This window comes from Pelobates fuscus, chromosome 9, assembly GCF_036172605.1.
Source record: "Pelobates fuscus isolate aPelFus1 chromosome 9, aPelFus1.pri, whole genome shotgun sequence".
Classification (NCBI taxonomy): domain Eukaryota; kingdom Metazoa; phylum Chordata; class Amphibia; order Anura; family Pelobatidae; genus Pelobates; species Pelobates fuscus.
In genome coordinates, this window is record NC_086325.1 from 32046587 (window position 1) to 32168482 (window position 121896).

At 41.6% G+C, this 121896-nt stretch overlaps 2 protein-coding genes across 5 annotated transcripts; one reads left to right on the forward strand and one right to left on the reverse strand.

The window, feature by feature from the left end:
* The first annotated feature begins 7453 nt into the window (after positions 1–7453).
* On the forward strand, positions 7454–38890 carry ZNF711 (zinc finger protein 711). 4 transcript variants are annotated; one of them, XM_063431847.1, is made up of 9 exons: positions 7454–7639; positions 23587–23690; positions 25609–26139; positions 27651–27809; positions 29944–30090; positions 30173–30310; positions 33680–33727; positions 34239–34382; positions 36082–38890. In XM_063431847.1, the coding sequence occupies exons 2-9, from the start codon at positions 23609–23611 to the stop codon at positions 37257–37259; spliced, it is 2427 nt and encodes an 808-aa protein (XP_063287917.1). In that variant the 5' UTR covers positions 7454–7639; positions 23587–23608; the 3' UTR covers positions 37260–38890. The 4 variants fall into 4 exon arrangements, with proteins under 4 accessions (XP_063287917.1, XP_063287918.1, XP_063287916.1 ...); XM_063431848.1 differs by having other exon boundaries at positions 7454–7592; XM_063431846.1 differs by having other exon boundaries at positions 7459–7557.
* A 3544-nt stretch (positions 38891–42434) lies between these two features.
* On the reverse strand, positions 42435–118553 carry POF1B (POF1B actin binding protein). The gene is made up of 21 exons (XM_063433420.1): positions 118472–118553; positions 116667–116930; positions 81383–81448; positions 78081–78146; positions 75544–75609; positions 74670–74732; positions 71754–71816; positions 69785–69877; positions 68315–68395; positions 67571–67618; positions 60666–60799; positions 59370–59394; positions 58310–58387; positions 57451–57543; positions 56306–56419; positions 54464–54616; positions 53424–53543; positions 47224–47352; positions 46256–46326; positions 45981–46083; positions 42435–44735 (listed from the first exon to the last, which is right to left on the reverse strand). Exons 2-20 carry the CDS (start codon positions 116871–116873, stop codon positions 45984–45986), a joined length of 1770 nt encoding a protein of 589 aa, XP_063289490.1. The 5' UTR covers positions 116874–116930; positions 118472–118553; the 3' UTR covers positions 42435–44735; positions 45981–45983.
* Between the last annotated feature and the right edge of the window lie 3343 nt (positions 118554–121896).

The following is a 121896-nucleotide window of genomic DNA, read 5'->3' on the forward strand; positions in this document are numbered from 1 at the left end:
GACACAGACAGAGTGCGTGTGTGTGATACAGTGTCCATATGACAGTGCAAATGTGTGTGTATTGTATTGTGTGTGACTGTCTAGGTATGCATGGGGCAGTGTGTGTGTAATTGTGTGATTATGTATGTTGTGATTTAAAACGCTGAGACTTCCTTGTTTTGTGTATCACTATGTGTCTGTGAGCATTTGTGTGTCAGTGAGTGTTTCAAATCAGTGGGATTGTGTCAGACTCCATTGCCGTCCACTTCCGGTTCCAGTCAGTCAGCACCTCCAGTGGTAACTAAGAGCCCAACAACTCCCAGCCAACACCAGCACCGAAGTTGAAGGACTCCAACCAGCCTGCTTGCCCGCCGCCGGGGCGCACCTAGAGCAGGCACACTGCCGGGTTTCATGAGTACAGCTCCCCCTTCCAACGCACGTCACGCTCGACCGGACGCCCCCCCCCCCCCCCCCCCGACACACAAACGGTCCGCCGGGTCTTCCGGCTACACAGCCAATCCAACGGGTGGCAGGAGGGGCGGGAAACACACACACGCGCACCAACCAACCACCCCCCTCACCGGACACTAACGGTCCGACCAACGCTTCCGGGTTCACAGCACGCCGACGCGGGTGGGAGGGGAGGAGGCCGGCAAACGCACGCATACATGCCGAAGCCCCCCACCCCACCCCCACCGGACACCAACGGTCCGAGCAACGCTTCCGGGTTCACAGCCCGTAGACGGGAGGGGAGGAGGCCGGCAAACGCACGCACACATGCCGAAGCCTCCCCACCCCCCCAGTTCCGGCGCTACTTCCGGGTTCAGGGTTCACGGCCAGGAGGGGGGGGGGGGAGAGGAGAAGGAGGGGGACCGGTAAACTCATATGCCGCCACCCCCCCTTCTCCCCCCCTAAAAAATATTTTGAAAAAACGAGCAGGCTACTAAGCTACTAGCAATTAAAGGAATAATAATAATAATTAAAAAAAATAAAAAATAAACAAACACACTCGAATCTATATACCCTTTCTCATACCTGGGCGTTAAAGCCAACACTCACTCATTTCAACATATGTATTTTCAGCTAGGCAACCCTAACATAGGATCTCCCTAAACATAGGATCTCAACTCCTGTGAATACCTCTCTACTATATAACAGGTAAGTGAGGAAAAAAAAAATCATTACATAAATCGTTACATAAATTCACTTTACAGGTCACTAGTTACGCTTAGTTCGGTCCTCAATAGCGGTTACCACTCCGCCCACTCGCATCACAGGGAAACGTGCACCAGAAAGGCTTACGATAGAGCTCTTGTTATTTTCTCCAGATTCACCACCGAATACAACCTCACAAACTCCTCTTCTATCGACACAATAATAGCTTTCACCGCTCACTGTCACTCACGCCTCAAGCTGGCACATAACACTATCAAGTTGTACCTCACGGGAGTACATTACTTGCTCACCCTATTTCCCGATCACAAACCATCCATGTCAAACTACCTTCTGAAAAATGTCCTTAAAAGGCATACACCACACAGACGGCCAGCCCACTACGAAAAGACAACCAATTGACGGCAACAAATTCAAGGGTCTATCAGATCTGTTAGATTCTAGCCCGTTCGAACCCAGTACTAATCACGTACTCAAAGCAGCCATGTACATCCCTTTTTACGGGTTCTTAAGGCCCAATAAATTCGCGGTGAACAGACTATCCGGGGACACTGGTTACATCAGAATAAGGGATATACACAAAGTAGGGGACCACTATGTTCTGCTCCAAGACAAATCAGATGGGCCCTCCGACGGAGATCCCATACTTTCCGACCCATAATAAATGGTGTCCAGTGTCAGTACTGGATACTTTTTGCCTATCACTCAATGACCAACAAAGCTACGCACCTTTACTCACTATCTCCAACAAACCTCTGACTACAGCTAAATTCATATACTACATAAGAACCCTGGTGGTCAGATTAGGCCACGACCCCATGTCCATCACAGGGCACTAATTTAGGATCGGCGCCGCTTCAGCCGCATCTAGCAAAAACGCCCCTGTACACATCATCAAAAAATTAGGCAGATGGAAATCAGCAGCCTACGGTAAATACATCCCGCAGCCAGAGAAGGAACTCAGGAAAGCTTTCAAAGAACTACTCATGTAAAAAACTTGTAAGCATTAAAGTGTTCAGTTTATATTCCTTTTTGCCCTCATTATTTCAGGCCTACCCGGTCGTCGGTTTAGGCACACCACAACAATTCACATACAGCTTAATGTCCCCGACTACAAATGTTAAGGCGGAGCCTGTAGTTGTGGGAGGGGTTAACAGGCTATTTAAACTCTAACCAACCTCCTATCATGGCCGACATCAAGTCAGACTCCCCACCCACCAACACCCCTTAGCTAACACTCCTTAGGTGGGCCCTCATTATTTCAGGCCTACCCGGTCGTCGGTTTAGGCACACCACAACCGACTTACGTTCATTACACATCAATTCACATGCGGCTTAATGTCCCCGACTACAAATATATATATATGTAAATGTAATTTTATTCTAACTGTATTTTGCTAATATATATTTATATCTAAATACACTTGGAATGAATATATATATATATATATATATGTAAATAAATAAAATAATACAATATATATATATCCATATACATAATTACATAACTAGTTTCATAAATATACATGTAGACTTCAACAATATAAATATGTATATATATTTAAATTCTACGTGCATATTTATGCAATATTTTTACATAATTAAGTAATTTTATTGATCACAATTTGAGGGTCATGCCTGACAACCAGGCCGAAAGTCCAGAGAATTTAATTTGCTAGCACTATATTTAACCCTGTGACTTTACAAGACACCCTAAAACCTGTGCATGAGGGGTACTGTTTTACTCAGGAGACTTCGCTGACACAAATATTAGTGTTTCAAAATAGTAAAACATATCACAGCGATGATATTGTCAGTGAAAGTGAAGTTTTTTTCATTTTTCTCACACAAACTGCACTTTTACCGACGATATCATTGTTGTGATATGTTTTACTGTTTTGAAACACTCATATATGTGTTCAGCTAAGTCTCCCGAGTATAACAGTAAGTCACAGGGTCAAATATAAGGCTTGCCCATTTAAATTTTTTCACTGAAACTTGTCAAATTGGTTATATTGCCTTTAAGACCGTATGGTAGCCCAGGAATAAGAATTACCCCCATGATGGCATACCATTTGCAAAAGTAAACAACCCAAGGTATTGCAAATGGGGTATGTCCAGTCTTTTTTAGTAGCCACAAAAACAAACACTGGCCAAAGTTAGCGTTCATATTCATTTTTTGCATTTTTCACACACAAATATAAACACTAACTTTGGCCAGTGTTTGTGACTAAGTGGCTACTAAAAAAGACTGGACATACCCCACATTGAATACCCTGGGTTGTCTACTTTTGCAAATGGTATGCTATCATGGGGTAATTCTAATTTCTGGGCTACAATACAGTGTCAAAAGCAACATAACCAATCTGGCAAATTTCAATATGTATAAACTGAACAATGAACCGTGCTATATTTGACCCTGTAACTTTCCAAAACACCATAAAACCTGTACATGGGGGGTACGGTTGTACTCGTGAGACATCGCTGAATACAAATATGTGCATTTTGTTGTAGTAAAAACTAACAGTATTATGACATTCACAGTTAAAATGCCACGCATAACTAAACATTTTTTTTAAAGTCTTAATTTCTCACACTTTTTCTTAGATTTTATTCATAATAAATTATGTTTTATATATGTATAGTTCATGTGAAATTAAAGACCTGTTTCTCCTGAACAAAATGATATATAATAAGTGTGGGTGCACTTAATATGAAAGAGGTGAATTATGGTTTAACAGACATATAGCGCAAATTCCAGTTTTTGTTTACGTTCTGATCACTACTTGTACAATTGGCTCTGTCCTTAAAGGGACACTATAGTCACCCAGACCACTTCAGCTCAATGAAGTGGTCTGGGTGCCAGGTCCCTCTAGGAGGGATAACCCTGGCTGATGTAAACATAGCAGCTTCAGAGAAACTGCTATGTTTACATTTGGGGTTAAGCCAGCCTCTAGAGGCGCATCTGCAATGATTGAGGCATATTATGAAAAATGCTTTCCTATGGACATGCATGCGCATTCGGCTCCCGTGATGTTGGACGAGGATGCTGACGTCGGCGGGGAAGGAGAGGTGAGGGGGCCCGGCGCTGGAATTAGGTGAGCTACTGAAGGGGTTTTAAACCCTTCAGCACCACAGGAGGGGGACCCTGAGGGTGAGGGCACCCTCAGGGTACTATAGTGTCAGGAAAACGATTTGTTTTCCTGACACTATAGTGGCCCTTTAAGGGGCTAAGCTTATATTAATAGTTTTGATTGATATGTCCCCATATCAGTAACTTACTGGAATATTTAATGGTTGATTGCGGCACTTAAAGGGACACTGTAGGCACCCAGACCACTTCAGCTCATTGAAGTGGTCTGGGTGCAAACTCCCATCACCCTTAACGCTAAACATGTAATTATGTAATTAAGTCCTCCCTTAGTAGTTGACTACCGGAAAGCCACTAGAGGGACTTCCGGGTTCTCAGATGACTTTTAGTCTACTAAACGATGCTGAACGTCCTCACGCTATGCATGAGGACTTCCAGAGTCACCGGAAACCCCATAGGAAAGCTTTCCTGTGGAGAGATCCTAATGTGAGCGCTGCCATTGTCGTGCATGTGCATTAGGTCTCCCCGCTGGTGGGGATGTCCCTCGGTGCTGGACCAAGGTATGTGACAGAAGGGGTTATTAACTCCTTCTGCACCACGGGTTGGGACCTTAACAGAGGGGGAAGCTATAGTGCCAGGAATTTTTTTTTCCTGGCACTATAGTTTCCCTTTAAACATTGCAGTTCCAGAGAAACTGCAATATTTACATTGCAGCACTAAGTCTGCTTCCATTGGCTGTCTACCAGACAGTCACAGGGGGCACTTCCTGGATCGAAACTGACCTTTTAGTACGGGATCTGATGCTGGACGTCCTCACGCTCTGCATGAGGACATCCAGCATCAGATTTTTCCCTATAGGAAGCATAGATTTAATGCTTTCCTATAGGGAGGTCTAATGCACATTTGCCGCGCTGATAAGGTGAGTAAATAAAGGCAAGGGAGGGGTGAAGCAGAGGGAGCTATAGTGCAAGGAATACAGCTTTGCATTTATGGCACATATAATATCCCTTTAATTCTATTTGGGATATTTCTTCTGGTTGATGAAATTAAACTCACTCCCTATCCAATCTGTGACGATAGCAGAGTTGAAATATTTTCTAGATCAGCTAGTTTGGTGTCAGATTTGCAATACGATTTGATGTTAAACCATTAGGTCAGCTGTGTTTTAGGTTTTGCAATTTCGCCCTAAATTAGAAATTCACACTTTAGTTAATAACCCTGTCAGATTCTCATTTCATCAACCAAAGGTAGTCGCTTGGTTTCAGATAGAAGGCCCTTGAGATGGCAGAATGGGGATCCTCTGAGCAGTTCCACAGGGCAGTGTGTAGGGCCAAGCAGAGAGTGTCTAGTCCGGGAATAGTCTAGAGGGGAGAGTACGTTGCCAATCCATACATAGTCGCCCAATAGGGAAGGCACTCTGGACAGGTTCAGAAATTAAAATAGGGTCCTAGTGGGTTGACATATAGGAATATAGAGTGAGGACAGTCCATCCAGGGAAAGAGAATGGGGAGGGTGGTCAGTCCATGGACACAGAGCAAGGGATGGCAAGTTGGTCAGCCAGTCTGGGAATAAAGTGCGTGGTCCAGATAGGAGAATGACTAGTCAGGATATAGAGAATGGGGCAAGGCAGCCGGTCCAGAGACCAGGTGGGGAGGGTGGACTAACCATTGTACAGACAATGGAGAGCTGTAAGTACGGACATAGACAAAGGGACAGACAAAGAAGATGGTCGATCTAGGGATAGACAGGAGGAGAAGGTGGCTGGTTTTCACGGAATACCAGAGGGGCAAGGTGTGGTCTAGAAAAACAGAATGGGTCCCTATGGCCAGTCCGGAGATAGAGAGTCAGTAGCAGGGAGGGTACTGGGGAAGTGGTGCCAGCAGCATGGGGGGAGATTGGAGAAGTGATGCCAGCAGCGAGGAGTGGACTGTGGAAGTGGTGCCAGCAGCAGCAGGGGGGGGGGGGGGGGGGGAGGGAGGGGGAGATTGGAGAAGTTATGCCAGCAGCATATGGGGGAGATTGGAGAAGTTATGCCAGCAGCATATGGGGGAGATTGGAGAAGTTGTGCCAGCAGCATGGGGGGACTGTGAAAGTGGTGCCAGTTGTGAGGAGTGGACTGGGGAAGCGGTGCCAGTTGCGGGGGGACGGACGGACTGGGGAAGTGGTGCCAGTATGGGGGGGGGGGGGGGCGCTAAGATAGAGGTGCCTGTAGCGAAGGGGGGTGTTACTTGGAAAGTGGTGCCAATAGCTGGGGGAGACTAGGAAAGTGGTACCAGTATAGAGAGGGGGGGGGGGCTGGGGAATTGGTGCCAATAGTGTGTGGGGGTGGCGGGGGGGGACTAGGGAAGTGGTGCCAGTAGCAAGAGGGGGCTGCAGAATCGGTGCTGGGGTCAGGGCTGGGAAAGAGGAGCCAGTGGTGGTGGGGGCTAGAGGGGGGATGTGAAGCGGTATCGGGGGAGGGGAAGCGGTATGAGGGGGGGAGAAGGTGAAGCTGCATTTGGGGGGTATCAGGGAGGGGAAGCGGTATGAGTGGGGGAGAAGGTGAAGCGGTATTGGGGGGTATCGGGGAGGGGAAGCGGTATGAGGGGGGAGAAGGTGAAGCGGTATTGGGGGGGTATCGGGGGAGGGGAAGCGGTATGGGGGGTAGAGAAGGTGAAGCGGTATTTGGGGGGTATCGGGGGAGGGGAAGCGGTATGAGGGGGGGAGAAGGTGAAGCGGTATTGGGGGATGGGAAGCGGTATGAGGGGGGTAAGAAGGTGAAGCGGTATTGGGGGGTATCGGGGAGGGAAAGCGGTATGAGGGGGGGAGAAAGGGAAGCGATATTTGGGGGGGTATTGGGGAGGGGAAGCGGGTGAATCGGTATTGGGGAGGGGAAGCGGTATGAGGGGGGGAGAAGGTGAAGCAGTATTGGGGTGGGTATCGGGGGAGGGAAAGCGGTATTGGGGGGGGGGTATCGGGGGAGCGGTATGAGGGGGGAGAAGGTGAAGCGGTTTTTGGGGAGGGGATGTGAAGCAGTATCCAGGCCCCAGGCGGCTCCCACCGCTCCCGGACTGACTCCCTCGGAGAGCTCCTGCCTGGCTACGGGGACTGTGCGGGTCCCCCTCCCTGGCTCCCTGGCTCCGGGTGACGTAACGCGGCCGGCTGGCAGGAGGAGGCGGAGGCCGCGCCAGGCCGGGGGGAGGAGGAGGAGGCCGCGCCCGCTCCCCTCGCTCTGTCTCCGCCGCGCTGATTGGCCGAGGCCCCCAGCAGCCCCCCGCTCTGGATCCCCCGGCCCCGGACACAGCGCGGGGAGGGACGCCCGGGACCCCGGCCAGGTACGGAGCGGCCAGCAGGGCCATGGCGGCGGACGGTAGGAGCCGGGCTAGGCCCCAGGCCGGGGAGGGAGGCCGAGCTCAGGTACCGGGGAGGGGAGAGGCCTGTGTAGGCCCCGGGGGGGAGGCTGTGACTGGGGGGCCCTGAGCTCAACAGGGAATTAGAGAGCAATAAGGGGGCTGTGTTAATATACAGAGAGAATGGCTGGGTGTAATATACAGAGAGAGAGAGAATGGCTGGGTGTAATATACAGAGAGAGAGAATGGCTGGGTGTAATATACAGAGAGAGAGAATGGCTGGGTGTAATATACAGAGAGAGAGAATGACTGGGTGTAATATACAGAGAGAGAGAATGGCTGGGTGTAATATACAGAGAGAGAGAATGGCTGGGTGTAATATACAGAGAGAGAGAATGGCTGGGTGTAATATACAGAGAGAGAGAGTGGCTGGGTGTAATATACAGAGAGAGAGAATGGCTGGGTGTAATATACAGAGAGAGAGAATGGCTGGGTGTAATATACAGAGAGAGAGAATGGCTGGGTGTAATATACAGAGAGAGAGAATGGCTGGGTGTAATATACAGAGAGAGAGAATGGCTGGGTGTAATATACAGAGAGAGAGAATGGCTGGGTGTAATATACAGAGAGAGAGAATGGCTGGGTGTAATATACAGAGAGAGAGAGTGGCTGGGTGTAATATACAGAGAGAGAGAGTGGCTGGGTGTAATATACAGAGAGAGAGAATGGCTGGGTGTAATATACCGAGAGAGAGAGAATGGCTGGGTGTAATATACCGAGAGAGAGAGAATGGCTGGGTTTAATATACAGAGAGAGAGAGAATGGCTGGGTTTAATAAACAGAGAGAGAGAGAGAGAGAGAGAGAGAATGGCTGGGTGTAATATACAGAGAGAGAGAATGGCTGGGTGTAATATACAGAGAGAGAGAGAATGGCTGGGTGTAATATACAGAGAGAGAGAATGGCTGGGTGTAATATACAGAGAGAGAGAATGTCTGGGTGTAATATACAGAGAGAGAGAGAATGGCTGGGTGTAATATACAGAGAGAGAGAGAATGGCTGGGTTTAATATACAGAGAGAGAGAGAATGGCTGGGTTTAATATACAGAGAGAGAGAGAATGGCTGGGTGTAATATACAGAGAGAGAGAGAATGGCTGGGTGTAATATACAGAGAGAGAGAATGGCTGGGTGTAATATACAAAGAGAGAGAGAATGGCTGGGTTTAATATACAGAGAGAGAGAGAATGGCTGGGTTTAATATACAGAGAGAGAGAGAATGGCTGGGTTTAATATACAGAGAGAGAGAATGGCTGGGTGTAATATACAGAGAGAGAGAGAATGGCTGGGTGTAATATACAGAGAGAGAGAGAATGGCTGGGTGTAATATACAGAGAGAGAGAGAATGGCTGGGTGTAATATACAGAGAGAGAGAGAATGGCTGGGTGTAATATACAGAGAGAGAGAGAATGGCTGGGTGTAATATACAGAGAGAGAGAATGGCTGGGTGTAATATACAGAGAGAGAGAGAATGGCTGGGTGTAATATACAGAGAGAGAGAGAATGGCTGGGTTTAATATACAGAGAGAGAGAGAATGGCTGGGTGTAATATACAGAGAGAGAGAGAATGGCTGGGTGTAATATACAGAGAGAGAGAGAGAGAGAGAATGGGTGTAATATACAGAGAGAGAGAATGGCTGGGTGTAATATACACAGAGAGAGAATGGCTGGGTGTAATATACACAGAGAGAGAATGGCTGGGTGTAATATACACAGAGAGAGAATGGCTGGGTGTAATATACACAGAGAGAGAATGGCTGGGTGTAATATACACAGAGAGAGAATGGCTGGGTGTAATATACACAGAGAGAGAATGGCTGGGTGTAATATACACAGAGAGAGAATGGCTGGGTGTAATATATAGAGACTGACCGGGCTGGGTGTAATATATAGAGACTGACCGGGCTGGGTGTAATGTATAGAGAATGCCTGGGTGTAATGTATAGAGAGAATGGCTGGGTGTAATATAGAGACTGGCTGGGTGTAATATAGAGACTGGCTGGGTGTAATACAGATACCGCCTGGGCTGTGTTATTATAGAGACAGGCTGGGTGTAGTACAGAGACCGGCTGGGCTGTGTTACTATAGAGACAGGCTGGGTGTAATACAGAGAAAATTACTGGGCTGTGTTATTATAGAGACCGGCAGGGTGTAATACAGAGATAATGACTGGGTTGTGTTAGTATAAAGACTGGTTGTGTGTAATACAGAGACAGGCTAGGCAATATAGATAGAATGCCTGGGTGTAATACAGAGTCTGGAATTGTTGGGTGAATAATATAGAGACAGGCTGGGCTGTGTTAGTATAAAGACAGGCTGGGCTGTGTTAGTATAAAGACAGGCTGGGCTGTGTTAGTATAAAGACAGGCTGGGCTGTGTTAGTATAAAGACAGGCTGGGCTGTGTTAGTATAAAGACAGACTGGGCTGTGTTATTATAGAGACAAGTTGGAGTGTAATATAAAGAGAATGCCAATGTGTAATACAGAGGCTGGAATTGCAGGGTGCATAATAAAAAGACAGGCTGGGTGTGATGTCATAGAAACATGCTAGGAATTAACATATAGACAGAATAGGCCGTGACGTCACAGAGACAGACTAGGCCGTGACGTCACACAGACTGTCTGGGCTGTGGTATCAGAGAGATAATATAAAGATAATGCCAATGTGTAATACAGAGGCTGGAATTGCAGGGTGCATAATATAAAGACAGGCTGGGTGTGATGTCATAGAAACATGCTAGGAATTAACATATAGACAGAATAGGCCGTGATGTCACAGAGACAGACTAGGCTGTGATGTGACACAGACAGACTAGGCTGTGATGTGACACAGACAGACTAGGCTGTGATGTGACACAGACAGACTAGGCTGTGATGTGACACAGACAGACTAGGCTGTGATGTGACACAGACAGACTAGGCTGTGATGTGACACAGACAGACTAGGCTGTGATGTGACACAGACAGACTAGGCTGTGATGTGACACAGACAGACTAGGCTGTGATGTGACACAGACAGACTAGGCTGTGATGTGACACAGACAGACTAGGCTGTGATGTGACACAGACAGACTAGGCTGTGATGTGACACAGACAGACTAGGCTGTGATGTGACACAGACAGACTAGGCTGTGATGTGACACAGACAGACTAGGCTGTGATGTGACACAGACAGACTAGGCTGTGATGTGACACAGACAGACTAGGCTGTGATGTGACACAGACAGACTAGGCTGTGATGTGACACAGACAGACTAGGCTGTGATGTGACACAGACAGACTAGGCTGTGATGTGACACAGACAGACTAGGCTGTGATGTGACACAGACAGACTAGGCTGTGATGTGACACAGACAGACTAGGCTGTGATGTGACACAGACAGACTAGGCTGTGATGTGACACAGACAGACTAGGCTGTGATGTGACACAGACAGACTAGGCTGTGGTATCATAGAGACTGTCTGGGCTGTGGTATCATAGAGACTGTCTGGGCTGTGGTATCATAGAGACTGTCTGGGCTGTGCTATCATAGAGACTGTCTGGGCTGTGCTATCATAGAGACTGTCTGGGCTGTGCTATCATAGAGACTGTCTGGGCTGTGCTATCATAGAGACTGTCTGGGCTGTGCTATCATAGAGACTGTCTGGGCTGTGCTATCATAGAGACTGTCTGGGTTTGCGATATTATGTATTGTACACAATCTGCGCTGTGCTATCACAGAGACAGACAGGGCTGCAGTATCATAAATATTGTATAGACAATCTGGACTGCAACTAGCTGTGATATGGAGACATTCATGTTCACTATGTCCTGAAGTCTTGAAGTGCTAGTGCCATTGTGGGTATTCTGCAGGCATAGACTGGGGCAGTGGCAGGCAACCTCCATCACTCCAGATGTTGTGGACTATATCTCCTTTGATGCTATGCCAGCATTATGGGAGATGTAGTCCACAGCATCTGGTATGCCGAGGAAGCCAACAAGGGACATTCTGCAGACACAGGTTTGGAACTTGCATTGTAATTCAGGGTATTTTGCAGTCATAGGATTGGATATGTATTTGCCATGAGAGCTCTGTTTTTCACAGGCTGGGGTATCATTGCCAACCTAAGGTACTTTTTGCAAGTAAAGGTTGTGATATTGATTTTACACATGGTACGCTCTGAGACATTTGTTTCCAGTATGGGATATTCCATTATATTGTGAAGTAATGCATGAACTAGGCCTCAGTGGAGTCATCTGCACTATAGTGAAATTTGAACATATAGCTGCAGTCACCTAACCCATTTAGCAAACTCCCAAATAAAATCGATTTGTATCTATGAAATATATTCTCTTATATATTTTAATCTATAATAGATCTTTGAAACCCATATCTTTCATTGCATCCCATAACATGCTTTCGTTCCTGGTTTGTGTTTAAATATATCCTTCAGCATCCCTGTCTCCCCTCCTTGTACACGTACAGACACTGCAGTCCTTCTCACTGCCTTACATCTCCTACACCACTTTCTATCTTTACGTGTTATTGTGTGTGTAAATATACATAGTACCAGAATAAGGGATTCTAATAGCCGGTGATCTATGAAATCAATTATTGATGTTCCAGGTTCCGAATTTAGATGCAGCCCTGTGCAGTACAAATATGCCTAAGCTGATAGAGAGGTAGTACTTTGGCTGGCATGTGCAATATGCTTATTGTACAAAATGATGATCGGTTCTCTCTACACCATTATTCAGGTAGATTGTGTAACATCATTTGACAAATATTCCCTTGGAATGTATGTGAGCCTTACCCATCACTATTTTTTCTTGAATATGTGTCTACATATACATAGATTTCTTTTGTTATAAAATTTTTTATCAGGAGTTAATTGTGTTAATAAAGTCTACTGTAGGTTTATTCACTAAACAGTGTATTGTGGTGAATGGAAAATGGAATTGCAAAGTCCGGGCTTAAAACACAAGCTATCGGGGTAATTCTCTAAATCACAACTTGGATTTCAAATGGTAGACTAAAAGCGCCACACTCAAAGTAACTCAAACTCAAAGCTGACTTGGAGAATGTTTCCAGTTCTTCTATTTTGGTCTTCAATTTGAAATTCTCTTAGAATATGCTTAATTCCTGACATCTCTTAGACTTTACTAAATGACCCTGTTAGTTGCAGAATGAAGGCTAAAATTGCCGTGCTGTGACTATATAGTATGTAACATGTCCCAGAATCACACAGTCTCTCTTATTATTAGTATGAGCGGTTTTATTTAGTTTGGTTTTTGTTTAATAAAATTCCCCATTATGCGCTTAGTGCTGTAGAACAGAACTACCAGTCACTGTTTTGCTGAGTTTAGTTAAATAAGTAGCATTGTCGCATTCATTATTAGACCACATTTCCATTCTTCTGCATTACAGCATCACACACGAAGTCTACTCACTACATCAAAGCCGAGCAACCAGTAAATAGTTCTCCATTATCTGGGTACATTATGTAGTGTCGTGCTATATGAATTATTAAAGTGGGCTGCCACTTGTCCCATTTCATCACAAGCAGTCTTAAATTCCCTACCACCTGACTCTCTCTTATGTACACAGCTTAGCTAATTTAGGGGTGTTCTACCACCTTTTAAATGCGGAATTATGTGTTTTTGGTTAAATCACCCACCACCTGCACATAGTTATTTATTGTTGTCCTTATTATCTTTGCCTCTCCTCTTTCCTATTGCTTGCAGCTACACGGTAACATACACCCTATGATATATTCCACACTGGCCGTCTACTGTTGGTGTTTAATCTGTATTATTTGCAAGTTTTCCCATTCATAAATTTGTCTTGAGTTGCTGTTTCCAAGTGGGTGTTTGCTCCTAAGGGATGTTTACGACTTGCTCTAGCTATACTTTTTCATCTGATGCCTTATCAAAGTTATATTACAAAATTTCAAGTACATACATAGTAATAAACACTGTATAAACCGTAAAAATAATGCAAGCCAAACAATGTAATAATTGTACAACTGTAGGTGGGAATATTTTGACATATGCGTAGACTACTTGTAGCCAGTAAAAAATATTTAACAGTAGACACATTTTCCAACAATCACATCTTCCTACAAAATCTAGATCAGCTTTAATATTTTGAATTCAATCATATCTAAAAGGCAGATGGGAAACTTGTCTCCTAACTTTTGAGGAATTGTGTTGTGATTGCACATCATGTGGTCCGTCGAGTTTCTGTATTATGGAGTGTTAGCGATCTACAGTTGATCGGACAGTACTTTTTATATTATTTTGCTGTGTGCTCTTTTCTGTTTGATATAGACAATTGTATTAAAGCCTCACTGGAATAGGACCTAGCCATATTTGTAAATTATTCCAAGCTAACCATTTTATTTCCAACCTTTATAATAAATAAGCCCATAATCCTTTTATTAACTAACAGTATCATTTCCTCTATACAGTATACCGCATTGTCATCATGTATAGCCTTTTAATCTCACTTGTGAAATCATGACATTATTTCTTGTAGATATCTACATAAAGACATATTTTGCCTGTTTGCAAAATTGCTGCCTCATTTGTATCTATTTTGCATGCTTTTTTTCATTTTATTATTGTTTTTCTATTATTGTGACAGTTTAAATATGTATACATACTTGTACATAAATAAAGAATTTCATTTTCTCACTTCCATTCAGTTTGTGTTTGTTGGTTTGTTTATTAGGTTGATTGCTTCTTAATATTTATGGACTAATAATTATGCATTTTGTTTTACTACACATCCGTCCAGTCTCAGGAGAGAAAAAAATAAAAATTACATTGTGATTTATGTATCAGTATAATATTCAGCAATGCTGTACAATGGGAACTGACCTTTAAGCTAATTTGTCAGTAAGCATATTTTTTTAACGGTTTGGGCGATATTTAAAACACATGCGAAGATTAGCAACATAAATGAAAAATGCATATATAAAGACTGCTTCTCTTTCTTTAATGCTCTTTTCTAATGTTAATGGGAATTCAAGTCCTTTAAAAAAAAAAAAACAGTCAATAGGATTCTTCATTGCTGAGAAGAAAGATTTGTGCTTTGAAAGAACCCTTGGGAATTGTAGCAGTAACTTTCTCTGCTGATTAAAGTTAATACAGTTTTAATGTACTAGTGAACACATGAACACAGAATAGTTTATTTTAGGGACTATTTGAAAGCTACGTTACACTTTACTCTTGTATCCTACTTCACTCTTCTAGACGTAGTTGTAATTAATGTAGTTTGTGCTCATAGGACAGACACATCATGAGAATACCCCTTTCTATCTTTCCATTTTAATTTTCATTGCCTCCCCCACAAAGTGTTAGAGAAAGCCCTGCTTTAGAACCTGTTGGGTTCATGTAGCTCAGAAACACATGTTGATCTGATTCTGTTGCATCAACACATATTACCGGCGCTGAATAGTAAGTCACTGGTATTAAGTTTGGAATTTGCAGACTGTATAACTTTCATCACTCAATTGTTATTGTATTTTTTGTGCAGGTTTCATTTAGTGCTGTTTGCTGCCATACACATTCAGTGTGACATATTGCACACACATTGTAAAGCAACCATGCCACGTATTTCTGACTCTCCAACCTTTTTACTTTAAATGAAATGCAACCCATCTAATATATGAATGTCTTCTTTTGCTAAATTGTTTATAAAGTGGCACACATTTTTTTTTGTACCTATTATGAAAGGGACACTATAAGCACAAAAACAACTTTAGCGTTAGGGTATACTATAGTAATCAAAACAACGATAGCTTAAAGAGAATTGAACAGTGAGACTGTTCCTCCCCGTCGGCTGAATGCGCACGCGCGGCAAGAGCTGCGCGCGCATTCAGCCGGTCACATAGGAAAGCATTCATAATGCTTTCCTATGGACGCTTGCGTGCTCTCACTGTGATTTTCACAGTGAGAATCACGCAAGCGCCTCTAGCGGCTGTCAGTGAGACAGCCACTAGAGGAAATAGGGGAAGGCTTAACTAATTGATAAACATAGCAGTTTCTCTGAAACTGCTATGTTTATAAAAAAATTAGTTAACCCTAGAAGGACCTGGCACCCAGACCACTTCATTAAGCTGAAGTGGTCTGGGTGCCTAGAGTGGTCCTTTAAGCTAAAGTTGTTTTGGTGACTATAGTGTACCTTTTAGTGAAGCAGTTTTAGTGTATAGATCATGCCCCTGCAGTGTCACTGCTCAAATCTCAGCAATTAGGAGGTAGATCACGTTTATTTATGTACATGAAGCCCTAGCCACACCTCCCCTGGCTGTGTCTTGCACTATCTGCATTAAAGAAAAAAAAAAGGCTTAATTTTCAATCAGATGTTAACTTGCCTTAGACGTTTTATCTCCTGCTCTGGAAGTTAAACTTAAAAAACACACCGGAGGCTCCCCCATGCTCCAGAAGGCTATAAACAGAGCAGGAAATAAGTAATTCAAATTAAACAAACTGTGCAGTAAAATGAACATAGAATATCTAGGTTTCTTTTCAGGAAGTGTTTAGGGAGGCTGTGCAATGCACATGCAGGGAGGTATGATTAGAGCTGCATAAACAAAGTTATTTAACTCCTAACAACAGATAATTGAGTAGTGAGTGAGACTGCAGGGGTAATATCTATATGCCAAAACTGCTTCATTAAGCTTAACTTGTTTTGGTCCTCAGAGTTTGCCTTTAAAGTGAATCAATTATGACCGGTTCATATAAACGAAACCCCCATAGGTAATGAATTTATCATTTATAATATGAATGCTTTTAGAAAGCAAACTACTTACCTTTTGTACTAGCACAGCCATCACATGGTGGGTGTAACAGTATTTTAACACCGATCCACACGCAGTGCTGTGGAGTCGGTAGATATATGTTCCGACTCCGACTCCTCAGCTTTTTGTACTTCCGACTCCTCTGTATTAATATGCAAATGTATTTTATACATTCCTTTTTGTGTGCTGAATTGCTGATCTGCTGCTGAATATAGGGCAGTGAAGGATCCAGGAAGGGGCATTTATTATAAAACATGATTTCCCTAGTAGAATCCTATAGTCATGTTTAAAGTTTAAGCTAACAATCAGAGTTTCCAAGTTTTTATAGCCTTAGCTGAATGACAGCAGTTTTTCAAATGGTTTACAGCTTCAGTCTTGAACTATTGATCCTCCATTCCCTTCACTTATACAAGTGTCTCTAGTCCTGCAAAAAACATATTTACTTAATCCCTTATCAGTGAGAGGCTAGGTTACCCATGGGCGCTGCGTTCCCTGTAACAGCAGAACACAACACTATGGAAAGTATAAGTATTGCCGCTCCTAATTGTGCGTTGCATGCCATATAGTGAAGCACATGAAAAGCATGCTTCTTCACGGTCACTTAACATGTTCGTTGTGCGGTTACGTGAGGCACTGCATGCATTGGTCTTTATTCTTACAGTAGAGAAGTCATTAATTATAACTTTTTGTGAATTGGGACATTTAAACTTGCTTTTATTAATTCCAATCTAAATTTAGTATGAGTAGGAGTCGGAGTCGGCAAACAATGCACCGACTCCGACTCCAGGTACCCAAAATTTCCTCCGACTCCTCAACTCCGACTCCACAGCCCTGATCCACAGTCCCAATTCCTCCTGCTCATACTCTTAAGATATTGGCCCTGCTTGCCACTTTAACATGCTGCCCAGTCTTCAACTGTGACCCACACAGTGGCTTCATTCCATGTAAGGGTGATCTTGCATAACAAGGTCCCCTCTCGTCTATGTTACCCTCCTCTTCATTTGGCACAGCTCCCATATGACAGATTTACAGATGAGAGAAACTTACAAGTGCTCTCTTGTCTTCACAAACCTGCCAAACCATGCTGTTTCCACAGTCCCACTGACCACCTCTGCATATGTGACAATTTCAGCAAGTATGAAGCTGGGCGGGGGTGGATAGGGGCAAGGAAAGCTTAGGGGTGTATCAGTGACCCAAACTAAATAACTGACACTCCCCACATGACCATTCCCCTTTCTTCTGACCATTCCAAGTAAATAATTACGCCAACATATTCCACAGCTCTGTACAAAATGGTAAATAAAACAAATGCTAAATTCTAACGAAATGATTTACCAACTTGGACAAAATAAAGAGAGCATAATTTGCTAATAATTGCCTAACAGCTCAGTTCGTGATTGGTACTATTTAATATTGTTAATCACGAACTAATAAATTTTTTTACCAGGACAGAAGTCCAAAAAGTGGGACTATCCAGGCTAAACTGGGATAGTTTGCAACTATGTATTTTCTTCTAATCTAATGTGTGTGTGTGTGTGTACAGCTTGGCAGTGCTCAGTCAAATTAGTAGGTATACTGACATCAGCCTGATTTGCACGAACAAGCCTGAGAAAGAAGCAACTTCAGTTTGACTTAACAATGAAACATCTAAGCCCTACAGACTTGATCTTAACATTTAAAGAACATACACTGTGATGGACAATTTTATAAGTGGCTCAATCTTGCTATTTGTATGGTTATATTTTCTTTTTTGACTCTTCTGTAGCATAGTAAGAGACAGTGTATGTGTGACTCAAAATGGGTTCAACCACATCAGCTATGATTTGTCTCTGATTCTCTCCCGTACTGTACACATTTTTACATTCACATTCACAACAATCTTTTAAATATATGGCTGCTGTGCCAGAGGACAAAAAAACAAAAACATTCTTGAATATTGTACAGGTAGGTAGATAGACGACATATAAAATATCTTAAAGAAAAAGTCTATTCTTGAAAATGTGTTTCGGTAATGCATTAAAAAGAAATATGAATAAAATGTTTTGCTTTTTTTTTTTTTTTTTTTTATTATGTTTTCAGCAGACCAGCCTTTTTTCCCCCAGGGTTGTTTTGGTGCTTGATTGGCCCCTTAAAGAAACACTCCACCAAAAAAAAAAATATATATATATATATATATATATTTACTTGATACTAGGATACTGCCTCCACCTCATTGGAAGAATTAAAGGAACACTATAGTCTAATAAATTACTTTAGCTAAATAAAGCAGTTTTAGTGTATAGATCATTCCCATGCAAGTTCACTGCTCAATTCACTGTCATTTAGGAGATAAATCACTTTGTTTCTGTTTATGCAGCCCTAGCCACACCTCCCCTGGCTATGATTGACAGAGCCCGCATGAAAAGAAAAACTGGTTTCACTTTCAAACAGATGTAATTTACCTTAAATAATTGTATCTCAATCTCTAAATTGAACTTTAATCACATACAGGAGGCTCTTGCAGGGTCTAGCAAGCTATTAACATAGCAGGGGATAAGAAAAGCTTAATTAAACAGAACTTGCGATAAAGAAAGCCTAAATAGGGCTCTCTTTACAGGAAGTGTTTATGGAAGGCTGTGCAAGTCACATGCAGGGAGGTGTGACTAGGGTTCATAAACAAAGGGATTTAACTCCTAAATGGCAGAGGATTGAGCAGTGAGGCTGCAGGGGCATGTTCTATACACCAAAACTGCTTCATTAAGCTAAAGTTGTTCAGGTGACTATAGTGTCCCTTTAAACTCCTTTAAACTCACCTTTATCTCAGCTGTATGGGAGTTTGCTCACTGAAGCACCAAGCAGCCTCCTGTGAAGCTATCATCGCTACTTTTTGTGGAGAAGCATCAGTTTTGCTTTGAACTATAGTTCACAGCAAGTGAGGCAGGACACCCTCCTAACTCTCAGCTTCACAAGTGAGGGGTCTAAGTTATGGGTTCTTGTAGGCACTTATAGAATAAGACTGCGGAGTAATGCAGTTATAGGAGAACATTGGCCACTATATTCACTTACTGTCGATGAACTGGTGATGGTGCCCCAAGTACCCCAGCGCCTTCTTTCCTTCAAGTTTTTGGTTATTTTAACTCTTAAATGATGTCCCTTATGGCTTTTTCTTAAATGCGGAAGCTGAGATAAGCTAAGAGCGTTGGCTCACGCAAGCTGAAGTGCTTTAGGTGACTGGAGTGTCCATTTATAGTAAACTAGAGATTGGGTCAAGCTTGATAGAAAATGTACGTATCTACATATCTTAGTTGTTAGGGCCGGTAAGGTTTTGTCATATATAAAAAGAGGCATTAATTCTCAGGATGAAAATATGATTTTTCTTCTCTATAAATTAATGGGAAGATTACACCTTAAATATGCTGTGCAATTTTGGGTGCCTGTTCTAAAGAAAGATGATATGGCACTAGAAAATTAGCAGCGGCAGGCTACAAAAATAATAAAACAAACAGAATATTTTAATTATTAACAAAGTTAAATCTGTTTAGAAAAATTGTTCTTCAGAGGGGATATGTTTTCGGGCAATACAAACCATTGTCTGGAAATCTATTCATAAACAGAACTATACATAGGACACAAGGTCATGGATTTAGACAGGAAGAAAGGAGATTTAGTCTAAATCAAAGGAAAGGGTTTTTACAGTAAGAACAATAAGGATGTGGAATTCTATGCCTGAAGAGGTGGTTTTATCAGAGTCTATACAGATGTCTAAATAGCAACTGGATAAATACTTGCAAAAAGATAATGTTCAGGGATATCATTTTTAATTAGTGGGGTAATAGCTTCTTGATCCAAGGAGAGGTCTGATTTGAATAATGGGGTCAAAAAGGACTTTTTTTTCCAAGTTTGTGTAAATTAGTTTGATTAGATGTGTTCTTTAACCTTTTAAAATTACTAATCCCCCACACCTTTTTTTTTTTTTTTTGATAGATTAAAGTATAATAAAACGTATCTTTATTCCTATGCTGGGACAGACTACTCACCGCATCCCAAACCACCATTGATGAAGTCCTGATAACTCCTCCTTTGGTGAATCCTGATAACATTTGCCCAAAATGCCTCTCATAGAAAATGATTGATGACACATGGAGCATGCTCGTGATCATCACAATCTACTAGATTTTTCTCAAATTCTTTTTTTGTACAGTTTTCCAATCAAAAGTCCTTTTATTCCAAGACTTCATGGGTAAATTCTAAATGAAACAGTTCACTGTGGAGTTAATTACAAGGATTTTGATTTAAAAAAAAAATTAAAAAATAATGTTTTTTTGCACAAGTTTACAATTCACCAGTCCAGTGCTTCTGCTGAATGCAGATAGTCCAGTGTCTGCTTACTGTGCATGCTGTTGCCAGATGTTAGATTTAAATAATAATACTTGTGTCAGAAAACCCCTAGTGGTTGTCTGCCTGACATTGCAAAAAAGTGTCCTTTCTCAGAAAAAATATATTTTATTTGTAAGGCTACAGAAGCAGCGTCTCTGGCCAAAAGTACATTGTTAATATAAAGTGATTTATCATGCTCATACTACACCTTTAAGGGATTTTTTTTATACAAACATTGTTCAGTATTTGCAATATATTTTGTGTGCACTGGAACGGCAGCGATTTATGTATACATTAGCATTTTGTCTGCTAAGGATGAAGGATCCTAGGCTTGGCAGCTGCGCTTGCTTTTGGAAGCGTCAATCACACTTTTAGGCAACTTGCCTTCACATGCTATGTTCTTGCATTCGTGAGATTCAATTTAGTCTTTGGGGGCCTCACTGTTTTTGGACATTTTGTCTTTAGAGGACATTCTGTAACCTAAAGGCACCTCACACCCTCTGCCACTTGCCCTAGCACTTAGCCTCCATCATGTCACTACATCATGTTCAGGGATGTTGTGCTTGCATTGGAGGCCAAGTCTTCAGCTTTGGGTGCCTTGCATTCTTCATTTGTGGTCCTTTTGTTAACTTTAGGTACTCTCGGAGGCTTCTCCTGCACCTGTGGGTGCTTCGCTCTCTACTTTGGAGGCTTCACTGTCACGTTTGTCTTTTATTTTTCACATCTCACAAATACATATTTTTTTTTTTTTCAAATTCTTTATTTTTGGAGTGACATTGGTATTTCTGCGTATAACACATCATCAGTTACAATACAAGTTCCTTTGTTGACAATGGTATGGGTACAATTAGCACTGGAACATACCGCGTCCGCGGTTTAGGTATAGTTTCTCAGAGTCGTTAGTGTTAGCTAATTGGTGTCACAGTTATACATTATATACATTGTACATAGAAATAGTACAATGAGAAACGATAATAAACATAAAGGGAGAACGACAAAAAGAAGGAAAGAACATATTAAAGGTGCACGCTATAGAGGTGTCTAAGTATAATCGGTTACACCATGTATTATCCAGCCCGGAGGGACGAGCCACGTAGCCCAGACCTGAGCTCTGAGCGTGGGGTATCCACCCCTGTAACATCAAACACTGCTCGTTGGCCGGATGCTCAATGAGTAAGTCCTCCCGCTGCTGCTGATGAGTGGACTTAGTCTGTTGTCCCTCATCATCTCAGGTAGGAAGTAACCGAGGGGGGGGGGGGGGTGGGTAGTCTGGGGGAGGGGGGGGGAGGGGATTCCCATGGTGAGCGTCGGAGCGCCGTACAGGAGGAGTCTCACTTTTTACCAGTCAAGTGTGGTAGCGGTGGAAGGCAGTGTATCAGTGGGGTGGTCCTAGTGTGGTCTACTTATGAACCCCAGTCACCAGCCATCCACATTTCCCAGGTTTTTTCGTATGTTTTTATATTACCTCTCACTCGTGCTGTGAGGTCGTCCATAACCCGTATGCAAATACATATTTTTTAAACATAATTTGTAACTAAGCATAATAATAAATATCTTGGGAAGCAACAGTTTTCTTTTAAAGGGTTATTCTGGCCCCTGCACACAGCTTTCCTTGGGCATTGCTATTATCCCCACCATCAAAATAAAAAAATACAAGTTTTTAGTTGCCTACAGTCCAAACCTCCATCCGACATCACAGGGGGCTTGCGCGGTCCAATAACAAGCTTTTTCTAGAGAATCCTGTGATTGGACACACGTGCGCAATCTGAGTCAGTGAGGAGAGGGAGTGGGTAGGATTTTGGGAGGCAGAGTGGGATTTTTTATTTAAAAAAAAAAAACTGAGGGAGGAGGGATTCACCTCAGGGTGGGAGGGAAGGGGGAGATTATTACATTTGTCGACATCGTACTGTGCTTTCTGGCATCAGATGTGAAATATGTACACAATTGATATTAGCTGGTTCGGAACAGTTTCTGTGTGCTGGGGGTGCAAATAGCCCCCAGCACACAATTAAAAATATCTCGTCAAATCACTGGAGTGGTCATGGTGGCTGGAGTAACCCTTTAACCCGCATATCTATTAGGAGGCACCAGGGTTTATTTACAGATTAAAAATTATAGATTTTGAACGTGTAAATTTTAGTCTAATGTAGATGATCTAGAAACATTGTCCAACTTGACTGTTTTGTCATTAAACTTACAATTCCGGGTTTAATAATGCTAAGTATGCAAATCCCTGTATTTATTTCCTGTTAATATATATATATATATTTTAACAGGGACAGTCACTAAAGAGGTAATTATGGTGAGTTTAGAAGGGAAATACAAATTATGGACCAGACTAACTGAATAATAAAGCATCTCAATTTTAGCTGCTATTCCAATAAAAATATATTTAAATCAAGCTTTTAAAGGAGCGGACGGGTACAGATAGAAGCCAACTTGATCCCCTCCTTAGTCGCCTCTTACACAACTTCCCTTCTTCTGTTTTATTTTCCCTTTTAAACTTTTTCACAATTAAATTGAAATTCTTCGCAATTCCAAGATTAGCAGTTAAGCCCCAAGCGCTCATTAGAAGGGAAATATATTTAAAAAAGGATTATCTGTAACCGCATCTGCTGAATTTTCCTTACTTGTCTCAAACTCATGGAAATCATTATAGAAGAGAACACACATTAGCGAGGGCACCTCTAGAAATGACACGGTCTATGTCTTAGAGGTTTCTCTGCCTTTTACTGCCTTTCTATGAGGTTTACCGATCGATAAAGAATTAAATGTCTGAAGTTAAGGATTTCAATGAAGTCCTCTTTTCTTTTTTCAGGTGTGTTGAATGATTTGGGCATATGATGGATCTCGGCGGCGGAGGCATAGAGCTGCAAACTCAAGAATCCAAAATGCCTCATACAATGATTATGCAGGATTTTGGTAAAACATTCTTTCTTCTTAATGTATCTACCATTTAGCACCATAAGCTTTCATTAATGGAATGTTCGCTGCATGGCCCATTCTACACTACATTAACTGGAATCAATCATAATCATTTTTGTTTAATATGGGTACGGAACTGCTATAACAATGTACTTTAACTTTTAAAAGGAATGGTATAAATAGCATGTCAGATTCTTGTTGTAATTGCCTGTATACCATTTGATAAATGCATAGAAAATTCTCAGATAATTTGACAAAACAATTCTCAGATAATTTGACAAAAAACATTATACATTTTACCCAACAACTGGAACCATTACCCAACATTGGTGAAATTGCCAAATGCTTGTTGTGACATGCTTGCCAATGCTCCATCATACGCTCTGTATAGAAAACAAAGCATGCTGGGAAATTTCAAAAGCAATGTCCACTAATTTATAGACCAACCTGTTTCACTTTTTGCAGCCCAGATCAAACTAGATAAGTATGTTAAGTACATAGCCATGTAGCACAGAAAATATATTGATGAGAATTTGACTGTGTTGCGTCATGAATGTTAGTCACCTTTTGGCACTGAAATAGTGGCTTTATTCTGATGTTGCTGATGTCACCAGTGCAAACGGGCCCACTGTGTCACGCCCGACAGGTGGGCCCATGCGATAGCCAGCTGGCCACCTTAGGGCCCTTCAGGAGGCAGCAGTCTGTGCCCTAAGACAGAATAGGCACCTGATTACCTGGATGCCGAAATGTAGTGTGTCCAGAGGGAGACTGTATTTGTGCTGTTCCAACACTGCTTCCTCGTGCACTCTGCTGTGATGTTGGGATCTGGTATATGATATCACTCCGGCCCCAGTATCACTAAAGGGCACGCAAGGGAGCAGTGCTGGAACAGCATACTGATTAAACAAGCAGATTCGACACTGAACCCCAGGGACAGGATCTATACAAATCCTCAGGAATAGGATCTACACTGGACCCGAGGAAGAAGATCCACACCAGCTCCCCCAAAAGTAGGAAGGCTGGGTTTGCTTAAATAAAAATAAAGAACTATATATAAATACAGAATATATATAAATATGGAACTGTATCTTCCAAGAAGTAATGCTCTCTACAGTAAGTCTTACAAAACTGGAATCCTTCTACAAGTGACTCACCAGATAGTACAGAAAAAAAGCATTCTTACGCACCCTTTTCCCGACAAGAAGCAATATATTCTGGAGGTGTAATGCAGAGGACTGCCCTGCCATATATCTGTACCGGGACCAGATTACACAGACCCTACAGCAGTTCTACCATAAGTTATCCAGATCTCCAATACTCTTAGGTTGTCCAAACTCCATCACAGATAGTCAAAAACAAAAGTTATGGATATTGTTGTGAAGCCAACATAGTAATCCTCTAGTATTGGAGACACCTGCATGTCTTTTAATCAGTGGATCTCCAGAGTAGAACAAACTAGGAGCGTGGAGGTACTCCACTGTGCATCAATGGGTAAAAAAACAAGCACACACACAGTGAACCCCTACGACCTCTAGTAGTAAACTGACCACAGTTGTACCCGCTACCATAAGAGCTTCACTCTTTCAATCTGAATTTTCCCCAACATCTTTTAAGATTCTTGATCTTAGGAGATTCTTTAGTTATCTCAATGCATGTGAATATTAGGTATCACCTAATATTTTCACAGACCGCTCTTTAGAGCTGAATAGCTCATGGGCCCCAGGGGTTCCACCTTTATGTTGCATTGTGTTATTTATGTTTTGCTTCAATGTTTATTGCTGTTTCAAATTTGTTCTTAATGCAATACAATTTTATGTTCTTTATTGTGCTTAATAAATGGGTTTTATATAGATACATGACAACAATCTGTAACACAAATAAATAAAATTAACTTTCCCCGGTTGTGATCTTCTAGTGACTGGGATGACCGGCACAGCTCGTGTTGATGGAGACCATATTGTGGTGTCTGTTCCTGAAGGTGTATTAGTATCTGATGTTATCACTGATGATGAAATAACTTTGGAACATGAACTATCAGATGATGTTGTTCAAGGGCCTGACATTATTACAGAGGCAGATGTTGTTACCGAAGGTGTTATCATTCCTGAGTCTATGCTGGAAACAGATGTTGCCATTGAAGAGGCATTAGAAGATGCTGATCATGTTTTGGAATCTGACATCATCACAGAAACAGTTGCTGTTCCTGACCAGGTGTTTGTGGCAGATTTGGTCACAGATGCTGATGGACAACTCGAACATGTGGTCCAGGGCTCTATATCTGACCCTCATTCGCCCACTATGGTTTCACAAGAGGTTCTGGTAGCAACTTGCGATTCGGACACTATTATCCAAGCACCCAGCATACAAGCCACTGGATCCTCAGTTACCATCAAAACAGAAGATGATGACGCGAAGGGCACTTCTGAAGATTACCTAATGATCTCATGTAAGTCAAGTAGTCATGAAATGAACATCTGATTAAAACTGACTGATTTAGACCATGGTAGTTCTCATGCTCTAGATCAGGAGTATGCAATTGTTGGCATTTAAGATCTTGAGGACCACATCTTCCATGATGCACTTACAGGCATAATGCTGGCATAGTATCAAGGAAAATGTAGTCCACAACATCTGGAGTGCCGAAGGTTGCTTAGCCCTGTTCTAGATCATTATTTTATTATAATATTTCTCCAAGCATCATCATCACAACAGTGATTTGAGGTGGTCATGGTGCCCGGAGTTTAGGTGTGCAGCATTTCACTATGGAGATTAATCCCACTGCTGCTGGAAGTTTAATTCCACCTAGAGCAGCCTTATTGGGAGCAATTAGCCGACCTGGATTAAGAGTTCTGAGCAGGTTAATATCAATTCTGCGGACAATTGGCATCTGAAGCCAGCACACGCAGCATGCTGATGCTGGTGGCACACACCCCTCCCCTCCATGCTCCCAGCCTTCCCCTTTAGTCTGCGGTGCCTGAACTCTCTCCATCTCTGGCCATGGGGAATGACATCAGCCAAGGAGGAGAACTTCAGCAATGGAAAAGAGGTAAGTTTAACCATTTAAAAAAAAAAAAATCTGCATTTGGTGAGGTAGACCACTACAGAAAGGGTCACTCTAACCAAAACCAGTGTTTTATGGACACACTGTTTTTTGATCGGCATAACCCTGTAATAAAGAACAAGGTCACTTTACTGTTTTGATATTTATAGTAAATAAATATACCAAAGTAAAAAATGTTGATTTCATTGTCTCATGGTATCATTGTGTCAGTTTTTATATCATTAGTCCTGAGGTACTCCGATGAAGATCCATTAATGTTTCTGTATTGCCAAAACGATTTAATAATTGCACTTCTTAACATTTTCACAGTATTATATCATCATTACCATAATAACATTTACCTTTTTACTGGTACATCTTTACATAGAGTCATACTAAATGTACTCTTTTATATGCAGAACTTAAAGGGACACTTTAGCTTAATGACTGCTCAATTTACTGAAAAATAAGGTTTCTCTTTCAACCAGATGTTAACTTACTTTATAAATTTTTATAAAGAGATAAGAAATTCTAAATTAAACAGAATTTGTAATAATGGCAGATGACTCTTTACAGGAAGTGTGTAGGAAGGCTGTGTGAGTCGCATGCAGGGAGGTGTGACTAGGGCTGCATAAACAAAGTAATTTAACTCCTAAATGGCAGATAATTAAGCAGTTAAACTACAGAGGCATGATCTATACACCATAACTGCTTAAGCTAAAGTTCTTTTGAAGACTATAGTGTCTCTCTTCTCTAATCTCTTCGATTGTCCATAATAATTAGACTAAAATAAAATCTGTACTTTTTTTTATATTTGTTTTGCAGTAGATGTTTGAACATTTAATGTTGATCCATATTGAATGCATATTTTAATAAATGTCTCTTTTTTTAATTTCTCGTGTATTTGCTCCCTTTAGTAGATGATGTTGGGGACAGGTTAGAACACATCAGCAGTGCTCCTCTGAAGATCAGCACCGAGGTCTCACACAATGACATCTGTAAAGAAGATGGGTTTGGTTCTGAAGTGATTAAAGTTTACATATTCAAAGCAGAGGCCGACGATGATGTGGAAATAGGTACAAAAAAATAATAATTATTGCTTGCTGTTATATCTTTTAAATGGCGGGGGGGGGGGAACAGGAAGTCGACCATTTAAAAAAATAATATTATTATCAGCGCAGCATACATTTTACATGATAATATATTGAATTTTGGTTACATGTGTCTGTCTCCTTAGGTACAGTGTAAACAATTAAAATAGTTTGTAGACCACCCTAGCGATCGTAATAGTGTCACGTCTTGATTGCGCTCTTATATTTTTATATAGACCTTTAGATTGTATAGAAGAAAAGCCATTCAAATCCCAACTCGCTAAAGACAATAAACAATAGACTGTGATGGTCTTACTAGTCATATCTGTTCCGATATATTTTATATGTGAGATGCCTTTCGATTCATCAACTTCTGTTTAAAAGCCTTTGTAGAAAGGAGAACACTGTCATTTTAGCACAGAGGAAGTAGTTAAGATTTACTTAAAGGGACACTATAGTCACCGAAACAACTTTAGTTTAATGAAGCAGTTTTGGTGTATAGATCATGTCCCTGCAGTGTCACTGCTCAATTCTCTGCCTTTTAGGAGTTAAATCACTTTGTTTATGAACCCTAGTCACACCTCCCTGCATGTGACTTGCACAACCTTCATTAAACACTTCCTGTAAAGAGTCATCTACAATTTATCCTTCCTTTATTGCAAGTTCTGTTTAATTTCGATTTTCCTATCCCCTGCTATGTTAATAGCTTGCTAGACCCTGCAAGAGCCTCCTGTATGTGATTAAAGTTCAATTTACAGAGAAAGAGATACAATTGTTTAAGGTAAATTACATCTCATTGAAAGTGAAACCATTTTTTTTCATGTGTCAATCATAGCCAGGGGATTTGTGACTAGGGCTGCATAAACAGAAACAAAGTGATTTAACTCCTAAATGGCAGTGAATTGAACAGTGAAACCTGAAAAGCATGATCTACACACTAAAACTGCTTCATTAAGCTAAAGTTGTTTAGGTGACTATAGTGTTCCTTTAAGGCCAGTAGACAAATGTAAAACTTAAATACACTGACAGGTGGCATTCATTGTTAGAAAACCCCTGTATATATAATTTATGAATAAATTGGCTTGCACTCACGATCTTTTAATGATAAGTTCCATTCTTTATTGAAGAAAAGTTTAAAACATTTGTGGATCGATGTTTCAGTACCCGTTCGGGACTTTCCTCAGGATCATACATACGGCACCCAGCAATATAACGTGGAGCCACAGTGCAAGGAATTTCAAGTATTACGATATATGTATATATATATATATAAAATAAATTGTAAAGGGGTTTTGCCAATCATTGCACAATGAGCAGTTTTATATATCTGCTAATAACTGAATTAAAAGGCTCACATGATTATTTACTGGACTAGAGTATCTACGTTATCTGAAAGGTACATTTCTAACTGGATTTAGGGCTAGTAGAGTTAGTCTTAGTCATTTTGTTGTGTAGTGATAAGTAAGAGCTAAAATATTTTTGGAATGGAAGTTATGTGAGATCCCAGGTACAAGAATTTGCAATGCCAGTTTATAGGCTTTTAATATTTGCAACCAGTCACAATGCAGATTTGTATCATTTGTGTAAATGCTTAAAGGACCACTATAGTGCCAGGAAAACAAACTCATTTTCCTGGCACTATAGTGCCCTAAGGGTGCCCCCACCCTCAGGGACCCCCTCCCGCCGGGCTGGATGGAGAGGAAGGGGTTAAACTTACCTCTTTCTCCAGCGCCGGACGGGGAGCTCTCCTCCTCCTCCCTGGCTGAATGTGCATGTGCGGCAAGAGCCGCGCGCGCATACAGCCAGTCTCACAGGAAAGCATTCACAATGCTTTCCTATGGACGCTGGCGTCTTCTCACTGTGATTTTCACAATGAGAAGCACGCAAGCGCCTCTAGCGGCTGTCAATGAGACAGCCACTAGAGGCTGGATTAACCCAAATATAAACATAGCAGTTTCTCTGAAACTGCTATGTTTATAGAAAAAAGGGTTAACCCTAGATGGACCACTTCATTAATGCAAACAAATGTTCTGTTATTCAATTCCGTGTGGATCACCTTTTCATGATATTATATGAAATGATTGCATTTAGTTAATTTTTTGTTTCTACTTGCATTAAGGGGGTACGGAGATAGTTACAGAAAGTGACTTCCACAATGGGCACACGGTAACTGGCGTCATTGAGCAGAGTAGCCTTGGTCGAATGCCAAGGGAAAAGATGGTTTATATGGCAGTAAAAGACTCCTCTCAAGAAGATGAAGATATTGGTAAGAGGAGCAGATCTTCTGTTCTCTGAAGGTTCTTTTTTTTTATTACAAGTGTTAGTTGAACATTCTCCGTTTCCTGCAGGTTGTGCTGAAATAGCTGATGAAGTTTACATGGAAGTTATTGTTGGTGAAGAGGAGGCATCTTCTCTTCCAGAAGGCCAGGCTGAAGATCCCAACGCAAACAAAACATTTGTTCCTGTGGCTTGGGCAGCGGCTTACGGTAATTCTGTGTAATTTTGAAAATTACATCTGCCGTGTTAGGCCTATTTCCTAGAGCAGGAATAGGCAACCTTCGGCTCTGCAAATGTTTTGGACTACACCTCCCATGATGCTTTGCCAGCATTATGTGTATTAGAGCATTATGGGGGATGTAGTCCACAACATCTGGAGTGCTGAAGGTTGCCTATCCCTGCCCCCAGTCTAGAGCAGAGGTTCCTTATAATTTTTTCCCGTGGAACCCTTTGACATAGTGTATCAACATCGTGGAACATTGCGTTGTTCCATAAACCTTTCAATTAGCAGAGCATAATGTCTTCTTTTTTGGAAATTTTTTTTTTAACTATATATACACACTAATTTCTACAGATAGTAAACAGATTGTAGTAGTTAGGAGCAGGTGTGCTCCTGTGTGTAGCGTTAGTGTTTGTATAAAAGTTTTGCATTTTAATACAGGGATGCGTTTGTATATCACATCTTGACACATAAACACAAACCAGCACATACAAACACACAGACATACACAAATACACACTAGCACACACACACAAATACTCACACTGACAGATACACACAGACACTGACACGTACACACACAGATCTATATTTGTGTGTGCCAGTGTGTGTCTTTGTGTCAAGGTGTGTGTATCTGTGTTTGTATGTGCCAGTGTGTGTATCTGTGTGTGTGTATGTATCTGACACACAGATAGAAACAAACTGGCAACTAGTGGCACACAGATACTCACACACACTGGCACACACACACAATGACAGATATACTGACACACAGATACACACAAGCACAAAGATATATACACGCACAGTGACACACAGATACACAAACTGGCACACATACACACACCTTGACACAACAGATACACAAACAGGGGTCCGGTCGCGGTCTTAGATGGCCACATCACCTGACCGGACCCCTGTTTAGCGATACCCATTGGGTGGCCCTAAATGCTTGGGCCACCCGATGGGCAAATCACCACCAAACCCCAGAGGGCATTGCAAAAAGACAGGGAAGTACTTCTTGACAATACTCCCAAACCAAATACTACAAAAATGATACGCTGTATAGCCAAATATGATGCGGGTTGGGATGTGGCAAAGAAAATCCTTGGTAGGTTTTGGCCCCTTCTCACTCAAGATTTCCATCTTAAAAATGTGGTATCTCCTACAGTGTCAATTACGGCCAGGAGAGGTAAGAATCTAAAAGAGATTCTCATCCCGAGCCATCTGATGCCTCAAAATAAAAACAAGGGAAGCTGGCTTACGGTACATGGCACATACAAATGCGGCAGATGTGTCGCAAGTTGTTTCATGGCCAAAGACTCTAAAATTCTATCCGACTCCACAGGTACAATTCATATCCCCATAAAACAATTTTTCAACTGCAACACTGCAGGTGTTGTTTATCTTTTAACCTGCAGTTGCGGTATGAAATACGTGGGGAAGACTATACGCCCCTCTAAGAGAAGGGTAATGGAACATGTCCACTCTGTAACATCAAATAGAGACACCCCAGTAGCCAGACACATGAGGCAATACCATAATGATTCGCCGAGAGGCATGAAGTTTGCGGGTATTGAACGGGTCTGTAGGGGTAAAAGAGGTGGAAATTTTGATTTGACTTTAAAAAGGAGGGAATGCTTTTGGATAAACAAATTGGACACCATGTCACCTAAGGGACTTAATGAAGGGTTTTCTTTTACCCCATTCATTAATATTTAGACCAGTACATTTTGGTTCTATTACTATGATTTATAATGAATAAACTCAAGTAATTTTTGTTGTTTTTTAATATACTACAACATTGAACCTGAATAGACTCCTTTTGGTGTAGCCCATTCATTTGTATGAAAATACTATGGATTAGCCGATCCAATGATTAATATATATGTATACATACCTCCTAATGTATCAATAGAATGGACTTAATCCTTAGGATCTTGAGTATAATATAATTTAGGATTCCAATAGTATTTGGAATCTAAGAGTGTTCCCTGCATTGCTGATAAAGAGCTTTGTAGCTTTGGGATACACAGTCACTAAGGAGTTAATACGTATTAGGAGGGCAGGATCGGCTATGGTAAATTAGTATACACCCATAATAGGCGGAGTCTCGCCGAGGGTGGAACTGAATGGGCGTTACAGCTGGAGGGGGAGTGCTTCAATTTGCACGGTGAGTTTCAAGCCTCACTTTGGCACGAATGTCCACACCCGTCCACCAACAGCGATTGGAGAGTTGAGCTCTCCCTGTATATATAAAAGAACACCTTGGAGTCCGCACGGTTCATTCTGACTTTGACAAAGGCGCTTTAGTAGCGCCGAAACGCGTTGGGCAATATGTTGTTTTTTTTACTTTGCCCGTTTTGTTTAGCACGATTTTTTTGATTATGGGGGGTTTTGTCAGCCGTTATTAGGAGCCTTTTTGTTGCAGTTTTCTACTTATTAGTGAGCATTTCAACTAAGTGGCTACATTTAGTCTATTCAGCTACATGGTCTGTCTGCATGATTTTGAGTACTAGAAGGATAGATTATATATAAGATATTTGCAGTTTCAGCTACTTAGTCAGCAGTCTTCTACCTATCAGGGAGCATTTTTTACTAAGTGGCTACATTTAGTTTATTAGCTATATTGTCCTCCTTTATTTTAGTACTAGTAAGATAGACTACTTATTAGACTATTGTAGTTTCAGTTACCAAGTCAGCTATTCGGGGGGAGTAAGACTCCACCAGGTGTAGTACTTTGAGCTACCTTATGCTGACTATACAAGTATTCAGTCCCGTTTTCTTATATAGTCTAGCGTTTCTTTTTTATATTTGTTGCAATCTTCATACAAGCGCTACTATAGTTTAATACTGGATACACTTTGTTACATTTTATGTAGATGTTCTGCAACTACAGCCATTCTTTCAGAGGTATAAAAGGATTTGTCCTATACTGGGTGGCCTTGGAATTCACCTTCTAGATAGGATCAGCCACTGGCATTATTTTATTCTACCTCAGGTACTTTTATGTTAGATGGCTCAGTATGGTATTTTGAAATTTTGAGCTTTCTATAGCTCCCCTCTGGGATTCACATATTTTGTTTTATTAGTGAGCAAGTAGTTAGGTTTTTTTGTATATCAGCATCTAATAAAGCAATTGTTTATTTATTTATTTATGTTTATTTTTTATCTAGACCATTATTTTCAGATATTCAAGTTATGATCTTGGGTCTACTTGTTAGAACCCTCGATCACTTTTTTCTTTCTTTTCTAATATATTACCCAGTATATATATATATATATTTTTTTTTATTGCTTGTGTCATCATTTTATTTATTTATTCATTTTTAATTCTTCTAATGTGTTTTCTCAACAGGAGAAGAAATAGATCTCCCAAGAAAGTATGGAGATTGGCAGGAAGCCGGTATGTAGTTACCTGTTTAGATGGACGGTTTATAGAAACCGTAAATCATTTACACATTGTGTGTATTTTAACTGTAACGTGTGGCGAAGGTGATGCTGGTTTATTTTATGTAATACTGGAAGCAGAATGGGAAACATTCGCACATTGTTGCTGATAGATTGCATCACACGCTGCAAAAGTCCTAACTTTGTTATTCCATACAACTGTACAGAAATGTTTGTTACAGAGGAGAGGCACGAATGGCACAAAATGACTTACAAGGTCTTAAAAACAAAAATCATACAATATGGCCTTCTAAAAGCAATTCTAAACCAAGTACAGAGCTACCAGACGTTCTGAGAACCATGGCTTGTGTAACCAGAGAGGCCAGAGTTTAGCTATTCTCCTTTAACAAATTTTAAATGTTCTATTTTTCGATGTAAAATGCACATCCCAAATACACATTTCCTTTGTATTCACCCTACATTTATAGCCTGGATATTAATATATCGTATAATTCTTCTGTCCGCAGGAAGTAATATTGAATCACGTTTGGAGAACAAGACTGGAGCAGCCACCCAGTACCTCCAGATTTGCGATAGCATTGCCACCAACAGAGCACTTAAACAGAAAACAAAGAAAAGAAGAAGAGGGGACGCCAGGCAGTGGCAAACAGGTTAATTCCAAAAGCCTAGAGCACCTTGTTTAGAACGTTACTTTGAAAGTTCTGTTGTCACGTAGAAAACACAACATGCTACCAACATGGTACTGCTTTATAAATAATACAGCTGCACGGTTTGCTATACTTTGTGCCGTCTCAACAATAGCTAGGAAGATGCAATCCAGCCATTGCACGAATGTAACTTCAGTGATGTTTTGCTAGCATCATCTGACATCATACTGGCAAAGCATCATGGTATTTGCAGTTCCACAATTGCTGGACTGCTGCCTGCTGACTGTGATTGGGATAGCACTAAAGCAGTGAGAAATAAATTGATTATTGACAGATTGATAGCAAATGGATAGAGATAACATTTTATTACCACAAGTATTTTTTGTTTTTTTTTCCTCCTTCTGGTAATTAACAGCCCTGTGCCCAAATCCTTTCACATCCACTGTGACAGCTTGATGGAGGCAGCAGCAGCTCCAGAGAGTATCCTTTCATTCATTTCATCGTCCAGAACAAATTATAGATTAAATGCCAAATTCAGCTGAAGCGGGCCACGTCACTGGTGAAAAATATGTAAAAATGTAAAAGAAAGTAAAACCCCCAATAATTTCACACCAACTTAGCTTGAGTATTGTAAAATGTTTCTTTGCTTAAGAGTTAGATTTGGGTTTGGGTTTTGTACCCGTTTTTTAAATCAAGAACTGTTTGAGAAAGAGAGCAGTTAAGACGTCCCACAGGCAGTTCTCTGAGTCCTCTCCACTCATAGCAATCGCCGCGCATGCCCTGTTAAATCTCTAGCCGGCGCTGGCAACTCCAGTCAGAAAGCTAGCGTGATGACAACAAAGCCGTTGACATGGAGGAGATTGCCCTGCTTGGAGAAGTGTCCCCAAGCAGGGACCAGGAGGAGTGCAGGCGGATTGGAGGTGGGTGTTATAGAAGGTAACACCTACCTCTGTAATGAGATTGCGTTAGGGGAGCAAATGCTGATGTTCGTGGTCACAGATTATTTTATTTGTTAAAAAACAATCAATTTAATTAATTAATTAATAATTACCGGTACTGCAGCTCTAGCTATTTACTGTCTTGTTGCCTTAAAGGAACACTATAGTCCCCTAAATTACTTTAGCTAAATAAAGCAGTTTTAGTGTATAGATCATTCCCCTGCAATTTCACTGCTCAATTCACTGTCATTTAGGAGTTAAATCACTTTGTTTCTGTTTATGCAGCCCTAGCCACACCTCCCCTGGCTACGATTGACAGAGCCTGCATGAAAAAAAAAAAACGGTTTCACTTTCAAACAGATGTAATTTACCTTAAATAATTGTATTTCAATCTCTAAATTGAACTTTAATCACATACAGGAGGCTCGTACAGGGTCTAGCAAGCTATTAACATAGCAGGGGATAAGAAAATCTTAATTAAACAGAACTTGCAATAAAGAAAGCCTAAATAGGGCTCTCTTTACAGGAAGTGTTTATGGAAGGCTGTGCAAGTCACATGCAGGGAGGTGTGACTAGGGTTCATAAACAAAGGGATTTAACTCCTAAATGGCAGAGGATTGAGCAGTGAGGCTGCAGGGGCATGTTCTATACACCAAAACTGCTTCATTAAGCTAAAGTTGTTCAGGTGACTGTAGTGTCCCTTTAACTATTTTCACAATATTAGCAATAAAAATACACCTAATTTATGTTTTGTTTTTATGCAGCTGTCATAATTGGTCCTGACGGCCAGCCGTTAACTGTGTATCCTTGTCACATATGTGGGAAAAAATTTAAGTCCAGAGGCTTTTTGAAAAGACATATGAAGAATCATCCAGATCATATGATCAAGAAAAAATACCAGTGCACGGACTGCGATTTTACCACCAACAAGAAAGTCAGCTTCCATAACCACCTGGAGAGCCATAAACTGAGCAATAAGGTGGAGAAATCACATGAGTTTACAGAATACACCAGGAGGTACCGCGAGGCGAGTCCCCTGAGCTCTAACAAGCTCATTTTGAGAGACAAAGAAACCAAGCTTCACAAGTGCAAATACTGTGACTATGAAACCGCAGAGCAGGGTCTTCTAAACAGGCATCTGCTTGCAGTCCACAGCAAGAACTTTCCTCACGTGTGTGTGGAATGTGGGAAGGGTTTCCGGCATCCGTCAGAGCTAAAGAAACACATGCGGACGCACACTGGGGAGAAGCCATATTTGTGCCATTTTTGTGAGTTCCGTTGTGCAGATCAGTCTAACTTAAAAACTCATATTAAAAGTCGTCACGGTACAGATTTGCCTTTTAAGTGCGAACAGTGCCCCCAAGCGTTTACAGACGAGAAGGAACTTCTGCGGCACACCGAACTTTTCCAGGGTCACAAAACTCACCAGTGTCCTCACTGCGACCACAAAAGTACAAACTCCAGTGACCTTAAGCGACACATAATATCTGTCCACACAAAGGATTTCCCTCACAAGTGCGAGGTGTGCGAGAAAGGGTTTCACCGTCCCTCGGAGCTCAAGAAGCACAGTGAAACGCACAAGGGCAAAAGAGTTCATCAGTGCCGACACTGTGACTTTAAGACCTCCGATCCTTTTATCCTCAGTGGGCACATTCTCTCCGTGCACACAAAAGACTTGCCTTTCAAGTGCAAAAAATGCAAAAGAGGATTTAGACTTCAGCCTGAATTAAAAAAGCACATGAAAACCCACAGTGGGAAGAAAGTTTACCAGTGCCAGTACTGTGAGTACAGCACTACAGACGCATCTGGTTTTAAAAGGCACGTAATCTCAATACACACTAAAGACTACCCTCACAGGTGTGAGTTTTGCAAAAAGGGATTCCGTAGGCCATCCGAAAAAAATCAGCATATAATGAGGCATCATAAAGAGTCGATCATGTAATTTTACATAATGTTCTGAATAATGTTGGCTTCATATCCCATAATGCGTAATGCGGACAGCAGGGCTAGGTGTCTGTTGCTTCCTCTGTTATGACTCTCCGAGGGTCATGGGAGCTCAATAGCTTAACCATAGCTGTCAATGAGTGCACCTGTTCCTGCACTCCGTTTCATGACTCTCAATCCAGTCCTTGGTGGGGCCTGTCTGAGGACACTATGCCATGAGTTCTAACCAGTCTATAAGAGGTTTCTAGGAGATCTCTTTGTGAGACATACAATTAAATTCTAAGAAATTCCTAACAAATTTTTTTTTGGGAAATAACATATTCCCTCCAGTTATTGGAAAAGCTTCATTATTTTAGAACTCCACAACAAATTTCAATACAAATGATCAAAATGATGTATTGGCAGTGCCAGGTATTTAACCACCCCCATTTAGCCTAAATGCACACTAGGACCTTAACCAATTTATCAATCTCGGAGTGTGTAGGTGAGAATACATAATGTGGGATGTGCTGTAGTGGTTATGGTGTTAAGAGTGTGCGGGTGCCCCCTCCGGTAGTCAAATCGTTTTAGAAGTGTTTAAATTCTTACCAGGGGGTCCACTAGGTTCTGCTCCCTGCCTTGACTACTTCCAATAGAGAGCAAAAAGCTTCTGCTAAGCCCATGATCTGATTGCTCTCAGCCAGTGAACTTAAACTGGAACTTAGCTCGGACAGAGAGCTTCTGGCTCTCTGTTGGAAGTAGTGGAGACAAGGAGCATGCGCTTAGCAGAACCCATGTAAGAAGTCAAACCATTCTCAAACAGCTTGACCAAATACAGTAGGGAGCTTCAAGGCATTTCAGGCACCATAACCACCATAGAACGCTATCGTTTTCGTGGTGCTTGGAGTGTCCCTTTAAATTTGTTTTTTCTTGGCAAGCAGAAGAAATCCGCAAGGAGAAAAAAAACACAACTAGTTCCATCATCGCAGGATCAGCCTGCTAGCGTGTCTAAATATCTCACATTTATTCACAAAGTCTGATGTTTGCAGATTAGTTCGAGTACGTATCCCTGGTGAGAATTTTTGAGCTGCTAATTCATGGGATCACAAAATGCAGTATTAAACCCTAATGACTTGTAACCCTAAGGTCAATTCCTGTGAGTCGTTAAAGGTGCTAGACTGAATGAAATAAGACATGTACATAGATTCCCTTTTTATCTGGTATCCGAGCTGAATGTTGTTTGGTAAAACATGTTTATTGTATGTATGGATCTAATGCGCTTTTTAAATAAAAGAATTATAGATAGATATAAAAATATATATATATGGGACAATAACAATGACAAATTAAGCACTTTTTCTGCCCTCACCTTGGCTACGGTGGGAATTAAGCCAGGGAGGTCATTTAAATACTCCACATAACGCCATCAAGCTTATTATCCGTCTTACTCTTCCACTTAGTAGGCTAATAATGAAATTATTCGCTTTGACATACACCTACGTCTATAAAATCGGAAAAAAAATCTCTCATCACCTTCTCCGTTCTGTGGATTATTTATACAGTATTTAATCAGAATAAAATCCCACCTCTGCAAAGGGGACCTGTGGATCTTCTGTTTACAGTGTATACATTAAGATATGCATCCCTTTTTTTAAACAATGCTGTGTTAGCATGCTGCAATTCAAAAACGTGCTTAAAATGAATTGGTCTAGGGCTATTTAATGAAATCTGTCCATTAATGTTGTTCGTGTATTTTTTACGTTTCTTTGTTATATTGTTTTGTGTTTTTCTCTTTTATTTTTTAATTCTTCAGTTGCTCAATGTTTGCACATCTGTTCATCGACGTCTTTATCTCATGACAAAATGTGGCTTTCGTATTTTAAATGTTCACCTTTTTCTTTCGCACCAGGTGAGAATTGGTTCCTTGAGAATTTTTTTTTTTTTTTTTTTAAATATGTATTCAGAATGTTTCATTTCTGGAAAAAAAAAAAAAAAACTCTTACAAGAAGAAGAAAGAAAAAAAAAAACAACTTGTGGATTGTGTGACTGTAAATGATGTACACGCTGTAACATAAGATTGTCACTGTTAACGTGGGATTATTTCTTAATGTGTTAAAATCATCTTATTGAAATAAAAACTTGCACTTGATTGATGTTTAAATAACAATTCCTGTATCATCAGCAATGACGGAACATAGACAATTCTAGTCCCCTAACAAATCAACGCACCCAGATTTCAGTGAATTGATTTATACCAGACTGGTTACATTTTTTGCATAATAATTTTGTTTAAAAAAAAAATTACTTTCTTTTTCTTCCCTAATGCCAGGTTTAATTTTCATATATATATATATATATATATATATACATATATATATTGTACAGTGCTGTTATCTATGTGACCTTTCTTTTAGGTCTCTACAGCAATAATAATTAGCTCCAGGACTTTAAGCGAAACCATTTAGCATTCCAAACTGGGTACTAAGAACTTAACTGAAGTGTTATTAATGGTTTTATTTAAACACAACTTCTTGAATACAGAAAACAAGAATTCAACAAATCTACTTTTAGAAGCCATTCATTATATTTAGCCAGTTATGACACATACATTGCCGTTTTATAAGCTTTTTATAGTGATCAGTAGATTTAAAAAAAAATAATCTGGCAAACTAGTTATATCAACGGCCAAATTATGTATCGTATTTACAAACTTCGTAGGACTGACAGAAATAGGTGGAAATTCACTGAACAATTTGTAAAACGGACCTGAAAACCCCAACGGCAAAAAATCTGACTGAAGTAACAAAGCTGTGGCCACAGCAGAGTTAAAGAGTTTCTGAAAATTTAGAATCTTCCCATTTACTCACAATTTTGACCTTTGGTATTTCCTTCAATTTAAAATTCAGTGGAAAAGAATTGTGTAATTACATATTGATAGACAATGAATTATTGTGTTTAAAATGAACCTTTATCAATGTACCTTTGACCTCAAAACTTATAATATGCGCCTGCAAGAAGTGAGAATTCTTCATCTACTGATTACCCCACGTTATTAACTTTTCATGGTAACTTGCAATTCAACAAATATTTGCGCTGTAGTTGGAAACATGATATACAGATTCTTTAATGTTACTATGAATGGAAAGTCAAAGTTACCCAACCAGGCTCTAATGAACTTTAAATCAAAAGTTCAGAAAAACTATATATTTTATAGTTGGGCTGTTAGTCTTTAAGAGAAAACGGACAAATAAAGTCTAGAAGCCAGTGTTAGGCTTTTCCCAGGACATAAGACATTCATAATAAATTGTGGTCAAAACAGAGAGCCAGGAAGTAAATAAGCTCCTATTAATCTTTAATCTACTATCGGATAGCCTTGGTGTGAATCGCCGACTAGGGACAGACTTGATTGGAAACAGCGTTTGCAATGGGCAGTAAAAGTAAAAAAATATTTTTATAACCATGTATTTCACAAGCATAAAACTGTGGGTCTCCAATCAGTTTAGCACTCTTTGCACTGAAAGGAATTGCTGAAAATGTCAACACTTTTTATAAATGTCACAGAAATTAAATCTTGATTGCAAAATGCAGTTCTGTAGTGTGTCTAAGGAAGGCTTTAAAATGGGTTATTCCAAGCCCTGTGAGCACGTCAGTGAATTGAAGTGGTGATGGTGACTGAAGCCTGTAGTGCAGTGTTTTGCTTTGAAACCCTGCCCATACCAATGTAACCCCTCTGCTTTCAGAGGTATAACTCTATTTTTGGCAGGATCAATGGGGCATCGTAAGCCAGCCTGGAACAAGAGTCCTGGGCTGGCTAATATCAATTCTGTGCATATCGGACATCTGACATCAGCTTATACAGAGCCCCCCTCCCCCCCCCCCCCCCCCCGTGCCACCCATGAAATTCTGGTCTTTCTTCTCTCAAGTGTTGCTAGTCTGTGCCTGTCTCACTCCAAATCAACAGCTCCTCCACGCAAGCTGACTGCCTAAGTGTTCTCTTTGACTCCGACCTCTCCTTCATGCCTCATGTTCAGTCTATTGCCAAATCCTGCCGCTTCCATCTCAAAAACATTGCGCACATCCAACCCTACTTAACGCCAGATGCGACTAAGGTCCTTGTCCATTCCTTTGTCCTTTCTTGCATTGACTACTGTAATCTGCTTCTCAGTGGTCTTATGTGCTCCCAACTTGCACCATTAGTCCATAATGAATGCAGCCGTGGGGCTCATCTTCCTGTCCTCCCACTCCTCACCCTTCTGTCAGTCCCTACATTGGCTTCCTGTAAGAAAAATCTCTAGATAATGCTGCTCCCACCTATCTATCCTACCTAATACACAAGTATGTCCCATCTAGGCCCTTACACTCTGCTGAAGACTTACGTCTATCTTATGTCCATACTCCCACCTCTGATGCTCGCCTTCAAAACTTCTTGTGGAACTCACTTCCCTCCTCCATTAGATGCTCACCCAGTCTCCACTCCTTCAAAAAAAATCATTAAAAACCCACTTCTTCATAAAAGCGTATCAATTAAACTGTTAGCTCCCAACTGATTCCCCTCTTGAAACGGTCATTAGTCTAATACTATCCTTACCTTTTGTATCACTTTACACCACTCCCTGTAGCATGTAAGCTCATTGAGCAGGGCCCCTTAAGCCCTCTGTTCCTGTGTGTCCAACTTGTCTGGTTACAACTACATGTCTGTTCGTCCACTCACTGTAAAGCGCTTCGGAATTTGTTGGTGTTATATAAATAATAACATAATAATAATAATAATAATAATAATGTTCTCCTCAGCTGGCCCTCCCTTATATTACTCTTCCTCCAGTGACATAAGTGGAGGTATTAGGGTGCAAGAGCAACTTCTCAACACTGGAACAGATAGTAAAGTTTAACTTTTTTTTTTTCCCCCCAATTTGGGGGGCGAACCAGCCCAGCAAATGTTACTCTAACCAAAACTTGTTTATAGGTTAAAGTAACTCTTTAATACATCTGTTCAAAATTGTATTACCTGACAATCAGTATATCAGAACAAAACTAATATATATATATATATATATATATATATACATACATACACCAAACATTCCCATCGTCCCTACGTACTGATAGATAAGTGTGTTGCAGAGATCCTTGGGTGAGAATCAACGTTGTTCGTGAATTGGACTCAAAATAGGAAACAAAGTCAGTTCACACACCGTTTAGTTTTGGGTAAAATGCTTTATTACGAAGCCATTTGTTCCCATGTTTTACATGGTCAGATAGTGCTAATATGTAGTAACACACAAAACTAATATTTTATGTAAAATATAGAACATCTTAAAAATATACCAGTCTTTAAGCAAAGCATATTAGCTACCTCCCTAATATTAACGCCATGCAGCGGCAATAATGACACCAGATATTGACCATTGTACGCGATTCAGTGACCTTCTTTCAAAGTATAGTTTAAGGGAATATTGAGGATTAAAAAGTACAAAATGCAATATAGCCACTCTTCACTTGTGATTTATGTAGGAATTTACTCTAAATGCCAGACACTTCCTATACCGTGAGCTCATAGTAGAACAGTTTTTCAGCATGGTCTAATTTGGCTTCATTATTGCAATTTGATTATAATGTCCGCAGAATTTTACGTTTAGTGAATAATAACCAATATATGAGATGTTTTTAGTTTTTTTTGTATAATAATATTCCATCAGGTATCACTAAAACCACGTTAAATGTGTTACAGTTTTATAAAAGCGTGTCTATTTCATCACTATAGTACCATCCCTCAGGCCCCTTTGACATTTAGGGGTTGTATACAAAAGAATAACGTTTTAGAAAGTCTACAGTGGTGCATTGACATGTAAGGTGCATGTAGGCACATAATTCTAAGGTGTAGGTACTAATCTCACCCTATCAGACCATTTGGCCCCCCTGCAGGACAGGTGCTTGTGGGCAGGTGAAGGCCTACTTTGCCTGACTGTCCAATATTTATGGTTTTCATCATGGTCTTCAAATGGGGAGATTTCTAAAACCTGGACCGTTAAACCTGGAGTTTTTATTTGTGAACTACTGTTGTAGATAAGAGGGCAGAAAACAATAAGGTCTATTCAATAAATCTGTAAATTGACAAGGGAATTGAAGGTTTTAGGCCAAATTGCGGAGTTCGAGAATTTCTCTACTTTTGCTATTTTATTATAAAAAATTAAATTCCCTTGCCATTTCTTCACGATTTGGGATTTAGTGAATACCTGCAATGAATTTAAGTAATAAGCATACTATTTTGGGAGTACATTTAGCACCAACTTTATGACGTATCATGTAAAAGTGATACGCTGGATAAGGCCACAAGATAATGAAAAAGACAGAAAAATAAGGTTATTTTACAAGAAAGTACACCCATTTCTCAAAATAACAAGATCCAGTCCATATATTTCTAAAGTTCACTGTGTACATATTGCAGTATTTTAGTCTTTCACCTATATTTACAAAAACATATTAAAATTCTTCTTAAAGGAGAAGTTACCGGACATGTCTTATGTTGCATACTGGAGGTTAGTTAATCATTTTAAAAACAACTCTGCAGAAATCATTGGGAGATTTCCCCATCCGTGAACATATTACCAGCTAAATTCATCAGAATTATCACAAAAGTCTACTTAAATAGCCTGGATTTTTAACACAAAATGTGGTACCAATACAAACGCAATTTTTCCAACTCTGTGCACTGTGTGTGTTTGACAGCATTAAAAATGTAAATTGTACATTAAAAAAAAAAAACGTAAGAACGTCTGTTAGCTTTTGTCGATTCTGTCATGTTTCAAAATATTAGAGGGCAGGTGGTATGAGTTCTAAGCAAAGCGGATACACTATGGTGATTAATCACCAACGACTTGACTGCGTTGCAGACATTTAACGATATAAGATGATTTAACCAAGGTGGCTGATGAACTTTTTAATTGGTAATGCCGATTTAAGTCCACTGACATAAAGGGGGTGGGTTAGAAAAGAGCGATTGTAGAGCAATCGCCTTGGAAACCAATGGAATGTGTTGACTAATTGCTGTACTTTTAGAACTTTGCTTCAGAATGGCTCCTAATGTTGAAATCCCACAATTCATCTGCCATTCTTATTTCATACAGGTAAAATGGCTATGTTTATATGATATATTACACACAATCCCTACACCGGGTTGAACTTTGTCAAAATCATTTGCCTTGAATTCCTAAAATTGAAGTTGAAGATAGGACTTTTATTGGCCTCCACGTTCGCTATTGAACAAAAGACTTATTGTAAGTTAGGTACACACTGAAGAACATATATTAGCATTCCAAGTGCCGAATCCCCCTTATTGTTATTGTGTTGGTAATAGGCAAACCTGTGACACTGAAAGTTACTGTAAATTAATCCTATTTTTCAGACTACTTTTGGCCAAGTACTTCTGTGCACAATTCTGATCGTGCACAATACATTCATTCTCCAAAGACGTTGTACTTTGTATGTTCATGTAGTCCTGTGTAAAAATATAAATAAAACAATGTTAATTGTCATCATGATAATAAAACTGCATGTCATAAATTCACAAATTTGTGTCCAAAATTTCACAATACTTTTGTATATTATACAAGAACAGGCAAACGATGTCAATAAAGAGCCTGTGGACATCAGCTAATGACGAGGTGGTAGATGCAGTCCGTAGATTTCCCACAGAGGACATCCCAAGGGTTACCTGTGTTTAAATGTTTTGTACGGCCACCTAAAGCTATTAATACGTAATGAACCGCCAACAGTTATCACAGTGTTGATGTCATCTTTCCCACTATGACCTGAAGAGGGGTTGTGTCTAGGCTTAGTGAACCTACTGTAACTAACTTGTGACATGAATTTCAGTCTGAGGAACGTACTCTGGGATCATGTGGAAAATGACTATAGACACCAGAGACAGAATTTGGCTCCCCTAAAAATCTTCAGTTAAAACCTGCAGTATTAAGAGACAGTGATGCTTGTGTCAGCATACTGGCTTATCCTGCTGTAGTACAATTAAGAAGTTATATGGTTTAAAGTTGTCGTAACGCTTAAGAAGAGCCAATATAAGAAGTGAACCTATCATCGACATTGATGAAACTAGGACTCCATCCATAGTCTCCTTATACTAAAAACAGATACAAAAGATTTTACAGACCAAGTGTCAAATCAGTAAATCTAAAAAAGACAATAGTTCCCCCCCATTTTCATTTAGGGCCCCCACCCGCTGCTCATGGGTGGGGGTTGACAATAGGTCCCCCCCCCCCTGCCGCTCATTGGAAGGCCTGGGGGAAGAACAATAGGTTCCCTTTGATTTTCATTTAGGGCCCTCACCCACCGGTCATGGGTGAGGGCCGGGGGTGGACAATAGGTCCCCCCCTCCATTTTCATTTAGGGCCCCTACCCGCCACTCATGGGTTGGGCCCGGGGTGGGGGAAACGCTAGGCCCTACCTTCAGTTTAATAGCCCCACTCGCACAGCTCGGGAGGGGGGACACTACGGGCTTTTTCCTTTTTTTTCCCAACAGTGAGCAGCTACAGGCTGCTTACTGTTTAGTAGATATGCCCCTACTCATTTTTATTTAGTATTAGTAAATTTGGCTGAAAGACCAATTTAGGTCTTTCAGCCTTTTGGTAGATAGCATCCTAACACGAATGGAGAAACTGTTCTCACGCCTCTAAACATAGATTTAACGTATCAGCCCTTTGATTAAATATCCATACATAGCACTTACCACTTACCACCCTGTTCGCTTAACAACAATTGTCTGTCTTTCCTTAACTGGCGATGATGTATTTTTGTAATCATTAAGGAGACCAAGAATAGGGTAATCTGTTCTGTATCTGCAAAAAAATTATAATAAATAAAATAAAAATGACAAAATCAGGACTCTCCATGACATTTCACAGTTTTGGGAATAACTCCTTGATTTTAGATGTCACAAAATGTCAAAGGTACTTTATAAATAATTACATTTTCCACTTGCTAAATTATAGCAAACTATGTAACCGGTACCTTTCAGTGATGACGGTCTGGTTCACGGATTTTCCCTCTCTCTCTTGCCTCAGTCTAAGTAGTTCCTGTAAAGATGAAATTTAACAGTGAGGGTTGCATCAAGAAAAATAACAAAACAATGAAACAACAACCTTTGATACACTAATTATGCTGATCACCAAATGAAGAACACAGATAAAAAATTGCAACAATTTTTTTTTTCTATATTAGATAATTTGGATGGTTAAAAAACAAATAAACAAACAAAAAAAACTAATCCATATGTGTGAGTTATGTCTCAATGTATTCCTTGATGAGAAAGTTCAATCCTTTATGTTAGTTACTTTCATAGAACAATCCAGTGGGATCCAACTTGTCCACTCAAAGGACCACATGATGTGAGCATTGGGTTCTTCACACCACACTAAGACACTTTTTCACCTACAGCTCTGCTGGATCTCCAACATCTGGCATTACGTATTGCTATACAAGGTCTTGGTTGAAGGTTGGGAACACACATTATCCCTGTACCACCAAGGTGGTAACCTCTTGACAAATGGTCTGAAAGATGAGGTAACAAGTCGATTTTCTTCTTGATTGATACAGAAACTGGTAAACTCTACTTTTGGGCTATTCTTGATATCTTGGTTGACCATTGTATGCCGTATAATATTCTTAGCACTAGTGCTCATTAGTAGTGATGCATTTAGTTTTGGAAGAATCAATAGAGAAGAGAATGGGTATAAGGACCTACTTTTAGACCAATTTTATGAATCAGTGTGAAGTCATACTCTTAATTTTGCAACACCTCCTGTACTCCCCTATTGTACCTACCTCCTTTCCTACACTATATTCTCAATCCATGTAGTGTAATATTCACTGTCTTTCATAAGAATCAATGCCTTTGGCCAAGGATGCACATTCAGGGAGGATAGAATACACCTTGCAGGACAGTTGGGAAGATTTGAAGGAATTATTCTCACCTCCTGTTGTCTCTTGATTAAGGATTCCCTCTCCTCTAAGGAGGCTGTCAGTTCAAGAAGTCTCAATTGCAAATCACTGCTACTTCCTTCCCTGGCTGACACATCTCTCTGGAACTTGGTAATCTGAATCTGGAAGATAAATGAAAGATAAGGATATATTTAATTTTACATTTGGCAAGGTCACACGTGCAGCTCATCCATTTGCAAACACGGCTAGTAATTATCAAGGGTAGTAAGCCTCATTTCTAAAAAAAAATATATATATATATATATATATAAAGTTGTGGACATCTGGCAATATGCAAAATACATAATTTACTAATTGAACAAAACTTGAAGCTAAAAGGATCCTTCAAAAACAATTTGAAGCAGTACATTCTACTTGACTGCTTTGGACAGCAATGCTGTATTGTCCTTTACTCCCAAACCTTTTACTTGCCAACATTTTGCCTTCTATTAATGATTGGCTTGACCAAATGAACTAAGGTACCAACGTCTGTCTAGATTTCGGTATCATACATTGTGTCTCCTTAAAGATCAATGATTCTGCTAACAGGAGGACTGATGACTCACTTGGCTCCAATATAATGTGATGCTTTGCAAAAACAGCAATTCCAGTTTTTTGGGGATAAGTTGGAATGTCAATGTTACATGAAGGATATAGAATGCGTTCATACCTGTACATGTGCAGATTGTTTGGTAAATACATTCTGTTTCAAACCTTTTGCAAAAGTTATAGAAGGTGCTCGCCCAGCTGTTACTCAGAAAAATGGGCACATCAAATAAAACCCTGCCAGAATATTAAGTTCCTGTTTTTAAACAACTATTTTCTCTCAATTTATATGTATCACTTGAATGTTGTAATATTTAAAGCGGCACTGTCATGCCGAATTCCGTTTTTTTTTTAACCCCCCTCCCGCCTCAACTACATCCAATCGACCCCCTAGTCATCCCCAAATGCCCCTATGCCCCCCACATTACCTATTTTTTATTCTTTATTTTCTGCCCGATCTTTATTCAGGGCGCCGCCATCTTTGTGTGGGTAGGTGAAGTCCCTGTGGGACACGTCATCTGCCCACACTAGATAGCCCTGAGATTCCCGCACATGCCCAGTGAAACACCTGGACATGCGAACGGGAATTTCACCTATTCATTCATTCATCAGACAGACGAATGAATGAATAGAAAAAATCAGACGAACAAACTAACACTGTGTATCAGTGTTAGTTTGTTCGTTCAGTTTATTACAAGGAGGGAGCTACCGGCGTGCAGCTCCCTCCTTGTAATATGTAACTATAGAAGCGGCAGGGAGCAGAGCTCCCCACCACTTCATAAGCCCCCCAGGTCCCCCCCCTCACTCTATGGGGGTCAATATGACCCCCATAATAGCACAAGGGAGATTAAAATCTCCCCAATGCCCCTACTCGCTATATCGCGAGTAGGGGCATGTCCACTAAACAGTGAGCAGCCTGTGGCTGCTCACTGTAAAAAAAAAAAAAACTATTATGGGGGCCATAATAGTAATAGGGGGGGGGGACCTACTGTCCCCCCCCCCCCGGCCCCCACCCCTGGGCGGCGGGTGGGGGCCATAATAGTAATAGGGGGGGGGGGGACCTACTGTCCCCCCCCCCGGCCCCCACCCCTGGGGGGCGGGTGGGGGCCATAATAGTAATAAGGGGGGGGACCTACTGTCCTCCAGCCCCCGGCCCCCACCCCTGGGCGGCGGGTGGGGGCCCCAATGGAAAAAAGGGGGGGGGACCTACTGTCCTCCCCCCCGGCCCCCACCCCTGGGCGGCGGCCATAATAGTAATAATGGGGGGGGACCTACTGTCCTCCAGCCCCCGGCCCCCACCCCTGGGCGGCGGGTGGGGGCCCTAATGGAAAAAAGGGGGGGGGGACCTACTGTCCTCCCCCCGGCCCCCACCCCTGGGCGGCGGGTGGGGGCCATAATAGTAATAAGGGGGGGGGGGGATCTACCGTCCTTCCCCCCCCCCGGCCCCCACCCCTGGGCGGCGGGTGGGGGCCATAACGATAATGGGGGGGGACCTACTGTCCTCCCCCCGCCCCCACCCCTGGGCGGCGGGTGGGGGCACTAAGTAAATTCCCCCCCCCCCCCATCAAGGTGACTAGGGGTGCCCAAGCCCCTAGTCACCCACCCCCCACCCAAATAAAAAATGCCCCTACCTACCCCCCTCACCCTAAAAAATAGTGAGGGGGGAATAAAATTGCTAACCTGTAAAGTAAAATTAAACTTACCATTCGACGTCTTCTTTTTTCTAAAATCTTCATTTTTCAGCCCCAAAAAAGGCCAAATAAAAAACCATCATAGCCGTCGAACTAAAAATAAAATAAAAAACCCGAGCGCAAAAAAAAAACCCGACGAAAAAGAAAAAACCCGAGCGCACAAAAAAATAATCCATCTTCACCCATGGAGGGCTCCGCGCAGACTGAGCTCCGCAGGGCGGGGCAAGGCTTATAAAGCCTTGCCCCGCCCTGCAATTAGCCTAAGAACACTCTGATTGGTGGGTTTAAGCCAATCAGAGTGCTCTTTGTCATTTTACAAGCGTGGGAAAGTTCTTTGGAATTTTCCCACGCTTGTAAAATGTCACAGAGCACTGTGATTGGATGGCTTGAAATCCATCCAATCACAGTGCTCTGTGTCATTTTACAAGCGTGGGAAAGTTCTTTGGAATTTTCCCACGCTTGTAAAATGACACAGAGCACTGTGATTGGATGGATTTCAAGCCATCCAATCACAGTGCTCTGTGTCATTTTACAAGCGTGGGAAAATTCCAAAGAACTTTCCCAAGCTTGTAAAATGACAAAGAGCACTCTGATTGGCTTAAACCCACCAATCAGAGTGTTCTTAGGCTAATTGCAGGGCGGGGCAAGGCTTTATAAGCCTTGCCCCGCCCTGCGGAGCTCAGTCTGCGCGGAGCCCTCCATGGGTGAAGATGGATTATTTTTTTGTGCGCTCGGGCTTTTTCTTTTTCGTCGGGTTTTTTTTTTTGCGCTCGGGTTTTTTATTTTATTTTTAGTTCGACGGCTATGATGGTTTTTTATTTGGCCTTTTTTGGGGCTGAAAAATGAAGATTTTAGAAAAAAGAAGACGTCGAATGGTAAGTTTAATTTTACTTTACAGGTTAGCAATTTTATTTCCCCCTCACTATTTTTTAGGGTGAGGGGGGTAGGTAGGGGCATTTTTTATTTGGGTGGGGGGTGGGTGACTAGGGGCTTGGGCACCCCTAGTCACCTTGATGGGGGGGGGGGGGGGAATTTACTTAGTGCCCCCACCCGCCGCCCAGGGGTGGGGGCGGGGGGAGGACAGTAGGTCCCCCCCCATTATCGTTATGGCCCCCACCCGCCGCCCAGGGGTGGGGGCCGGGGGGGGGGAGGACAGTAGATCCCCCCCCACCCTTATTACTATTATGGCCCCCACCCGCCGCCCAGGGGTGGGGGCCGGGGGGGAGGACAGTAGGTCCCCCCCCCCCCTTTTCCATTAGGGCCCCCACCCGCCGCCCAGGGGTGGGGGCCGGGGGCTGGAGGACAGTAGGTCCCCCCCCCTTATTACTATTATGGCCCCCACCCGCCGCCCAGGGGTGGGGGCCGGGGGGGGACGACAATAGGTCTCCCACCCTTATTTTACTTTACGGCCCCCACCCGTCATTTAGGGGTGGGGGGCAATATTTTTTTTATTTTTTTTCTACAGTGAGCAGCCACAGGCTGCTCACTGCTTACTAGACATGCCCCTACTCGCGGTATAGCGAGTAGGGGCATATTATTTACTAATACCAAGTCATTTTTACTTGGTGTTAGTAAATTTGGCTGAAAGACCAGTTTAGGTCTTTCAGCCTTTTAGTAGATAGCTCCCTGATACCGTGGGAATTAGGGAGTTATCTACTAAGCGGCTGCAAGATGCAGCCACAGCAATGAATAGGATCGGAGTTTCATTCATTTGAATGAAATTCCGATCCGAACAAAGTACCGGATTGCATCCTAACACCAATGGAGAAACGGTGCTCATTCTGTTAGGATGCAATTCGGCAGTTTTGCCGGCGTTCTGTCTAAGTGACAGGACTTTCGGCAATACTGACAGGAAGCATTGTGGGAACTGGGAGGAAAGCTAGGGATCATGGGAAAATTGCTCTGACCAGCGGAAATGAAGCACACTTTGCTCCTTCGCTGGTCAGAGCTGGTCAAGCGGAGGAATCCTCCATAAGACAGAGTCCCTACTTTGTCTTATGATTTTAAAGAAAACTAAAGAAGAATGGAAGAAATTAATAACAGATCCTGAGAGAGGGGGAGAAGAGGAAGAGATTGAGGAAAGGTAAGTTCGGCATGACAGTGCCGCTTTAAGAAAGCGAACATTACTTAGCATTTTTAAACAGGAAGAGGTACTCAAACAGAATCTAAGAAATAGTCTCAACAGTAACACTACATTAACTGAAAAAATGATTTTGTTTAAAAAAAAAAAAAAAAAAAAATAAATAAATATATATATATATATATATATAGCATTCCTGCAGAACACTCGTTGGAAGCCAAGTGAATAGAGGTGCAAGTATTTTGGTTTAAGGCGATTCTGTATTAAATGTCATTCGTTTTTTTTTTTTCAAACTGAAGAAAATAATACATTTTTCTCTTACGCTATCAGCCCTACAGGGAGAATAGTTATCGGTCTGTGCTTGTACTCTCGGCACACCGTCCCATGGGTTTACCCCTTCAGCAGTCAGCTGCTGCGATACTACAACTACTACGGCTCACAGCCAGAAATAGCAGATGTTACTTTGCTGAAACAGAATGAGGTCACATTCCAACAGAGAACCGATAACCTAAAATGGTATAATCACCTGTTCACTAGAAAAGAACAGTGTGTTCACTAGATGCTACAATCATTTATTGTCTTTGTTATTAAGGAGGAATTCACTTTCTTGCTAAAGAGGCATTTTATCGATTCTAAATATCAACAAAGAGAAAAAAAAAATACATTATTTCATATCCTTCCACTGCAATGTTATCGAACGCAGTTTATTTACTAGATTCCAAATTGTAGTGAATGGTAAAATGTAGTATTGGAACGTTTTTTTCCAAACAGCTATTCTAGCCTGAATTTTGTCAATTAGATTTCAATATACTACAATTCAAAGTTTAGCGAATAATCCCCTAATGTGGATTTACATGAGTAAAGTATCAGGCAACATCCGTTTTGTACTGTTACGTTCTATATCTTGGGTGAATGTAAATCGTATTGGAAGACTTGATGTCCCTACCACAACCTACAATTCACCAATACAATAGCGAAAAACAGAGCTTTATGAGGACTTATGGAGGTTGACATTGACTTTCCTAGGTGATTTCTATCAGGAATAGAAAGACAAAAATGGTTTTCGCCAACCTAGCATTTATATCGAACAGTTATACCCATTGTGTTGTGGGTGATGTTATTGAAAGATATCCAACACTTAGGAAGACTAATCAGATGACGAATAGCCAACCCACTGGAATGCTGGTCATAAGTCCAGGGACTGATGAAAGTATTTTAAAAACTGGGCAGACTAGATGGGCCGAATGGTTCTTATCTGCCGTCACATTCTATGTTTCCACTCAGTGATTCTGGGGTTGAATTCAGCAAAGTGGCGGAGGGAGTGTTCAGGGGTGGAGTGATTCAGTAAGGTGGAAGGTGGCATTTGGTCCCATGTCTAATAAATCAAGTGCATCACAGTGCCACAAACAACGGGCACCCTTCTGCCACCACACTTGGACAGACAGGTTTACGATCACTCTTAGGGAATCTCATGAAAATGGGTAAAAGATCGTATTTTAAATGAGCTTTCCAAGACACTCAATACCTAGAGAATTGGTAGGCATCCTTCGGCACTCCAGATATTGTGGGCTACCTCTCCCATAGTACTCTTACAGCCATAATGCTGGGAAAGCATGAGGGAGCTGTAATCCCCAACATCTGGAGTGCCAAAGGTTGCCTATACCTGGCCTAGAGTAATAAAAAAAGTAGCGAGTTCTGCAGAAACCAGGAGGGAACGTTACAGGAATGTTACATTGTATATTAAAATCAATACTTTGGTTGATCACAGTGAATGGGAAATACAACCTGCGAAATTACAGGCCCGACAGTACCCTAAAGACTCAGCAGAGTTTCAGAGCAAGTTGCAATTTTTAAACAGTTTTGTAGCGATAATTACCCTCAGATTGCGGATCTCTTTATCTTTTTCCTCTGAGAGGTTGTTAATCATTTCCTTGTAATGTCTAGTGATTTCGTCAGTCTTGGCCTGGAGTACGGGGCTGGAGCAAGTCTCAGAGATCTAAAGAAAGACAGAGATGATGTAAACGGCAGCTGTCCCATTCTCCCTCATGTTCACACAACTTCCTCTAGAAAACCCTGTCACTATGTGTCTAACAGCATAGACCACATTTGGTCTTCAGCCAGAACATGAGGGCTTGTTCAAGTGCCTTCAAGTGAGGTCCTTAATAGTAAACAACGCATTCCTTGTACAAGTGCTGGAAGTAACAAACACAGCCCTTATTCTAAAAATACAGTACATGAGAACCCATAGTTGTACGTCCTGTGAATAGTGATTGTGAAAACAGATGATATGTAAATAAATAGTAAAGAATATTATATTAATGACTGTACATCACAGTGCCAGGAAGACCTTCGGTACTCCAGATATTGTGGACTTCGTCTTACATATTGCTCTTAAAGCTGTAAGGCAGACAAAGAATCCAGGGAGATGTAGTCCACACTATCTGGAGTGCCGAAGGTTGCCCACCCCTGGTGGTAATTTAATTTGGAGCGGTTTAAACGGAACGTCTAGCCCCAGTTGCAAACTCAGCCTCAATATAGAGGGAGCTTTTCGGGAGATGTGGAGACATGTATCTTAAAGTGTTATCCAAGCACAATGGCAAGGTGTATCTCCACTGCCACTCCCGACAGCGACCAAGGTAAGGGGGCAAGTCGTAACTAAATGGTTCTAAGATCAGACAACTTAGAACTTCCTTGTGGACTTCCTGGCTTACAAAATATGTTTTTAGGTCTACGTGTTTATTGGTGCAGTCGGCGAGGGGGGGGGAACAAGTCTACAAGTTTCAGGTAGTAAAGTGGTGGAAATTACTGCTGTTCAGAAAAGGGAAAAAAAAAACACATGCACGTTCTCTTCTTAATCAGACTTTTCATTTTTGTACATTGAGAAGTAATAGTATTTATCAGGATTTCCGGCCCCACCTGGACTCTGAGAGTTTGGTTTTCCTGCTGCAAGGCATTCTTTGCATATTCCAGCTCTTTTAGTCTGTAATCTTTATCGCTGCCTGTATTGCGCTGAGACAACATACTTTCTTCTACGCTGCGCAGTCTCAGAGCACTATCCTTCAGTTCTTGCTGATGGAGAAATGAAACAATGTTAATTTATTGTATTTATGCCATCCACAACAGTCACCCTAAACACACAAAACTGCAGGCACAATATGTTTCAGCCCCATACAAAACATCTGCCATGTTCCCAAAAGGAATTTACAATAATTTACCAAACATGAGCATTTTCTGGCATTAGAGGAGAGACAAAGTATATACATGAGATTTCTTGGATATGCCCAATATTCTAGTTATTATGACGAATTATCGGTTTTAGGTACTACATGCAGGACAGACAGTGCTGCTACTTGCTAGAGGGTGAATTGTCAGGGATTCAAAGACTTTCAAACTTATATACCCAAGCTGTAAATCTAATTCACTTATGATATAATTTGATATTCTACCTAATAATGGATGCTGCTAGTATTTTTGTTTGATGCTCACAAAGCACACAAATACAAAGTGTCTGTCTGCCAGTACCGTCAAGAGGAAGGAATGCATTTGTTGTTTGCAACTTTTTTTACATAGTTGCCAACATTTGAAAAAAACATTTCCAGAGACTCACACAGATTTACACAGACACTCGCACTGACATACACAAACACACAAATTGACAAACACACAAAGAAAGAAAGAAAACACGTTTCTGGACATTTTCCTGTGGGATGTGGGCAGCTACACTGACTCTAGTTCCACCCCTGGAATGTGGGACGGGTTCTAGAATTTATTTTTACTGGTACAAGAGCCCAAATTAATAGGGCTGTCAAGCAGTGTTCATTTTGGCATCAAACTTCAATTTAGTTTTAGTCATAGTCTTTTGACTAAAAAGTCATTCTATTTTTAGTTGTATTTTAGTCATCTGAATAGTTTTAGTCGACTAAATCTCTAGAACATTTTACTCAACTAAATTTTCAGTAGACTTTAGTCGACAAGACTAAAATCTAACGGGTTTAGCCTACATCTGGCTCTTTCGCCCCTTCCCCAGCCCCTCTGTGTCTCTTTGTGTCCTTCCAGCCCCTCTAGGTGTCTCTCTCCCAAGCCCTGGTCTTTCTCTTTTGTGCCCCTTCCCCAGCCCCTCTTTGCCTCTTTGTGTCCTTCCAGCCCCTCTAGGTGTCTCTCTCCCAAGCCCTGGTCTTTCTCTTTTGTGCCCCTTCCCCAGCCCCTCTGTGTCTCTTTGTGTCCTTCCAGCCCCTCTAGGTGTCTCTCTCCCAAGCCCTGGTCTGTCTCTTTTGTGCCCATTCCACAGCCCCTCAGTGCAGTGTTAAACATGGCAGCAAATTTTTAATTTAGTTTTAGTCATAGTCTTTTGACTAAAAAGCTATTTTAGTCGTATTTTAGTCATCTTAATTGTTTTAGTTTTAGTTTAGTTTTAGTCGACTAAATCTCAAATATTTTACTAAAATTGTTAGTCGACAAAATTAACACTGCTGTCAAGGTTCCAGTAAACACTAATAATTGTGTTTTAACACACAGCCAAGACTAGTAAAAAACAATGTATCACTATTTACTAAACTGAGAATTTAAAGTGAATTTCAATTTAAAGGCCAGGTTAGTTGATTTGAAAGCAGAACTGATTGAGAGATTTTTTTATTTTCAAGTTGGGCGATTTTCACCTTAAAATTGATCTTGAATTCTCACTCTAGTGAATAACACGGTAACAGAGCACTCGTGGATCCCGGACTGCAATTTAGGAACCCGATTTGCATTGAGCCGTACCTGCTGCTGCCGATTTTTCTCTCTCAGCGATGCCACGATGGTTTCATACTCCTTTATTTGAGCATCCTTGAAAGACAGATCTCTTTCCAGCGATTTCTTGTCCGTTTCTAGTTTCTGTGGAGCCGATAGAAATATGAAGTTTATTGACATATTGCCACAAGAAGATGGGATTTACTGAACTCAAACGATCGCAGCAGGGTACATCAAGCAGAATGAGCTCTAATCAAATTGAATTGATTGTAACACTTATCGTTCTGAGCCCGGCGCAGTCCACATCATCTACAGCAGGGGTAGGCAACCTTTGGTACTCCAGATGGTGTGGACTACATCTCTCAATGTGTTGCCTGCATTATAGCGGTGAGAGCATTATGGGAGATGTAGTCCATATTTATAATGCAGAATGTTGCCTACATCTCATCTAGAGAATGTTAGTGTTATAGAAGTTGGATTTCCCATTTCGGATGCTGTACATTGAGACAACCATCACTCACAGCCTGAAAGAGCCTGGCTGAGACGGATTGTCACTACAGTCCACAGTATCGACAGTGTGCTTGATAATGCTGAGTAATAGAGAAGTGGGGGACAGGATGGGTGTTTAATCACACCATTTTTTGCACACAGACTGCCGTAGACTACAACTCCTATCAGCAGAGCGGAAGATGAATTTGTCAGTGTCCGCACTCACTAAATGCTTACTAAACAAAGTCTTCCCACAATAATAAATCTGATGTCCACATTGTTGGCAGAGTAACTATGTAACAGAACCTCTCTACAGTCGCACAAATTTACGCCAGTATTTAACATAAAGGGCAGGTTTCATTTATAATTATTTGTTTAATGGTTTCAGACTACAACAGAAATGTAAAAAAAAAAAAAAAATAATAAAAAAAAAATGATGTCTATTTACTTTATTAAGGAAATAATGCAGTGTAAATGAAATACAAATAAAATACCACAACATTTAAAAGAGTTAAGAGGACAGATCTCGCTTATTTTACCCTCAGCCCCTAAACTCACAATGCGAATGGATTCCCTGGTGAAACCACCACTCGTGGCCCTGGGAACATCCACATACTGTATATATTGCAGGACTTTATAAGAATTCATGTAGACAGACAGGAAAAAACTAAAGTATATAAACATACATTCAAATCATTCTGTAAATGGAGCAGGTCTTCTCTCAGGTTTGAGAAAGTGGACAACACGAGCCGGAGGGATTTGTCGGAGGTGTGCCTCATCTAAAATGTGCAAGAAGTAGAAAGAGAGAAAATGGTTGAATCTTATGACATTATAACCGCATCATCTTTTCAGGGTGAGTTCAGGGAGGAAATTCGCCCGATGACCTCACAACCTTGTATATCTCAGCAGATTCAGTGCAAAATACATTGTTAGGGGTTTCAATATGCTTAAGGGGATATACCTGGATGTGTTTGTCACCTTTTATGGAGAGAATTTAAATATGAATAAATGTACAAAAAATATTAGAAATAAAATATGACCTCAAGATGTCCCCCATTTGGAGAAAGTTAAAGACTTCTGCAATTTACTAGCAGCTGGCTGGCATGTCATATTTATTGTTAAATATCATAATTCCCATTGTTTTATGGATGAAGCTATGAAATAGACCATTTACCAGTCACCTAAGGAGAATCACGGTAAGCCCAAACCACCTATAACAGTGGTGAGTAGGCAGGTGAGGATATATTTCTGATGATTTGGGGAAAACTTGGTTGGACCTTACACTAGGATTAAGGGATACAGTAGCAGAAAGCTCCCTGCACCATAAACTAAATATTTAGGGTTATTCACTATAGATTGTAACTTGTCCACTTTGAATTCCCAAACTTAAAAAAAACCAAAAACATGAAAGAGCATGATGTGACACTTGGAGTGTCCCTTTAACAGAGAGATTCTCATATCTTTGCTATCCAGAAGATGCCAAATACCAAAGTGTATCTGTAAAGTTTATTTTAAGAATACGTTCTCTGAAGTTTATTTTCCTACCTGTAGGAGGTACCGGATCTGCTGCTTTGTGAGTTCAGACACTCCTTTTGGGATCAGGGCTTCGATATCTTCTCCTGTCTGCAAGAAATGAAAACAGACGACTAGTTTTAATTACTAAATGGCAAACCTTACACCAATTAGGGTATTGTTATCCAGAACCACGTTTCACAATGCCCTATCCTTATAATTGGATAACTCCCACCCAGCAGGATATCAGCAAGGAGCAGATTTGATTCTATGGTTTTCTCTCCTTTGATTTTGGGAAACATTTATTTTAAAGTGTCGGAGACGCAAACACATGTCCATTAGTTTAAAACCATATGACTGTATACCCAAAGCCACTACAATCCTGGAGATCTAGAGGGTAAATAATTAAGAGCAGTATTTTCAGCATGAAGGGGAACTTTTTGGGCCAGATATGTTTTCTTAAACAGTGCTGGTTGCTGCCACTTTAAATCTACACATAGTGCATACTGCAGTCGAGTCGTGGGCTCCCAGGAATATTCACCGGGTTATACGTGGGGTGGAAAGAGTGAGAGGTAACAATAAAAAAATCAATACATTCATTTAAAAGAAAAGAGAAAATGGTACATTATATGAAGACAGGTGTATGCTGATCAGGCAAAAACCTAAAAATGGTTTCCATGGTGACAGCACCATCTCATGGCAAACTGTACTCCAAAATTGTTCTTTGTAACAATTGGTTATAGTGTCTATGGGATTACATAGCTGACAGAGTGCATCGTTTTGGCAGCAATCCCATCAATCTAGGATAAGTACAAGCAGCTTACGAGAGAGAGAGAGAGAGAGAGAGAGAGAGAGAGAGAGAGGGGGGGAGAGAGAGAGGGAGAGAGAGAGAGAGAGAGAGAGAGAGGGGGAGAGAGAGAGAGAGAGAGAGAGAGAGAGGGGGAGAGAGAGGGAGAGAGAGAGAGAGAGGGAGAGAGAGGGAGAGAGAGCGAGAGAGAGAGAGAGAGAGAGAGAGAGAGAGAGAGAGAGAGAGAGACAGTCAAAAAAAAATTAAAGGCAGACATAAAAGTAATAAAGCAAACACTCATATTACCTCATATTCTGAATCCGAGGGTTTTCTGAAAACAAAACAGACAGAATTATGCAGGCAAAGTGGGCAGAGAGAATTGAAGATAAAAACAGAGGCAGAAAATATAGAGCTACGGTAACATTACTGCATGGTGCTTGGAAGGGCAACAGTATCTTATTGTAACCCAGTGATACCCAATGGCAATAAAATGTCACTGTAACGCAATCATGATAGAATCTCACTGTAACCCAGGGATACATAATGTCAGCTATTGGGCTCCCAGAGCAGGTGGAAGTGGTATACTCTAATGAAAGAATGAAAGAATGATAAGCGGGTGGAGAAGCACCATATGTACTGCTTGGTACGGCCATCATATCACCCGTAGAGAGGTATTTTGTCCCACAGAAAGACGAGCAAGAGATGCCTTCATTTTTTTAGGATCCCAGATATTAATTTAAAGAGTTGTATTATGGGTATTGCATAGCTCCCATGTGTCCTTATTTAGAAGGGACAGTCCCTATTTTGGGCCCAAATCCCTCTCTCCCTCTTTTCTACTTTTCTATCCTAATGCCCCTCTTTTCTAAGAGCTCCATATTGTTGGTGTGTCTTGGTACATAACAGAGCTCCACAGCAACAACATTCACAATGTGTCTCCAATAAATGTGTTTAGAAATCAGTCTGTGTAAATAAGAAAAAATGTGATTTAGAACAAGAACAATGTAAGTTAAATTTGAATTGTTACCAGTGAGTCGCTAATATTTCTCAGAAAAGCCCCACTCCTGGGCTTACCCCCCGCCCCCCCCCCCCCCACACACACCCCTAAAATTAAAGTGTCCATCTTTGTCCATTTGAAATATTGGGGGGGGGGGGGTGGATTTGTAATCGATGAAATCTGGAAAGCTAAAGTCATTGTGCTTGTGACCTTAAGCAACGGCAAACACCTGCTGGAAGACACAGTTCTCAGAAATACAGTAATTTTTGTTACAACAGTTTTAATAAAGGCTTCGTCTTCTAAAATGCATTTTTGACATCAGCAATTACCATTATACTGATTTCAGTAGAGATGTCCTATCTTCGAGAATTCCATAAGGACTACAGTTTGCGTCCTTCACCGTGAAGTACCCCATACCAGTTCAGGATTTAGGGATTACCCTGTTGTGTCTAAAGTGTGGATTTTGTTTTTTTAAATACCTTGACACAACTGGGTGATCCCTAAATCCTGGACTGCTAGGGAATATTTAAGGACTGGGTTGGGAACCACTGCGGTAAAGCAACAAGATGCTATCTTGGGAACCCAAGAAAATTAGAGCATATCCTTACCTTCCTCCAATCTTCTCCACATGCTGCAGCAAGCAGCTGTACAAGTCACTGTTCTTACGGCTGAGCTCAGCCAGCAGCTCTCCAAAATACCGAGCGTCCAGCTGGTCAGGCCCAGTGTCCACGACGGTTTTCTTCTGTCAAAAAAACAAGGTGAAATCATGCTGCTTTAAAGCCATCCTGTTATATTTTTGTTTTAACGATGATGTAATTCTTCATTGAAATATGGATGGTGTATTGTTGGTTGTTTTTTTTCAAACTGAGCACAGTTTTAAAGTTATTAGAGCCAAGTAAGAATGTTTTATCTTATGGACACTCTTTCTAAAGGTCACCTGGGGTTCGATCACAATGTCCATAGAATGCTTAAGCACTGCACAATGTGGATTCATGAACTCAGCCATCAATCAAGTTACACAGCACAGGAAACCAATTAACGTTTCTAATTGTTAACTGAAATAGGTTAATACAAATTGTTCATAACTATTGGATTCCAATATTCAAAAGCTCATTCTCTGTTGCTGCCTTACTGTTATCAATATTTTTTATTTTTTTTTGGCAACCACAAGGTTAGTAATGTGCTTTTAAAACTACAATAAATGTGTTTAGATATCAGAACTTGGAACGGAGGAAAGGTGAGTAAAATCCATATATTTTACACTGCAAACATCATGCATCTTTGTGATAAATGGTGTAAGCAATGGATAGTGAAACTACAAAACCTACACCTTTAAAACCACAATATCTACATGCCTTGTTGATGTGTAATTGCACGTGTATCCATCAGATCACGTGACGCAAGTGGTGTATGCATCCATTCATGCAAATCACCCCCACAACTTCAGCATGAAGGATGTTGCTAAGATAATAATCAGAGTCAAAAACCTATTTAAAAGTTTTCCTCTGGTGTGTATTTAATCAATCCCTGTACTTACTTTGTTTTCTGAAATTATGCTTTAATTACGAATTCTTAAAATAAAATACTCAGAGGTTTTTGTTAACTATTTAGTAGATATACCCTCACACATGCATTTTTTTCTGCACTGTTCCCAGCAAAATCAGAGGCTTATGATTGTGAAGACTCTGTGCTATAGCCATGAGCATGCACACAGGTGGATATGATTGATCACAGCTTTCCAAATGTTTCCCAGTGAGTTGTAGTACAGAAAGGAGTGAGGCAGGGGCACTGTAGTCCAGGACGTCAGACTGAATTACACAGTCTGTAAGGAATTATCAATATCAAGGTGAACTACAGAGGTGTCACTGGGCTTGGTGTTAACCAATGCAGTAATTTCTGGTGTCACCTCTCTTTGGACTTTCTTCCACATCAGACCATATGAGATCCTTGGGGGTCCACTGGTGTGCTCTTCTGGTCTGCTCCTTCTCTGGGTGCAGGCCTTGTATATTCATGTTGGGAGTTCCTGTACCACGGCAATGCTACAATACTATCAGTGACAGTGCTGCAGCTCGTGAGCAGGATATGCAAGGGGTGCAGACCAAAAGGCCCATGAAGGGATAAAGAACCCACTGCATAACCCTGCCGGCCAGGTGGCCATCTCCGCTCACGTATAGTAGCGCTGGCCCTGTTGGTGTCACCCCCTCTGATGGTGTCACCCAGGGCAGTCCACAACCCCCACACCACCGTAGTGCTAATTATTTATCATTGTGTTTGCACACTAACCACAGAATTGGGCAAAAGTGCATTTAATGAATTTGCAGTTTCAAGCCAAATCTGGACTTTTTTTTATATTGTGTTTTCCAGTTTGGTGGCTCATTTTAAACGTAATTGATACCTCATTTGTGCTGCCAATTCAGTTTTACTGGCTGCTTGAGGTGTGATTTCTGCCTGATATTCAGTTGATTTTTTTACTATTAATCTCCTGATATTTAAATGCATATTACAATGCCACACCTTGCTTCTTGCCTGAGCATGCCTAGTCTTGGTTTTGAAAATACAGCAGCAACTAAATTGCGTTATTGCAATCTTAATTAGTTTATCAAGAGAACCAAGCTCTCGGCAAACTCTACACTTCCCTTCAGTGAATTCATGAGAGAACAGATTATTATTATTTTTTTAATCAATGTTTAATCTAAAATGTCACAGGAAACATAAATTACCCAGAACGATTTGTCTTGTAGAATTTAATTACACGCCATAATAATTATGTCTGTGTATGAAAAGACTTTTGCAGTTACAGTGACTAACACGTCTAGGATGGAATTGAAAAAAAAATGGAGTCGTTCTTTTACCATTTTTCATAGATTTTTTTTCTCATTTGTGGAAATTGGAGGAACGTATTTTTTTTTTTTTTTTTTTAAATGCATTGTATAGTAAAGGGTACATGACCCCAATAAACATACAAAATAGTCCTTGAAAATATTGTTTGACTTATCCCCAAATATTAATATATCAGGAATAAGGAGTAGTTTAATGTCAACATAGTAGCTCATATGTTTTTTTGACTCATTATGGAGTCGGGTAATATTTGTCACTATTATACTGTAGATTCAAAATTAGAATGGCCAATCAGAGAAACTGACTAGTGACACTTTTCATGTTCAAGACCAAGGATCAGGACCACCATCAGAAATTTTGAGACCCCTAACACAGCTGAGGGTCTGGGCCCCCAGGGCGCCCACCTCCAAGCCCACCCACAGGCACAAACATATGCACTGATACAAAAGGACACAGATACACTCACACAAAGATACACATATATAGACACACACAAATACTAACAAACAAGCATACTGAACCAGACATACACACATATACTGAGACATATACACGTATACAGACACATACTAACATACATACAGACAGACACACACACACACGCATACATTAATACAGACATACATTCATTCATACATACATACAGACATACATGTATGTATGCATACTAACACACAAACATGCATACAGACAGAGACAGACAGACATACTGACAGACACAAAAACACACACACACACACACATCTCATTTTTCAGCCACCCTCCTGTTTCTTACCTTTTCATTGCAGGAGGGTGGCTGGGGCTGACGGGAGTTTGTGTGGGTTCTCCCTCTTCACGGCCTGGCTGTCTCTCTTCTACCTCCCTCACACGCGGAGTGAGCTGGGAGGAAGTAACTGGCCGTCACTTCCTCCCAGCAGTACTTGTGCTTTTTTTTTAAATGGGCCCAATCACGCTATTATACGGCCACAGAGCTGACCGAGCCCCTGAAGATTTAGGGCCTATCGTGGGGCCTTAAATGCTTGAGTCACCCAATGGGCGAACTAAGGTGGACACAGTTCCACCGCTAGACGTGGGGCCCAGGTAGCCAGGCCCCCCAGGCCTGTGACAACCATCATGGTTGTCACCCCCCGATGGCGGCCCTGCCAGGACAATGCAGTTTAATAGCATTATAGACAGTCCAAGTAGAACTAGATATTCAGACCGGAATGGGCGTATATGACCATATACCCGTTTTTTTTAGAATGCCAATAAACCATCACACTATCTTAAAGTGAACATTTCTCACATACCAAGTGTCCCTATTTAGGAGTGACAGTCCCTATTTTGTGCCCAAGTCCCTCTGTCCCTCTTTTATAACCTAATGTCCCTCTTTTCTAGGAGCTCCATATTGTTGGTGTGTGTGTGTGTGTGTGTGTAACAGAGCTCCACAGCAATAATACTCCCCAGTGATGTGTCTTTTATTCACAGAGACCATACCACAATAAACATGTTTTGAAATTTGATACATCGTTTGTGCTCTAAATTGTGATTTCGTTGTATAAATTACCATTAGTAAGTCACCAACATTTTCTCAGAACAGCCCCACCCGTGACTACACCCTCATGCATGCTAAAATTACCTATATCAGTTTAGAATATTGGGAGTCATTGCTTAATCAAATATTTTTTCTTCAAGTATTACTCTTTTTGCTTCACAGACAATAAACTACTGCCCCCAAGATCTCGGGAAAACCATAAAACACATGTCTATAGCTCCAGGATTGCTATTAAAGAGGATATGTCACAAAAACACACATCATCTAATCTGCTTCCATATAGCTCCCTATGTCTAAATTTTGTTTCATTTTATTTCTTTCCCAGAGAGCTCTAGTTTTTATAAAACTAGGTTTCCTTACATATAGGAAGGAATTTTGTCAAGTTGACAAAAGTTACAATAAGTAGAGCTTAAAGCAGGGTTCTATTGTAGTTACCAATCAAATGAATCCACAATCCATTGGTTAAATTATCCCACAAAAGGGCAAATAGCAGACATTACAGACAGAGGAGAACAAACTGGCTGCACACAGATCTGGCATATGGAAGCAAACATATTAAAGGGACACTATAGTCACCAGAACAACTACAGCTTATTGAATTTGTTCTGGTGAGTAGAATCATTACCTTCAGGCTTTTTGCTGTAAACACTGTCTTTTCAGAGAAAATGCAGTGTTTACATTACAGCCTAGTGATAACTTCACTGGCCACTCCTCAGATGGCTGTTAGAGATCCTTCCTGGGTCATGGCTGCCTAGAATGCATCCAAACATTCAGTGTCTCCTCCCTCTGCATGCAGACACTGAACTTTCCTCATAGAGATTCATTGATTCAATTCATCTCTATGAGGAGATGCTGATTGGCCAGGGCTGTGATTGAATTTTGCTGGCTCTGCCCCCTGATCTGCCTCTTTGTCAGTCTCAGCCAATCCTATGGGGAAGCATTGTGATTGGATCAGGCCACCACTTCTAATGATGTCAGCAGACAGCTTGCTATTCTGAGGAAAACAGCATGCAGAGCTACAGCTTCAGGCATGAATACAAGTAAGATTTTACTATATTTAGGGAGGCACGAGGGGACCAGGCTGGCTAGATGATGATTTTTAACCCTATTGGATCAGGAATACAGGTTTTTGTTCCTGACCCTATAGTGCTCCTTTAATATAAATATAAGGGAAGTGACAAGGGAGGGGGGTATAATCATTAAGATACAGAAAGCATGAGGGAAGGAAAACCAAAAAAAGCAAACAGTGACAAGGTTGCTCTTAAAACAGAATGGGCCAGAGAGTTTTCTAACTTGCCATTGTCCCCAGAGAACAAGTAAATCTGTTTTTATTTGAGAAGATAATCGCATTTTAAAAGGCTGGATAAAGTTTAAGCCATCACACATTCAATATAAACTATTTAGTTGGCCAACAAATTATAAATGCTCCATAAGCCTTTGGGATAAAATAATAATATTCTTTTTTTTTAAGGAGAAAGAATGAGTAACAGGTCTTATGGGAAAGAAAAACAAAAAAAACACAAAATGAGAAATGCAAACAAGCATTTTATTACCCAACAATGCCAGAAAATGACACAAAAGGCTGTATAAGCGAAACTTGCTTCAGTGGTTCAGACTAATCCTGCAAAACTCTTAATCAGGGAAAATCGCACAACAAGTTGAATGCAGCCTCCAGCAAAGGTGAAGTACAGGCAGCTTATAATCCAGACCTGGAGAACAGCCAGCAAGCATTCCTGGGATGCTGTATAACAGGGGTAGGCTGTATAACCAGAACACACATATTGCTTTCATGGAGAGAATGCAGCAGAACTGAACATGATGCGGTGTCTGGTAATTAATGTTCCCACCGCTCTGCTCAGGTAAGGAAGCATCAGGAGGAGTCTGCGTCGGAGATTACCAGCACTGCATCATGTTGAGTAATCTGATACAATGTTACAGTAATTACTCCCCTGGGGTAAAACGTGTTCTCATAGCTATATACATACTATGGAAGCACCTGCTCAGGGCACCCAATAATTGATGAGGCTACCTTCAGGGTATGATCGTCCAGATGGTAAATCATTGTGGCCACCAGGAAAGGCCCGGACCATCACTGAACCACACAGAAGATCTGCAGCCAACCGGAATAGAACGTTTTAACCAGAGGGATTGCTAGGTTTAAAAAAAGACCAAGGTATTCAGCCCAAGGGTATATATTATGACCATCCCATATTGGTTGATTTGCCTCTCCCACATCCTTGCCCTAGATCACCATAACACGCTTGTGATATTTATTTTGAAGAAGCCTGTCTGAGGCGCTAATAGCACAAATGTGAATAACTACCTCTCTTTTATGCCGGTGGGTGGAAACACGTTAATTTGACAAGTGCCACACATGCTGTATCCAATAAAACCTCAAGGTCACATGTTCAAGTCCTGACAGTGACCACTGCACCCTTTATCCGTCCATGGTTGATAAAATGGGAACATTAATTTGGGAAATAGTAACAAGCATTAACCGGCTGCTGTTTTAGATAAAGGCGCCACTAATTTGAAGTGGTCATGGTGCCTGGAATCTGTAACTTTGAAACACTGCACATACAGAGATTAAATAAATAGCATCACCTTAAGACAATTTGCTGCCCGAAGCAATTTAAGGAATAATGATTGTATGCCTATGTTGTTACTATGTATATAGCTGTGTCTCCTTGCATCTTCGATGAACATTTTAATCAAAACGGGCAAAAAAAAAAATTTAGAATTTAGAATTTAGAATAAAAAAAGTGCACTAGGGTTTATTTTTGGTGGATGCCTTATTTTGGTGGAAAATGGTAGCAAGAATATGCTAGAAAGCAGATCTGAACATAGACCAATTCACTAAGGCATGGAATCCTCCAAATCTATGTTCAGGGAAACTTCCCCAAACATAGTTTAGTTTACTCACGAATAGAATGCCACAAATCTATGTTCGGGGGAAATTCCCCAAACATAGATTAGCGAACCAGCGACAAGGGCTTATTTGCGCGGTAGGGCTTATATTACGAGCATCCACTGAAAAAAAGCCAGGGCCTGTTCGGGGGGATGTCTTATTTTCAGGGAAACAGGCTATATATGAGTTTGTAACATCATGACTCTCAAACTGTGTGTTGGGTTGCTCCATACCTGCTCACTGGTGACGGAGGTTTGGATTACTTGTTCTGAGATGACCTCCTTGTGGTGGAAGAGGGAAAAAGAGCCATTAGTCAAAGTCTATGAAAATTCCATGTTTTAGCAATGTTTCCACTCCATCAATTCACTATCTGCTGAATTGTTCTGGCAAACTGGCAAAGCTTAACTAATGTCTACATTATTCATATGACATACACGTGTAGTACATACACATTATTCCTGATACAGTAATGAATCACAGGGCAGGCCTGCAGATAATAATCCCTCTCAGACCATGCAAGGTCTGGGAGGCACCGTGCATGGTCTCGGAACCTTTATTTGGCCAATCCTGGTCTAAGATATCTGTTTCTTTCATGGCGGAAACTTCACTCATGTAAAGTCTGAAGATATCGTGAAAGGAGATCCCGTGTCAGTGGAAACCAACGTGAAAATATGTGAATGTAAGTGAGTGGGCCAGTGTGCTAGATGAGAGAGAGATCTACTGATGAAGTTGAAGGTACTGTCAAACCAGTATATCTATTGCGTGATTATGATCTATAGATGTTGGACTACTTAGTGTTCCCATGTACCCAAACATAAGTTAAGTCCATATGTATAGTGGTAATTAGTGGTCAATCTGTCTTTGTAATATACTCACTCATTCTGAAACATGAGCAACAAAGTATTTCTAGACTTGGGAGAATATATTAAAACCACAACTAGAGGCACGGTTATAGCTTGAAATACCTGCTCACTTACATTGCTTTGATTGATTTGCTCAGTCACTTGTTCACTTGTAGAAGTTAGTTGTGATCCTATTGAAACTGAGGAGGTTCTCTCCTGTTACAACAGATAAAGAGAAATTAGCTATAGGCAACATGTACTTGTAAAAGAATGCAATAGAATATCTACAATACAATAATACAGGATTCATAATTTGTCATGGGATCTGCAGAAGGTCCGTAACCCGCATAGAGGATTAGTAGCTCAGACACCTAGCACCAGTATAGGACAGGATGGGACCCAGCACCCTCTATTCTTTCTGAATAATGATGGAAGTGATGGCATAACTGCTATAGGCTGGTTACTGCTGTGGTAGTCCGAGAGATTGGCAGAAGTGTTCTGCTCAGTTTAAGGCGCTATGTAAGGTGATTGATCAACGCGTTCTATTCTAAAAAAAAGTGGTTCAAAATGTATAAAGGGGAGAAGAACGTTTAGTACTTTGGATCATTTTTTAAATGACCCCAATGTCATTCTCGCCATTCTACTCACTTCTTGATGCCATAAACCTGACAAACATTTCTTCTGTGGTTCCTTTTCAACGTTTAGGTGGTTTATTCATTATAAATCGAGTGGTACAGAGTTTAGAACAAAGTGGCAGATTTGAGTTCAGAATTAGTGATTGGAGAAACAGAATTTAATTTTAGCCGAAATTCTGCAAGTGCACCATGGACTCATCTCAGCTCACTGCGTAGCAAGTAAACCCCTAAATCTCTTCACTTCTGTGGCCCAAATCCTTAAAACGCCCAGCCAGCTCAGTAGGCAGTTGCCTCCACTCAACCATCCGGCTAATTAGGACATTGTTTTCTAGCAACAATGTAAAACCTTTCTGGGTGACTATAGAGGTGAGAATGTAAACAGTGAAATATAACATGATCGTGGTGGTAAAGACTTTGGGAATGCTTCGGTCTATTTTATTGATGCAATTTACAAAAAGAAAAAACAATAAAGCGCATTGTGTTTTTACCCATTAATCACCCAGAGCTTTATAGTAGATAGTGCTGACGGTAGGACATGGACTGACATGACGGCATCCACCGACAATAGACAGGGCACCTAACAGACATGCAGATAACGGAGAGGCCATGACAGGGTTTCCAGCTCCAAGATGGACTACAACTCTTATCAACCCTTAACAAGTGCGCTGCTGACTATGCAATGGTTATTCTATCAAATCATTGCTTCCACAATTCAATGAGAGATTTGTACATAAACACAATTGCAAACATCATTACAACAATGTCAGAGTTACAGAATTTACTCCTTTGCAATTTCCCTATAAAAAAAAAAAACTAATTTCAAATATGAAAACAGAAAAAATAGAGAGAACATTTCAAAGAGAAAAAAAAATAAATGTTATCCATAACAACAAAGATAAATCGTTAACTAGAAAATGGCCACAAGTTCATTCAGCAAACGAACACACACGGAGTTGGACATTTCACTTACCACCTCAGGTTTTTGCACCTCAACTCTCCGGAAGGTCTTTTCATAGACAACATTATTTTGTGGGACGTAATTAACCCCTTGAACGTAGGTTTGCTGAAAATACGGTATAATAAACTTAATGTCTTCTACTGACATGCAGAGTTTACATTCCTACAGTGCTCTTCTATTTACTATAAATTCTATTTATAAATTAAATAATGAAGGCCTTGATTTAGTATATTTGGATAAGCCTTTCAAATTATTTCATATTGTTGGATAAACTTAAAATGATTTTATCTCCAAAATATTAATACTAGAATATATAGATATTGAAAAATATATCTACATAGCGAAACATTTCAAAGTAATAAAATATTTTTCAAAATCTTAAATCATTTGAAATTTTTTGCCAAAAATATATAATCACTTGAAAAGCTGACCCAAGAATATAAAAGCAAGGCTAATAAGAAAGAAATTATATTTGACCTTTCATTAAAATCCTACGTATACAATGGTAATCTAGATCATCATCATTTTAGATGATGGTTTGCTTAAATACCGGGCTGATTCGATGAGAAATTGCCTTCTATAGATACACACGCATGCAGGATGAGGTCAAGTCTCTAATCCAAGGTTTCAGCAATTTAACTACGTATGAGTACGATCCGGTAATGAGGGAACACCCGTCTCTCTTAGTGAATAATTCATTAAAATTACAGGCACGCATGTGCTGGGTATAAAGAACGCCAAAAATATTTTTGACAAATAAAATTATACATAATGTAATTTTTTTTTCTTTAAATGATGAGTATTTTTTTGTAGACCTCATAATAAACCATTAGACGAAATGTTAGGTGGTTCATGACTTTATCCCCGGAACCTAAAGATAGCGTTATTTTTTTTATACATCCATCAACATCTTCTGTGTTACATGATTTTTTTTTTTTAGAGTTAGCGTGAGTATTGTTGTTGGTATTATGGTTTGTGTTGTGGTTACATGTCCCAGTCTGCCCAAGATGAGCAGGAGTTATAAGTCCAAGTGGTGGCTGCTATTTGCGACCATTGATTTAGTTCAGGAAAGGGCTGTATTAAAATAGCAGGAACTGTTATCCAGAAGCAAAATTTCCACAAGTCAGACAGACCAGGACATGCATGTTTGAGTGTCGCCCTGAAATTAGGGAAACTTTGGAAAAAAATGATTTGCCAGTTGAAATAACAGAGAGACAATGTAATAATAGAAATACACTTATGACCCAACTGCCATCTGAAAAAAAAATGCACCAAAGAGATTGTGGTGAGACCAAACACAATAAAACTATCCCTAGTGCAAATAGATACATTACTGTTGTGCATCCCCTGCATATCTCAAGTTGGACTTGAGCCCAAATATTAATGTAAAGATTTTTTTTATTTTTTTTACTTTTTCCCCACGATCCTCTATTATAATGAAATTTCGCAAACGGGCACATTTTAACGGTTTTCCATGATTTTGGTTTTCTTTGATTTCAGTTGGTGAAATAAAAAAAGGCAAAGAAATGTATTCAAAAATATTTGCGACATATGACAATATTGCAGACAAATCAACAACACAAGTAAATTGTACGTTTACAATGTTCAGAAATAGACTTATTACAAAAGCAGTGTTCCTCATCGAAAGCCATTGCAGAACTGAAAATGTGATCGATAGTTCTACATTATTTGTTTTTCCTAAATGTTCCCTTTATAGTTAACTTTGCTCAAAGTGAAAGGCATAATATTTACTGAGTTTTAAGAAGTTCAAATCAAAATAGTCCACAAAAACTAAACATCAGAAACAGAATAAAGAAAGTGGTTTGTAAAATCCTGTAAGGGTCAGATGATGGGTAAAATTATAACATAGATGGACGGCAGTAAAACAGAGAAAAATACAGACTTAGGTCTCATCTTGTGAAAGAGCCATTTAGTCAGCAAGATTGCTCCAGTTTTCATAAATATGATATTTCGCACCCACCTGTTCAGGATTCTGTACGATGTATCTTCGCACGGTTTCATGTTGATACGGGGCCTGGATTTCCTGCAACACATATCAGTTTGCACATAATTAGCCACATGTTATAGTGCAGACTGATTGACCAGGTCAGATCTATTCCCCTCAATGTGCCATCTGAACTAGGCAGTGTAGATTTGACTTGGCAGGCAGTACCTATGCACTTAATCCTGTTTTGGCAACGGCAGATCTACAGCAGTCAAATCTCTCCCGTTCTTCTGACTGCACTAGAAAATCTGTTCTGGATTATTACTGCAATTACCGTATATACTCGAGTATAAGTGGAGTTTTTGGGCACATTTTTTGTGCTGAAAAACCCCAACTCGACTTATATTCGAGTCAATGTCTGTATTATGGCAACTTACATTGCCATAATACAGAACAGGGGCTGTGTAGGAGGGGGGCTGGCAGGAAGCATTTACTTACCTCTCCTGCAGCTCCTGTCAGCTCCTTTCTCATCCGCGCCGGTCCGGTCCGGTCAGCACCTCTGTCAGCTCCCAGTGTAAGTCTCGCGAGAGCCGCGGGGTCATAGTCTCTCCCGAGACTTACAGTGTGAGCTGGCAGAGGGAGCTGCACGGACCGGCACGGAGGAGAAGGGGGCTGACAGGAGATGCAGGAGATCCACTGAACTGCCAATGCCACTGGACCACCAGGGAGTGAGAGCCCCCCTCCCTGCCATGTATCAAGCAGGGAGGGGGGGACGAAAAAAATAAAATAAAATAATATTTAAAAAATAATAATAATGAAAATAAATTATTACAATAATTAAAAAAAAATAAATAATAAAAATGCCCACCCCCCACCAAGGCTCTGCAACACACACACACACACACACACTGCACTCATATACACACACACTGCATTCAATATAGACACACACACACTGTAAATAAATATTCAATTAATATAATTTGTTTACGATCTAATTTTATTTAGAAATTTACCAGTAGCTGCTGCATTTCCCACCCTAGTCTTATACTCGAGTCAATAAGTTTTCCCAGTTTTTTGGGGTAAAATTAGGGGCCTCGGCTTATATTCGGGTCGGCTTATACTCGAGTATATACGGTAATTATTTTGTTTGATTTCTTAGAGCCAGAACATCATCTTGCTAATAACGTGAAAGGTCAGTTGCCAGTTGATTTTTTAGAAAAAATACCAACTAACTTTCTGTAACTCAAGCCAGTTGTAAACATTAAAAGATGGTGTGCTTGGCACTTTTCAAAGACTCGTTATTACCCAGCTTCCCAATTCCGGGGAAGAATTTTGTATTAATAATCAAATCAAAACTTAGAACGTATCAAAAGTATGTTAAACATGGCATGGACAAAGGGAAAACAACAATGGGAAAATGTACAAGAGTTAAAAAAGGCTTGGGGGAATAGTAAACATTTTTCCATCCACAAACAAAGCATACATGGGGACACAGGACAATTCTAGTGATATCATTATGATTTGCTGCTCAGAAAATATTAAATGGACGCTACAGACACCAGAACTACAACAGCTTAATGTATTGTCCCTGCAGACTAAGCATTCTGAGACAAATCAGTGTTTACATGGTTTCCTAGGACAACCTCTAGTGGCTGTTACTCTGAAAGCCACAAGAGGGACTTCCTGGGCTCTGTCCTGCAAAGACAGAGGGACCAACATTCAGCATTAGCATGGAAACCCTGAATGCACCCCATAATCCTAAAGATATGCATTGACTGAACCCATCTCTATTAGGAGATGGTAATTGGCGTAGCAAAGGCGATTTGCTGCACATGCACACTATCCTTCCACTCCTTCACTATGGGAAAGCATTTGATTGGGTGAGATCACCAGGGATGATGACCTCACCGTAGAAGTGGGGAGGCACAAATAAATATAATATAATTAATTTATATATTTTGATAACAGGTAAGAGCCAATTGACCCGCCATGAAACAGGATTTTTTTTTTCTTATTTTGTGTTCTTGATATGTTGTAGAACACGCCAGGCACTCTAGAGCTCCAACACTGCATCGTTTTTTACGGAGTCTACTGGGAGGATATTTCATGTACCTGCCATCAGTTGCTTGGAGGTATTTTCACATTACCCGGGTTATTATTAGTTAATTTTGTGTCATTTTTTCAATTATTTAATTTGTCATAAGTTAACCTCCTCTTTAGGAGTATAGTCTTGTGTCATCTACCCGTTCCATCCGTCATCTAGAATGGGCAAATTACTTTGATGAAGACTTTTTATGTCCAATCTTTGGGCATATAAGTAATTTCTAGCCATTTATAAACCGAGAAGCAATTGAAGAGGAGAAGGATATGTAGATTTATTGGACTAAAAGGGTTCTAAACAAACTGGAAATTTTCTTTTCATATATGACTTTAAAATACGAATACAAATAGAGCAATATTTTGTTTAACCAATCTATAGTAAGATTAGCTGGAAATAACACTTGGACATCAGTTTGTGTTTCAGTGTGGAGGTGGCCATCTTGAAATTGCATCGCCTATTTCAAGCCCTCCGTGACAAGTTACTAATAAGAAACAAGGCTGCAGAAATCATGTGATGTCACCAGCCAATCAGAGATTGGGATTTGCATAGTAGTTCCCAGCATTCCAAAGACCAGGCAACAGCAAATACTCTTCAAACTTTGTGATAATGATCTTTAGAAGTGTTAATGCCTGGAGTTTAGGCACAGTTACAGAAATATTCATAGACAGACATTTACAGGGTTATTTACCAAAGTGAGAATTCAAGGTGAATTCAAAGAGTATTTCAAATTTAAGGCCATCTTAAATTCGCTGTTGCTTGTTGGATAACAATTTTCAAATGTAATCCTTACAGAGACTGCGTTGAGCTTGTACAGAGAGAATAGAATTATCTCGCTATTCTCTTCTTACCTGTTCGGGGTTTTGAACAATGTATCTTCTTATTGTTTGTTGAGGATAAGGGACTGCGACTTCCTACCAAAACAAGTTACAATTAAAATCATCCTTTTAATATCATAGATAATAATTAATGTCTGATATTCATGTATGCAGTACACTTAGGTACCCTCTCAAAAGTTTTTTCGAGTGCAGCATTTTTTGGGGATTTTAGGAGCCAACCAATCACAGTGTTCTGATAGACACCAGGGGGGAAATAACTTTCTGGGACCAGAAGACTAGTCAAGAACGAGGGTAGCCAATCTTCGGCCATCCAGATGTTGAGGAGTGCATCTCCCATAATCCTTTCAAAGTCATAATGCTGGCAATGCATCAAGGTAGATGTAGTCCACAAAATCTGGAGTGCCAAAGGTTGCTTACCCCATCCTGGACCCTAATTGAGCTATAAACACTAGGTTTTGAATTCTTAATGGGATTGACCCTTATAGTGCCCAGGAGGCCATGCAAATACTGGGCCATTATTTAAATAACACCCCACTCTGTAGTCCATGAGCTGGACACAGGAGAGGACACTCATTGTAAGTCTTTTGATTTGTGTGCCTTTTTAATTTTTAAATTGGAAAGACTCAACCAGTTTTCTCTGTGTGAGAGAGCCAATCGGGTCTCTCTTATGACACGATAAGGTCTTGCAGAGCTTAATATGTCTTCTTTACTGACTTGACTGCTTATAACTGTACACAGTGACAAAATGTTACGGTCTGCAATTATAATTGACAAACTAATGCCTGTATTTCCTAAGGCCTATCGGTTAGAACCAGGCTGAAAGCATATGCTGCACACGCACGGCGGGAGAATGCTAGGAAGACAACCAATAATTCTATCTTCATACCTGCTCATTGTTCTGGACGATGTACCTCCGAATGGTCTCCTGAGAGTATGGCGGAGAGTGTACTTCCTGTAAGAAAACAGCATGCATCTTCAGTTTCCACCAATGAGCAAATGAAACAAGTTTGATTGGTTTGTACACTAAATGCTTTGTTTTTCTAAACAAGAGTTTCAAGGCATTTCCCAACATTCTCAGAGAATAAATACTTAACATAATTAAAAAGGTTCCTTGGCAGTTGGCAGGAATGAAAACGCATGCATAGGCATGATGACACCAGTGAAGTGAAAGTTCTACCCAAAGCACACTGTGACCCCTGTATCTTGATCAATTTAAAGGGGGGACAGTCAAAATCGGGGATGGCTGTTTTTGAATCCAGATATAAAATAAAAAATAACATTTTTAAAAGTATACCTTGTATTACTCTTCATAAATTTAAGGGACACTCTTGGCACCATAACCAGTTACAGAAATTATTGACGTTTTTATGGTGTCAAGGTAATGTATTTGCAGCTTTTTGTTTCAAATATTTGACAAACGTATGTCGCTGCTGACATGGAGGGATTTGCAGTTGCTACTCCCCAGAGGTGAACACTTTTAAGTTCACAGACAGACCCTGTTTCTGTGAAAATTGGTGCTGCACAAGGCCATGCAAGCCCAGTAGCAATCAACACAGAAATAGACCACTATTTGTACTTGAGGCACCTGCAAATGTCTCATGTCAGAGCAGTGTGCGTGCAGCAGTGGTGGAAATACCGCCGCTCATCGTGTGGCCCAGGCACTTAGTGCCACCCAATGGTCATATTTGATCAAGGGCCTGATTAGGCGCCGTGGCCATTTAACAGCATGACTGGGCCCCATGGTCTCTGTAAAGCCGTGGTTCTTGGAGGAAGAGATTACAATGCACTCCTCCCAGCTTACCAATGAGAAGTGCGGGAAAACAAGAAAGGGGGAGGATTACAGAAAGGAGAGAGAGCCTGAACCAGACTCTCATCAGATTTAGCCTCCTGGGATTAATTAAATTGTGATCTATGTGTGTCAGTGTGTATGTATGCGTCAGTATGTGCGTATCTGTGTGTGTTTCAGTGTGTACGTGTGGGGCAGTGTACATGCATACATCCCAGCAATCAAACACCAGCTCTACATACAAACACTAAATACAAGTACACCACTGCTTTCAAAAAGTAGCAATACATACAAACATACAACTGCATTCAAAAAAACATACATTCAAACACACACACTGCTCACAAACACTGCTTCTGCAAGTATGTGCATCTGGTAAATCCCCAGCTGGAAAAGCATTATGTGAGTTGTATGACATATGGGGATCTACCTTTTGGCCATGCTTGCGCTAGAGGGGGCCCCAAACAAATTCTTGCAGCAAGGCGCTCTCTACATTAGTTCCGCCACTGGTGTAAAAACTGTAATTTCTGACTCTCCGGTTGCCAAAAATCGCACATATCAATGGTAATTGCTGAGATAAAGAAATTTGAGTGGTTCTGTTTATATTTATCAGAAAAGATCAAGAATAGAAAAATATTCAATTACGTTTTGTTTGAAGCAGTTTGAAAGGATCCTAATGTCTTCTGAGTAACAAAGCCAACTTTATTGTACAAAACAATAGCAATTCACAATGCACGACCCTTACCATCAAACTACCATTTAGTAAGTAGTTAATGCAACAATTTATCACCCAGTTAGAAAATACTTTACACAAACTATGCACATTTTAAATAAAAACAAAAATTAAAACCAACTATAAAAAAAAAAAAAAAAAGAAACAGTCTAAAAATCCTAACTTGCTGAAACAGCGCTTCTGCCTCAGGCGCTCTCACATACTTGAATTGTGCAGAAAGCTTGAAGTGGAGAAAGGGTGGAGGCACACACAAAGTGCCAGAGGGCAAATAAAAAGTTACTATCATGCAAAAATTAACCCTATCCAAAAGGAGGAAATTGTAGTTACTCAGCAAGTTATCAAAAGTTACCTATTGAACAATATATCTAGAATATAAAAACGCTAAAAATATAGCTATATAAGCACAGATGGGGTGAGAGAAAAAAATGTGCAAAATTTCTATAACGCCTCAAAAAGTACTGAACATTTCTGATACAGAGTTAAGTCTCAAAAAGCTGCTGCACACCTGTGTGTACCCAATTCCCACACCAACAAACAGACAAAATACTTATAAAGGTGGAGCGCAAAATCAAATCCACATTTGTGGATCCACAAAATGTGGATTTGATTTTGCGCTCCACCTTTATAAGTATTTTAAAAGTTACCAATTGGCTGCTTTTAGTTTGCAACTGCATTCAGCCATCTTTTTTTTCCATAAATGGCATATTTGAGGCAATAAAGGAGAGTATGATTTAGAGGGGCTGCAGGGGCACAGATGTTAAACCCTCCTTACAGTTAATAAGAGCCCATGTCATTCAGAACATAATGATACGTAGAACGGTGGGATTGGGTTAAGCTCTAAACACAGCAATGACAATTCGAGATAAAAAAAGGTAAAAATGAAAAAACAAAGACGTTGTCATACCGTTTCAGGATTCTGAACAATGTATCTTCGTATGGTCCCCTGTGAGTATGTTGGTGATTGTACTTCCTAGAAAAAACATAGAATAAAAAGGGGGTTTTAGACATAATTAGTATTTTTTGGGAACAGAAAATACACACATCTTATATATCTAAAAAGAAAGAAGAACATTGTTATTTTATGTGTTGGATACAAAAATACTAAAACGAAGTACACCAAAAAAACAAAACAACTTACTTCATTCCGTTTTAAGAATCACTTAAAGATTAAGGCAAGATTTATGCTAAGTGTGTGGCACTTCGATGAACACTCCAGTTGTGGCACCTGCGTTAAAAGTCTGATCATGCACAGTACCTCAGCGGCAGATTCAGAACCAAATCTCAGGAGGAGCAGTTGGAGATTATTTACAGGCACAATAACCACTACAGCTCTCTATAGTTGTTATGGTTCCAGGAGTTCCATGACGCCCTCCCAGAGTAAGCAGTCAACCCGTTTAAGAACCGTTTGACAACTTAACTGGGGTCTGCTGGGATAGGGCCTGTAGCAGTAATGTGTGCAGGGCTGATGCAAGGATTCTTAGCTACACAGGCAAAGATGCATTTTGCCACCCACCCTGCAAAAAAAAGTGCATCTTCACCTGTGTGTCTTGTAACCAGCCCCCCCGCTCCCTTTTTGAATGTATTACTTTCTTACCATCTTTAGTGTTTCATATCCCCTCTTTTGAATGTATTAACCTTTTGTGCTTTAGTGTATCTTACAACCTCTTTTGTATGTCTCTTACTTACACCCATCCCCTTTTTGTGTCTCTTTGGTTTTTTTTTCTCCACCACAGCCCCTCTGTGTGGCTATTTCTCCCCTTAGTCCGTTTTGTGTGTCCCTCCCCTCCAGATCCATGTATGTGTCTTTTCTTCCAAGCCATGTAGTCATTCATATCTCCGCCCCCTCTTCACAGCTTGTGGCAGGCACCAGTGAAGGAGGCTCCTCGGGTGGCAGTAAGCTGGGCTGATGGTATGAGGCTGCGCTGAGGGTAGAGCTTCATAAAGTAACCAGCTGGAGGGGAGTGCTTCCCTCCAGCCGGACAGCCTGACATTGCGCCGCCAGGGCCGGTGCGCCCTAAGGCGGCCACCTTGGCCGGTGCGCCCTAAGGCGGCCACCTGGGCCGCCTTATGGTAGCGCCAGCCCTGAATGTGTGTGTGTGTGTGTGTGAGAGAGGTACAATGTGTGTGTGTTTGTGTGTGAGGGGTGCAATGTGTGTGATGTGTGCAATATGTGTGTGTGTGAGGAGTGCAGTGTATGTGTGAGAGTTGCAATGTCTGTGTGTGAGGGGTACAGTGTGTGTGTGTGTGAGAATGGGGCAGTGTATGTGTATAAGGGCAGTATGAATGTGTATGGGGGGCAGTGTGTGTGAAAATGATTAGCTTAAGGCAAATATATATTTAAATTAGAATAATACTAAAACCTTATATCCCCCCTCCCTTCTTACCTTTACTGAGGGAGGGGGGATATTTCCTGCAAAATAATAGTGAGCAGAGGGGGCAGGTGGTCTAGATGGTGGTTTTAACACTAAAGTCAGGAACACATGTTTGTGTTCCTGACCCTATAGTGTTCCTTTAAAGAAGCAATGTAAATTGTTAGTGTAGCACTCACCTGAGAGATTTTGCCTTGATGTGGCTGGTGAGCTTACACTTAAATGGCCATTGGAGTGATACCAAAAAACTTCAGATATTTAAACGTGCATACGAAACTGGGACAGTGTGCTAAGAACTTTTTTTATTTTGGTTTTAGTCTAAAATTAAATTGGTCTACAAATAAGCCACGGTCTTTTCACAAAAGACACTTCAGTGACAGTCTTCTGGGGACACGAAGCACTTGGACCACAACCCTATAGTCTTGTTGTACAGGTTATTGTAGTTATAATACAATCATCGGATTCATTATACTTACATCACTTTGCTATATCCTCACACCTCTTTTTCTGATGACATGGGAGAAGACAAAGCTCTCCCAGATACAAAAAATATATTGTACAATGTAGGAGTGCATCCAGCACTCCCATAGCTTTCTATAAAGAGCTCGTGAGGCTACAAGTACCCTAATTTATGGGGTGGGAAGATTAAGTAGCTACTCAGCAAGTTGACAAAAGTAAGCCATTGATATTTAGTTTGTCACTGTTGTGTCGAACAGAACCTCGCCACAGGCTCCTGCCAGCCTCATGCCTCAGGGCTATGGGCCCTGCAATATACCTTGCCCAATGCACTTTAAAAGGCTCAGTTCAGGTGATTTATGTACTTTTGTACTCCAGAAAGAGAGACTGACCGTTAGCCCTGATTCCCTGGAACTGTTTTGGGCATAGGAACATGTGCACGTTCGGACAAAATTATGACGCACGTTCGGGTGATTTTTGGATATGCTGGTCCCCTATATCAGGGCTCTCAGGGGATATGACTTTTGTGGGGTTTTCATGTGTTTTGGGGTACTTTTGGGATGTTGTTAAAATGTATGTTTTCTGTGCCTGGAGATAATTGAGTTTAGTACAGTTCCTGACTCAATTATCCCTCAGGCACAGGGGAGGGATTACCCTGTTTTGTGTGGGAGTGTCCTGGACCTGAGAGCCAATATAATTAAAGTGTGTACCTTGTCATAGTCCCCCCTCAGGTCCAGTGGGGAATGCCCCAGGCATATGTTATGGAAAACCCCTTGCATGGGGACCTGCATATAAGGCCAATTGTGGACCCAATTAAAACAGTTCCTCTTCCCCCTTAACATAGAGCCTCGTCTCATGTGTGGAGGGGACAGCTATATTCACTCTGGGGATTGCTACACTCCTTATACTCCCTTGGATTATAATCACTTGCTCTTGTAAGAGCTATCCTGCTATACTCTCTGGAGTAGGAGAGGTCTACCCACTGGAAGCTGGATCCTGGTCTTGGGTCCAGGGTGGGTGGAGGACAGCGAGGCCCCAACCAAGCTGCAACGCTGGCTGTGGGGACTACGGTTGTTATGGTGTCTGGTGGAGTGCTTGGAAGTACTCAGTGAGCACAAGGAAGCATCGATTGGCGGAGGCACCCAGTCGGGGTGCCAGGCGGTCCGCCACAACTGTATTCAGCCATGTTGATTTTTTTTTTCATAAATGGCGTATTTGAGGCAACGAAGACAATCAATATCTTACACTCTTCAAGAATTTCTTGTGAAAAACTATACTACGTAGAAAATATTAAATATTTTAATCAGTATGCTATAAATAAACAAACAATGACAATTCTTAATATAAAATAAAAGTAAATAAAAAAAAAACTTCATCATACCGGTTCAGGGTTCTGAACAATGTATCTTCGTATGGTCCCCTGTGAGTATGTTGGTGACTGTGTTTCCTAGAACAGAAAAAAAAAAAAAAAAAAAAAAAGGAGGGTTTCAATCATAATTTAGTATTTTGTAACAAAAAATACACACACCACATATCTTCCCAAATAGAACGTAATGGACAGCTTTTAAAAACTATTATATTAAAAAACAAAACCATAAACAAGACATACGGTAACTTGTATACAAAAGAATTTTTTTTTTTTTTTTTTTTGTGTTTGATAAAAAAAAAAAAACAGCACAAAAAAAAAAATCCAAAAAACAAAACAAAATCATCACACTTCCCTCATTTTGCCACAACCAGTTTTGGTGCCTGTGTCAAAAGCTTGATCCTTGTTCCAAAGGATCACTAGTATAAAAACAACAAGATTTCAACAACATTTTAACATGATAGGTGTCTTTATCACGTACCGTGTCGAAACATTGCCTGACCTTTTTTAATGGCTAAATAAACCCACATTACGCAGTTTATACGGAGTGCTGGCGTCTTATTGGCAAGATTTCTGCACTAGATGTCCCTTGGTAGAAACACTGCCAAAAGTGGGGAACTGGGTATGGATGGGGCTAGGTTCGCCTACCATGTCCCCAATCCACTAGTGGGCACAGTTGCTGTAAGCTGGCCCATATTCCAAAAGCCAGGTCTTGGTGGTCGAGAAGGAAAAGCAGGGAGATCAGTACTTCTAGTAAAACAAAATCTACTCTTCCTGCTCACTGATATTTTCTGGGCTGTTACTTAAAAGTGTGAGTACGATAAGAGGCTGCTCTAGACTTTCGCACGCCTTACTCAGTACGTGAACATGATGCCCCCCACTAACATCCATAATAAAAATAATGCAAGCTATAATATTAATAACTGGCCAGGATCTCTGGTGTCTAGTGGTAAGAACTCCTTCCCGGTTCACCTCTGCATGTCACACAAAATAATAATCTTGCACCGGGGTCTCTCTACGTTCATTCTGCCTCTGGCTGTACTCTCCTGATGGTGACTCTGATGCTCTGGAAGACTCTCAGGCAGCGTCTCCCTCAGCTCCATATCCCTCTCTCCCCCTATCTTCCCTACACCCGACTCTCACTCCTCAGCTCCATCTCCCTATCATCCACATAGCTCTTTCTTCCTCTCCCCCCAGCTCAATTAAGTCTTACTGAAGGAGGGGAGAGGCTTAAACTGTGATTTCAGCAGCTTCCTGATGTATAGCAGTGTGAAGGCCGGTGAGGACAGGCAAATACAGACCAGCTCCTTCACAGATACAACCTTCGCCCAGGCTTTCAACAATTAGTGCAGTCTAATACTGGAGGACCACCTACAATATTATCTGATGCTTGGCACCTATGCTGGTGCTCACTATTCCTCCCCCGAATATGTGCCATTGTGAGGAGCAGCTGACTGAGGTCACTCCTCGCACCTCCTAATAGTGGGCAGCCCTCAGGCCCTGCTCTCCAGTTAGGCGGCTGCGAGGAACAGCAAGTGCGAGGTCTTAGGTAGCCGCCTAAATCATCTAATTAGAGAGCCGCCTATGAGTAAGAGTGCAGAAAAACAAAGGAACAGAATAAAAGAAATCTGAGCAGCAAAACCAACGGACCCAACTGCTTTTCCATCTAGAGTCTAGACCAAGCATGTCAAAGTCGCGGGACATATGCGGCCCACAATGAATATTTTTGCGGCCCAGCGAGCCGCAAGTTTGCCATGCTTACTAAAGCAGAGTAGGCACCTGCTCGCCCCACATTGCAGGTGCCTACTCTGCCAAAATTACCCGGCTGGGGAGGAGAGGTCCCTGGCGGCAGTGAGGGAGCTCAGACTTCCTGCTCCCTCACGGGCACCTGGCATCACTAAACTGCACGCGTAAGGAAGCAGGAAGACTGAGCGAAGGAGAGAAGATCAGGGAGAGGCCCCACACCAGCTCCCAAAAGTAGGGAGCAATAAATAAAATGAGGTGAGTGTGTGCACATGTGTTTGTGTGTGTCTGTCAGTGTGTGTGTGTGTGTCTGTCTGTCTGTCAGAGAGAGTGTCTGTCAGAGAGTGTGTGTCTGTCAGAGAGTGTGTGTCTGTCAGAGAGTGTGTGTCTGTGTTGGTCAGTGTTGCGATGGCCGGACAGTGGAGGACCTGGAGGTGCACGGAGGCACGTGACGGGTAGTCAATATTGGTTTTGTTTAAAGGGCTGGGGTTTAGTAGAGAGGGTGCTGGGATTTAGTATAAGGGGAGGGGCTGTAATTTAGTACAGAGGGGGGGACTGGTATTTAGTACAGAGGGGGGTGCTGTTTTTGTTTTTGTTTTTTTTTTAAACTTAAACCTTGTTTATGTGGCCCGGGCTAGCCTTTGAGTTTGACATGCTTGGTCTAGACCAAGAATTGTATTTCATGATACAGAATGCTAATAACTGCTCAGATAGTAAATATATATACACACACGCACAACAAACACACACACAAAGTGTATGTGAGACTAATGCACTAAAAGCAGGACTGTTGGGATCACATGAAGAATGATATATGATATAGCCAGCTGGCTGATCAGTATAAAGATGATGTATGTGATGAATATCGGACCATAATGTCAAGAAAGAATAGTAAATATTATTACAGAGAGTTACATTCACCATCATCATGTGAATAACCACTGACTGTAAAATGAAGGGATAGCTCACAGGTGTACACTCACAAGCACACAGTAAATAACACAATGTCAGTAAAGAATACGTCAAGCAAAAAATGCCTTGTTGGAATTCCCAAGGCACCTTTAGTGTTGTTGGTTTTTTTAACGTTTTTAATTTTCCCCAAGTCTTAAAGCATCTATGATCTAATCCTCTTGTGGAACAGGCTCGATGAGTAGGAAACCAGATAAGTAACTTCACTCAGTGCTTGTTATTTAATATAAGTGGAGATACTGGTAATGACATACGGTGCCACAATTAACACTTTTAAATAACAATCGACCCTATAAAACAATCTGGGATGTCATTAGAGGTTTTAATGAGCTAAGCCGGATGGTTAGAGGAACGCCTGCCTAGGAAACCCAATAGTATTTCAAAACAGACATTCCGACAATGAGAAAGAGCATGTACGCAAAAGACTATATGATAAGAGAGAAGGAGGACCAGAGGTTTTAAGTTATATTTTTCCAGCATGTTAGACATTAAAAAAAAAAAAATCACGGGGGGGCGTGGTCTGCAGCCGAGCGAGCTGGACGTGTCTGGCTAGAGCTCCGCTGTAACCACAGTGCCAACGGCTAACAAAGGCTGAAATTCGATATTTTTCGACATATTCTCCGACTCACCAGTAAGGGGGACCGGGATGGAAAAACGGAATCAAAGAAAACCGGTGAAAAAACCCTCGGAATCGGTGACTTCGGTCCCCGATATGTTTGCGGCCTCACGAGCCGCGAGGCTATCCACCCAAGATGGCGGTCGGGACGGCCTGGGGACACCTACCTCTCCTGCGAGCCCCGGCAGCGGTGCTGCTGCAGGGGCATTGGACTCGGAGGCCAGCCAAATATTGGCCAAACTATCGGAGGTACGCACATACCTGGCCACAGAAATTGTCCGCACTACGACGGAAGTGAAGGCCGAAATCCAAGCCCTGGGTACGAGGACGGCGGCTCTCGAACAAAGGATGGAGTCTACAGTACAGGCCCACAACGAGTCAGCTGCACAAATAAACTCCTTAACGACCCAACTGCAGATGGCCGCAGCGGCGATAGATGACCTTGGCAACAGGTCGCGGCGGAATAATATCCGCCTCCGTGGCCTCCCGGAACAGGAGGGAGAGGGGTCCCTGGTGGAAGTGGTCTTGAAGATCTTTAGACCGCTTCTCCCCGATGTGCCAGAACACCTATGGCACATCGAGCGGGCTCACCGGGCGCTCCGTGCCAGGAGGACGGATGATAAGAGACCGAGAGACGTAATTATTAAATTTCTCTCCTTCCAGACAAAGGAAGCATTGATGAAACGTGGCAGAGACGGCCCAATAACATATAACGGGGCAGACCTTGCATTGTATCAGGACTTAACCCCTGCTACCTTGAAGAAACGACGAGACTGGCGTCCTGTTACGGAAATTCTACAAATGGAATCTATTAAATATGCATGGGGTCACCCTTTTCGATTATTGGCCTTCAAAAATGGTCGCACGAAAGTCCTCCATGCTGATGGCGATCCGGCTGCGTTCCTATCGGAGCTCGGGATTCGTATACCGGAGGGTTTCGCGGTTCTGAGGTCTTCGGCGGAGGTCCTCCCTGCCTTGCCTCGGGAGTGGTACACAGCAGGCGAATGATTTCGGATCCTTTAACTTGGCGTTGGGTGAGCGGCCGGTGGCCCAAAGCGGTGAGCTTTTCCGGGTGGGCCCTTATTGTTTGGGAGGGGGATTGCGGGAATCCCTCATCCTCCCCACTTTTGTTTTTTCACCCGGGACCCGGGGGCCCCTTATAGAATTGCCCAGAAATGTTTATTTTCCTTCTATCGGGGGGGGGGGGGGCACTAGTATTGGGGTGGGCTAGGGATTTCTCCCACTCCCATATGTTCGTTATTGCACCCCCATACCGTCCCTCCTCACCCGGCCCCTACTCTCTCTACACCTCTGTGGCCCCGGGATAGGGAGCGTTCAAAGGAATGATGGCGAACTGCCCTTTTTGATTGACTATCACAAACTCACGGCGGCCGTGGGCGTACTCTATACTTTTAATGATCGTTATTTACTATGCTTTGCTCTGATGTTTTATTCCCGGGTCGCCTTGATTTTCATTCGGGGGGTGGGGGAGGAGGGAGCCGGTGATGTTCGAATCTGTATGGTTATTTTTACGTTAAACGATAATCATGTCGGTTTTTCCCTATCGTGTATATCAGGTTTACGGAGCTCGGGGGGTTCGAGCCGGGACGTGTAGGGGGTATCTCTCCGCCTCTAATTATTAGGCCTATACGGCAACTCGGCCCTAGTGACCAATGACCCCCTCTCACCTCCCCCGTTTTATGCAATGCACCCTATTAAATCTGCTCCCCCCCCCTAGTTTTAATACGAGGGAGGCGATACCCCCTTGGGGTGACGGGTGGGATAAATCATTTTACTTTTTGTGCCCCTCTCCTTAGGCGGTTAGACGCCCCAGGTTCGCTGCCTCATGTTGTTTTGCGTTATATTTTCCTACGGGCTCCGCCCTGATTCTGACCCACTGGCAATTCCGGGTCTTATTTGCCCCCCCCCCCCCCCCCTCCCCCCTCCCCCCTCACCGTACGCTCCTTGCCCTCGGGACCGTCCATCCCGCTCCGGGGTGCATTTATTTATTAGCTGTTCATCCCCACCCCCCCCCCCCGCCCCGTCGGTGGGGGTTATCCCCTCTGGGATTGGGGGTGGGGGGGCAGGCGGATTCCTCCACGGGACGGGGGGATGGGGCGGGGTTGGGGCCCCTCTGTTGGACTGTGGGCCCGGGCTGGCCCTGGTGGGATCGCGAGACGTCTCGCCCATTGTTATATCGTTTTTCATGCGAAAGTTATTCGAATAGGCACCCTGTTGGTGCCCATTTTTTCGTTGGTCTATGTCTGGGCGACTCTGGAGCCTCATGCAGACTCCGGGGGAGCCTATACAAGGCCCCCACTCGTCCCTGGCGACGAATAAGACCAGGGGTTTATTATGTACGTTGTTTTTTCTCTCTATTTTTACTTTTCTTTTTCCCTCTCCCTTCTACCCTTTTTGCCCTCCTCCCCCTCCTCCCCCCTGTTTTAGGGTACCCTCTTTGGAAGGAGGCGTTGGTTCAATATGCGATGACTCAGAGCTCGGCCCTGACGCAGGGGGCATAGATAGACAATCTGAGACACCACTCTATATACCACCCATCTATCACAGGTATTTGGTGAAAATGGCCACTAGGTTTAGCCTTCCCCTTATTCACTATCAATGCCCTTGAAACTCTTATCCCTGAACGTCAAAGGCTTAAACGCACCGAATAAACGTCGCCTCATGTTTAGGGAACTTAAGCGTTTAAACCCGGACATTGCACTCCTGCAGGAGACACATATTCCGAAATCGGCGAAGTTCACTCTCAGGGACCACACTTACAGGACTACCCACGAGGCAAGGGCATTAAACAAAAGGAATGGGGTAGCGGTGCTCCTACACCATAGATGCCCGCTTCGGGGAGGTACTGTCACGATGGACCCGAGTGGCCGTTTTGTTTTAATATCCGGAACTCTGTACTCTCACGCCATCCATATTATAAATATTTACGCCCCTAACGACCCCTCGGTGGACTTCTGGGACACTATGACCCAGGTCGTAAACGGTCTGCCTCACGGCATGGTTATCGTGGGGGGCGACTTTAACGCCACCCCATGCCCTGCGGCGGACAGAAGCCCGCGCGACGGACTCCCGAGGTCTCACGGGAGTGGCCGCCAAGACAAACTGCTCCGCACCTTCCTACACCGCACAGGCCTCATTGATATCTGGAGAGCACACCACCCCGATGGTCGAGATTATACATTTTACTCAGCACCTCACAAAACTTACTCTAGGATAGACTCATTCCTGATTAATTCCAGTGCCGCATCCAGGGTTTCGGGCGCTGCTATCGGTTCCATCACCTGGTCCGACCACGCGGAGGTCACGCTGACTTTGGATAAGTTGAGTGCGGCCTCCCCGTGGTCCTGGAAGTTAAACACCTCTCTACTACAGGACCCGGTTATAGTAGAGGTTGTCCGCAAAGAACTGCTCGAATATTTCGCTAGAAACGCGTGTACTGACGTAAGACCAGCTACGCTATGGGCCGCACACAAAGCGGTCATTAGGGGTATATTAATTCGCGAGGCCACAGTAAAGAAAAGACGCAAAACGCAACTGCTGTCCACACAGCTGGAGGCGTTAGGGAAAGCGGAAGAAAAACATAAGGCCCTCCAGTCGCCAGTCACACTAGCGGAAGTGCAGAGATTGAGATCCTCGGTCCGCAACACACTCATAGATGACACGGCTAGGGCCATGACTTGGTCCAGACGGACCTATTATGAGAAATCCAATAAAATGGATACTCTGTTAGCCAGGGCCCTACGCCCGAGACAGGGACACTCGCATATCACACGTATCAAAGACGCTTCGGGCAAAATCTGTACAGACCCCACTGAGATTGCAGGGGTCTTCACGGAATATTACTCTAACTTATACAACCATTCCACCGGGACTGCTTCAGACCCTCAACGGGAAGAGTACGATGCCCGTGCCTTTCTGTCTCGTCTCGCTTTGCCAAAACTGCAAGCAGGTGAATCGGCGGCTCTTGGAGCACGTATAACTACCGATGAGATAAACGTTGCAATTTCAATGCTGAAAGGCAATAAAGCTCCAGGTCCAGACGGTTTCGAGGGCAGTTATTATAAAGCTTTCCGAGAGGAGCTAGTACCTCACTTGGAGTCGTGGTTTAACGACCTCATAGGGGGTGGCGCCCCGGACAGAGACATGTCATTGGCGGACGTGGTATTGTTACCTAAACCGGGCAAGGATGATCTCGACCCGGGCGGTTTCCGCCCGATCTCGCTGATCAACCACGATTCCAAGATCTTGGCGAAGGTCTTGGCCAACCGACTAAACCCCTTCTTGACGAAACTGATACACCCTGACCAGGTTGGCTTCGTACCTGGTCGGCAGCTTTTTGAAAATACCCGGCGGAACATTGACCTCATCTGGAGGCAAGCGCATAGGAAAATCCCAACATTGTTTCTATCCCTCGACGCCGAGAAGGCCTTTGATAGGGTTAAATGGCCCTATCTTTTCGAAGTCCTTCGACACTTTGGCTTACCAGACTCATTTATCACTGCGGTACAAGCAATGTATACAAATGTTAAAGCACGGGTTCGCATATCGGGGGCGAAGGTGACACCCTTCGGCCTAGGAAACGGTACCAGACAGGGATGCCCTTTGTCTCCCCTGCTGTTTATCCTCTCCCTAGAACCCCTTCTGCAGTCAATACGAGACAACCCGGACATCCATGGGATTTCGGTAGGGGGCCATCAGTACGTTGTGTCGGGTTTCGCCGACGACATCTTACTGACCCTGGCTGACCCACTTCCGTCTATGAGGGCGTTAACGGGTGTCCTAGCTGACTATAGTAAATTGGCAGGATACAAAGTGAATATGCACAAATCCTGCGCATTACCGATTTGCATGCCTGACCCTGTCATAACCTCCATAGGCGACACATACCAGATTCGCTTAGCTAGGGATCATGTAAAATATTTGGGGGTGTGGTTAACGGCAGACCCTGTTCGACTATTCACACAAAATTATACGCCTCTGATCCGTACGTTAATGACGGATATGGAGAAATGGCTGGATAAACCGATCTCATGGATCGGTAGAATCCACTCGGTGAAGATGAACATTCTCCCTAGGATTCTGTTCTTGTTCCAGGCCCTCCCAGTAAAAGTAACCAAATCAGACCTGGGCGCACTCCAACAGGCAATAGGGAAATTCATCTGGCAGAACAGGAGACCCAGGACCTCTCGGAACGTTCTTTATCGAGCGAAGACGAGAGGAGGCCTGGGCCTCCCTAATTTGCACTTCTATTACCAGGCAGCGCAACTTACACAGCTAGCCTTATGGCATTCCCCTCCTGGGGAACGGCGGTGGGTGGACTTAGAATCGTCCCTCACAGGACCAGACTTGCCTCAATTTTTGATGTGGGTCCCAAGGGACCGTAGACCATCGACACACATCGCGTGCCCAACTATTGCGAACTCTCTGAGACTTTGGGATGCCTCATCAACCAAATATGGTTTGTCACCCCGACTTTCCCCCCTAACTCCCTTCTTGAGAAACACAGCATTTCCGCCGGGACTAAACGCTAGAGATTTTAGGGGTATTGAAGGCACAGGGGTACAGCGCCTCTGCCACCTCTATGAAGGCGGCTCTGTTGTTACATTCGACGAACTTAAGACTAGGGCTACCCTACGCCCCGCCGACTTCTTTCGCTACATCCAGGTGAGAGACTTCGCCCAGGCCCCTATGATTAAAGCTAGTGCACTGAGCCGACCAACCTTCTTCGAGTCCATGTGCCTCAAAGAACGGTTTCCCAGGAGCCTCATCTCCATTCTGTACACACATCTGAGTACACACACGACGGAATGGGGCGACCTCACATATATCTCTCAGTGGGAAGCGGACTTGGGGGAGGAATTGGAAGGCGTCGACTGGCAGGAGATCTGGGAGGCAGCAGCCTCTTCGTCGGTATGTGTCTCCATGCAGGAACAGGCATATAAGACCCTCTTTCGGTGGTATACCACCCCGGTGAAGTTATATAAAATGCGCAAAACACCCACGGATCTGTGCTGGAGAGGCTGTGGCCAGAAGGGATCCTACATACATATGTGGTGGGAATGCCCTGCAGCACAGAACTTTTGGAAACGGGTGGTAGGACTTTTGAAGGATATTTTTGATAGAGAGCTTAAGTTGGACCCATGGGTATTCCTCTTGGCCAGACCTCTTGATGACTGGCCCAGAGCGGAACAAAACCTGTTGCACAAAGTGAACTTAGCTGCCAGAAGAGCCCTGGCCCAAGTGTGGCTCCAACCCGACACCCCCCCTGTCGACGTAGTCGTGCAAAAGATCAAGGACGCTTTCCTTATGGATAAGCTGACGGCGCTAGTTAGAGGCACTACTAAAAAGTTTGATAGGATCTGGGCCCCGTGGATGAACAGCGGAATCGGAGACTAGGGGAGAGGAAAGGGGATTTACCCCGGAACCCCGCCCGAGACTTCGTCCTGGTCGGGACCGGTTATGGCTTAGAGAAGATGCTTGCAGCGCCTTGATTTCCACCAGGGCCCAACGCCTTACAGATTAAATTTAATCCATGAAACTTTCCTATAATTGTAACACGCTACTACAGATTGAACCTACTCCTTCCACCCTCCCCTCCCTCCTCTCCTTCCCCACACCCTCCCCCTCTTCTCACTAAGTTCCTTCACCCCATCTTCCTTATCCTTTCTTTGTCCGACTCCATGTACACCAGGCCTTATCATCGCTTGGTCCTCTATCAAAGCGACACCGCCCACTGAAGGCTTAGGACACTGTATCGCATACGTGCCGATCCAATGCCTAAGGCGACGCCCATAAATGATACGAGGTCAAAGATCTCATGTAAACCAACTAGCCTTGTATATAAAACTGGGATTCTGTGGCTTGTTAGACGGAAAACCGAGGCCTACTGCTCTAACACGCTAAGGATGTATGTAGACCTGAGCAGTGTACAGAGGAGGACTGTTATTTTCTTATATTATTAAAATAAAAAAACAACAAGGTGTAACTCCACACATGTTCTTGCATCTATAACAATGGAACTCTCACGAGCTATGAAAACTGTGGACTGATTATTATTTTTTGCTTTCCTTAACGTAATGTTTTCAATCCAACTGTATGTTCATGGACTAACGGTTTTATATCTGTGGGACAATGTTACTGCACTATGTATCTTTTTATACTGCTTCCACGTGCCTGTGGTTACCTCACCTTGTTCATAAATAAAGAATTTAAAAAAAAAAAAAAAGGCGATGCGGGATTGTTTTGTTGCTCCCAAACCCGAGGCAGAGCTAGTTAGCCTGGCCACACGGATGTCTTTGGACGCCATTTAATATATAGCTAACCGTGGCCGCAAACGCGGGCAGATTCTGGGTCCTTAACCATACATGTGTCAATACCCATTATGTTTTCTCTTTATGCTAGTTATTTTAGCTAAAGCTCACTCTGTTGGATTAAATGCTTAGCTAAGCTTAAAAAATATAAAAAAAATTGTGCGAATTATCACGCCACTGTCTAACCTATGTGAATCCTGAGATACGCTGTTGTGGCGTCTGTTGAAATGTCTGTAACCTCCCGCACAACAAAAATAAAGAATAAAAAAAAAAAAAAAAAAAAAAAAAAAATCACAAAACAAAAAGGTAGCTGTTTGGGATATTGAGGATGCCAGGCACTAAGACCAGATACTGAGGTTGGCAGGCACCATGGTGAGATATTGAGGATGCCAGGCAGTAAAGCGAAATACTGAGGTTGCTAGGCACCAGGGTGAGATATTGAGGATGCCTGGCAGTAAAGAAAGACACTTATGTTGCTAGGCACCAGGGTGAGATATTGAGGATGCCTAGCAGTAAAGCGAGATACTGAGGTTGCTAGGCACCAGGGTGAGATATTGAGGATGCCTAGCAGTAAGGCGAGATACTGAGGTTGCTAGGCACCAGGGTGAAATATTGAGGATGCCAGGCAGTTAGGTGAAATGTAACATTGCCAGGAAACAAGTAGAATATGAAACACAGAAGGATTTACACGTTAAACAGTGCATTGACGGAAACTGAAAACTATGTTGTTAAAATTTAGGACACAATATCCAGGTGTGAAAATTAACCAAATGGTAGAATTTTTTTGCAACTTACTATTTTTTTTTACCTGAATTCTGCAAGCTACTGTAATTTTTCTGATTCACCACAAAACTAAAGAGTGAATCAACTCCTAAGAGTGCTAATTGCTGGGTGTTTACTGCTGGGTGCCAGATGCAGCCCACTGTGGGACCGTACGGATGTAAAAATAAATAAAAAAAATGATTAAGCAGCAGAGTTCACACACCCAACGCTTAATAATTGTATCTAGTTGTATTCATCGTATTCAGACAAATAATGAAACTGATAGAGAGTGTGAAGAAGAATTAACTCTGAACTCAACACCTGCAACCCAGCCTCAGTGTACAAGGAGCTGCAAACACAACACTGAGTGCAACATATTTAAACAGTCCTGTTAATTAAACAGGTGTTTCCCCTGGAATGCACAGCTCTCATTTCAAAGTATCACAGGTTGTGAGCCAAACAACCAAAACAAGATTTAATTTGTTGCCATAATCCATGCTTTGCAGAGTGTTCCGGGGAATTGGATCATATAAACAATATTTATGGCTATTTGCGAATAAAACAAGCATTCCACAAACCTATACAGAAATCTGGCTGCACTATAAAATGAATTTACCACCAGCCTCCCCAATAGGCCTCCATGTTACAAGAATAAACTGTATTTGGGTTTGGTGCGGAGTCACATTGTCGTACAGAATACATTGTATGTATGTGTAAGAGTGCTAGCTCAGATGGTTTCTCTGGGGTACTGTGAACACGTCTGGTGTACGGGTTGCCAATAAAGGGTGGACGTACACTGCCTGAAAGTCGTGTGCACCGATGTAATACTTTAGATGGGTGTTCATTCGTTTTCTAACCAATTTCATTTTTTCTCTCCGACAGAACTCATATGGCGATCCATAAATGTCAGTTGTCAGAGAAAGCTGCCAGACAATCACTCACATTTCTGTGAGACAAACTAAATAAATTCAGTCATCCTTACTTCCTGTTACTAGTGACCTCTAGCCCAGTGCGGGGTTCCACTGAGTGGATAGTGTGGCTGCTGGGCCAAAATTCAGATTTTGACATGGGACAAAATCTTCCGTAACTTGATTATAGAGATCATCACCATATAATCAGGTCAATACTTTAAGAATATTGTAATGTTAACCTAGTCGACTCATCTACTGACTGGGGGGGGGGGGGGTTAATATATATTAACAGTTTTCATGAAGGTCTACGTAGATCTGCCTTTTATATCTAAAATACAGTATATTGGTTTTTGATACTATACTTGCAGTTTTGATCTTTGTTGTAACTTTCAAATGTCTCCCCTAATATAAATTAAGAAAAGAAAGAAAAGGCTCATTTATATGGTGCATACAAATGTATAAAAACCGGAGGTACCAAGCAGTGCAGGATATCAGAGACCAGTCTGCTACTATCCTCTTAAATAAACAGTGCCGGTGGAATGGGTCGCATCCACAAATCCACATTATTCAAGTGAGATTTCATGGTGAATTTCAAGTCAAATTAGTCAAACTGGAAAAAAAAAATCCCCATTCAGCTACTCTGTCCTTAAATCTGAGATTCACTGTGAATTTATACATTAGTAAATAACCTGTAAATGTTTATCAGAACAGTGAATCATTCTCTATGAAGCTTCTGCTACAGAAAACAAACCGCATTCTCCATACTAGCTGTTAGTTTGCATGTGTGTTATGGGAGATGCCAGAAAACAAAAGTTCTTAGGGTGTGAATACAAAATCTAAAATCCTCTCTATTTACATAAAACAATGTTTGTTTGTTTGTTTTTAATCAAGCAGTGCATTTGAATGAACTGAACACAGAATTGGAAAATTCAGCCCAAGGTACAGTTGCAATAATTCTTCTACTCAGCTAGTCACAGTTCGGCCACTTCAATCTACATTTTGGGAATTAAAGGGACACTATAGTCACCCAGACCACTTCAGCTCAATGAAGTGGTCTGGTTGCCAGGTCCCTCAGGTTTTAACCCTTCAGATGTAAACATAGCAGTTTCCGAGAAACTGCAATGTTTACATAGCAGGGTTAATCCAACCTCTAGTGGCTGTCTTCCAGACAACTGCTAGAGGCGCATCCAGCCTGCAGAACGTCCATAGGAAAGCATTGAGAAATGTTTTCCTATGGACTGTTTGAATGCGCGCGCGGCACTTGCCCCGCATGCGCATTCTGCTCCACTCGGGAGCTGACGTCAGTGGGGGAGGAGAGGTCACCAGCGCCGAGGGAGCCCGGCGCTTGATTAAGGTAAGCTGCTGATGGGGTTTTAACCCCTTCAGCGCCAAGGGAGGGGGACCCTGAGGGTGAGGGCACCCTTAGGGCACTATAGTGTCAGGAAAATGAGTTTGTTTTCCTGACACTACAGTGATCCTTTAAATTTATTTATCCACTGTATAGTAATCAAATTCTATTGATTCCTTCCTCAATGACCATCTGTTACATACAGCCCTGAATGAATGGCGTCTGACACGCAAAATGTAACACAAAATACATATTACAAGGATTGATTCCAGTAACAATTAAAATATAATATACGTTAGAGATTTGCAGTCATTATACACACCAAACAAATTAATAAATAAAAATTGCCATGCTCCACAAACCTTTGGATATTTACATGTTTACTTGCAAGTTCCCAAAACTATAACATTGAACATAATGCAGCCTAAAAATCATATCACCAGACATCATATCACCAATATTCCAATGTGAGCACCTGGCTTTTCTTCTTCATTTCTCCTGGGGGACTACTTTACGGTTTGCATTTTCCCCTCGAGGACCAGAGATAGGCAGGTTTCATAATGTTACGCTCACTAACAGAGAAATGCATAAGACATCCGGCCACATGTTGGAAGGTTCATTTAATTCAGCTCTGTTCAACCATCTCCTCGAGAAAAGGGTTATGAGTCTCACTTCTCAGAGACGTCAGAAATAATTTCCAAAGAACAAAGAGCAAGGAATCAATGAATCTGCTTGCAACCCTGAAGATTATGTGCATGATGTACACAGTAAAGTTAAAGGAACTAACAATTTAGCTTGCTGAAGTGCTTTAGGTGTGAAAAGGGTGTCCTCTGTTTTTCATTTTACAAAAAGTGCAGATTTCAAAAGAAATTGGCACTTTTACAATTTAACCTTATTACCCCCCCCCCCCCCCCCCCCCACCCCCCCCCCCCACCCTCCATGGCTATCAACCAGGCCATCAGTCTTGTTACTTCCTGGTTTGTTTAGCTCAGTGGAGCTAAACTCAAGAGGCAACAATTGCCAAGAGCACCTTGCAAAAAAATTCTCATTGAGCTGCATTGGGAAGTCTGTGATTGGACACCTACAGAAAGTCTGGGTGGGGTTAGAAGGGGAGGGCATGCAGACAAAAGATCTGTTTTTAGCTATACCCTCAATGGAAAAACATACATAAATAAATGCATGCATGTTTGCATTGGGGGTATATCTACAGATAATGATTTGTTTTTCCGTTTGTTTGTTTTTTGGGGGAGTGGAGTGTCCCTTCAACAGAAATCTGCACATTTTTAGTTAAATATTTTACAAAACAGAGAAATTAGCTGTAGGTTTGTTTACTGATCAAAGGATACATACATTGACATACTGAAAGATAATGGGTTAGAGTACCCAATGATTGTCAGTGAATTTATCACATCTATAGCCCTTATATAAACTCTGCCAGTACATCAGCCCATGCAGTCATTTCAGTGCAGCTGGGGCGGGGTTAGATCCCTAAACAGTGAATTGCAAGAAAGTTAGAATTTAGAAAATTAGCCAAACAGTGAGTATAGTTGAGCTGGAGAATGCTTCCAATTAGCATTATTTTGCTTAAATTGTATTATTTGTTTTCATTCACTACAACGTGGCATTTACTGAATAAATCTAAGTTACAAGATACATTTTGTAGATGAGCACTCAACTTGGGGTGTAATTTGACCCTGGAACCAGAAGCCAGTAGTAACATAATAGAAGATATGGTCTAGCAGGGGTGTTGTTAGGTTCCAGAAACACCTGGCGTTTGAGCCCAAGGGAAAACCTAATAACCCCTACACACTAACAGAGAAATGAGGATATGTCATGTCATATCCCGGCCTTTCTATGATATATCTCCTCTACCGATGAAGAGCAGGATGCAGATACTCTCTGTGATGAAAGCATAGCCGGAAACAAACCCGGTATTAATGAGATCTAGTCCCACTACCTAACTAATAGAGGGGTGTGCAGCAAACATATATTCCCCAGCACCTCTTCCTGAAATTGCCCTGAGGATGTAGCCTTGTGGAGCACTAAACTACTAATATTTCATTTTATACATGATTCTCAAAGAAACTGGCAGTTGCAAAATTACAATTAAAATACAAAAAAAAACAAAAAACACACACACACACACAAAAAAAAATAACACTAGCATCCCCCTGCCCTCCTTTACCTGTAAAGATTCAGGGCTAAAGAATCCCACATCTGGGGCTTTACCCCCCAAAGTTCCCCCTCACATTTCCTATGCAGTCTAGACCACCACCATATAGATCTTCATTTATATAACTCCGAGATTTGGGAGACATGCCTGGAGGCTGATAAAATGAAGAAAAAAAAAATCTACATTACTAAAGACTAAAATTTATGTTTACTTGAAAAGCTGTTGTTTAGACTATTCTTTAATTAAAACCTAATTTTTTAACTCAAAGGTGAGTAAAAAAATAATTTAAAAAAAATGAACCAGAATAGTAAATACCCAGGCAGCTACACTACCACTTTGGCTGTTTTCACCAAAAATTATGGAATTTGAGTTTTAGTTCACATTTTAGTGAATAAGCCCCAGTTAATCGAGGTTACATTTTAACAATAATTCTGACATAAGAATTTAAAAGGTCCTCTGCCCAAGCTAGCAAACAGAAGGACAACAATGCTGTAAATTGTAGAGTGGCATATTTACGCTCCGAATTCTTGCCATTCCACTTGTTTATTGGTTAGTTCTTTACATTCTTCAAAATGAAGAGATTGACATCTGTGAATGCCGACAGCTAAAACAAAACCCATTCTACATTAAAAAAAAAAAAAAAAAAAGCTCAAAACAAGTATAAATCTTGCTTGAGAGCCCTTACTATGTTATGGGTAATTAAACACCAGCAGTGATTTACAAAGAAGAGATAAAATGCTTGAAAGGCTTTGACTGACTTTAGAAATATAAACATAGTCTACCTGGATTAACCCTCTAATGATTTAAAGGTAAAACTACCACTTTGTTGGAATTTACATAATTGAATAGGAAATTAATTTTAAAAGCACCTATATAACTTTTATAAACATTTTTTTCTTTTTTTTTCATGAAATGGCCTACCTATTGGGCAATATAACTCTTTATTTTCAATGACTCTTTATTTAAAAAAAACAAAACTAAAAAACAAACAAACTATTAAATACAATAAAAATTACGAATCCAGTGCCGAATGAGGTTCTCCTGATTTTACTCCTTGCCCGTCTGTCAACATGCCACGTCACTCCAAGGTCCAATCAAAAGCTTCCCATAGAAAATTGTTTGATTGGACTGTTATCCAAGGCACAGAGGTGTGGGCTGGGGGAGGGGGTTGATGGACAATGAGAGAGCTTTAAAAATGAAAGAAGCTAAACCTATTTTTCCTGATCAGCCATTTGAATTTAAAGGAACACTATAGTCACCTAAATTACTTTTGCTAAATAAAAGCAGTTTTAGTGTATAGATCATTCCCCTGCAATTTCACTGCTCAATTCACTGTCATTTAGGAGTTAAATCACTTTGTTTCTGTTTATGCAGCCCTAGCCACACCTCCCCTGGCTCCCCTGTTTGATTCACTTTCAAACAGATGTAATTTACCTTAAATAATTGTATCTCAATCTCTAAATTGAACTTTAATCACATACAGGAGGCTCTTGCAGGGTCTAGCAAGCTATTAACAATAATAACATTCTTATTACAAGAAAATGGATCCACTCTCTCAAGGAGTTAACTTGTATTCTATGTGTACGGTGCCTTTAAAATGGCACAAAGAATTTTATATGTTGTCACTGCTATCAAGTTATTCGGGGGGCCTCTGAAAAATCCAGTAAATGTCTCTTTCATATAGGCCCCAAAAACAGAAGTATCGTAATACAAACTGTCAGCAGGGGTAGAATGAAACATACCAGGCATTTTATCTTGGCCAACAAAAAAAATCCAGAGTCAATAAAAAAAAAAAATTAAAAAAAATCCCAACCCATCAACATTGCTGGGTTTGGTCTAGAAAATAAAACCTCTTACATTATCATTTAACTCCTTCATAATCAGAATTAGTCTAATCACTTATTATTGTGTAAGTGTTGATTGCACAGGTAGGTATAATTGACCTAAGCACCGAAACAATTAAATTCTTATTTTTAGTTTATTTATTATTTTCTGAGAAACAGCACAGTTTACAATTTGCACTTTCTACACCCCCAGTGGCGGCTGATCAGTCAGTTACCAGAGGCCTCGGACTAACATAGATTCAGTAATTTGGTGTGCATCTAAAACTTTGAGAAACTTTGGATTCAACGAGTCTCCTATGGAAGCACTGGATTGGAGGGTCATGTCAGTTCCTGCGCATGCACGGTATGTCTGTAATGCTTCTCAATGGGAAACCGCATGACTGGACAAAACTAATCAATCAATCTTGATTGCATCAGCGAGGGTGAATCGAGTTACTGTGAGGGCTGTGTCTAAGAGCTGCATTACAGCTAAGTGATTTTGAATTTGTATTTTTTTTTTTTAAAGGGAGGGCCCATTAAATCTTATAATAGAACAGAGACTATTGAAAAAAATATATTTTTATTAGACTGTTTCTTTAAGGGATGTAGTGATACTGGGAGAGGCCACACACTATTCATTAAGCCATGTGCCAACACCCAGCCAAGCAGACGATTTATTCACATACGCACACACACAAACACGTGAGCCACAGTTATTAAAACTGAACACCTCAATAGGACGTCAAATTCAAACTGTGAGTACGCCCACGTCAGCGGTTATACTACTAGTTTATCATTTTATCCTGTTACCTACTTCAGCTACACTAGGAAGTCAGATACACGGTTTGTTACACTGTGACATTTTAAGAACTGGAATTGGCATAGTCTGCCAGTCAATTCCCTCCCCTGTATGCCATCTGTTCCTCGATTCACCAAGTCAAAATAGATTTACCTAAGTTGCCACCAGTTGCAAATATTTGAGAAAACTTTAACACGATACAAATTAAGTAAACGGAGATACGAGAAAAGGGAAAAGGTTTGATTAAAACCGTAAAAAAATAAAAAAAAATAAAAAAATAAACTATACTGGTATTACAGAAACACTCTTCAGGTTCTAATAACAATGACAACAAGAGTATCACACAACAGAATGTTTGACAATTATATTCACATTTTAATTTGATATTTTGGTTTGGAATCCACTATAAGATTAATGGGCCATCCCTTGAAAACAAAAATACAAATTCAAAATCACTTGGCTGCAATCCAGATCTTAGCCACTTTTCTTTTTTATGGTCATTTGAAAATCTACCTTTCATCACTCCTAAAACTGTGTATACTGGCATATTGTTTATTGAGGTGATGGAAACGGAAAAAAACTTTAAATAAATAAAGAATAAAAAAAAAAAAAAAAACTCAATAAATGAAACGTTCATGGCTAAGTCGTGTTCATTAGATATTTCCAGGTTAATCACTAAAGTCCGAATATGGTTCAGGCTGGCAAAATAATCAAATTTCAACTGATTTTGCAATTTGCAGATTTACGAAAAGCAAATCCAGTTATTTTACCTAAATAACCACATCTCATTCTGTACCATCCCGTGTCTGTTTTACAATCTGCCCTTCTCTTATGCGGATTATAGGGAAATCACATATTAATTAAAAAAAAAAAATCTGGCGCACCTACTGAAAACCGATACATGCACCCAGCCAGCCGAGAAAGGTTTAGAATGTATATAACATTAAATCATAATAATTAAAAGTATAATTACTTGAAATAATCAGATAAAATGCATTTATAACGCTCTGCAAATAATTTAAATAATGTACAGATTTTGCAGTCAGAAAATCCCCAGGCAGTTTTCCAGATTATTTTTGCTAACCCGAACAGTGGCATTCTGGGTTTAACGAGTAGCCCCCAAGTCTGGGTATTCCAATTGCACCTGAAATATCTCTGTAAGTTCTGAGATTCTTGCTCAAGCTAGCACACCTGTTATTCTGCTTCCGACCTGTGCCAGCAGGTGTGGTTGGAGAGCTGCAGACCAGACAGCAATGGACTATGCTCCCTAACTTCAATAGCTCTGGGGAATCCTGTGGCGGGTGTAACAAGACCATAAAATGGTTGCTTGTTGAAAAAAAAAAGACAGGTTTATATTTTTTTTTCACTTTCTACTAGAACAAAAAGCATTTAGTTTGCTTAAAAAAAAAAAAAAAAAAAAAAAAAAAAAAAAAAGGGAGAGGCTGGCTGACAACAGGATAGGAATGTAAAGTAAGTCTGGCCCAGATATTGCAAAAATCTTCAGCGCTGAATCGATCGGGCACATTGCCACCTAGCTGCTGTGGACTATGCATCTCATGAAGCTCAGCCGTCTGCTTCCTTAGACGCACATAAACAACATAAAGGATAAAAAGGACTACAGATTGTGACTAGTAAATAACTTGGCTCTCCAAATAGTTCTAATTCTGTTTTTCATGAAAACTCAGAATTGCCAGAATCTACACTTCTATTTAACGTTAAATGGGCACTTCAAATACCATAACCACCTCAGCTTGTATTAAAGTAGTTATGGTGTAAGGAGTCTTTGGGTGCACTGCCTCAGGACTTTGTAACGCTGTTCTTACTAAAGCAAGCGCTTTAACAAAACAAGGGCACTCCAGGCAGCCGAAGACCAAACCTTTTGATGCTGCAGAGATTTAGCTAATGTTTCAGTTACACAAAATTCACAGAAATCCGTCCAAATTTGAATAGCAATGATACGTTTGGAGAACTGGAGGTGGCTCAAAAAACCCCCCCGAAAGGCTGCATCTTAATATTCTATGCAGCATAAACTACTATAAGCTGTAGTGGTTATGGTGCATGGATTGGCTCTTTAAATGGACAGCCATTTAAAGTAAAACTCAGAATAGTTAGATCCTTTTCAGGTAGGCAATACAATGTAATCCGTAAAATGATTGTATACATTGTTAGCCAACATACTCGTAGAAAGAAAAGAAAAGAAAAGATTGAATTTTGATTTTACCTGTAGTATTCTTCCTGTTGTATAAACTTGGTTTTGCACATATCCTCTGCCGTCCATAACGTATTCCATTCAGCCTCAGAATGTTTCAAGTGTTTCCGGATCAGCCCTACCCAAAAGTATCCACTTGTAGAACTTTGAGCCAAGGAATTAACTCTCTCTCTCTCTCTCTCTCTCTCTCTCTCTCTCTGTGTCCCTTTAAGAAAATTAAATACTGCTGTCCCAGGAGCCAGCGTTTGCACAGCAGTCTGATATTTTCACAGACTCAATGGCAGGCACAAGTGCTGAGAACACACTCGAAAAAAAAAACTAAATCGCCTCACCTATAACCTCAGTGGGTGTTGAATCACAAAGAACAAATAAAAAAAAGACTGAAACAAGCCCTTATCAAGAGTGTTGTCAATCATCAATTCCTGTATGTGCCGCACCTTACCTTTTAATCTGCAAAGAATATACAGTCTGCGCTATATTAGAGCTATAAACCAGGAAACCTGTGTAGGTGTCACACCTGCCAATGTTTCAAAATGGGCAAAGTGGACACGTTTGCTTTAAAAGGTGTGACTGCAGGTTGACAGGTAGGCTGAGCAACTCCAGGAATTTTAAAGCAGAACTGTCACTGGATGTGTTAGATCATCTGTCCCTATACCCTGTAAATGCTATTGTAGTACAGCAGACGTAAGTGTAAAGAAAAAAAATAATTAATAAAAAAAAAAAAAAAGCCTTTGAAACACTTCTGTGTCACAGGTGACAGCATTACCCCATAATACCGCAGTCATACTCATGTGTGCTCAGGGTATCTACAGAGAATTGCTGTGAGATTGCATATGCATGTAGGTATACCTTAAATAGTACCACATGCACCTGGATGGTTTGTATGGCATTCTCTGGCCGTGCACAACATCCAGATATACAATGTACATTAAATTAGATGTAAATGAAAAAATATATAAAAATGGAAATGCAGTATAGAGAAAGAAAATGAATTACCATAACTTTCTACAGTTCAAATAGACTCTTTCATTTTAGGGGTATGAGCGGGGGTATGGTCAGGGGTTAGGTTGCACTGAGAAATTTTAGGAGACTTACTAATAGCAATGTATGCTACATTTAGAACAATGTATCTTGTTTACATAGACTGATTACTAAATACATTTACTGTAGTTTAAAGACACATTACTGGGAGTATTATTGCTGTGAAGCTCAGACACACCAACATTACGGACCCCCTCATAGAAAAGAGGGACATTAGGGTAGAAAGAGGGGGACAGAGGGATTTGGGCCCAAATAGGGACTGCTCCTCCGAAGCAGGGAAACTTTAGAAGTGTGCATAACCCAGAAGAAACTTTTACTTAAAGATGTGTAAAAATCTCAGATGTGATAAGGTTCCTCTTTAACGTGACTTCATGGCACACTGACAGTCTTTAACCCCTTAAGGACACATGACATGTGTGACATGTCATGATTCCCTTTTATTCCAGACGTTTGGTCCTTAAGGGGTTAAGCTCCTGGAGTCGTTTTTTACTGAAAGTTAATTTCATTTGAAACACATATTGTGGGCTTTATTAATGATGAACATTTAGATGTTTTTTATACATATAAAATATAGCAGCTTCGAGGGAAGAAGGCACCCCGGCAGGGAGGAGGAAGAAAGATTTAGGCCCCCAATATTCACAGATACAGAACGGTTGGTTGGTGGCATTAAACGGTTAACAGAATTCTTTACAAGACATTAACTCGTGATCTTTACACTTTTCACAGGAATATGGAGCTGGCTAAACAAACTAACTTTGATCTGACCATGTACAAACATTGTACTCCAGGGTTGTGTTTTGGGTCACTGGGTCACTTTATGTTGTAACATTACAGCAGATATTTTAGACTTTGCATGGGATAGATTGCACACGGACATGCGTCATGCAGTGTACGCACTATTAATGTAAATTGAGATTATTCTTCTCTCTCAAAGTGCTGTTGTATATACAACACATTTTATTCCAACATCCTAGCACTCCGAATTTTAAAAATACTTACATTTGGTATGTTACTGTAAGTGTCTACTTGACAGAGAGATAATTGTTAATTATAACAGTCCCTCCTGGAGCAGTTTAAAGCTTAACTCAGAAGTGTCTTTATAATTCGGCCAGCAAGGCAACCACCTAAGGCCTCACACTTGCGGTAGCCTTGGCGTCAATATGAGCACACCAACCATGGCCTCATATTCACGTTTCGCCTAAGGTCTTGCAAACTCTAGGGTCTCTTCTGCCGGAGCTCTAACTGCGATCTTGCAGCCTTGGACAACATCCACTTTTAGATAAACAAACAATCTCTGTTTTCACAAAGCAACATTTTCATCTAGCTCTGACGTGTTAAAGGGACACACTTAAAGCAGTTTAGCTAGCTGAAATGCTTTATATATGAAGAGTGTATCCTCTATTTTTTTTAATTTTATAAAAAAAATGCAGATTTCTATAGAAATTTGCACTTTTATGAATTAACCTGGTTACACCGTCCCTCCCCCTGGCTGTCAATCAGACAACCAGACCTGTTACTTCCTGGTTTGGTTAGCTCAGTGGAGCTAAACTCAAGAGGCAGCAATTGCCCAGAGCACCTGCCTTGCAAAGACTTCTCATTGAGCTGCATTGGGAAGTCTGTCATTGGACAGACACAGAAAGTCTGGGCGGAGTTACAAAGGGAGGGTAAAAGATCTGCAGCTTTTGCCAGCTGTTTTTTTTTTTTTAGATATATCCTCAGTTTAAAAAACAAAAAATGCATAATTAATAATGCATAATTTTAAATAGGGAGTATTGACAGCATAGCTGACTTAGAGAAGTTTTCACTTTGAATTCTCACTTTAGTGAATAACCCTGACTAAATTAAATTTATTGTGCCTTTTGTGTACCTCCCCTGTATTTATATGTATATGTATTATACACACACATTTTTTTCTTTACTGTTACTTTCTGTGCAATTTTCTGTACTTGCAGTTTGCAAAGTATTTTTTTCTGGTAATAGAATCTGTTTTGCAAAGCTATTACATTTTAGACACCAAACACTTCCTTTGCCCCCTCCCCCCCTCTTTGTCCACACCTTGCCTCTCCCAGCAGTAGATTTTCACTCTAATTGTTATCTTCTTCATTCATTCCCATCTAGAATCCTCAAGACACATCCACGTTTAAATTCCATTTCCCTATATAATGTGTCCTTTATTACACAGATGTGGGAACTGTATAATAAATTGCCTTTAACCGCTGGTAATGTGAAAAAGGGAAAATACTACCCAAAATGATCCCAGTCGGTTTCTTTAAATGACAAATATTATATTAAATGTCAGTCATTCTAAATCCACCGTCAACAGATTTGTTTTAATATACAACTATCTAAAATACATCAAGCAGAGTATGAATTCACTATTTATATATAATACCTATCTTACACTTCATTGCCAAAACCTGGGCTTGGGGATGAGGCTTGCATGACAAAGGACGTCCTGCCAGTAAAGGAGACAAGGCCTCCAGATTTGGGACGAAACCCTTTCACTTAACCCAGCAAGTAACCTACACTCAAAGCACAGATCCTAAAATGTGCTACTGTATTACTTATTATTTCTGTAACAGAGCGGGGGCATGCATTATAAATACCAGCATTTTTACATTTCAAGCTATACCCTGTGGAGTCTGTTCAATAAACTGAAGTGTTGAAGTTAAATCTAGATGGAAAAACATTTGGCAACAATAGCGGGTCTGGAAAAAACCAATTCTCCAACTCAGCAATAGGGACGGCTTGGCTATTTCAGCCCAGGTATTGGAATTTGAATTTCAATTTAGAAGTTTTGTGAATAACCTTGTCAGTTTTGTAATACTCAGCGCGGACGGGGATGCTCCAGGGCTACAAACTGCAGGTAGAAATAGAATATGCCACTCTTATTATTTAACAATTTGCATTCTAAAGCACACGTGGCTATAGTCCAACGTGGGAGAGTGTAGCCAGGAGACAAACAACAAACAAAACCAATAATATGTCATCTGTCTGTCTAGAACCTGTGGCCTTCAACTCACACCATGCTTAGTCAACCATGAATGATAAACATAGTGCATCCCACAAAAAGCAGTTAAAGTAGAAGTACGAGTTTTGAAGCAAAGAGGTCACCATGGAAACCAGATGAATAGATAGAGAGAGAGAGAGAGAGAGAATGTTGACAAACACCATTAATATTAAAAGGACACTGTAGGCACTTTAACAACTCCATCTTATTGAAGTTGTTATAGTGCCTGCAGGTCCTGCTTTCCCCCACCCTGTTCTACTCCATAAAATCCAATATTAAAGTAAATGGAAGGCTTGAAATCGCAGCTTCGAACCACACTTCCAAGCAATCTGGTTTACTTCCCTGCTCTCATACCACAATATATCATTACGACACACACACACTCACACACACCACAGTCTGCCATAGAGAATCATTGTATTCAATTATTCACTTTGGAGGAATTAGAGAAGCATTGCAACAAGCATATGTGCTCCTCGAGGAGGAGGAGGTGGGCGACTTGGCAGCATCGAGGGAGACTAGGCACTAGAGAAAAGGTGAGTTATTTGTTTATTTCATTTTTTAAAAATGTTTTCCTTCATAGAGATGAGGCGACCTAAACTATTGTTTGTATGTAATGTTGAAAATACATATATGTATTCCTGACATTATAGTGTTTCTTTACATTTTTAAATCTTCCAATTTTAATATGGCTGAACTCAAACCATAGCTGACCAGGAGAATTCTTACATCAGTTTCAGTCAAAAATCATAAATTCAATTTGACACAACTTTCATTTCCAATCATTTAGACTTCATTCAGTGAATAGCCTTGTTAATGACCATCATCACTTTTCATCAGAAATGACAGCACTTCACTGACTATAATGTCTAGGGAGAGTTTTATTGCAATGTAGCTGGGTATGTGACAGTGTCTAATGATAATAGACTATGCGTATAATAACACATGACCCTTCCTTACATTCCAGCCAACATTTAATGTTTGGAACATTGGAGGCAAATGTAACCCCCCGCCTTCATCCCGAGCGATAGAAAACTTATAAGACGTACTGCAAAGGTTCTACAGGATGCAAACCCATCAGCCAATCACGTAAACAGGGTGAATACAAAATGAAAGAAACAGGAAGATGTACGTAGAATTCCATTATGAATATATTTTAAATGCTCAGCTAATTAGGGAACATATTAGCACAATCTATAGACTGGTTTTTATCCACAATTAATGTAACATTTATTTTCAAGTGACAGAGCATTGGGTCTGTCAAGATTGAATATCCAAGACTCCACAAGACTATTAATCTGTATGTATGTGTATACACACACACACACACACATACATACACACACACTGTCTAGCTTAAACCCGACTGTGCAACTTTTACATCCTGTTTATTAAAAGGGACACTATAGGCATCCAGACCATTTCACCTCATTGAATTGGTGTGGGCGCATTGTCCCTGTCCCCTTCTTGAAGCTGCAAACATTGTAGTTTTAGAGCAAGGGTTAAGACTGCCTCTTGTGGCTGTCTACCAGACACTCACTAAAGTGGCTTCCTGGCCAGTCACAGAGTTTAATTCCATGAATTGACGCTGCGCATGAGACTGTCCAGTGTCTAAGACCCCATAGGAAAGCACTGAGTCGATGCCTTTGTATGGTGAAGGAATAATGTGTTGGTGGTGCTAGCCTTGCCTGTGCATTAGGTTCTCCCCATTGGCTGAACTTGGTGGAGGAAGAGCCCGACCTGGTGCTTTGGGACTTTGGCGCTGGAATCAGGTAAATAAAAAAGGGTTATTTCACCCTTTACTTGGCAACAGAGAAGGCTGCAATGTGGGTGGGGGCGGGGTGGGCAGGTGGACCCTTTAGTGTTAGGAATACATCCTTGTATTTCTAACAGTAAAAGCTTCCGTTAAAGCAGAAATATTAACTGAATAACTAGCAAACAAAATAGAAATTCAAAGCCTTTTAGCTGAATTAAAAAAAAAAAAAAAACTATTTAAGTTCTAACGTTTGCCAACAAATAGCTTTCCAACTGATTTCAAACTATGCCTCCCATGAGCCTCAGCCACTATCTGTATAGCCAAATCAGGGATTTTTTAAAAGTGAATTCAAAATTAATTTCAAATTTCAAAGTAGCTGAACTGAAAGCCCAATTGACTTGGAGAATCTTTCTAATTTGGCTATTGTTAGTTACGTTTTGAAATTCACTTTGAATTCCTGGCAACTCTTACTGTTCTGAATAACCCTGTAAGTAATTTTTAACGTAATAAATAATTTCATATACTCTCATACCTTGAACATGGGACACGAATTGTAGTGCACTGAACACAAAATTGCTCAATTTAGGCCAAAACAGCCCAGCGGTGTAGAATTACAATCCGGTTTCCAATTCGTTCTCTAAACTGGGAATAACTAAGTAAATTCTCCAGCCAAGCCTTTTATCCAACTTGCCAATTTTGACCTAAACTTTGCAATCCCACTGTCTATTTCCTGTAAGTCCAACTTTAGTATATAAACAGGACTGTACATAGGACATGAGGTCATGCATTTAGACTGGAAGAAAGAAGATTTAGTTTAAGGCAAAAAAAAGTTGTTTTTTTTTACAGTAAGAACAATAAGGATGTGGAATTCTCTGCCTGAAGAGGTGGTTTTATCAGAGTCTATACAGATGTTCAAACAGCAGTTAGATAAATACTTGCAAAAAACATAACATGCAGGGATATAATTTCTAATTAGTGGGGTAATAGCTTCCTGATCGAAGGAGATATCTGACCACCATTTTGGGGTCAAGAAGGAATTTTTTTATGGTTTGTTGCAAAATTCCCAGATTTTACTAGTAACATGACGTAAAGTCATGATTTTATTAAAGACACGGAGGCGAGTATTATGCATAACTCTTTCTTTATTTCCTCAGCAGCAAAGATAGAGGAATATAAATATTGTCAAAATGAAAGAAAAACTAAACAGGCATAACAGTCAGCCAATCACATAACAGAGGAAGTAGCTATATAAGTCCTGTGTCTCCCACAATCCCCCTCTTTCTTGCGAAAACCGAAGACCAGGTAAGATAACGATGTCCCACTTGATCCAAACAGGAAACGGGAAACAATACGAAAACTTCAAGCTAAAAAAGATGGAAAAATATGGTAATTTCCAAACTCAAAACTGTAGACTTACCAAACATAACCGTGAGGAGCCATACAAAAAACTGTATTCTGGAATAGAAAATATATAAAATTAGGATCCATCATAAAATGGTCAAGATCATACAAAAACATGATGCAAATATATGATATAAATACATGAAATAAATACAGACCTAATTGAAAGGCATACCTGAATAGCACCGAAGCATCTCATTTCCCAGAATCCACACCGGGAGGGTGGGCGGGAATAATACTCGCCTCCGTGTCTTTAATAAAATCATGACTTTACGTCATGTTACTAGTAAAATCTGGGAATTTTATTAAAGACACGGAGGCTCATATTATGCAAGTTCAAAGCTGTGCCACTACTCGAGATGCGATGTGTTCAATAGGTCTGAAATAGAAATCTCGAAAGGTCGATTCTCTGGACCAGTCCGCCGCTCGCATAATGTCTTCTAGACGACATCCGACTGAGGATGCTTTCGAAGCCATCGCGCCCCGTACAGAATGAGGCGTAAAAACAGAGGTGTCTATACCTGCAGAAGACAGTAGCCAACGCACCCAACGTGCCAGAGTAGGTGTCGAAACTGGCCGGTGAGGTGACTTAAAAGATAAGAACAAATCATGCAGATCCGCGGAGCGAAGGGAACGTGTAGCATCTAGATAAACTTTGACGCAATCCACTGGGCAGAGTGCCGGACAACCAGAAAACCTCGGGTAAGTAAACGACTTGGATGCGGATTTCGTCCTCCTGGATATGTCAAAAGTAACGCCTTCTGGGGTGAATGCAACGGCGTCCCAATCCAGGGCCCTGACGTCAGAGATCCTCTTGCAAGAGATCAAACAGAGTAACATCACCAGCTTGGATGACAAACGTTTTAAAGACAATTCTTGGTTAGGGTACCAAGATGAGAGGAACTGCAACATCACGTTGACATCCCAAAATGCAGAGAAACGAGGCCGAGGAGGACGGGCAAGGCGAATACCCTTGAGAAGGCGACATACAAAAGGATGTCTGCCGACAGGGGAACCATCCAAACCCCTGTGTCCGGCTGAAATAGCCGAGCGGGATAGGTTAATCGTGCGGTACGCCTTGCCCGAGTCAAACAGGAACGTGAGGAACTCCAGTATCAAATGTAGAGGGGCAGATACGGGATCCACTGCCCGTTCCATGCACCAACCAGACCACGATCTCCATGAAGTTCGATAAGCTGTTCGTGTGCCTGGGGCCCAGGCGTTATCGAGGAGCAGGAGAGTTGTCTGCGGAACGTCTGAGACAACCCAGGGTCCCCTGAAAGGAACCATGCTATCAGGGGCAACTGGTGTTGCAACACCAGGTCGTGTGAGTTCCCATCCGGATCCAGAAGGAGGTCCTGGAAGACTGGTATCAGCCGAGGGAAATCTATTGACAACTCCATCAAGCGAGGGAACCATGGTCGAGATCTCCAGAGAGGGGTGACCAACGCCACACGACAATCGTGGCGAACCAGTTTCGAGATCGTGCGTGCGATCATGTTGAACGGGGGAAAGGCATACAGGTGACCCTGCGGCCAGTCTTGGAGAAAGGCATCTGTCGCCACCGCCGCCGGGTCCGGTCTCCAACTGTAGAACTTCGGCAGTTGAGTGTTCAGCCGAGATGCGAACAGATCCATCTGGAATTTTCCCCACAACATGTCCAGGCCCTGGAACACTGAAGCGTGTAAATGCCAGTCGCCAGAGTCTCTTAAGTGTCTGGAATTCCAATCCGCTCCCGAATTGTCCAGACCCGGAATGTGTTCCGCCGTCACTGAGACGTTGTTGTAGAGGCAGAACTGCCAGAAATCTTTCGCTAGAATCGCTAACATTTTGGACTTCGTGCCGCCCAGGTGATTTATGTAACGGACCGCCGACACGTTGTCCATCTTGAGCAGAACACAGCAATTCGCCCGCCCTGGGGTAAGGCTGCGGATCGCGAATGCCCCTGCCAGGAGTTCCAAGCAGTTGATGTGTAACGACTTCTCCACGTCGGACCATCTGCCTCCTGTGGAAACGTCTCCACAACGAGCGCCCCAGCCGTGCAAGCTGGCATCGGACTCTATCACTACGTCCGGGACGGAGCCGAAAATGGCTCTCCCGTTCCACGCCTCCATGTGTGCCAACCACCATTCCAACTCGTCTCTGGATTCCGCGTCCAAGCGTATCCGGGATTCGTAGGAGTGACCCAGCCGAAGGTGTGAACCTTTGAGCCGTTGGAGGGCTCTGTAATGTAGTGGGCCCGGGAAGATCGCCTGAATAGAGGCTGCGAGGAGGCCAATAATTCTCGCCAATTGTCTTACTGACAAGTCCGAGACACGAAGAGCCCTCCGGATTTCCTTCCGAATGGCCTTCATCTTGGAATCCGGTAGAAATAAAAACTGTTGGACGGAGTCCACTTTGAAGCCCAGGAATTCTGGGCGGGGGTCAGGACCGATTTGTCCCAATTGATCAGGAATCCCAAACCTTGTAAAAGGTCGGTCGTCCATTCTAAGTGTAGTAGGAGGTCCGCCCTTGACTGGGACAAGATCAGAATGTCGTCCAGGTAAATAATGAGACGGACCCCTCGGGTTCGGAGGAATGCCACTACCGGCTTCAAGAGCTTGGTGAAGCACCAAGGAGCCGAAGAGAGACCAAAAGGCAGGCAGGTGAAGCGCCATCGTCGGCCATGCCAAGTGAAATGCAGGTAGTCCCTGCAGTCCGCAGCAATGGGAACCGTGAAGTAAGCGTCCTTCAGGTCCAGTTTGGCCAGCCAGTCCGACTGGCGTAAAAGATCTCTGAGGCAGTGTATGCCTTCCATCTGGAAATGTTGGTAACGCAGGAAAGCATTGAGAGGGCGAAGATTTATCACGGGGCGAACTCCGCCCCCTTTCTTTGGTACTAGGAACAAGTTGCTCGTAAAGCCTTTTGCGGCGAACGGCAGTTCCTCTATTGCGCCCTTGGACAACATTTCCACGACCTCCGCGGAAATCATCTTGTCCTGATCTGGTGGAAGAGACAATTCTCTGGGGGGACAAAACTGGACAGGCATAGAAACGAACTCTAGGCGATATCCCCTTACACACTGTAGTACCCAAGCATCTGATGTCAGTGCCACCCACCTGTGGTAAAACAAGGCTAACCTCCCCGCTACCTGAACCTGAGCGGGAGGGGAAGAAGGGGTACTCACCGTAAGGACGTCTGGTTGGAGCGCCACTGCGGGGGTATCTGGAGCCCCAAGCCCTGCCTCTGGCTGGGAAGAAGGTGGGTGCTCTCGGGTCTTGGAAGCCTCGTGACGGAAAAAAGGAACCCCTGGGTGCTCGGAATGAGCCTCTGTAACCGCGGCCAGGCGGACGGCTCCTGCTACGCCCGGCCCCTCCAAAAACCTTGGGCGCGAACATGCGCTTCATGTTCGCTTGCGCCTTATCAATTGCGGTAAAGGTCTTCACATAGGAGCCCATGTCTTTGACAAAGGAGGAGCCGAACAGTAAGCCCTCCTCAGTCGGGTCAGGTTCTGTCACCGTCATAGTGGCCAGTTTAGGGTCGATCTTTAGGAGGATCGCCTTACGCCTCTCGGAGGACATAGCTGTATTAGCATTGCCCAGCAGGCAAATAGCCCGCTGGACCCATCCAATGGCCACATCCATATCCAAAACTGAGTCTCCAGATTTGGCAGCTTCGAGAAGCTCGTATAATTTAGATAGGGGCCCCAGAGTATCCAGGATCTTGTCCTGGCACCCTTTCAGGGAGTGGTCGAGGCCCTTCTTGGGCTTCCAGCCCGACTTATTGAGAAATTGGGCAATTTGGGGATCAATATCCGGGGTTCTGCCGGCGGCGCCGGTGAGGGAAGGCCTCGGGCATTCGGCGCGCAGTTTATTGCGGCCTTCTTTAGAGAGCGGGGTGCGAATACGCTTAGCCACGTACTGGGCAATATGGTCTGGGGGAACCCATTCAGCGGACCTGGGGTGTCGCAGGTCATCAGGGTCGAACAGGGGGTTACCCTGCGGGTCAAGAATCGCCTTGGTGTCCCCAGAGGCGTCTAATAAGTGGCCACTGGCCATGGCGGAGGAGCCCGAGGGGGTCACGCCCGTAAGGGGCAAATCCTCGCCAGATTCACCTTCATCGAAGGAGTCATATCCCATATGGTCGGACTCATCCTCCACACTCCGGTCGGTATCCGACCCATCATCCAGGGCTCTAGCCCTTTTCCATAGTCTAGCCTTTTTAGCCCGGCCAGGGGCTCTTTTGCGCGTGGGGTGCGCGCTATCAGTGACCGCTTCCAGCGAGTCATTCAAGGCAGGTAGCACCTGCATCGAGGAGTGGGAGCCGACATTTTTGGATTTGGCCTTAGCCTTACGTGCCCCAGGCACTGTCTGGGCAGGGGAAGGGGACCCCCCACCCTGGGAAGCTGGGGCGGTAACGGTAGGTAAAACCATCGAGTGCAGGGAGTGGGTAAATGAGGAGGAGACAGCCCCCATGGCTGAGGCAATAGCCTTCTGCAGGGAGGAAGCCATAGTGGCTTCAAGCAATGTTTGAAATTCCTGAGAGGCCATAGCGCTCTCAGTAGTCTCCATGGTAAAGTCCCCTGAGGGATCTGCAGGCCCATCATCCCTATCCTGCATGTTGGCTATAGTTTGCAAGAGCCAACTTTAGACTAACGAAATGGGGCAGGGGAGAACTAAAAAGGGTTGAGTAACCCACAGAGAAAAGGCAATAAGAAAATAGTCAGACCGTTAGTGTGCCCGGGAGGGATCGAGGCGACCGACTGCACGGCAACTAGGAGGCAGACCGCATGGAGGTCCGTCCAAAATGGCCGCCGCACGCGAGGGAGTGCTCGCGGCCGTGCACCCGTCGGGGGAAGGGGCGCGTGCACTCTGCCCGCGCGGTAAGACCGTGAGCGGGTAGGGGAAAAGTGCACGTAGCCGCGGTCGTGAAGCAAGGACCGGCCGCGGCAAAAATCACAGTTTGCACCCGCGAGGGAGCAAGGGAAAGGCAGGGAGAGAAAAAATCTCCCGGTAAAGGGGAAAAACCCCCAGGGATCCCCAAGGCACACTAAGAGCACAACAAATAAAAACGATGCATATACATTTAAACAAGGGATGCATCAATAACCACAATACCAAAGTAAAATCAGTAAATGGCAATAATAACAAGAAATACCACAATCAAAGTATAACAAGTAAGAGAGCTAAACATGGATACTTAGCTGTCTGAGGAAGCAGCAAAGAAAGAGGGGGATTGTGGGAGACACAGGACTTATATAGCTACTTCCTCTGTTATGTGATTGGCTGACTGTTATGCCTGTTTAGTTTTTCTTTCATTTTGACAATATTTATATTCCTCTATCTTTGCTGCTGAGGAAATAAAGAAAGAGTTATGCATAATATGAGCCTCCGTGTCTTTAATAAAATTGGAAGCGCTTCAGACTGATTTTTTTTTTTTTTTTGGATCAACAACAAAACCAGATGTGTGAGAGGCTGAACTTGAAGTCTCTTTTAAGCTGTGCAACTTTGCAAACCCCCAAGTAAACAAAGTAACACAAACAGAACATCTCATTATTAGTGTCCACGAGAGACCAGAAGGTGTGGCAGTTTTTAACTTATTAACACAAAACAAACTACAGACAAGCTGAAACTAAAGGAAACAAAGTATTTCCCCAGAGGAGAGATTTATTCCAAGAAGGTGTATAAATAAAAGACATATTCATGTTAGACACTACTGGATTATCTAATGTTGCTTTCCAATGCCATTTAACACTGAAATCTAAAATCTCGGCTCCCGGTTGCAACGCATTTTGCAAAGTAAGCTGAAGAACTCTGCAAACAACGCGTTGATATGGTAGTTATAAATAGAATGTCAATATTTACCTGCTCATGTTAAGTAGAAAGACAACAATGTATCATGTCCAAAAGAACTAATATGCAGAGTGTGCAAACGCTGAATGTAGGTGCTGCACACTGTGCAGCACCTCTAGTGGCCGTCTCAGTGACTGTACCTAGAGGTGTTAATAGGCAGCAATGCAAACATTAAAAAGAACCACTACATTAAGCGGTAGGGGGTCTGGTGACTATAGTGTCCATTTAAGAATGTTTACAAGGATCTGGGATCATTCCATTATTTAAAGAAACAGGTAGGTTCATAGAACAAAAATTCAGAGATATAAACGACCATTAGGCAGTGTCCACAATAGGGGGACGCTGAAAACAATAAAACTAAAGAAATACCAAAAGGGTACCCCTAGATAACTGGCGAACACCATAAAGGGCCATGCCAATTAGATATTAACCTAAGTAACAGTATAATTATCTTTATCTTTATTGATTCTTAACCCATTAAATACGCAACTTCAAATTAAAAGAGCATCATGACGGAAAATCATAAATAATCATAAAAAAATCATAAATATAAACAACACACAGCTAAACAAATGTGGTAAAATGTGGATAGTGGTGATGGGAGTAGCTGTATTTGCTGGTCAGAATAAATCAAAAGGTAAACTCAATTGATGTAACAAAATGAGACTGAACGGAGAGTCAAAATTCTCAAAATCTAATGTTTTTTTGAGGCATGCTGGGATAAGTTCTGTCTAAGTTGGTCCCTTTATTTCTATGCTGAAGACATAATAAAGGGGAATGGTACAGGGGTGTGATCTCCCTAAAGATCTTTGTTCCATTCATTTGTCCAACAAGCAGGTATTGCAAGACACTGCATCACTCGACTTATTACTGTGAATGGGTATTCCATGGTTGTGAGATTTAAAGAGATTCTTCAATGGTTGAATCAATTAAGATGAATCACAACAAACAAATAAAATGTTCACACATGGTTCTAGGACTAGGTCTCAAATTAAATAACATGTGTGATTTATTTACGGAGTTTCTGGTGCTATTATTACAAAACTTGTCTCAACATGGATTTTATCTAGACAAAAGAAAAAAAAAAAACAATGCATTGATTCATAAACTTCTTACCCAACACAACAGTACAACCTTAGTATAATAAACAGACATAGCCTCACATTATACCACACATGCTTTCCATATACAATGATAGACCTACAACTTCAAGGATTTGTGGACACCTTCTACCACCAGCGATGGATCTGCCCAAATATACAATATATTTATGGGCTACGGTTACTTCTTGGATTTCATCTGCCACCAAGTTTGAGAATTGTTGAATTAAGTTAAGAGTTACAGCAAAATAAACAAAAAAAGAAATAACAGAAAACTAAGAAAAGTTTCTTATCCACATTCCTGTGTATAATGAAACCTTTGATCCTGATACTAGTCTATTAAACTGCGTTCCATGCGGATAGAACCATTCAATATGTTTTACGTTCCATGGAACGTGATTATAAGGAGACAAGTGTCAAATTACATTAAAAAAAAAAAATCTTTTACGTTTGAGAACTGGGATTTAGTTTCTTACCTGAATATGATGAACTGGCTCTTGGCCCCATGCCATCGTCTGAAAGCTAGGACCAGGTGAACGAGCACTCGGAGACATTGGGAGAACAGAATTACCATCCAGAACTTGAACCATCTTGGTGACTGGACTGTACGTCCTCACGCGTTCCATGAAGACATTGTCCCTATCCGAGATGCTGCCATTTTCCCGGTAACTAGAAGTGGACATCTTGCTCCAGGCACGGGTGGGAAGGGACAACCCTTTGCTTATTTAAGCTTTGAAAACCTGTAAAATAAAGTGAAAAAAGTTACATTTCATGACACTCCGAACCTCGAGATAAAATGGGATGTCATCACCATGACAACACAGATAGCATCACTAAAATGTATTATTATAAATGTCTTCTTGTGCAGTTTGTGTACATTTTAACCCTGAGGTTTGATAACGCTCCCAGACTCATATCAGTCCATGTTCTGTTTGTTTACGCGACAGAGGATTGATGATCGCCTCTGAAACGCAGTTAAAGAGGTTTAACTCACACACAAAAAAAAAAAAAGTGTAGCGACTAAAAGTGATTTGTTAGAGTAAGGAAAACATGCTGCTTTGAAAACTACGGTTTACTATAGCACATGAATTCCACAACTCGCTTTATTTAAATTCACTACCGTATAATGTTTAGGGAAAAATAGAGATAATGAGCACTAACAGAGTTAGAACAGCACTTTGCTAGGTGGAAGAATATAGTTTTGATGTGTCAGCTCAAAACTTATCTCCACTATCCTTGGGCAAAATAAACTGGTTGAGGTAACTATTTCACAGCAAGACTGTAAATATAACGCCTTCCAAATAAAATTCACACGCAACTCTACGTGCGGTCAATACAATGACGTCCCAGCCAGGCGTGTTACTGTCAACTGGACAGAGTTAGGGTCCCTATCTCACAATACTGACCGCCGCCTACCTGCTCTCTTTCTAAGGGACAATGGAACAAAAAGATAAAGAATTGGAATGTCAGCTCTGCTGCCAATGGATACCTGGCTAACCCACACAGTGCTACAGCCCTTTCTCTTTGCATCCTGGGATAGCCGTGTAAAGCATTGATGATATACTATCTGAATTACAATAGTAAATTCAAAACCTTTTTTAAAATTTTTGCTGTAATGGTGTAACCCTACATTCTGAGATAAATTTAAAGAGATAAAGACGATGATAGACAGACATTTAAGAACTGAGTTGTGTTGAATTGACTGCAGATGCAGGATTAGCACAGTGATGCACATACATCAGACATTGCAGAGGCAGCCCTAAGCAAACATAATGATTTGGATGCCAAATTGGCAAAATAAAAATTAAGATTAAACAAATACAACGTCTTATTCACTTCCTATTGTACAACTTTGCATAGATAAATATATATCAGTTTAACAAGGGCAGACTTTAGGCTAGGATAGGGAGGATGGAAATTAAAAAAATATAATAAAAAATTAAATTAAAATTTAAAAAAAAAAATCAGGAAAAAATCAAACAAAAAAAAACAAACTTTCCTGAATGAATATTTTCGTTGCCAGAATCACTGCACACACCCCGGGACTGAAAAGGTTAAATCAGGAGGTCAGCAAGCCAAGGCAAGTCAGACCCTTGATCCCCTCTAGGAAACAATGTAGCAATGGGAGTTTAACCCCTTGCTCACAAGGAAGGAAAGTGATCAGAAGGGATTGGGGGGGGAGGGAATAGCTTTATGGCACTCAAGGGGTTAAAAAGAGTATTTGCTGCTATGAAATCCCAATCCCAGAAGCTCCTTCCCTTAAAGAGACAGCAGTGAGTACCTGGGCAGAATGACTGCAGTTCCTCTTCCTCCTCCTGGCTGTACACACTGGCTCTGTTTGTTGTATGGAACTTTCAGTGGACATTCTGCTGGGAGGTGGGGGCGGGACAGTAGCAGCCATCCTGCTCTGCCATTGGCTGCCAGACACATCAGACAGAGCCGCAGGGCTGTGATTGGCTAGTGTAGGATGCTTTCTGTCAGCCTACCAGGCAGGTGTGTTTACCTGAGGCTTAGATGTGTCTCATGTTGCTGTTCCCTGTATCATTAGACTCAGGGTGTGCCCTCAGACCTGCCCAGCTAGGCTTCTCCTCTCTCCCAGATTGTATTTACTGTGTCTGCTGTGTATTTATAATAACACATGATGTTAGCACCACTTATTACCATCTCCCCCAAAGGGAGCACTGGAGAGACAGAGGGCTGCTTCTCGTGGAACTAATAAACACATGATATATAAATAAAATAATAATAATAATAATAGATAGGAATGCATTAAAAATATACCCTTTTATTCTCCCCAGCTATATGATATGCTGGTTAGCTGCCATCAAGCTGGGGGATAGAAGTTACAATTTAGGAAGGGGTCCCCCCCCCCCCCCCCCTTCATTCTAGTCTGCATACAAGTTTTTCCTAGCCTCATATAAAATGCATGTGTCATACAAAACATGACATGGTGGCATAATAATAATAATAACATTGTATCTATACATAGAGTTGTATCCATACATTGGTCAAATGTTTGAATTCCATTTTATACACAAATTAAAATCAGAAAGCTGTGAGCCTTTACCTCTATATACCATCAAACAATTAAACACTACAGACATGGCCTCCATAGTCTGCTGCACATGCAGCCACCTGTCCCCAAATGTCACAATAACAGGTAATTCCACAATCAGCTGTCACTCTGGAGGAGGAGGTAACGATTTGCAGGTAAGTATTTCTCTTACATTTGGCCAGACAGAGTATTGATTTAAACCCATAGGTGTGTGCAGCCCATATTATCAGTGTGTTCTATTTTATTTATTTCTTTCTTTATATATAACTAAATAAAGGTGAACAGCTATTGAATAATTATACTATTGTATATTTATTTGTATTCGTTAAAAACAAAAAGAAAGGTTGTTATTTTTTTAATCCAAGTAAATGTAACTTGCACATATATATAATAAACAAACTACAAAATATGACTGAGGGAGGGGGACTGACTGAGGCTGCACTGCTATTCAGCTCTGTGGACTATTAGGTTGCATTTTTGGCTCCTGAAAGGTTAAAACCTTTTTTTAAGACAGACAAGTGTTACCCCTGTCTATTAGGCAATTCCCACAGGCCCTGGCTGTTTCTTCTCCAGGATAACCCACTAGCTCAGCTATGGACTGAGATAAGGATGTTCGTCTATCACTGTCACTGGTATTTCTTCTATCCCTGGGTCTGTTCACTATCAGTTTGGGTACTGTGTTTTCTAGTAACCCTATGTCACCCCCTCCCCCCGACTTTTTGGTTTATTGCTTTTGAGTCTTTGAGATCAGATGTATCTTTCAATATAAAGGAGAAACTGAGTGCCCTAATAGAATAAAATATAACCTTTAATAATTATTTTAAAAGAGATAAGTAGGTGTCCATAAATGAGTAAGTAGAAACATAGAAACATAGAATGTGACGGCAGATAAGAACCATTTGGCCCATCTAGTCTGCCCAGTTTTCTAAATACTTTCATTAGTCCCTGGCCTTATCTTATAGTTAGGATAGCCTTATGCCTATCCCACGCATGCTTAAACTCCTTTACTGTGTTAACCCCTACCACTTCAGATGGAAGGCTATTCCATGCATCCACTACCCTCTCAGTAAAGTAATACTTCCTGGTATTATTTTTAAACCTTTGCCCCTCTAATTTAAGACTATGTCCTCTTGTTGTGGTAGTTTTTCTTCTTTTAAATATAGTCTCCTCCTTTACTGTGTTGATTCCCTTTATGTATTTAAATGTTTCTATCATATCCCCCCTGTATCGTCTTTCCTCCAAGCTATACATGTTAAGATCCTTTAACCTTTCCTGGTAAGTTTTATCCTGCAATCCATGAACCAGTTTAGTAGCCCTTCTCTGAACTCTCTCTAAAGTATCAATATCCTTCTGAAGATATGGTCTCCAGTACTGCGTACAATACTCCAAGTGAGGTCTCACCAGTGTTCTGTACAATGGCATGAGCACTTCCCTCTTTCTACTGCTAATACCTCTCCCTATACAACCAAGCATTCTGCTAGCATTTCCTGCTGCTCTATTACATTGTCTGCCTACCTTTAAGTCATCAGAAATAATCACCCCTAAATCCCTTTCCTCAGATGTTGAGGTTAGGAGTCTATCAAATATTCTGTACTCTGCCCTTGGGTTTTTACGTCCAAGATGCATTATCTTGCACTTATCCACATTCAATGTCAGTTGCCACAACTCTGACCATTTTTCTAGTTTACCTAAATCATTTGCCATTTGGCTTATCCCTCCTGGAACATAAACCCTGTTACATATCTTAGTATCATCCGCAAAAAGACACACCTTACCATCAAGACCTTCTGCAATATCACTAATAAAATATTAAAGAGAATGGGTCCAAGTACAGATCCCTGAGGTACCCCACTGGTGACAAGCCCAAGTACTCAAAAATTCAAAATCTAAATATACAAGGCTGAATAAATAGTGATAACTATATGCACAAAAACATAAGCCTAAACCATAGGAATGCCTACAAGGTAAAAGCGCTAAATAGTAAGCTAATACCTATGGATTTCCCCTCTGATGAGTTGTGGGCGAAACGCGCGCATCAGGGGCCCTCGGTGATCCATTGCAACAGCTATATTGTGTGTATTGGAGCAGCTGATACTACACAACCCTCTGTTAATGTCTGGGTGGGCAAAGGCCTTTACCTTGTGAATAATTTCCCAGTATACATAATAGGCATATACTTGATTAAAAGCCGATTTGGGTACTTTCCCAGTGTGTATAATAGGCATATATTTGATTAAAAGCTGATTTGGGTATTTTGCAATATCCTCAGCATCTGCTATATCGGCAATTGATTTTACACAGTGAATTTACTGAGGCTGACATTGTCCTTAGTGCAGGTATAGCTGTACATTCTGCACTATGTATATATTATTCTTAATGTTTCACTTATTTTAGTGCAACACCATATATGTAGACTATTGACTGACTGTGCAGACATATATCCTCTGCACAGTCTATTGGACTGATCACTGGGGGTCGTGCTCACTGAAAACTTTTGAACAGGACCTCTTTACTCACAACGTAATGGTGAATCTAATCTCCTTAAGGTTAAGGCGCTACTTACCAGTAGGATAGGTTTAACCTTTTGAGCGACGACCTGGACTCACTTTTAAAAATTGTCTTTAGCTTCAAACTAGACAGCGGCTTTAGTA

Excerpts from the sequence above, each read along its gene's own strand:
- POF1B (XM_063433420.1), bottom strand. The coding sequence starts at position 116,873 with ATGTCCACTTCTAGTTACCGGGAAAATGGCAGCATCTCGGATAGGGAC. Across the intron at positions 69,878-71,753 it reads TCGTACAGAATCCTGAACAG|CAAACCTACGTTCAAGGGGT; the intron begins GTGGGTGCGAAA and ends CCGTATTTTCAG. Across the intron at positions 46,327-47,223 it reads TAATCAAGAGACAACAGGAG|GAACTACTTAGACTGAGGCA; the intron begins GTGAGAATAATT and ends TCATCTTTACAG.
- ZNF711 (XM_063431847.1), top strand. The coding sequence starts at position 23,609 with ATGATGGATCTCGGCGGCGGAGGCATAGAGCTGCAAACTCAAGAATCC. Across the intron at positions 27,810-29,943 it reads CGACGATGATGTGGAAATAG|GGGGTACGGAGATAGTTACA; the intron begins GTACAAAAAAAT and ends ACTTGCATTAAG. Across the intron at positions 34,383-36,081 it reads CGCCAGGCAGTGGCAAACAG|CTGTCATAATTGGTCCTGAC; the intron begins GTTAATTCCAAA and ends GTTTTTATGCAG.